The sequence below is a fragment of the Erpetoichthys calabaricus genome, chromosome 6, assembly GCF_900747795.2.
Source record: "Erpetoichthys calabaricus chromosome 6, fErpCal1.3, whole genome shotgun sequence".
Taxonomy (NCBI): Eukaryota; Metazoa; Chordata; class Cladistia; order Polypteriformes; family Polypteridae; genus Erpetoichthys; species Erpetoichthys calabaricus.
The window spans coordinates 85,338,154-85,460,049 of record NC_041399.2 but is presented as its reverse complement, the minus strand read 5'-3'; the positions used below and the strand labels follow the sequence as shown (position 1 = coordinate 85,460,049).

At 37.4% G+C, this 121,896-nt stretch overlaps 2 protein-coding genes across 4 annotated transcripts in view; both read left to right on the top strand.

Moving 5' to 3' along the window:
* The first annotated feature begins 1,778 nt into the window (after positions 1 to 1,778).
* Positions 1,779 to 86,166, top strand: LOC114653461 (inactive ubiquitin thioesterase OTULINL-like). The gene is made up of 8 exons (XM_028803801.2): positions 1,779 to 1,987; positions 47,157 to 47,313; positions 54,573 to 54,592; positions 54,684 to 54,775; positions 57,119 to 57,268; positions 67,777 to 67,905; positions 79,886 to 80,155; positions 82,278 to 86,166. The coding sequence occupies exons 1-8, from the start codon at positions 1,951 to 1,953 to the stop codon at positions 82,455 to 82,457; spliced, it is 1,035 nt and encodes a 344-aa protein (XP_028659634.1). The 5' UTR covers positions 1,779 to 1,950; the 3' UTR covers positions 82,458 to 86,166.
* A 17,138-nt stretch (positions 86,167 to 103,304) lies between these two features.
* LOC114653460 (ubiquitin thioesterase otulin-like) overlaps positions 103,305 to 121,896 on the top strand; it is an 82,891-nt gene continuing 64,299 nt past the window's right edge. For 2 of the 3 annotated variants that reach the window (XM_028803799.2, XM_028803797.2), the window contains exons 1-4: positions 103,305 to 103,487; positions 106,500 to 106,692; positions 108,771 to 109,073; positions 115,374 to 115,571. In XM_028803799.2, coding sequence (XP_028659632.2) covers positions 108,865 to 109,073; positions 115,374 to 115,571 — 407 coding nt within the window. In that variant the 5' untranslated portion in view covers positions 103,305 to 103,487; positions 106,500 to 106,692; positions 108,771 to 108,864. The remainder of the gene's footprint in view (positions 103,488 to 106,499; positions 106,693 to 108,770; positions 109,074 to 115,373; positions 115,572 to 121,896) is intronic. The other variant, XM_028803798.2, reaches the window with a different exon arrangement.

Sequence of the window (121,896 nt, the reverse complement as noted above, 5' to 3'; positions counted from 1 at the left end):
CATTTGGCTTGTCTGGGGAGGCAAAAAATATCCATCTATCCATCCATCCCCATTTTTGTAGGGGGGTCAAATAATAATAACAACATAGTTTTATATAACATATAAAAGCAAAAATTGTGGCATGAATCATAACCTATTGTTCAATAAAATTAACAGAGGCAATGGAACTTGTATTATTATTTTTTGTGAACAAATATAGAACTATTATTATTTTTTGTGAACAAATATAGAACTAACGTGGCTTATTGTAGTCATGGGAAGCTATAGGACATCAGTTTCCAGTGTTTAACCTGGATATTATCTACAGCACCAGTCTGCGGTTACTCTTGGCAAATTCTGAAATAAATTCATTCATGTCTAGATTTTCTGTGATGTTTTTCTCATGTGCCAGAAAGACTAAATTTCTCTTCCTTGAATGCAGCATTAATTGTTCGGCCGAGTGGAGTGTGAATGCGGTTCAAAGTAGAGAAAGAGCTTTCGCATGCAGCTGAAGACACACCAATGATGAGTGCTGTGATGCAGACATGGCTCTGAAGTGCGGGATACTAGACGCGTGTTTGTGGAAGCCGCCACCGTCTTTTTCTAGAGCTTTTTTCCAATTAGTATAGCCGTATTTGGTGAATATGTCCTCGTGGTCCGAATTGGAAACACTAAATATGTGGCAGGCAAAGCAAAAGCTGCCATCACGGACAACAGAATATTCAAACCATGCTCGAGACTGATACCAGCTTGCACTAAAACATCTGGGTGTCTTTCCGAATGCGCGCTTGGGATAATTAATTAAAATGGGCTGGGATGGGCTATCCATATTTAAGTCAGGCAGACCGGACTGTATATTTTGTTGAAGGCAGAGGTTTGGAGTACCCGACACGGGCGCAGAGCTGGAGGATTGTGTATGCTTATCTACATCTTTTGGAGTCAGTTCCCGACGTGGGTGCGCTGTGCTCCGTGTTGGTAGCAGCAGTGCTGGGCTCAACCATGGAGCCAGCAGCTTGCTGAGGGACAGAGGTTGAAGATGTCTGCTTTTTAATAAGCCACCTATGCATAGCCTTTGGTGTTACCAACCAGAAAATAAAAGAAGAATGGAACGTATACGCTGTTTTAATTAAAGAATGCGGTCAACAAGTTCAAAACGTGCTGCAAAATGTGCTGCGAAATTAACTGTGAGCAGCACGGTGCCTGTCTAGTGAAGGAGACAGTGACGGATACGCCCCACATTCAAACGGACCGATTGGAAAGCAACTCAGTTTTGAAAATCAAATGTTATTCTTCTCCAGGGTTTTCATTGAACAGACAGAGCATTTCGCAGGGGGGGGCACGGCTTGTCTCTGGGGAGGCAGTGCCCACCCCAGCCCCAAGGTCACGTCTCTGGTTCAAAGTTTTTTTTAAGGATCCCTCAAAATCGAGATTTTTAGGCTTTCACAGGATACACGAGTGTAATTAGGGGAAGTCACAAATTTTACCCCCCTCACCACCTTGCTAAGTATACAGCAGAAAACCCGTGCAAACATGGAGAAAATGTGAATGCACTCTGGAACTAAGTGAAACTGCCAAATGTAAAAATGAAGAAGCTTCTTTTGTAACAACAGCTGCAGAAGACTAAAGCCAACTGCTGTTGTGATGCACCCCGATGTTCATTAGTTATAATACAGTAATTTAGAAATCAAATCGCTTTAATGTCTACGAAGACTCATCCCCCAATACAGTTGCCATGAAAGTGCTCGCGAGCACGTACAGCACCTTAGAGCCCCAGCTCTCGTGCCAGTGGCTTCACCCACTTCCTCGTCTCTCCGCGACAAGCCCCGCCTGCCCGTCCCCATCCACCCACGCCGAATGATTTACGAGTCGTCTTGCACGATCAAATACAAGTCCGCTGGCAAAGTGAAAGTTAAAATGCAGCAGTAGAGTCATTTTCCTTATTACGCGTCTAAGAAAGCGCAGTTCAAGAAAATGGGCACCTCGACAGCCGTTACAAGCTCACACTCCGGTAAGTCCTGTTGCTTGACACTCAAGTCGAAACCTAGTTAGCCTTGAGACTGCTTACAAATGTAGGCTTACAAAGGGAGAGGCGGGGCGCTGGCCAAGTCAGCGTGTAGGTGCGCGCTTGCTAGTACGTCCGGCCGGCTCGGGCGGTAAGAGGAGGAGGATTGTGCTACGAATTTGCAAGAGGCACTGCCACCATAGGCAGTGGGCACTGCGCTTAACGCAAAACCAACTTGCTGTGTAAAAAGCTGAATGCATGTTAAGCAAAGCACAGCAGTTAGCTAACTGCATAGTATGAAAAAATATTCTCGTTCTGGCGGTGAAATCTAAATCGGTGGTTAAGGTTTCTCCCAACTGCTGCAGCTGCACATTCAGACTTACAACAGGAAACAAAAATGCAACCATCAAATCATTCGAACGTTTGGTATATATTTATTAAAATACTTAACATGATGACGACCATATTCGAAGGGTTGGTCAAAAAGAGAAACTGTCTTTTAAGTAAGAAGACGATAAGGGAGTACCGAGTCCGCATTCAGTGCAAAGCCGTGCGGAAACCAATGTGGATTTCGCACATTTGCGATGTTTGCATATACTTTTAAGGGCTCCGTGAAGGCTGGTTGTATATGCAAAATATTTGTGCCAAATGGTTTGCATAGCAGGGTGCAAGACCTCTCTAAACTGGTTTATGAAGGAGCCTCGGCGTTCACCTACACTGTTTATTCTACATTGTACGTGTGTGGGCCACCCATCCACCCGCACTGTAAATCAACTTTATCATCTAGTTGAATGAGCAGCTGCACATTCTGACCTACTTTGTACATAAACGTATATAACGCAACAAAAAGTACAAAGGTCAGCTCTCCAGAGCAGGAATGAGGCGTATCTCCCTTTATTTCCTTATTCACACAGAGTTTATTTATTCTTCCTCGTTTTCAGCTGAGTCGCCTATTAGAGAGATTATAATGGAATGAGACTCATTTGAGAAATAAAATCTACCATACTAAGAAGGAGCACAGTAAGTTGTCAGTAGAGGAATAGTGTTGTTAATGTACAATGGAACACTTGGGGTTGGTGTTAGTTGGGCATTTCATTGTGTGCCTGGAATGCCCAGATATTTCAGTTTTCAACACTGGTTCTGCAGGAGCCTGGTGGCTGCCATTTATAATGTGGGTTAATTTTGCAGTCACACAGAGACTCATCCTTTTAATTCAACTTGTTTAGTTACATATATTATTGTTTCTAGCGCTGCCACAATCAGAACTAGTGTTCTAAGTTTGAATCCTAGGTCTGGAACTTTTTTTTTTTGTTCTTTATTTTGCCTTATACAATTTCTTGTATTAGGAATTTGTTAGTTTTCGCATACCCCTTGGGGTCAGAGCGCAGGGTCAGCCATTGTACAGCGCCCCTGGAGCAATTTCAGGTTAAGGGTCTTGCTCAAGGGCCCAGCAGAGTAGGATCTCTTTTGGCAGTGACAGGGATTCGAACCGGCAACCTTAATACCAGGACAGATCCTTAGTCTCAGAGCCACCACTCCGAACTTATCCATCTATATGTTTTTGGGATCCATTTGAGTACTATGGTTTTCCACATACTTTACATCCCTAAAAACATTACGATTAGGTCACCTGGTGATTCAGACTGGCCCAAGTGTGGGTTTGTATGAGAGAACCCTATAAAGAACTGGCTTCCTCTTTCCTGCCTTGTGCTTAATGTTGTTTTATAGGTTCCAGCCCCACATTTATCAGTGGTGTTAAAGATTATCTACTAAGAGAGTCTGGCATTTCACTGCCAATATACTGCTGCCCATGTGGGGTACAATTGCCATTAATTGGTAGCCCGAGTGCTCCAAATGGACAATCTCCACATACAGTAAGCAACATTACGATTAAAGATAAACTACTCTGGTCTGCAAAAAAAAAAAATTCTTCTGTAAAAAATGTTTGGTGTTCTTTATATAGACTTGAGGGTGCTGAATCCAAATCTGGCAATAGAATTGTTCTGTCACATCCAGTTTTTGAGAGATGAAGGTTAAAAATGTAAAAAGCATTACTTTAGAGAAAAAAACATTTAATAAATTAATCATTTACCCTTGCAAAAAATACAAATTACATGTATAATTGTTTTCAATATAATTATTCCTTACAAATAGTAGTCTGATAATATTTCACAGTGGAATGGACAACAGAAGCATTATAACATAGACTCCCTCCACTTCCTATTATATTCTATATACCCCTCTCATAATTTGTAAAACCAGCAACTTTTGTTGTCTAAATAGATGAAGGGTGTCTGTTATTTTACCGTTTGCTTACCTGTTACCTGTTTAAGACACTGGGTAGATCATTGAAGAGTGCTATACAAAAATAAGTTGTATCATTCTGACTTTGCATATTTCTGTAAAAAAAATTTAAATAACAACTTTGTTTCTTCTTAATAAAAATGCACCTTTCTAGCCTTCTAGATATAAATTCCTGGCTATTTTAAAGGAATATGTTGAGAGAGAAGAAAATACTGATTGAGAGTAAAGAACGTGTAGCGAATACATGATTTTGGATTGTATCCACTTCAACTAACATTAAAAATGAGGAGAGCTGCCATTTTCCGCTCAAAATATACTTTAAATAATATTCTGAGCATGAAAAATAATTATTCCATAAAACAGTTTTTTTCAGAATGGCATTTTTCACTTAATGCAATATCACACAGAAATGTTTTTTTGATAGAGAAATTCCAGTTTCAGAAAGTGTGATTCAGCACCCCTAAACCTGTAAAGTACACTTATGTTTTTGTGCAGAAGGATTTTGGTGCAGACCACTGTTAGCATTTTAGGGTGACACAGCGGTGCAGTCATTTAACACTGCCGCCTCACATCCCCAGAGATGCAGTCTGGGCACTGCTTATGTGAAATATTCCATGTGTCTGTATGTGTCTCCATCTCAAAGACATGTATAGGAGGTTAGCATTATTGGCAACTCTAAATTGGTCCAGTGGGATTGAATGTGGGTGTGATTGTGTCCTATGATGACCTAACAAGGGTTGGATCTTACATTGTTTTCAGCGCTGAAGGAATAAATGACAACTCCCGGTGACCTTGAAATGGATAGTTTTTTGAAAATATGATGGAATTATTTATAGGTTGGCATGGCAGTGCAGTGGATAATTTTGTTGTGTCACAGCTCAGGGACCTAAAGATTGAATCTGAGTCCTGGTAACTGTTTGTGTGGAGTGTAAACATTTACCTATGACTGTGGATTTTTCTCTGGGTACAGTGCTTTTCCTGTAATGTCAAATAGTGTATGTACATCTATGGTTAATATTTCGTGTGTATATTGGTCCAGTGTTATTGACTGTGCCCTGCAGTAGACTGGCAAATTGTATCCTGGAATGCACAATTTCAAAATTGAGGCCCTTCCCCAGACATTATCATTAATTATGTGAAAAAGTAATATAGTGCCTACAAAATTACTGTTGGTGTTTTCTGACTTGTTTTTCAATAAGGAGTTAAGTTACTTGTACTTATTGTTGTGGAGAATGTCATAGAGCCTAGAATTAAAAATCAGATGAAGTTCTTAATTGAAAAAAAGTTAGTGAACTGAGGCAGAAGGATTCTTGACTTCTTTCTTGTTGCCATCTCTTTTTGGGAGTTGTTTCTTCAGATGGTGTACGCTTTAAAAAAGAGGTTTGTTTGAGAATTCATGAAGGATCGTCTTCATGCGTTTACTGTGTATTTCAAGCTCAAAGGATGCTGTGATGGATTTTTAGGAAATCATTTTGACATTACTTTGTATTAGAGGTACCTGTACTGAAAAAATAGATGATTAGAGAGATGGGTTTGGTAACTAATAGCAGTCAAAAGATGGAATGCTGACTTAATCAGAAAGGAAGGCAGACGGCTAAGAGAGATAGAGAAAGAGTGGGAGAAAATCATGAAAAAAGTCCTGATGGAAAAAGGCCATGCTGGGTCACAGCATGCTTTGTTCTGACAGAGTTTTGTGATTTTCAAGAACTGTTGTTTGTCTAGAATAAGGCTTTACCAAAAGCAAATTAAATTTTATTTTTGGCTCAGTAACTGTTCAATCAGAAGAACCATTCTGCATACAATAGTGATGTTTTCTAAGGCTAGATTTGTTATCATTGTTTTTCTTGGGGTTTTCTTTATAATAGCTCATTTTCTAATGCTGATACAGTATTAAATTTATTTGTTACTTTTGTGTAGCCAAGATGTTATCTTTACTTAATTCTACTCATTGATAGCAGGGGAAGATATAAATAGGGCAGGTTGAACTATCTAATAGTAAATAGAGACTGAAAATGACTGAAGGAAAAGTAGTAGGGTGTGTACCATGTTAGCCATTATGGATGCAATGAGAAGTCAAACAAAATGACACCTTCTATTGGCTAACTTAACAGATTACAATATGCAAGCTTTAGAGGCAGCTAAGGACAATTTCTTTAGGCAAGATGTAAGATGTAAGGCCTGAAGAAGGGGCCTTAGCTTCCTGGAAAGCTTGCATATTGTAATCTGTTCAGATAGTCAGTAAAAGGCATCATTCTGCTTGACTTCTCATTGAAGGAAAAGTAAAACAGTTTTCCTTATTATAATGCATTCTATTATAAGTACTAATAAAATTAAGATTATATGTAATGTATGCAGTATAATGATAAGAATAACACTGTGTAATATATTTTTGAATCTTTTGAAAGCTGAAACAAGATGTTACATTTAAACAGTGTCAAATTTAATGCAAGAATGTGGCACAGAACAGTGTAATTCATTATTGCTTGTGATAGTATTGTGAAAATGCAGGGTTTCTCAGTGCAGCGGGGTTGGATGTTCCTGGATTTATACAGTACCATGTAAATATATTTTCCATTCATGTGTTGTCTTTGCCACATACCTGCCACCTGTTTTTTATCACTCCATTGGCAAAGTGTTTTAAGAACATGAACTAGGTGTGCAAGCACTAGTACATTACGTCTTTTTGAATTTGAAAATAGCGGTAATGTTGGAGAACAACAAAACATTTTTAGATCATATCTGGAGCTTGCAAAGCCCATTGTCGGAACTGAACACAATGTAGGAGCCATCCCAAGTAATTGCATAAGTCCATCATATGGCCTAATCACATCCACACTCTCACACACAAAACCAGTTTTTAACAGTCAGTTAACCTAGCTCACATGTCTTGATAACAATTAAACAATGTGTAAATGGAAACTGTTGTAAGAAAATGTAAATATTATACAGAAATGCAATGTAACTTCATCAGTGTGTGTATGAGTGTGTGTGTGGTAGGGATAGTTCCAACTGAAAATTGAATTCCTGGTGTGATTGTCTTCAGTGGTGGCGCCCATCTATTGAACTTGAAAACTGAAAGCTTATGACTCATTCTTACTGATAATCCCATGTTAATTATTGTGGATCAACGACTGACCTATCTCTTTCAGAAAAAAGTAGATACTGTCGATGCGTTCAGATTCATCAAGTGTTGTAAACGTGTTATTAATATACGCTAGATGACAGAAGTGCTTTTCTACTAACACTACTAGAATCATATGCTATGAGAAACAGATTCCTTTTTCATTGTATCTTTTACAAGATTGCCTACACTCCAAAAAATGCACAACCAGCAGTACGTGTTTGATGTGTTTCACAAATAAACAATGTTATTTGAATGATGCCTTTATCCAAGGCAACTTATAACATTTGAGAAATACAATTAGTTACATTTTTTTTGTTCTTTCAATTTTTCCATCAGGTAAACACCAAAAATACATTGGACCAAATGTAAATGTTAAATATTCATTGTATGTAATTTTGTACACTATATACTTCACATTCAGCAATTATCTAAACTGTTGGTGTGGATAGGTTGACACTCACCTGGGTTATTACTCTACCAACTCAGATAGGCGCTTTCACACTATATGGATTTACAAAATGTGTTGAAGTGTCATTGATAAAGAAGTGTAAGGCAGTCGATTTGAGAATAAAAACTTTACAAACAAAAAGAGAACTTCAGGTATTTAATTAATCATGAGACAGGTTGCACCAGCACATATCTGCAAAAGAAGACCATAAAAGATATTTCCTCATTAAAAAAAATAAAAAGGTTAGCAACACACCAATCTAGCAATTGACTGTTAATAAAAATGTTTGGTTAGCTAATTGTCAGGTTCTTCTAATATACGTTTTTTTTTTTTTTGCTCTTAAAACATCAAAATCTCGTGATCAACTGTATGATTGTGGCATTTCTCTCACATTTCCACACCACTTCATGTGAAGAAATGTTTTATGGTTTCTGGTTTCTTTCTTGAATGGGCTTGCCCTTAGTTTTTAACATTGTTCTTCAGTACATGATTTGGTTTTTAGCTGAAAGAATTTTACTAGAGTAGCATTATCAATGCTTTTGAGCATTTTAAACACCTAAGATATGTTTTTCATAACTGTTTGTAAGGAGTTTGTGTGTTCTTCCTATGGCTGTGTGATCTATCGTTATGTCCTCCAATTTCCTGTCAAAGTCCATAGACTTACATGGGGAACAAAATAGGTCATTAAACGGATGGATGGGTTACATCCTCATGTACCCTGATATGCAGTATGTATGTCCTTTAGCGCAAGAATTTGTTTGGAGGTGCTTTCTAAATATCTCCTACTGCTGCTATGTCTTTTTGTATTATGGTGTCTATGATTTCACACACAACTCCAATGTTTTTAACAGTTTAAGCATATGGGCCTTCATCAAACAGCCAGACTATCAAAGTCCATAATTGAAACAATAGATGTTCACTTGCTTCTTTTTTAAGTATTACAAAGACATTCAGGAAAATTATTATAAAATATAATTTTTGCAAGAATAGTTGAAAATGTTATAATATTATTTTTGTTCATATCTTCTGCCCAAATAGGCCATATGATTAAAATGTTTTTAAGGAAACCTGTTACAAAGTGATCTCCCTGTTGCCTACTGCAACCTGTGATTAACAGCCAGTGACTACAGCATTTTATATGTTCCTGTATTTTATAAAGTAATATAAAAATTGACCTTCACTTGAGTTATGTGTGCTTAGAGGTAAAAGTAAAGAATTTTTCCTGTTTGAAAGTAGAATGATAGATGGTTTCACAGCTGTCCAAGCTACTATTTAACTTCTAGTCTGGAAATAAACATTTTCATTTTGCAGTTAATATAGTTCTACTGTCATTCATGAATACATTTCATTTCTAACACTAAACTTTAGGATTGTTTATAAATGTTCACTAAAAGTTTCATAAAATTAATTACAGTGCAGAAGTGTATGAAGAGTCCATTATTATCGCTAGCATAAAGAAAACTGCCAAATGTTATCTCGTCATGCATGCTTTTTAAATAGGATATTACATGTCATAGTTAGCTGAAGTTAATCCTGAATGTGAATTCCCATATAGTCTTTTGAAATTTAGCCTGGTTTCCATATACTTTTTTCTTATTTTGTAAACTGTATAAGATAACTGTGATATTGCTACCAGTACTTAGTAGAAGATGGATAAAATGTGTTTACTACTTAGCCTTTAGTCTGATTATAACTGAGGAATAATACAGGCAGATCAGTTAAAAGAGAACACCATTCAGTACATAGTTGGCCACTGAGGCAATTGGTGCTATAAATATCATACAGTATAACACTGTTAGAGTAGTGTTTCAAATGAGTGTAGGCTGAAATAAGTTTATCTTAGAAGGGAGATTCATCTTGCATTTTTGGAAAAAAATTCAATGTATGCATTTTCTATACCATTATTGAACATCAGTATATTTTAACAGTTGTGCATCACCTGTTTTATTTAATTGCTAAATGCAGCTAGCAAAAATGGCTAGTGATGCTGCAGTGTGCATTGAGCAGTCGTGCACCATCTGCTGTATTTTAATTGTTGACCTCAAGGCTAGCAGATGGGTGATGATAACCGATGATTACCAGAAAAACTACAGTATAAAGTTTGAGCTGTTTCATATACAGAAGTATGACATCTGATTTAAATAGTAACATATAAATAGGCAATTTGAGGTCTGTACTAAGGCGCTTGACCAAAACCACAAGGCCAATAGTTTAGTCCAATCCTCCAGCTTACAGTGTGTTCATGAGAAAGTCACCAAAGCTGTTGTTATTCTAATTTTAAACAATCATAATGTGCAGATACCGGGAGTAACATCTCCTTCAGTAACAACGACAAGGGGAGGATTCAAACCCATAATGCTGGATTTGTAAGGCAGCAGTTCTAATCTCTGACACTGTGTTGCCCACACTTATAATAACAATGACATGTTAATAAAATTGTGGTAAACAGAAGTATGTTTCAATAGGCAAATTTACAAATATTATAAATATTGCATTAGCACTGTACAGGGTGAAGTACCAATATAAACCTAGTAATGCAGTAAAGTTATATAACATTTCTATAACATTTTCACAGCATACAACATTTATATATGCATTTGGAGAGTTTAATCAACATATCTATAAGAAAATGTTTTGCTTGTTTGAATTAATGTGCTGAATATTTTGATATTTAAATTTTATGTCATCTTACAACTATTGAATTATTTCTGGCACATGTTTAGTTTATACATTTATCCCATATCTACATTAGCTTTCTCAAGGCCCTGCCTGTAGTTTATTTTGCAAACATATGCAGTTTAGGTTAATTGGATTAAATAATTTATTTCTCAATATTAGATTAATTAGGTCTCAACATCATTTTGAACAACTTTTATAGGTAGAGGTTGATGGGCTATGTTTGGGTGAATTGGATGTTTTTGCCAAAACGTTATGTTCTTTTTCATGATGTAAATTGCATACATTTCTTACTGTCTTCTAGTTGACAGCTGCTGAGAACAACTGTTAATCATTGGATATGTTTTTCTGCTAGAGTTTTGTGAGCTAAATTGGATGTGTTCTAAATTATTTATTCTCTTGCCATGACTGTGTCATGTGGGCAGAAAAAGGTAGATTTTGTTAACAATTGACAATGCAGTTGAATTACCCTCAGTGTTAGAGAATGAGTTTGAGTGTGTGAGAAGCAGCCCAGACACAGACAGACGGAAATCGTAAGTTCTCCCAACACATGTTTATTTACACTATTTACACGATTCACTTGTGTACAACCCAGTGCCTCTAGCACCAATCCCCCAAAGTCCAGACCTCTCCTTCCAGTGCCTGCTTCCTTCAGGCCGCCTCCACTCTTCTCCACCAAGACTTCGTCCACTCCTCGCCCGACTCCAGTCACTGTCTGAAGGGAGGCGGCCCCTTTTATGCACTCCTGGATGGGCTCCAGGTGCTCCCTGACACTCCTCCGCCGACACTCCCCTGTGTAGCGGAAGTGCCGGCTGCGCACCAGGAAGGACTCCGGGTGTCCCCTTTCTTCTTCCCCCCAGCACTTCCGGGTGTGGCGGAAGTTGTGAGGTCCAGGGCTCTCTAGGCACTGGGGTGCCCCCTGGCGGTGACCACGGGCCCCTACAGGGTTGGGCTTCCAAACCCTGCACCCGTGGCCCCCAACACAACCAGGGCAGTTGCCCCCTCGTGGTCTGGAGGAGGCGCAAGCCCTCCTCCGGTCCTCTTGGGCGTCCCAGCTGAGTACCACCCCCAGCGGTCTGCCACAAGTGCTATTTTCATTAGCAATTGTTGAGCGTCCTAGTTGCACTTTTTATTTACTTTACTAGTCATTTAGCCCATTACAATGACGGGCGCTAGAACAGTAGTGCATAAATATTAGTAGGAACAGTCTATATTAAATGGCAAGGGACTTTGACCTTATTCTTTTTGTTGGTCATATTTTTCTTTCTTTCAGCCTTTCTTTTGTGGATGTTTACTTGCTGAGCTGACCGTTCTTCGTGAGCTGCCGCCGTGTATTGTGTGTCTTTAATTTTCTGTGACAGTAATACTGTCTTGTACGTCCGCTGTCTTGTACGTCCGTAATATACCTTTAATTTTTTTCTGGCGGTAATACAGGTGTGCGCGTCGGTAATATGCCTTTAATCTCCTCTGACAGTATACTTGCTTGTATGTGGCTGTAATATGAGTCACAGTATTGTGTACCTTTAATTTCCTTTCGCAGTAATACCGGTTTGTATTTCCGTAAAACGCCTGTAACTTTCTCTGACAGTAATATTGCGCATTGCACCGTGCCCCGCGCATGCACACTTCACCAGAAGACACACACATGGACACCTGGACGCACACAGGGATTTTATTAAAGAGGATTCTTTTTGGAAAGGTTGAGGATCGTATTGTTATTAAAATGGTCATATCATTATGTTGTCTAGCTAACAACACAGTTTGTGATTCCATATTTTCTTATTTATCTACTGTAGATGTAGAATGTTTTTGCTCATAGCCCCTCTTTGCTAACACATACAGTTAGGTCCATAAATATTTGGACAGAGACAACTTTTTACTAATTTTTGTTCTGTATGTTACCACAATGAATTTTAAATGAAACAACTCAGATGCAGTTGAAGTGCAGACTTTCAGCTTTAATTCAGTGGGGTGAACAAAACGATTGCATAAAAATGTGAGGCAACTAAAGCATTTTATTAACACAATCCCTTCATTTCAGGGGCTCAAAAGTAATTGGACAATTGACTCAAAGGCTATTTCATGGGCAGGTGTGGGCAAGTCTGTCGTTATGTCATTATCAATTAAGCAGATGAAAGCCCTGGAATTGATTTGAGGAGTGGTGCTTGCATGTGGAAGATTTTGCACACAGAAGACTAACATACAGCACTGAATATACAGTTCTGTGCAATGGGAGATAAATAAAATAAAAACAAAACAATGAAACAAACAAATTAATTCATTGATTAACAAATATAAAGATTCAAGGAATACTTTATAACAATGATATTTTTTAAATACCATTTACCTCATGTAGTTTGTAGTGGTGGCTGAGAAAAAATCATAATTACATGTTTTCATAGAGTAGTTACTTATTGAATATTCAAACTCAGCAGGGCTCCGACCAATTAAGGACAATGCTATTAAAAATGCCCATGGAAAAAAGAAAAAAAATTCTCATGTAACTCAAATTGCAGACTCTTAACCAATAATCGGGGGAGAGGCAGATTTTCAAATGAAATACACAGCATTGTGGAAACAACATCTTTCTTGTTTACAGTCGTTGTGGCGCTTTCAGGAAGTAACTGTTAATAATATTTTAGCAAACAAATACACATGTTTTGCATGTTTTGATCATACAAATGGGTATCGGATATGTGGATAATGCAACATGAGTTACAAAAAAAAAACAAAAAAATTTTTTTTAGTTTTTTTCCATGGACTTTTTTTACATCATATGCTGTTGTTCAGAATTGATCTCTGCAGGATCCCATTAAATATTCAATATGTAGTTTCTCCATGAACACAACAGATTCAAATTTTTCTCGGCCACCACTAAAAACTACATAGGGTAAGTAACATTTTAAAAAATACCATTTTTGGGTGGGTTATTCCTTTAAAGAATATTTCCTGTGTAGCTGACTGCATGGTTATTGAAAGTTAAATATGAACAGCTGGAAATCTTGGCAAGCTTTCTAAAAACTAACCGGTGACACCATGTCAAGACTTATTAATCTGAAAGATTTAGAATTTAGTTTGTCTAAAGAAATTATTTTGGCATACCAAAGAAATAACAGATCTAAGCAAATGTTTCCAATAAGTTATACTAAAATTCTCATTAATGTGGTATCATAATGTATACGTCAAGTGTAAAATGTTGAGCGTATTGGTATTGGTCTTTCTCTGTTCATGATTCACATAGACCACCTTATGATTTCCCTATGAGGTTTTGTTCAATCAAAGACTTACTTATCCAAGGAAATAATTATCACAAAACTGAAAGAAAACACAGAAATGTATCTAATAAGATATTCTTTACTTATCATTTGCTTTTTCAACATTTGTTGTAAGTTAATTTTATTGAAGGAATTCCTAGCTGATACAATCAGTACCATTTTGTTTCTTGGGATGTGGACTTTATTTTTGTTGGGCAAAATTTGATCACAGATTTTCTGATACTGAACATATTGTTGCAGTGAGAAACTCTTCATGGCTTCACACTAGTGTTTATTTGAATTTATCTAGGTTAGTGAAGAATACATTTTGTTCTTTTCAAAATATAATGCATATTGGCATTCTTTGAGCAACACAGACTCAGATATAATCAAAACATTTCATTTAGTATATTTAGTTTAGATAATTTGAATTAAAAATCCTGTTTGTACTGTTGCACAGTACAAACACACACAATCCCATTAATAGTAGGCAGTTGGAATTGTGATTTAGTCATTCTTGTGTGTGACATAGGAGAAAACAATAGTGTCCAAAATGAGCCATTCAGACTTGTGTAGAATGTGCAGACTAAAGTCAGTAACTATCCTAGGAATGATAGCCATAACTTAGGAAGTTGTGAGGCAGTAGTGATGCTGTTCAATAGCATTTGATTGTTTTAACAAAATAAAATCAAGTTGAACCAAGGCACATGATTGATTTGCTAACTGAACTTACTTGACTGCCTACCTTCTGTTAAATTTGTTTGTCCAGTGCTCAGGACAATCTCCAGCTTCTTTTTAATTTAAAGCTTATTCTCTTACACAACAACAGGAGTGTGCTTGGTTTGTCGTTTGGAGCTTACTCACCAAATGTTTCTATCTGCATCATTTGTTGATGAACAGACTGTCGTATTGTTAAAGATATGTTGACTTTATTTTGATAAGATCAACAATGCTTCACATTCTAACAGCATACAATTATATAATGCTAGCTATGTAGAAACATCAGTTTTGTATACTAAAGAAAAAGTGGCACTGTCGATTAAATAACCAGTGAAGTTACTCACATCTAACATACTGAAGTATCTACTCCTATAAAGAATGCATTTGATTTTAAATATTAACTAGGGGGCTTCGCCCCCTGCTCGCTTCGCTCACCAACCCCTGTGTTTGGTTTTCCGGATATACACTTTTAAGATTTTTTTTTCTTTGAATTGTTGCTATTTCATTAGTTTCACTTTTATTTCAGAACTTCTGTAAAAACAATATTTGGAATCTTTGGAGTCCCAATATGCTGAATCTTTTAAATGAGGTCAGTGAGACATGTGTTTAATGACTTTGTACCATAATTCAGGATAGGTTTCTCTGTTTGGAATTTCAGCACAGACAAAACGATCTACATCATCAGCAGTTAATATTTTTTTTGTAAAGTAACCAATAAGTGCATGTGAGGTAAACCCTGTTTTTGAAATTCTCTTACTTAAACTTCAAAGTCTTACAATATTTACATACTTCTGACATATCACCTATGTCCATATATTCGATCTCTATTCGCCTTTTCGTTCTTTTTCCGAGTAATAATTTCTGTTTTTTTGTGCTAATGCGATGTTTACTGTCTTTGTTTTGACACAGCCGTTTTTTTCTGCTTTCATATTCTGTATCTTGCTTGGCATGTCTGTCGCGCTTATAAACGGTGCATACGCACAGAAATGTTGCGTAAGAACGTTTCCACGCTCAAATCACGATGTATAAAACCTAAGCTTGGCATAAAGCCACGCACATTTCCACGGTACCTCATACCCTGGCGTACGCAAGTTCTCCGCTCGGTTTTGCAGACTGGCGACACCCAGCGTCAAAGCAGTGCTACTGTTCCTGTGTGGTTACCCTTTCTTTTTCAGATCCACATCCCTGACGTGGCTTTATAAATACACTGAAATTAACCGCATATTGTTTATTAGTTTAATGCATCTGATTTAATTAACCTGCAACAATATAATAGTCCACGGAATGGCCAAACTATTCCAAATACCATAGCTGCTTTAGCGTTGTTACTCTCACTGCACCTTCTTCTTCTTCTTTCAGCTGGTCCCATTAGGGGTTGCCACAGCGGATCATCTTTTTCCATATTACTCTCACTGCACCACTCAGAGAAGCTGATCAGAAAGAGAATTATCAGTATGCAGCATCAAGCACACGCTGCCTTAGCCATGCCTCCTATTTGAACTGCTTCTCACGCGGCAAACGCTTCAAAACCTTTCCTGTACGGACTTCGCGATTCAGAAAGAGTTTCATCCCAAGAGCTCTAAACGCAATCAATCAGTACATCAAGTGGTCCTTGTAGAACTGTTTGTACTTATAAGTACAATCACCTCACTGTAAACTTGCACTACAGTTATAATATTGCACAACCTGAGCCACTTTATAAAGCGTGTATTTACATATGATGACGATATCATTTTAAAGATGAAATGCAGCAAAATATGTTTATTATATTATACAGATAAAACTTTAACTTCATTTAAATAATCTATATTGTTAATAACTAGCAAAATACCCGCGCTTTGCAGCGACGAAGTAGTCTTTAATACCAACATAGCTGAGGTTTTGAATATTTTTTGAAAGGCACTGTAAGCCACTTTGTATTTTTTAAATTTATTTAGGCTTGATTTATAGGTAATGTTTGTGCAAGATTTATGTATATTTTTCAACATGTATTTGTTGTGTTTATTTTTTAAGATACAGCAGCCACATCAATAATAACAATAATAATCATTCAGCTGGAGTAGCACAGTAGACACAAATGCAGACAAATAAAATTGAACAATCAACACAACAATATTATTGCAACTCCTTGACTGCATTGCTAAAAACAATTTAATTCAAAGTCCAAATATAAGTATTTTCGACATGTGTTTACATTAAAACTTACGTCTAAATTTAGTAAATATTATCTTTTCACTACCATTTATGAATTCATTGATGACAATCTTCATGCTTATCCTGGTTCACTAAAAAGTTCTTATTTGAAAAATTTTATGACTTTCTGTATTGAGTGAATGGTGATATTGTGATCTTAGTAAACAGACACAGTAAACAATCATGGATCAATGATTAAAGATTAAGATTATATTTTAATTGCTTCAAATTTTGTTAACATATTGGGCTAGTATGGTTATTTTCATGGATGGTTTATGTCACTGATTTGTTAAGATTCTGATTTTGCAGGCTACTTATTATGATGAGTGTTCAAGTACAGATCCTCTTTTAAGTAACCTGTATCAATGTGTGGTCTCAAGCACATACAGTATGGACTTCTTATTTCAGTTTTTACAATTACAATTTATCTCTAACATCATTCTAGGATTGGGGAGCAGTGCTCTTCCAACTTTAGGACTGGGGAGCAGTGCAGCCAACCCCCTCCCTTTAAAAAAGATGGTGCCTACAGTTATATATTTTTCAATCAAAAAGACCCTGGTCTGATTTGGCCTGTTCCCTGACTGTCCCTTTTCTTGCTAAATGTATAAAAAAATGATAATGCTTTTTTTTCTTTTTCTAATAATAATTAGTATAATTATCTCCTGTACTGTCATCAGTCCACACCTTGAACCTGTCCCAGTCATTCAATACATAAGACACAATCTTCCTCCGGATATCAAAAGTGAGCCTGATATGGCCATGCAATATGTAACACAGAGAATGGAAAAGGCAGGCGCCATCTTCGGGCATGGAAAACACTCGGTAAGTGACAGTTGTTTGATTGATGGTGATCACCTCGATAGACATGTTAATGGGGGTACGGTTGGAACGATAAAGGAAATGCGTACCTGAACAATGTAAACTAAGTCTAAAATACCTACACAATAACTATACTCATAATAAACAAACAATAAAACAGCGGAGAAGCCGTGGATTAAATAAAAAGGCTGCAGTTATCAGTAGGGAGACGTGAATACCATGGCGAAGCAAGGAAGGGAATGAAGAGACCAGAGCGATGGACGGCCTATTAGCGCACTGCATTTGTGCTTCCTTTTCATCGTCCCGGACGAAATAAAGTTGCAAAAACTTGTGTTCCTCAGTCGGCATAGGTAAAAGACTGCCAATCAAGTGATACACTTGTCCCTGGACTTTAAATAAAGGCATAAAATTTCCCTCAACGATTTGGTTAGCACCAAATGATGTCATTTGAAATGCGCTGTTGTACTTTCAACTGTTGTTCAAGAAATGCTCACTTTGAGGATGTTCGCCATTTAACAGGCCCTCAAGAAGGTCAGGAAGCTTATGTAAAGGAGTGAGAGAGACTTTACCACCATTACAGCACAAACCAGGAGACTCGCATTTCCACCTATGAGCTTGACAATACTCACAGTCAACATCCATGGATCCAATGTGTACTATTTTGTTGTTTTCGTATGAGCCGCTTTTCATTATTGGGATCGTACCTAGAAACAGAAGCTCTATTAACTTGTGGATTTGCCTGCGAGTATTTAGCCACAGCGTCTCCATGAACTTGTGGATTTGCCTGCGAGTATTTAGCGACAGCGTGTCTATGAACTTGTGGATTTTTCTGCGAGTATTTGGTGGCAGCATCACAAAGTTGTTTCCGTCTAGCTGCATCAGAAAATGTACAACAACATCTGACACGCCTCCTTTTTACTGTTTTCTCACAGCTTCCGAAATAAGTACGTACATCGGTTTCGGTTAGCGCAGGGAAGCCACCTGCCAAATTTCGTGAAGATGGGGCCATAAATACGAAAGTTTAACATGGCAGACTTTGTCGACTGTTATAACCGTTACGCGTAGAATTTCGAAATGAAACCTGCTTAACTTTTGTAAGTAAGCTGTAAGGAATGAGCCTGCCAAATTTCAGCCTTCTACCTACACGGGAAGTTGGAGAATTAGTGATGAGTAAGTCAGTGAGGGCTTTGCCTTTTATTAGTATAGATAGACTAGAAAAATACCCGCGCTTCGCAGCAGCGAAGTACTGCCTTAAAATTGTTATTAAGAAGAAAAGTAAACATTTTTAAACTGAGGGAAAATACACAAATAATCATTTGTTAAGGATCTCTTTGTATACCACGTTGTCAGTTCGGCCCTCCGGTTGTAACATGACCAAGCTGTGCGCTAAGCTTACTCTTGAGCATGCAACGTACAGTTGGCCATGTGAAAAGCAATCTTGCCTCAAATCAGTGCCATCCTTTTGTAGGGTTTGTCCCGGAGGCTTATTAATTGTTATTGCGAAGCAGAGCCTTAGTGGAAATTGGAGGCGTTTGAATTGAAATGGGAGATCAGAGGGTAAAACGGGGATGCAAGGAATAAAAACTCTCTCCCCTGAGCCACTGCCAGTAAAAATAGTTGCCTCAATTAGGTTCTTTTGCAGACACGTGACCTGAAGTCTCGTGCCATTACAAAGTTTCGGTGGTTGTGCGCAAATCCACAATCGTCTTTTTTGAGCCAAACCTGTTGTTTTCGTATGAGTCGCTTTTTATTATTGGGATCATACCTAGAAACAGAAGCTCTATTAACTTGTGGATTTGCATGCGAATATTTAGCGGCAGTGTCTCTATTAACTTGTGGATTTGCCTGCGAGTATTTAGCGACAGTGTCTCTATGAACTTGTAGAGATCACAATTAGGCCCTAAGGCCGGAGTTATACTTCACGCAACGTGATGCATGCTGCAGCGGACGCTCCTGCTACGCAAGCGTTGAAGTGTTTATACTTGCGCACGTACTTTACGTAAATCTGGAGGAATCCGCCAGGTGGCAGTGCGAGATATTATCACGGTGAGAACATGTTCGGCTTCTCTGTGTTGTGAATTGCCTAGAACACCCATTAAATTCCGATGACACCTTACCGCAATATCTCTGAAAAGGATGTTTATTGATTAAATCCAGGGATGTGTCCATTCCAGCAAGCTTTGAGCACGAGTGAGAAACAATCCCTGGACAATGCCTCGGCTCATCGCAAGGTGAATACAAGCACACACATACACTAGCGTTATTTTAGCGGCACCAAATCCCCAAATCTGCATATCTTTGGAAGGAAACTGGAGCACACTGAGGAAACCCAGCAGGAAAACGTGTAAACACCAGGCAGGAAATATCAGCGACGTGACTCCCTGCAAGACAGCAGCGCTAACGCTCCGCCACTGTGTCACCCCATGTGTGTAATTATTAACAGTATTCATTATTTAAACAAAATTACCAGTTTATTTGTAAAATGTAATATACAGTACATACTTTAATGCTTTTCATCATGAAAGTGATATCAAGTATAAATGTAAGGATTCTAAATGTGCAGAGAGTTAGAATATCATACATTTAATGTGCTCAGTGTGGCGATCTATTGCTGGCGATTCGCTGCTGTCAGTAAGAATTTTAAAACGTATTGTGTCATTACGATTGGGAATATGCGACGCTTGAATATAAAAGCACCATGAATATATCTATATGTCGGCATTTTGCTTCACCACATCGAACCATTTATCAAATATCGAAGCGCGCTCACCGATCTCGTAGGATCCGCAAAGTGGCTTTCTGTCACATGTAGATAGTAAACAGAGACCCTGACGTCACTTTCAAACTTTTAGCACACTGCACCCCCCGACTTTTTGCTGGTACTGCAACTCGCGCACGCGTCGCTTTAATTTCTGAGGACCTGCTCAGAGGACGCATCAAACGAACGCTCAGAATGTGTGGCGGCTATGATGCGGGCACGTACGCGTTCTGAGCGTGAAGTATAAATGAGCCCTAAGGTGCTTTGAAGGGCATAAAAAATTAGGAAATATGCACGTCATGTAACATTCAAGTGTGTTCAGGGACAGTTAATTATTTTATTAGTATATTAGAGGAGCACATATACATATGTTTTTGATAGCACTTTCCAGAATCTGTAGGTAAAAAACGATTCCCAAAGAGGCTCATGTTGGCTGAAATAGCTTTTATAGACACCAGATTCCAAATTAAGTGATGTAACACTGATTGATGTGCTACACTTAGTTGTTGGTCATGCAGAGTCTATGGCTAATTGTAGTTTATTTTCCTTCTTTACTAGGGGGCCCCCTGTTTGCTTCGCTCGCCCAACTGCCATCGCTACGCGCCGTTGTGAAAAGGGGGGCTTGAACGCACCCCAAGGTGACGTGGTCGCTCCTCCGAAACCCCTATTAAACGGTGATACAATGGGAAACAATTACTTTTTTTTTTACCTCCTCTTTGTTCGATCATCTTCTGGCTTGCTGCTGCTGCCATGCCGCATGATCTGCATCTCATGCAGTGCTTCAAACATTTACTAGCCTGTACAGCAGCTGTCCTTTTGTCTCACTGCCTTGTCTCTCTTCTCCCCCAGACATCCTCAAACACTATTCGATCTCTTTTCACTGTTCCGCTATTTCACCGAGTAATATTTTCCGTTTGTTTGCGCTAATGCGATCTTTACTATAATTTTTTTGAGACTTTGGAATTTTCCTACTTCCATTATCTCTAACCTGCTCTGCATGTGTATTGCGCCAACGTTTTTGAATTGTGTATGACGTTCTTCTTTGTCATCTACTCTTTGTCCTTTTCTGGCCCTGGGCGTGGTTAATCTCTTGACACAAAGTCTAGTCTCGCAGGACACGAAAGAATCTTTTGTCTTTCTGAGAAATTCACGTCTTGTCTCCCTGAACAGGTCTTGTCTCGTCCCAAGTTTTTTTTATATAATAGAGAGATATTGCGCAGAAGTAATCGATGGAGAGTTATAATCTCTGTTGAACTTTGTCCATGCACATTCAAGCAGCTAAGGTGATGGTGAATTCCCTGCAGTGTGTGTAGCTCTACTGGTTGTTGAAAAAAGTAGCAAAGAATGTTTATGTTTTAAGATAGACAATTTCAAGAATTCACCAATGCTTTTTAAAGGAAAATTTTTCAAATTTTCAAAATTTGTATAGTGACTCAACTAAGTATTTTTCAAAGCCTGCACAATGTGGTAAGAGTAGAAATTATTCACAACTGATGCATGTAATTTTTAATCATTTTATTGTATTGATAGAATTAATTTTACGCACATAAATCTTTTGGCTGCTGCTGACATATTAAGTACTTGCAGAACCTAGTCTTAATTATAATATTCGTTAATAATTCCTTAAATTTATAAGAATGGGTTAGCATTGGTTTATCCTTTCTTTCATACTTTGTGATTATGGCTTGAAAGATCTAGTATGTGAGCAATCCTACAGTAATAGTCCCTTGAGACAGGACTCAAAATTGGCAGTGAGACCTGTTTGTTTCAGGTGGAACAGGTGAACACCAGCAGTTTATAGATGAATTTTTCTTTCGGCAGAGCTTACAAACTTGCTGTAAGGTAAAATAAAAAACTACAGGCTAGACCTCCAGTTAGTTTGAAGTCAGGAGGTGTGTTATGCATGTGTGTTCACGTGTGTGTGTGTGTGTACATGAGTGCACAAAACATATATAAAACAAATAGAGTATTATTTAATGTTGTCCATCTAGGTGTCCTTCCTGGCTTGTGCTGAGATGCTGCAGAGATAGGCATTTGGCACACCATAACCCTAAGGTGGGTAAATGTTCTAGAAAATGAATGGCTGGTTTTTGAACTCATAATAACTATGGAATCGTTTGGGTCCCCAAGCTGAAAAGAGGGAAGAAAGTTTATCACTGTACTATATTTAATTAAGCACAGCAAATTCAAAAGTTTTCAAGTTCTTGTGTTGTCAAATTCAAAGGTCAAGTGTTAAATACTAGGTGTTGTTTCCAAAGTCATTATCACCCTCTAGTGTTAACTTAACAAAAATACACCTTTTAAATTGCAGTGTTGCATTTCACAAACACCAGTTAAGTGTGCTGGTAGCACAATGACAGGGTCATTGCTCTCGTATATCTTAAGAGTAGGAGTCTCAAACTCAAATTGACTTTGGGCCACTACTGGTATTATAATGTCATACAGGGGCCACATGAATGTTCAAGTACAACAAGAAATAATATTTTTTAAATCTATTTTTACTTCCAATACTAGCATATTTTTTTTGAAAAAGCAAGCTGTATTGTAAATACATTGTTAACTTAAATAAATTAACAAAACTTTGCATTAACCTAACACATGCAATACCTGAATACATTTGAACTTATATTCTATTTCTGTCCAGAAACCTGCCAGTGTTTCTGCTCACACAGCCTTGCCACATTTGCCCTAATGGAGTTTACAGTGGAAAAGTTTCTCACACAGATATGTGCTTCCAAAAAGGAACATTACCTGACTGAACACTTTGGACAGCTCTGGAAAGGATGGAGGTAATTCAGAAACTGTCCAGTCAAGTCTGCTTTTCCCTGTGCCTCTCTGAACTTAGACTTTACCTCACTATCACACTGCAAGTCGATAAGTTCCATTTGGAACAAACTTGGAACACTGTCCACATCAGCTGAAAAGGGGTCTGCAAACAGCCACAAGGTGTTGCGGTGTGACCTAAAGTCAGCAAAACGGTGATCAAATTCCTGCAGTAGTTTTTCAGTAGCAGATGTATATGTATCACTCCTGAATGCTGTGCCATTCTCCACAAGAGATCTACATGTTGTGAAATGAGTGAGATTGTTTGCAGAAAGCTGTGTTTTCTATCATTTCAATTTTGTGGTGAAGGCTTTCACACTTTCATAAGCTGCTGTGATGAGCTGATCAGGGCCCTGAAGCTTCAAGTTAAGTATGTTCAGCCTCTGTGTAATGCCCACTAAGACAGCAAGGTCCATGACCCATTGTGGATCTTCCAACTCAAGAACATCCATTCTGCCATCTGCCATGAAATTTTTCACCTTTGTTCTCAACACAAAAAATTTCTTTAGGATATCTTCTCTGCTGAGCCAGCGCACCTCAGTAAAGTACATCATCGTAAATTGACTCAATTTCTTCTAAAAATGCTCTGAATTGGTGATGCTGTAATCTCCTTGACCTGATGTAATTAATAAAATTTCAGAACAACAGACATGACATGTTCAAATTTTAAGCATTTTTTGCACAGTGCTTGTTGATGAATAATTCAGTGTAAAACTACTGTTGGATCAGCTTTTTCCTCTTCTATTTTTTTGTTTTAACCAACGCTATTTAACCAACGCTACCAATCCATTTTGTTTGCCTGTCATGGATGGGGCTCCATCTGTGCTGATGCCTACCAGTTTGTTCCATGGCAAACCAGCATGCTCAATCGCATCACACAGAAGCTGATATATATCATTGCTTGTGGTACGGCTGTGCATCAGCCATAAATTTAGCAATTCTTCAGTCACATCAAAGTGAGAATTAACACTCCTAATGAAAATCTCTAGTTGAGCAGTGTCGGTTTTGTTGGTGCTTTCGTCAAACGCCACAGAGTATGCAGTAAAAACTTTAGCTTTCTCGCATAACTGATCATTAATGTCATTTGATAACTTGCCTATTCGCTGTGCCACGGTGTTTGCTGATAAGGACATATTTTTGAACAAGCCCGTCTTTTCTGGACACAATATTTCAGCGACTTTTAACATACAGTCCTTAAGAAACTGCCCTTCTGTGAATGGCTTTCCTGCTGTAGCGATTAACTCACTTACTACATAACTTGCTTCCACCGCACCATCAGCATCCTTCTTTGCTTTGTGTAGCTGCGTAGCTAGTTTTCCCCTCCCTCTGTTCTCCCTGATACGTATCATACTGTTCTCTGTGTTTAGTCAAGTAATGACGTTTGAGATTATATTCCTTCAAAACAGTGACTTTTTCTTTGCATATAAGACAGGTGGCATTTCCACTGAATTCCACAAAAAATACTGTAATGTCCATCATTCTTGAAATTGTCTGTGTTCAGCATCCACCTTTCTTTTTGATTTGGAGATATCTTTTTTATTGACAACCAAAAACTGCACATTTGCACCAAATGACAGAACTAAAAGATTTACGTTAATTTGAAATAATTTTTTAATTTAAAATGATTATTTTTAAACTAGTTTGGACTTAAACGAGTAAACGAAGGAAGTAGGCGAAAATAGTTAAATAAATATACTGTTCGTGGCCGTGTACAGGCCGGTGGGAAGGGGACGGGGCCCGGAAATGACTCGCAGGCCAGGAGTTTGAGATCCCTGTCCTAGAGAATTGTTATTATTTTGACTGAAGAAGGGGCCTGAGTTGCCTCGAAAGCTTGCATATTGTAATCTTTTTAGTTAGCCAGCCAATAAAAGGTGTAATTTTATTTTATTGAATAAATTGTGATAATATTGAAATTACAAAGCAGTGGATAAATTCCAAAATAAAAATGACTAATGCTTGAGATGTCTCTCTATTATAAAAAAAAATCTTGGGAGGGAGACTAGGGAGACGAGACGTGATCTTCTCAGAAGACAATTTGATATCCCGCGAGAGATACTTTACCGTCACGTGAGACAATATTTAAAACAAGTTCACAGATATCTAACCTAGCAGCTGTTGGAATGCTTTTGGCAGACACACTTCATGTGCTCCCAACTCTTAAAATAATGACAAGCGACAAGCAGAACACAGAGCTCGCCAGCAGAAGCCAGCAGATGATCCGACCGCTTATCCTTAGTGTGCATTCATCCCCCCCCCTCCCCCCCCCCCAACGTGAGTGGCAGAGACACAAAGTGGCAAAAGGACAGCTGCTGTACAGGTTTTTAAATGATCGACACGCAAAGCAACAAACAGAACACGCAGCTCGCCAGCAGCAGCAGCAGAAAGACAGCAGCTGATCCAATGGCATCTCCTTAGCGTGCATTCAGCTGCCCCCCCTTCACAACGCGAGCAGCATTATACATCTTGCAAGAAAGATTTAACCACGCCCGGGGCCGGAAATACAGGACAAGTATTGTTTTTACAAAAGTTTTAAAGTAAAAGTGAAAAAAATGCATATGTAACAATTCCCATGAAAATAACAATCTCTTTAAATTGTATGTTCGGTAAAGCAATCCCAGGGGTGGGTGAGCGAAGCGAGCAGGGGTCAGAGCCCCCTAGTATTTATTTATAATTATCTATATATTGAAATGCTTATTAAAAATGATTTAGGAATCTGATGTGGTCATTAACTTAGCTGTTTTACCAGAAGGGCAGTTTTCTTGTCCATTACAGTTACACTGTTTTTAACTACTCTGCAGAGGAAATGTGGGTTAGAGAAAGTTGTGAATTATTTGTATTATTTTGAAAATGCTCCAGCAAGTTGGTATTTCTTTTAAGGGATTGCCAGCTACCATAAATTTAAACTGCCTGTGATATACTTTTGCTCATTTATGTAATGGAATGTCTCTTAACAGCAAAATTACAAGAGGGGATTCATCCCTTATGCACTGTTTATAAATAAGACATAAAGAAGCATGAATAGGCTGAAGAAAGCTACCAACACATTAGACAAAAAAGATATAAAGTAAAATTAAACCAACTAATTACCAAAATTTTGGATTTGTTTTTATGAGTTAAGTCATTTTTAGGTGCATTTACATAAAATCACCTATATCTGTGTCAGGCGCTTAAATGACAACTTAAATGAATTTGATCGTCTTTTTCATTAAAATCTTGAAAGAGATTTCGAGACTTAAGCAGGTTTAGAGTAGCAATGGCTGTTTTGTCAATTAAAGAAATGTATTGTAGAAATGCAGTCTATTTACTTATCTGAATTTTATTTGCTTTTTAGCAGCGACTGTGGTATAAGTAATGAAAGCTTCTGCTTTTAGGATCAGTGTCGTAAAATTGTGTATACCTGAATATTATATTTACCCATCATATCAGGGATATACTGTATGACTTTAACAGTAGAATTACCAAAGCCTACGAAAAAACTCAATCTTGCCCACTTTAAATCCCTTAGCACCTCTCCGTCAGTGTCTTTTGTCTTGTAAATGTGCCGATTAAGACAAGCAGCAAGCAGCCAACTATTCCATCCCCCCACTGCCGCAGAACGTGCACAAAGTTCTCCCAGTTCCAGCCGTCATTATCTGGGAGTGAAGTGCTGCAGTTTTAGAGTGGAAATGATAGATCGTTATTTGGAACACATGCATTTTATGTGTGTTCCATTTCTACAATAATCTGTGTAAACACATTGTTAAAACAGAAATGTTTTTCATATCTATACTAATAAAAGGCAAAGCCCTCACTGACTCACTCACTGACTGACTGACTGACTCACTCATCACTAATTGTCCAACTTCCCGTGTAGGTGGAAGGCTGAAATTTGGCAGGTTCATTCCTTACAGCTTACTTACAAAAGTTAGGCAGGTTTCATTTCGAAATTCTACGCGTAACGGTCATAACTGGAACCTACTTTCGTATACTGTATACGGCCATAGCGGGCAGCTCGGTCGCCGTGTGAGGCAGTTGCGTCTTGCATCAGGACTTCTCCCACGTAATTGACTGCCTGCCCATATAAGGCCGTTCTTCGCTGCGGTGTGTTGAATCCTTTCCTTGCTTCGCCAAGGAAGCAGCCTTTTCACACCTTAAACACTGTTTTATTAACGAACGACATATAAGGCCGTCCTTTTTCCTTGCTTCGTCAAGGAAGCAGACTTTTTATTTAATCCATGGGTTGTCCCCTGTTTTATTGTTCATTTATTACGATTGTTATAGTTATTGTGTAGGTTTTATTTAATCCACGGGTTCTCCGCTGTTTTATTGTTCATTTGTTAAGATTGTTATAGTTATTGTGTAGGTATTTTACACTTAGTTTACTGTTCAGGTAACCATTTCCTTTATTTAATCCGCGGCTTCTCTGCTGTTGTTTTAAGGAACTTCGTGCAGGTGCCGCCAAATACGCCATAGCTTAGCATATTCATAAGTGCGGCTGCTGCGAAAATCTGCACGCCTCCCACATAATTGACTAGCTTGCCCATATAAGGCTGTTCTTTGCTGCGGTGTGTTCAATCCTTTTCTTGCTTGCCAAGGAAGCAGCCTTTTCACACCTTAAACACTGTTTTATAAACAAACGACATATAAGGCCATCCTTTTTCCTTGCTTCGTCAAGGAAGCAGCCTTTTTATTTAATCCACGGGTTGTCCCCTGTTTTATTGTTCATCTATTACGATTGTTATAGTTATTGTGTAGGTTTTATTTAATCCACGGGTTCTCCGCTGTTTTATTGTTCATTTGTTAAGATTGTTATAGTTATTGTGTAGGTTTTATTTAATCCACGGGTTCTCCGCTGTTTTATTGTTCATTTGTTAAGATTGTTATAGTTATTGTGTAGGTTTTATTTAATCCACGGGTTCTCCACTGTTTTATTGTTCATTTGTTAAGATTGTTATAGTTATTGTGTAGGTATTTTACACTTAGTTTACTGTTCAGGTACCCATTCCGTTTATTCTTCCAACTGTACCCCTATTAACATGTCTATGGAGGTGATCACCATCAATCAATCAAAGAACTATCACTTACCGAGTGGTGTCCATGCCCGAGATGGCGCCTGCCTTTTCCATTCTCTGTGTTACATATTGCACGGACATATCAGGCTCACTTTTGATATCCGCAGGGACATTGTGTCTTATGTATTAAGTGACTGGGACAGGTTCAAAGTGTGGACTGATGAGGAGATAATTATAGTACACAGGAGCACTATAAGACTGAAATGCTTAAGCCCTTCACCTATGGTTCTGCATGTGAGTTGATGGCTGCCGCTGAATTGTTTGGTTGTCGCTTTCAAGTGTACTAAAAGGGCCAAATATTTTACACCTTTGGAGAACCGTCAATGTCTCTTAAACATCTTAGATTCACAGGTAACGATTTGAGTAGTGGACACTTTGATGTTTATGAATATTTCAACTCTCAAAAGATGCGAAGTTATTGATGAAGCCAGTTGTATGCTTATATCGATTGACACATACCGAATGTCAGTTCAACACAAATCCAGCTCGAGCCGATTATGACAGCAGCAATCCAAGCTGTGAGAACACAGTAAAAAGGAGGCGTATCAGACGTCGTGGTAGATTTTCTGATGCAGCTAAACGGAAGCAACTTTGTGCAACTGCCGCCAAATACTCGCACAAAAATCCACAAGTTAATAAACAGGCTGTGGCTAAATACTCAGAAGCAAATCCACAAGTTCATAGGGACGCTGTGGCTAAATACTCAGAAGCAAATCCACAAGTTCATAGGGACGCTGTGGCTAAATACTCGCAAGCAAATCCACAAGTTCATAGGGACGCTGTGGCTAAATACTCGCAAGCAAATCCACAAGTTCATAGGGACGCTATGGCTAAATACTCGCAAGCACATCCACAACTTCATAGGGACGCTGTCGCTAAATACTCGCAAGCACATCCACAAGTTAATAGGGACACTGTGGCTAAATACACGCAAGCACATCCACAACTTAATAGGGACGCTGTCGCTAAATACTCGCAAGCACATCCACAAGTTAATAGGGACGCTGTCGCTAAATACTTGCAAGCACATCCACAAGTTAATAGGGACGCTGTCGCTAAATACACGGAGGCAAATCCACAAGTTAATAGAGCTTCTGTTTCTAGATACGATCCCAATAATGAAAAGCGGCTCATACAAAAACAACAGGTTTGGATCAAAAAAGCCAATTGTGGATTTGCGTACGACCCAAACATACATTATGAGTCTGACAAAACAGTACACATTGGATCCATGGATGTTCACTGTGACTATTGTCAAGCTCAGAAGTGGAAATGCGAGTCTCCTGGTTTGTGCTGTAACGGTGGTAAAGTCTCTCTCACTCCTTTACGTAAGCTTCCTGACCTTCTTGAGGGCCTGTTAAATGGCGAACATCCTCAAAGTGAGCATTTCTTGAACAATATTCGAAAGTACAACAGCGCATTTCAGATGACGTCATTTGGTGCTAAACAAATCGTTGAGGGAAATTTTATGCCTTCATTTAAAGTGCAGGGACAAGTGTATCACTTGATTGGCAGTCTTTTACCTATGCCGAGTGAGGAACACAAATTTTTGCAAATTTATTTCGTCGGGGACGATGAAAAGGAAGCACAAATCCGCTGCGCTAATTTTTCTGGACTTAACATACCCCTGGTCAAGCAATTACAAAAAATGCTCCATGAGTGTAACACTTACATCCAGGACTTCCACTCCACAATGGACAGTATTTCAGATGATGACAAAGACTTCAAAGTTGTCATTCACGCAGACAAAAAACCATTACATGCACACAAAGGCAGATTTAATAAACCCACAGTGTTGTCATCGTTGGGCAAACGTTCAACAATAGAGATATTGTCTTGAAAACCAGAGACAATAAACTACAACGCATTAAGGAAACCCACAGATCCTATGATGCACTTCAATATCCTCTATTCTGTGTCTATACCTCAAGTTCATGCTACCAGTAAGTTACCTATGAACAAAACCGTCTCTGCAGCAAACTTCTATTCATACAGGCTTATGATCAGACAACATCATGATAATACTATCCTTTTCTTCCAAACTTTATTAAATCAGTTTTTAGTTGATATGTACGCAAAAATTGAATCCGAAAGACTAAATTATATCAGACTAAATCAGAAAAAACTACGAGCTGAAAATTATGTTCACTTAAAAGATGCTATTGACAAAAACGACATTGATTTAATAGAACTTGGTCAAGCTGTGATATTACCATCTTCCTTCACTGGAGGACCTTGCTATATGCACGAGCGTACACAAGACGCAATGACATACGTACGTCATTATGGCCGCCCTGACTTATTCATCACATTTACTTGCAATCTTCAATGGCCTGAAATCACTGAATTTTTCCTTCCACGTCAAAAACCTCACGATCGCCACAACCTTATCAGTCGTGTATTTCATCTCAAGATTTGCAAAATGATAGACTTGCTCACGAAGAGTAACATTTTCGGCTGTACAAATTGCTACATGTACACCATAGAGTGGCAAAAGCGAGGTATTCCCCATGCACACATTCTATTGTGGCTAAAAGATAGGATTAAACCAGCTCTCATCGATCAAGTCATCCGTGCGGAAATTCCTGATCCACAGACTGACCCTGCCCTACACAAAATAGTAAAATCCACCATGATTCACGGCCCATGTGGACCTCATAATATCAACTCACCCTGCATGATCAACATAATATGCTCTAAGAAGTACCCGCATCCGTTCATCTCAGAAACTCAGACTGGAGAGGATGGTTACCCTCAGTACCACCGGCGCGCACCTGCTGATGGAGGTCATACAATTAACATCAAAGGAGTAGATATCGACAACAGATGGGTGGTCCCTTATAGTCCTGTGCTGTCCCGCTTCTTCAATGCTCACATCAATGTATAATTTTGCACTTCAGTAAAATTAATCAAATACATCTGCAAGTATGTTAACAAGGGAAGTGACCAGGCAGTATTTACAATACAAAATTAAAATGACGAAGTATCTCGATACGAAGCTGGTCGTTACATTAGTAGCTCTGAAGCAGCCTGGTGCATTTTCTGTTTTCCCATTCATGAACGTTTCCCTCCGGTCGTTCATCTTGCTGTGCATCTTGAGAACGGACAAAGAATTTATTTCACAGAAGCCAACGTTGCCGATAGAGTACACAATCCACCACAAACCACCCTTTTAGCGTTCTTTGGCCTTTGTAAACACGATGATTTTGCAAAACAACTTCATTATAATGAAATTCCATCATATTATGTGTGGGCAAACAACATGTTTCGTTGAAGGAAACAGGGCAACCCTGTACCAGGACATTCGGGAGTGAAAAAGGATAATGTACTGGGACGGGTCTACACTGTACACCCGAATAACTCTGAATGCTACCATCTTTGACTGCTGCTCAACAAAATCACAGGTCCCACATCTTTCAAATCTCTCAGAACAGTTGATGGTGTCCTACATCTGACCTATAAGTCAGCCTGCAGGGCACTCGGTTTATTACATGACGATATCAACTGGGACGAGACTCTACAGGAAGCTGCTCTGTCTCGGTCACCTCAAAAGATCCGTGAACTGTTTGCTGTCATGTTGGTGTTCTGCCAAATGGAAAACCCTTTAAACCTATGGGAAAAACATAAAGACAGCATAGCAGAAGATATTAGGAGACAGACTGAAAAAGATCATATACGAACAGAAGTCCACCAGTGGTTAAATTTGATCTATAACAACTGTCTACAGTTGCTTGAAAACTACGTAATTGGTATTGGAGGTCAATCTCTTCATCATTACGGTTTGCCTTCACCTTTAACAGAACTGGCACAACTTACGTCAAATCCCGAGTACTTGAAAGAGACATCTTACAACACCTCGCAATTGGCCAATATAGTCACAAATAACGAGCGTTTGCTAAATAGTGACCAAAAGTCAGTTTATGACCAAATCATGAGCAGCGTTGCGTCAGCCACTGGCACGTTGTTTTTCCTTGATGCTCCAGGAGGAACTGGTAAGACATTCCTAATAAACCTTATCCTTGCAAAAATCCGAGCAAAACATAACATTGCCATAGCTGTGGCTTCTTCTGGCATTGCTGCAACTCTTCTAGAGGGTGGCAGAACTGCTCATTCAGCTTTCAAGCTGCCTCTGAACCTCAAGCATACTGAATCCCCCATGTGTAACATATCAAAGCAGAGCAACATGGCTGAAGTGCTGCGACATTGTCAGCTTATTGTCTGGGATGAATGCACTATGGCACACAGAGCAGGTATTGAGGCTTTAGACAGGACCCTCCAAGACATCTGAAACACCAACAAACTTATGGGAGGCTTGACAGTGTTACTGGCTGGAGACTTCCGCCAAACCCTACCAGTCGTGCCCAGAGGAACACGCGCTGATGAAGTTAAAGCATCTCTGAAATCTTCATACCTATGGCCACAAATCAATGTTGTTACTTTAAAAATAAACATGAGAGTTCATTTGAAAGGCGACAAAAAAGCCGAGGAGTTCTCTGCTCTTCTGATGAGTATAGGTGATGGCACCTTCATACAAGAAAATCGTAAAATAAATATTCCTACAAATCTCTGTCTCATCATGAATACCTTACAAAGCCTTCTTCAAAATGTTTACCCCGATCTACGAAATCTCCACCAAAATGACGTGTCATGGTTAAGAGAGAGAGCCATCCTGACACCAAAAAATGACATGACTACGACTATAAACTACATTTTACTTCAAGAACTACCTTCACAACCAAAAACATATCAATCTGTTGATTCAGTTGTAGAAGTAGAAGACGCGGTACATTATCCGATAGAGTTTCTCAACACTCTAAATCCTCCAGGCACTCCTGAGCATAATCTCATTTTGAAGGTTGGGGCACCAATAATGTTACTGAGAAACTTACAGCCACCAAAACTTTGTAACGGCATGAGACTTCAGGTCACATCTCTACAAAACAACCTGATTGAAGCAACTATTTTTACTGGCAGTGCCTCAGGTGACACAGTTTTTATTCCTCGCATCCCTGTTATACCATCTAATCTCCCATTTCAATTCAAACATGTTCAATTTCCAGTAAGACTCTGCTTTGCAATGACAATTATTAAGTCTCAAGGACAAACACTACAAAAGGTTGGCATTGATTTGAGGCAGGATTGCTTTTCACATGGCCAACTGTATGTTGCATGCTCAAGAGTAAGCTCAGCGCACAGCTTGGTCATATTACAACCGGAGGGACGAACTGACAACGTCGTATACAAAGAGATCCTTAACAAATAATTATTTGTATATTTTCCCTCAGTTTAAAAATGTTTACTTTTTTCTTAATTAAAATATTCAGCCAGTATTTCACCACTGCGAAGCGCGGGTATTTTGCTAGTTTTAGTAATAAATGACAAAATGTAGGCATAAACTATATAATGTGTGAAGCGTGAAGTCCAAAGATAAAATAAACACTTTCACAAAAGGTTCAAGGATGCTACAACAGTTTCCGTGGCGCAGCACTAAGAATTGCTGACTTGTAATCAACAGTCCCCCGGTTCGATCCTGACTGCCTCGTATATTTACCATTTTGAGCAGTGAGCTGCTCTTATTGTTAATATTATACAATAAACACATACATTTGGTTTGCGTCTGTAATAGCCGGTGTACATTTATAGTACTTGTAAAAGTTAGCGTTTTTTTTTTTTTAATTTTTATTCTCTCAGTCATGATCACAATACGTACGGATGGAGAGGTGCGAAGGGATTTAAGGTGGGCTGGATTTACGAGTTTTTTTGTAGGCTTTGGTAATTCTAGTGTTAATATGCTTGGTATGTTGGCATGAGTGCTTAATGATCCTCCAACCAGGCACTTTTGAGTTCCTTCTACAAATAAACAGATTTCAAATAACAGATTTTAGTCTGTTTATCTGGGACTTGAAAATGCAACTTTTTATGTTATTATGAATATTAAAACTAGACAGGAAATAACTAGTAATATACTGTGTCCTCATAATTTTTATTAAATGATGTTATATACAAACACAAGTGAAATAATCAGCCAATACAGAGCAAAGGTAAGAATTTCATAACATAGAAGGATTTTATAAATCTATAACTTCTTTTGAGTCTGACTAATTAACACCTGGAAAACAGTTTTTTACAGAATACCGATGAACACTTATATACCTAATCTAATACTAGTACAATATAACATTCATGAAGCTTCCCTATGCTGCCCAAATTAAGTGTTTTGTCTTGCTTGTGCAACCAGTCTTCATCAGTGTCATAGTACTTCTCTCAGAGATAACCTTTCTGATTGAAAGACAGGTGGTAGTCACACAGGGCCAATTCTAAAGAATATAGTGGGTGTGGCATCTTTTTGGATTCAGTTTTACACAGCAGGCTTTGCAACTCATGGAATGTGATCAGGGGCATTATTGTCAAGAATAACAGGCATAACTGACAGCTTTTCTTGTACTTTTTCCATGATTGACTGCCTCAAACTCTATAGCAAATCAGTACAATACTAACTAGGCCTTTTGAAGTATGCAATTAATGTGGTCTACACCAAATATTGCCTATGATCCTGACAGGACCTTGACCTTGCATGTTCTTTGGTGTTGAAGAATCACCATGTATGCATCATTTTGATTGGACGCTCAGTCATAGTGATATATCAAAGTTTTATTGGCAGTTTTGAAATGGCTTCTTAAATTTCTCTGAGTCTAAATTCATTAGATTGAAATTCATCTTGGAACAATGGATGTGATAATGTTTAATTTCAGGACTTAACATTCTAAGAACCTAACATCTTTAAACCTTGTTAATGTTTAATTGTTCATGAAGAATGAAATTCATCTCAGACACCATTGTTCTTCAGTTCTCCATTACAATTCAATCTATGGTGACAACATCTTATTCTGTTGATGATACTGAAGGCCAGACAGACCTTGGGTTATCTCCAGGAGATGTCCTGCCACAATGGAATTTTGCAGCCTGTTTCCTGACTGTCACATATAAAGAGGACTGGTCTAAGTTGTCTAGGCAAGAATGATTCTATGTAGACTTTTTCTCTAGCATTCAAAATTCAATGATAGCATGATACCTTTTTTTGTGTTTGTTGACATCAATGCTGACATAGTTCTGACACAAAAAACATAAACTATAAACCACAAACATAAAAGAATTTTAATTCCCATAGTTTAGTAAATGGTATAGTCTTTGTCAATATGGTGGAGGTTAGATGGAACATCTTTAGTTGCAGAGTCATTGAGAAATAAAAGAGCATCCTTTGTGTAAATATAGTAGATGTAAAAGACAAAATAAGGATCTCAAGGCAAATCTGGAGGTACTCCTTCGCCGGATGTGTTTGTCCATAACTCTACCTTTTTTTGGATGTTTAAAACACAATATTTTTAGCCCATCAAATCCACAAGCAGGAAGTCTGCAATACAATAACAGCAATTACCAACACAGGTGGAGATAAAATCACATAAAAATATAACCCACACACTGCAAGTCCTTATATTCTACTCAGTCTAAAGAAGATAAGACACAATCTAATGAGTTTCTTTGACTCATTACAGATACTACAGCTAGATATACTTATTGCTGTGGAACTAACTAGATAAACCTCTGACACTCTCAGAATTACTAGATGCTATAAACTCACTTCAAAGTAAGAAAGCAGCCGGCTCTGATAACTACCCATTGGAATTTTATAAAAAAATTCAAATAAGTTAGCTCCAGTAATATTAGCAATGTTTATTGAAGCTAAAGACAAAAAAATTCTACCTCAGACTTTTTGCCAAGCATTCATTTAATTCATTCTCACTCCTGAGTAATGATGTTAGGATACTCTCCAAAGTTCTTCTTAGAAGGACTGAGAAAGTGCTTCCTTCTATAATATCACAAGACCAAACCGGATTTATTTACCCATTAAATCTAATACCCCAGAGATCTTACTAATTAAATCTAACAACCCAGAGATTTTACTATCTTTTGATGCAAAATAAGCATTCGATATGGTTGAACAGGACTACCTGTTCACCACATTAAACAAATTTGCGTTTGGCCCAAACATATGTGCATGGGTCAAACTAGTCTGTACTAGTCCAGAAACCTCAGTTCGTATTAACAATATTATTTCAGACTACTTCAAACTAGAATGTGGTGCTTGACAAGGAGGCCCCCTATCACCATTGGTCTTTGCAATTGCCACTGAGGCCATTGGCTCTTTACTTTTGAAATTCAGCAGAGATAAAGGGGATTTTCAGAGAAGGGCTTGAACAGGAAATATCAATATATGCACATGATATGGTACTGTATATATCTGACCCACTAAATTCTGTGCCAGCAGTTCTAAAAGCACTAGCTGATCTGGACTCAAATTAATTTGAATAAAAGTTTACTTTTTCCAGTGAACTCACTAGCCCACAATATTAGACAGGACTCCTTCCCATTTATCTTCACAGATGAGTTTAAATATCTAGGGCTAAATATCACAAGTAAATATAAAGGTCTTTTTCAACAAAATTTTGCTGTCTGTTTGGAAAAAATTAAACAAGATGTGAATAGATGATCCACCCTCCGTGTCACATTAGCAGGGAGAATCAACACTGTTAAGATGAACATCCTTCCCAAGCTTCTTTTTCTCTTTTAAACAATCCCCATATGTATAAATTTTTTAAAGAAATTAGATTCAATCATAACCACATTTATTTGGAATTTGAAACATCCACTCATCCAAAGGGTGACCCTAAAGCAGAAGGGGGCATGGCCCTACCTAACTTTCAACTTTATTACTCGACTGCAGATATGAAGGCCATAAAGACCTGGGGCTTCATGTATAAACGTTGCATACGCACAAAAATGTTGCGTAAGCCCGTTTCCACGCTCAAATCGCGATGTATAAAAACTAAATTTGGCGTTAAACCACGCACATTTTCACAGTAGCTAAATGCTTGGCGTACGCAAGTTCTCTGCTTCGTTTTGCAAACTGGCGGCACCCAGCATCAAAGCAGTGCTACTGTTCCAGTGTGGTTTCCCTTTCTTTTTTAGATCCACATCCCTGACGCGGCTTTATAAATACACTGAAATTAACCGCATATTGTTTATTAATTTAATGCATCTGATTGTAATTAACCTGTAACAATATAATGGTCCAGAGAATGGTCAAACTATTCTAAATACCTTAGCTGCTTTAGCGTTGTTACTCTCACTGCACTTTCTTCTTCTTCTTTCAGCTGCTTCCATTAGGGTTTGCCACAGCAGATCATCTTTTTCCATATTACTCTCACTGCACTACATTGGCCCTAGTGTGTGCTTGGTGTGTGGGTGTGTTTGTGTGTGTCCTGCGGTGGGTTGGCACACTGCCCGGGATTGGTTCCTGCCTTGTGCCCTGTGTTGGCTGGGATTGGCTCCAGTAGATCCCCGTGACCCTGTGTTCGGATTCAGCGGGTTAGAAAATGGATGGATGGATGGATGCACCACTTGGAATATTTATATCACTGTTTCAGAGTGAGGAATCACAGTTCTACAGCAGCTGATTGGAAAGAGATTATAGGTATACAGCAGCAAGCACATGCTGCCTCAGCCAAGCTGTCTATTGAACTGCTCTCATACGGCAAACACTTCAGAGCCTTTCCTGTACTGAACTCGCAGTTCAGAAACAGTTTCATCCCAAGAACTATAAACGCACTCAATCAGTCCATCAAGTGCTCCTTGTAGAACGCTTTGTACTTATAAGTACAATTACCTCACTGTAAACTTGCTATACAGTTATAATATTGCACAACCTGAGCCACTTTATAAAGCGTGTATTTACATATGATGACAATATCATTTTTAAGATGAAATGCAGCAAAAAATGTTTATTATATTATACAGATAAAACTTTAACTTCATTTAAATAATCTATATTGTTAATAATTAAACATGTAAGGACACGGTGCTACAGTGCTAGCGAGGAGCTGGCGCTCTGTTCACGGATTGTTCCTGCCTCGCACTGTATTCTTGCTGGTGCTGGTGCGACACTGGAAGGATCGATGGATAAAATAATTAAACATGTACTACGAAGATATTTCAATGTTCCTTAAAAGTTTTGAAGAATTGGTGTTCTAAGCTTACAGATGGCTTAACGTCTATTACAGAGCTGATTGTGTGGCGATTGGGTATTTGGAGAAAGAAAAGGAAGGACAGGAATTATTTCATCGAAGGTCGCGCAGCAAGCATCTTGCATGAGGCAGTAACAATCACTGTGTTCCCATGTTTAATAACATGCTTTAACTCCTATCATCATGAAAATTATATCAGTATACATCTCAGAATTTTAATTATTCATAGAGCTGTAATATCACGAATGTAATGGATTCTGTGTCCTGTCGGAGGAAGAGAAAGCCCATTTAAGAAGCATGTAGTGATGAACACACATAGAGCACATAGAAGAACACATACAAAACAAAGCATTTAACGTGCTACTTTAGTTACGATGGGATTTGAGAAACTAGTAAATTAAACGATTTTAAGATGAAGTTTATGATGTTCTACTTTAATGACAAAATAAACTACGTGATTAAAGTGGAAATTTCGAGATTAAAGTTGACATTTTGTGCTTTTTTTCCCACTGTGTGCCTATTTTTTTTCTCTATATCTTAATAAGCTTTCATGTGACACTCAGATGGTGGGCTACGACTCTCCTTTTCACGGCGACTTTGATAACTGACAACTTCTTTTTTATTTCGGGCACTGTACGACTTTGTGAACTTGAGCTTTCGAGTTTCTCTGACACTTTATATCACTTGATCAACTTCCTTATGTTGTTTATACCACTGTTTAAACCAACAAATAGTATGTTTTTCCTTGCCTCCACTTGGTATTAGCTGAAATTCTTTTATTTCCCCCTGTGCTTTTGCCATTGCCTTTTCACAGAACACTGATCTTAAGGGCTATTTATATTGATTTGCATATTCAAAGAGGCGAAATTCCAGGAGGAGTTTGGGGAGTAGCAGCAGGCGCGTGCACATGCGTCACTTTTCACACTGACCCAGGATTTATGGAGCGGAAGAACGTGGAAGTTGGCGAATGCACAGATTTATGCATCTGGATTTTTTTGTGCATACACACATTTCCGCTTTTGTCCTTACGCCATGTTTTAGTGTGAATTCTACGCACGGCATTATGCATGAGGCCCCAAGACATTGACACAAATTGATGAACATACACAAGCCTGATCTACAGCAGAATTAAAGTCTTGTAGTATTTCTTTATATTCCCTACTGTGTGCTTAAGTAATTACAAACTATTGCCAACACAGTAATAATCCATTTGCCCTTCATTCACTCAGAATATGGAACCAATGCAGGAAGCACGTTAAGACAGAGAAGCTCTTATTTTTTGCACCTCAACATGACAACCACTTGTTTCCACTCTCTCAAACATACATAGTATTTAATGTTTGGAAAATGTCTGGGATTAAACCATGTACAGACTTGTACATATGTTTTTGCATCCATTTTTAAGTCAGTGGGTAGCTGATGTCCTATACTTTTTGAAATTGGAAAAAAACTAATTCTTACTCAGAGGATCTGTTCAAAACATTTTTAATATAACAATAACATTTTAGAATTAGCTTCTATATCGGGTAAAATTATACTCTTCCTCTCCTTGCTGCTTTTAAAAATTGGCTTTGTTGGCTGGCTCTCCTCTCTTTCTTTTGGTTAGGAGTTGAATTTTGGTTTTGTTAAGTTTGATTTGATTGTTTGGGTTATTATTTGCTTTTAATTAAAATAAATAAAAAAACACAATATTACAATAGTGATGAAGAACTTGGAAAGATCTTTAAACAATGCCATGCAGTCATGCCTTTGTTGCATCTCTGTTATGATAAATGACTTATGTTGTCTAGGGCAAAAATAGAATTGAGAGTTACAAACATAAAGTTCTATCAATCTTTAAATTTCACAGTGCAGAAATGAGAAATGTGAAATGTTTTGTTAAAATAGGTAAAATTAAAAGAGCCCTATGATTATTCATATTCATATCAGATGAATCATCTGCTTTTTTTAGGTAGAAGAAATTAGCCTGTTTTCAGACAGCTGAATTAGAATTTAAAACTGCAGATAAATAAGAGTATTATTTTATACATAGCCTTCTTTACAATATTTATGAAATATGGATCCTGGTCATTGTGTCCAGCAGACTCTTAGCCATTTGGTTTCACAGAACTTCATGTACATGAAAAGGGAAAACACTATGAGGGAAATAGCTATTTTAATTTATGAAATTTCACTCAGTTAAAATTGTAAACCCTACATTTTTATTTCATTAATAAGGATTTATATTTAATTTGTAGAGTTCGGAAAGGCCATTACTTCTTCTTCAGTTCAGCTACTTCTGTAGGTACAGTAAATACAGTATATTCATTTTTTAATCATTGTCTTTAGAAAGTGAATGTCTTGAGTTGAAAAAACTCAAAAGCATCATCAATATTTTAAGCCACATATCTTAACTTAGTTTGATCTTCTTCAAGCACTGCTACAACAGGGAAATATATGTTTATAGAAGCTTAAAGCAATGATATTATAATTACTTACATCCCTTGGGAATATGCTTAGAGTGAAATATTTATATATTCTTTTAGTATATGTAATAGCCAATGATGTTTGGCTGCCAAAATTTAAGTGCATGAACCGATTCACTATTGTTTGTTTATAAACCTCAGTTTTTTAGCAAATAAATTTGGTATAATCCAGCATGCTTTATTTTACATTTAAAAATGAACTTTTCTCTTGTTCTTAATAAAAAACGTTTTTTTTATTTTCTCTTATTTATGTACAATATTTTAGTTGATGTCTCATAATTAGGAAAAAAAAGTTTGTAATTGACTAACATTTTTTGTATGTTAGATTCAAAGCTTTTAATGTAAAGAAGGCAGACTTTCAAGAATAAAGTAGTTATATTAAGTAATAAGTGCTCCTGAGAGCTGTGACGTGTTAGAGGTCGATAAAGGGCATGCAAGTTAAAATTTTGCTGCACTCTGTACATGTGAACCTAATGACCATGCAGTATAAATCTTTAAATCACATAACTCTTTAAATAAATCGGACTTAGAAGTCAGTCAGTCATAGTTCTGATTGACAATTGGATTAATTTTTGAACTGCACAGTTAAGATTACAATTGTGTTAAAAATCTGCAGTTTAATTGGCCAGTGATGGAAGTTGACCCATGATTGTAAAGGGAACATCCAAAAACGCACTGTTAAATGACAACTAGAGATGTTAAAATCCCAAAAAAATTTGCCAACCATTTTTATAAAGATTCAGGAAAGTTAAGTGTTAGGTTTTGCAGTGTACTATCTCTAGCATAAGTGCTGTGAGTCGTTTCACATGCATTTTCTCCTCATGTTTTTCTCATGTGTTTATAGGTCTATAGGGTCATCATTGCTGTGGGTGTTCCCAAGTACTTCCTCTACTTGCAGTCAGGCATTGGTGCAGTATCAGTTTTTACTTGGTACTACCAATATGATAAAAACTAATACTGTAACATTTTTGTAATTTTGCTTTTGACTTTGGGACCAAACTATCATTTCTTGTGACATTCCTAGTTCCACGACAGTCATTCACTTTCTACCAATCAGGCTGACAGATGGCAGACTTTTTATGTTCAACCTTAAATATTTCGCATGTATTTTTTGTGAAAAGGGAAATATCTTCTTATTTTTTTCTAACAGAAGATTTTGTGTGCTTTTTTGTACACTTCCTGGCTTATGATATCAGAGCCTGAATTTAAATCTAAAAGATGAAAGGGAATGATTATCCTAGAACAACAATCTCTGCTTCCCCTGGAAGACATGTTCCTCAAATACTGTGTCTGGAAGGTCTGCTGCATGGTGCAAGACCCTTATCACCCATTTCATGAATTTGTCATTCATTTGCCATTGGGAAAAAGATACTACAGCATCAGAGCCTCTGTCATGTTTTGTCATAGCTTTGTTCTCCCAAGCTGTCAGACTCCATAACATAATGTGGCCCTCCTATGATTTTCCATCCAACCTTAACATCTTAGGTCACAATCTCTTACTCCAGTATTTGCACTTTATCTATCATGTCAAAAGATCAGTCACTGAACTGATCTGTGGAAATTTCATTTAAATGGGTTCTTTACTAAATGTTTAACTGTGGCAGTTAACTGGACTGGCATATTGCTTATTTACATAGTATGTTGCATAGTTTTGTCTGTTTCTGCATAGTGTCTTATCTTATTTGCACTATGTATGTACTCTGTGAGCCTTGAGATTTGTCATTTCCTGTCTCTTTATAGGTGTATATGGTTGGGATGACAATAAGGTTTACTTTGACTTTGGCTTTGAAAAGAAATAGCAAGCTGATAATATCAAATTACCCATATACTATACTGTGCAGTTTAAAAATGGCATGACCAGAAAAAATTAAATGACAAATTCTGAAATCTCTGAATGGGTAGTCGTCAAAAGCTAGAAAAATCAAACAAGTCAAAGTACCAAAGTCCAACATGTAAAACAAACCTCTCAGAAGTTCTGGCTAAAAATGTTGTAACCATACAGCCCTCTTTAACAATCAACCATTAACACAGTGAAAGTTTTGTTTACAATCCAAAATTATGGACAATGTGTAGAGCATGCGAACTAGTGATCTCAAAGGAGGCAGCTTTTTGTTATCAATGACCTCTTGCTAACAGTAATAAATGCACAAATTGGCAGTGCATTGTAGAGTTAAATTGTGGTGTTAGAAAATAAAAATAGTGCAAAAAATGTTGAAACCTCAACAATTGAAATTATCATAATATGTACAGTATAACTTTTTTACAGCCTATAGTCAGAGTGTCTTGATTGAAGCACTCTTCATCAGAATTAGAAAACTGTGTATAAAAGTATGAACACAGATATTATCAGACTATTAAGGATGGGTGCAGAATCAACAAATCAGTTTTCTAAGTGGTAAAAGATAATTAAAATTATATTTAAAAAAAAAAGTTTAAGCAGTCACAAAAATATAGCAGCATTACAAGGCACAGAATTAATTTATCCAGAAACTGTTTTCAGTTCAAAGCATTATTCCCTTTATTATACTTACATACTAAAACATCCAACGTTTGTATCACTATAATGAACTGGAGACATTCATTATTGTCTCTTTCTTTATTTCATCCAAGCAACAACGGTATTAAAAAAAATTTTTTTGATTTGCAGTTTTCATTTTAAAGGACAACCTAAATTGAGTAATCTCTCTGGTGCTGTTAATGTTGCACCAGCTAATGTCTCTAGCAGCCGATCAGCAGATTATTTTTTATGTTTAGTGTTTTAGCCTGCCTGGTAGAATATGTCTAACATGTAAAATGTTCATTGCTACTGTGACCCCATTGGGCACTTACTGTATATCAGTTTAGATCACCACCAACACTGGAGAAAGAATGGAAGGTGTGTAACTAATTGCTGTTCATTGATAATGAATGCAATGATATTTCTGCTCAATGCAAAGGGTGTGTATTTAACCGAGGACTAGATTAATGCACAGAAAATACTGTTAAAAACTCTATAAGGACCTTAACAGGATATTGCTGAAATCACAGAGATGATGTAAAAGGAGTTACCACTAACAAAGGGTCTTGACTCATTTAATTCAGGTAATGATGGTTTCTTTTGGATCTTTCCTACAGCTTCACATTTGACCTTATACAACTCACCTCAACATACCTTTCCTTCCAAATGGTCTGTAGTAAGCTCAAACAGAAATGCCAAATGCAGTTCACATTCTGAGTGTTTGACAGTAAGATAAACGACCATGTTATGACTGTTTCAAAGCAACTCACTGTCACTTAATGTTAACTTTTAGACTTTTTTTAGACTTTGCAAATCATTCAAGATCTTCTGTGAGGTGGTTTTCATATCAATAACAAGAAAGATGGGTGCTATTCAGCAGAATCAATACAAAGAAAAAAATATCTAATCGTCCAAATTAATTTGTGCTGGTAAAGAATATCATTATGCCATTCTGTATGCAATATGACAATTTTAGATTGCTCACTTATGCCATCTTCAGTGGAAGATATGCAGTTGCAGTGTGAGAACTGTTGTGTTCGTTTAGTTCTGCATGACACGGTTGTGTGTAAAGAAATATTTTTTCTTTCCAAAATACTTCCTGTTTTCAGAATAAACAGATCACAGTTTTTGTCCCATCATTTTTCTCTTTGTATTATATAGCAAATTTTCCTTCCATGAGTTTTTGTTAATCCTGTATTTGCAATTGTAATAATATTTCTAGCCTATATTTCTACTATTGCACACCTGAAAGACATAGATTAAAAAGTAAAATAAAAATCTGAAAACATTGTTTTTACTGCTAAACCAGTTTTTTTTTATTTAACAAAGTAACAAAAGAATCTCTATCCTCCTAACAAGGCCTCTTTTTAGAATGCAGCTTCTTCACCTTATCTGGTAAAAATGACCAGTCACAAGCCAAGTGACATCCACTCCTCGAAGTACCATCTAAATACCCCAACTTGAACAAAGAGCTATAGCTCAATGATTGGCAGCCTTGATGGACATAACTTTGCTCCAGTAATCAATCAAAAAGGATAGGCTTATGTGAACCCAAGAAACCAATGACAAGATGTCTATCCTTACTTTTAAAAATCCTTATAAACCCTAGATCATGGCTTCTACCATCAAGCCCATTGCTCAGCCATGTCCATAACTTCTGGTCTGTAGAGCAGAGACTCCATAGGCTAGGGTGTTGCTGTAACTAATTGTAGAGCAATCCCTTATACTCTAAAGGGTAACTGTTGCTGGACTGGAGAAATGGAAGACCATAAAAAGAGTTGGATGAGGGGTGCTGTTAGTTCAGACCTTGCTAAGATAGAAAGTAACCCCATAAAGGAAGACTGTACATAAAAGCTAAGTGTTAGCCTTGATAACAAAGGGAGCTGACTGACCACCAGCTGACCCAGCAGGTGTAACTTTGATAGCAACCAAGGACACTGTGTGTAAAAACCTCAAAGAGAAAAGTGCAATACCACTTACAACCAGAAGGTGCAACCAAGGTGGTGAAGGAGAAGAGCTCTAGAACAAACAAAGAAAAGCACACTGAAGATTCTTTCATGTCTCTGGGGAAAGCCAATCATGAAAGGAACAAAGCCTCACTTTAATCAAACCATATGTACACCTATTTTGTTTCTGAGAGGTAGTAATCGTAACTTAGTCATTAAGATAAAAAATGTATTATGGTATTGGTGTCACTGTAACTGAAAGGAAATAATAACTAGCTAAGCAATTTATCCATCTTTACCACAAGAACTGAAACATCAGAATTCATAAGTCATGTGTCTTTTTCTATAGGAGAGAATATCACATTACGCAACTTTTGTTGTGGGCTATGTTAGATTTGCCAACTGCAGTTGACGACCTTGTCACTGCACCATGTCAAATTACATGAATCACAGCTCATATCACATTTATCGACAGAGCACTGATCACATTTATCGGCCGAGCATGCTGCCTGATGAAGCCAGTACTTTACGAAGTGTTAACAGCTGCAGCTAGTTCAACAGCAATCTCTGCCCTTTACGACCAAAGAGAAAATCAAACATGTTTGATTTCATCCTAGCCAATCACAGACTAGTTGGTCTAAGTCATTAGTGTGTCACATTAGGCTTCACTGGAACGCACCACTGACTGCCTCCAACTAGCTAAGATTTCATAAATGAAGGATAAAACTGAAAATCTCAAGAAAAGTAATCTAATTTGGCATGAGCTTAAAAAAATGTGTAATTTCACATTGTTATCGACAATGAAGACCACAAAAAATCTTTATACTGTCATAATTTTATGTTTTATTTTGTTTATTATTGTCCTTTGTTTAATATATATATAGATATATATATATATATATATATATATATATATATATATATATATATACTAGTCATTTAGCCCGTTAAAATAACGGGCGCTAGAACAGTAGTACATAAATATTAGTAGGAACAGTCTATATTAAATGGCAAGGGACTTTGACCTCATTCTTTTTGTTGGTCGTATTTGTCTTTCTTTCAGCCTTTTTTTGTTGATGTTTACTTGCTGAGCTGACTGTTCTTCGTGGGCTGCCGCCGTGTATTGTGTGTCTTTAATTTTCTGTGACAGTAATACTGTCTTGTACGGCTCTATTCAATAAGGGCGCGTAGATAATTTAGTTCAAATGGCTCTGGAATATGTGAAGAGCAACAGGTGCAGATCTTTATTTACGCGCGCCTTTATTCGCTGCGCCCAATTGAGGTCGTCCTTTTGAGGCTCACCTTTTTGTGCGCGCCCTTATTGAAGGATGCCTGTGCGCGCCCTTATTGAAGGATACCGTCTTGTACGTCCACTGGCTTGTACGTCTGTAATATACGTCCGTACGTCTGTAATATACCTTTAATTTTCTCTGGCGGTAATACAGGCGTGCGCGTCGGTAATATGCCTTTAATCTCCTCTGACAGTAATACTGGCTTGTATGTGGCTGTAATATGCGTCACTGTATTGTGTACCTTTAATTTCCTCTCGCAGTAATACTGGTTTGTATTTCCGTAAAACGCCTCTAACTTTCTCTGACAGTAATATCGCGCATAGCACCGTGCCCCGCGCATGCGCACTTCACCAGAAGACACCCACACACGGACACCTGGACGCACATAGGGATTTTATATATATAGATATACTGTATATATTATGATAATTACGTGATCAGATTAATTCATTTCTAATGATAGATAGATAGATAGATAGATAGATAGATAGATAGATAGATAGATAGATAGATAGATAGATAGATAGATAGATAGATAGATAGATAGATAGAATACACTTTATTTGTTCCAAGGGGGATTACTTTTATATGTACTTTTCCTTTCTCCTAGTGACTTACAGTAACACTTTTCATGAATATTGCAGTAAACAAGATGGGCCTCGTTGGATATGTTTTTTTGTAAAGCTAACTCTTATTTTGTGCATTGTTCTGTTTCCTTTCCAGAAAGGCGTCCATTTCAGACCACTCTGCACTCCTTCTCTCAGAATACTGGCTTCATATGGAGAACACTGACAGAAAAGTTAAAATCTGCTTGTAGTTTCCTGCTTGGGTTATGGTTCATCAAGGGGCCATACATTTACATTGCCCGATTAATAAGAAAGTAAGTTAAGACTGTTATCAGGAATCTGAAGACAGAAGATTTGCAACAGTGTAATAGTGTTTTTAGCTTATAAATACATTATGTTGTATGTAAGGAAAAGAAAATTGTGTGAAGTGAGGCTGGCTGTTGTTGACTCACAATCACAATTCTCACTGCAGATAGTGCAATCAAATAACAAAAACACTAAAAAGCAACACGTAAACACCTTCATGGTCGTTCCAAGTATACCTTCTGGCATTCCACAGTTGTTGGGGATACATGTAATAATCATAGCTCAGTCATTCTCTAATTAGTTAGCACAATCAAATCACAACTACACTGAAATAGAAGCATGTAGACACAGCATAAAGTTGACTGAAACGCTATATTTGTTCTTAGAATAATTGAGACTGTGATTGTGAGTCACCAACATGTAGCTCTGCTCCAACCAGTGGATACCAGAAAGTATACTTAGAATGACTATGAGGACAATTGGGTGTTAGGGTTAGTTGCACAGTCACAGACATTCTCACATCGGATAGTGATAGTATATTCATGTGCCTTATTTCAGTCAGCTTGTCATTTGGCTTGCTCACATATCTTCTGGTAATATCTTTAAACTTCTTGCCTTGACACAAAACTGGAAGTACTTTTGCAAGAAAATGTAAAAGTATGTATTTTGAACTTTCCTCTCACCATTTTTTTCCTATTAAAAGAAATCTTCCATAAAAAATCCTTTTATCAAAAAAACAATTTTCACCATTTTTTCTTTTAATTTCCTTGGCATTAACCTGACTCAGGCTCAGAATTTCATGCAATTACAGTTAAGACCAACTCAGATTCAGAGTGATGTGTAATGATCCGCTTTATAGTGTTAAGCCCAAATTATGCTTGGGACAGAATTCTGCTGCTATCTAGTGGATAAATTAGCATCATGCTGCAAAAAAACACGACCATGGTATGGAAACCAAAAACTCAATGGCAAACTAAAAGACATTAAGCCAGTTTCAGAACTAACTGAAGCTGAACCATTGCTCAAATCAAACAATATCAACGACAGTGTGAACTAATCATCAGATATTGACCCAGACAGTGAAAATTACACCTATTCAGTAGATTCCAACCTGCCAAGTTTTGGTGATGTTCGTGTTTGTTGTCAGCTTCACTCTCCTGCTAACAATTCTTCACCTCTTTTTTGCTAATTTGTGGAAACCTTGATCTAAAGGTGTCTGTTCATCATGATTATCTGCACTATTTACAATTTTTTGAAGATAATCTGGTGGAGAAAATAGTTCTTGAAACAAACCTCTATACTGAGCAGTGTCAAAAATCCACAGAAAATCATTTACCTTTCACAGTCACTGCCAGACTGTTACTGCAGTTGACATTTGAGTTTTGCTCAGTTTCCTGAAAACCAGTCCAGAGATGGTACTTCCCCACAAACCAGACCCATTGTTGCAGACAACGTTATGAGTGTGTGTCATTTTTCACTCATTATGAAATACTTGCATTTCACTAATAACCTCGGTAAAGCCAATCACCTATCACTGAAACTGTAAAAGCTGTGGGATGTGTATCTAGCTATTATTGAAAATATGCAGCAGGTGTATATTCCTGATCATGACATAAGTATTGATTAAAGTCTCATGGGTTACAAGGGAAGGCTCTCATGGATAGTGTACAATGCAGCCAAATGGGCATGATTAGGTACCAACTTCAACATGCTGTGCGAAGCAAGCTCTAGATACATCTGGAATATTATAAAATAATCTCTCTACATCTGCTTGAACAGTGCCTATGTACATCGGTGACTGTTTCAACACATATCACACAAAGCACATACAGTATACTAAATCTGCATCAGTTCAGCAGTGGACACTAGTCATACCTTTCCTACTGTGATTATGCTGATGTTTTTATTTATGTTTGTTACACGGAGTAACATTTTTTGTTGTTGAAATAAATTCATCATTTTTGGCTTATTTTTCTGGGGGGCAAATATAACAATAAGGAAGTTAATTAGATGCTTGTTATAATATTCATATTTGGATGCAACTGCATTATCACTTTAATGACTAAAAATTTTGTTACTTAAAAGATTGCTCATTATTTACACTTAAGAGAGTTCAGAGATTTATACTGTACAAATACTGTATCATTAAAAGATAATTTGCATTACAGTTTTAGTTATTATTTTGGTGCATTGTTTACAAACGTAGCACACATGTCATGTAATCTTACATTATACAATTTACCCTTATATTGTCTTCTACACAACTGGTTGGCTCAGAGTGCTGACACAATTGTTAAATTCAAAGAAGGAATGACTCTTAATGACCAACTTCAATGTATTTAAATAGTGTCTCTTATTTTTACATCTGTTTCCTGGCCCTAGTCTTAATCTATTGTCTGTTTTAAAAACTTTCTTGGTCTTCTTGATTGACACTTTGATTGAAATTCAAATTATGGCACTGAGAACTTAAAAAATAAAGGCATTTTTCTTTATTCAAATGAACAATTAATATTACAGTATAAAGAGTCAGGGATTATTCTGCTTTTTGTGTGACCTTTCATAGTAATTGTATCAATTTGTGATTTAAAATAAATAAAGCAAACAGATCACAATTTAATTGAATTACATTTGAATTTTAGAACTGAATATAATATTTTGTTGATACATGTACATGTATATTATACAGTATAGACATACAAGTACTGTGCAGACATCTTAAGCATTTTACTTGCTTCTGACTCCGCAAGTTATTCCAGACTAGCTTGATGCTGTTGAAATCAGGGCTCATTTGGCTCCATACAATTTGTTGCATGCATTTCCTGTTTCTTTTTTTGGCCACAGGTAGTTTTTTATGATTATGGCTATGTTCTATTGGCTTTGTCATACTGCAAAATAAAACTGAGGCAGATCAGAAGCATCTCTGATGGTACTGCATGATCAATAACTCATCAGACCAGTGTACCTTTTGCCATGTTTCTCCATCTAAGTGTGATCAAAACTCTTTCATGAAGACAACTTCTGATAAGGCTACTCTAGACTGTAGATGGGTATACTAGGGTCCCATGATTTCTGCATGTTTTGAGCTGATAGTGGTACTAGACATCTTCCAATTTTAAAGGGAAGCAAGCCTGATAAGCTTGATGCTATATATGCCTACAAGTATCTTACTTTTTTAACTGGAAAGTGGTATTTTTTCTCTTGTTAGTTTTTTTTTCTTGAAGGACATTCAAATATCTTATTGTATTACTGATTTTTTGTATTGGGATTATTTGGCACCCTGCCCAGGATTGGTTCCTGCCTTGTGCCCTGTGTTGGCTGGGATTGGCTCCAGCAGACCCCCGTGACCCTGTGTTCGGATTCAGCGGGTTGGAAAATGGATGGATGGATGGAAACTCTTAGGTTTTTCCCTTTTCTTTTGTCAGACTAATCCAAAAGACATAAAATGATTAATCAAGTAATTGTGTGAGCTATCTAATGTGCCTAAGTCTTTTGCATGTGCTGAATATAGTGGCACAAAAACACCTCTTGATAAATTTTAGTACAATTAAGTTAAACTTCGCTCATTCATTCATTTTCGGACCATGTTTGTACTATATAGGGTTAGAGTAGGCCAAAATTCTTTCTTGATACAAAGAAGAAACCAAATCTGAAAGAGACTGCAAGCCTTTACAGCAGGCATGTCAAACTCACTACCACTGGTGGGCCGCTTCGACTGCCATACGTGCGTCAGCGGGCCGCACTGTAACAAATACTATTATACAAAGTTACTGTAGCTTTCTTTCCAATACTGAAAATAAGCCGATATGCAAAAAGCTCCCTGACCTACACTAATTTTACAAACTCAAAATCACAAAAATTTGTTAATAAACAACTCACCAACTTCTCGCGTCCACTTCAGATCTTCAGCTGTATTCTGCACTAACTGTTCGTTACAATGCTAGCACAAAATTACATAAAACTAGAGCAAAAAAAAACGTGAAAATATGCGAGCTATTACTACTCGTGATGGTCAGTTCTGCCCAGTGGCCAGTCTCAGCATCCCAGCCAGTAGTGTAGCCTGCCAGAAGGCGGCTCTAGGTTCGTGGCAGCCCTGGGCAGAGAAAGAATCAGTGGCCCCTTCGCCCGCCAATGTCAATATGGTATCTTATGCACGGTGGATGGCCACGTCTGTTGCGGACACTACATAGCCGCCTTGTGCTCATGACACAATTCTTTATGCACGTGTCTGTAACTTGAAAATCAAGTGGCGACCCATGATATTCTCATTACGACAGAACGTTATAATACTACATATAGCTTACTGCTCTGACTCGAGCGACATTAGTAAATACAGCGTACTAATTAACAAGAAACACAATGTTTTCCGGCCACATTGCTGTCAGCTGTGTCGTTATTTTCTCTTTCTGTTTTATATTCAATATATATTGGCGTGGCGGCCCTGTGCAGGTGCACAGTTTGCACATGCCTAAGGCCGCCCCTTGCGACGTCACGGCTCATTAACTTTGGACAAGGCTCGTGGCTATACTAGCAGATGATGTTTTCCGGTACCGTAATGCCATGGGAAAATGTGCTTTTTTTCAGAAGGGAGAAGTAAGAAAAGTCAATAAGTAACGCCGAAGATGCAGAATGATTCAATCACAAATGATAGTAATCATTTTGTACAAGTTTAGTGCTAATAGGATCTGTCATGAGGGCCGCACAGATTTCTGTTGCGGGCCACATGCGGCCCAGGGGCCGCGTGTTTGACATGCCTGCTTTACAGGGTAGCCATTCTCATACATATGGGTCCAATATAGAGCCAATGTTAGCAGTGGTGTTTTTTTTCCAGTTGCCCTTAGAATAACATATTCTCTGCATAGCCAATGTTAATGTGTCATTTAATTTAAATCAACTATAAAGCTATTTACTTTATTTAATCACTTACTGTTTAGGCTTGAGTGTGTTTAGTGTAGATGTTGTTGTGTATCTGACTATGTGGCACTGCAGTTTCTACTTGGGATGAACATTTTTGATTGTCCAATTTGGTGGCACCATATTCTTATGCAATACAGTTAGGTCCATAAATATTTGGACAGAGACAACTTTTTTCTAATTTTGGTTCTGTACATTACCATAATGAATTTTAAATGAAACAACTCAGATGCAGTTGAACTGCAGACTTTCAGCTTTAATTCAGTGGGGTGAACAAAACGATTGCATAAAAATGTGAGGCAACTAAAGCATTTTTTTTAACACAATCCCTTCATTTCAAGGGCTCAAAAGTAATTGGACAAATTAAATAACTGGAAATAAAATGTTCATTTCTAATACTTGGTTGAAAACCCTTTGCTGGCAATGACAGCCTGAAGTCTTGAACTCATGGACATCACCAGATGCTGAGTTTCCTTCTTTTTAATGCTCTGCCAGGCCTTTACTGCAGCGGCTTTCAGTTGCTGTTTGTTTGTGAGCCTTTCTGTCTGAAGTTTAGTCTTCAACAAGTGAAATGCATGCTCAGTTGGGTTAAGGTCAGGTGACTGACTTGGCCATTCAAGAATTTTCCACTGCTTTGCTTTAATAAACTCCTGGGTTGCTTTGGCTGTATGTTTTTTTTTTTTCTCCAGCCGTCTGGAGTTTTTTTGTTTTTTCTGTCCTCCCTGGCCATCAGACCTTACTCTTATTCTATGTTAATTAGTGCTGTCTTATTTTAATTCTTACTTTGTCTTTTTTTCTCTTTTCTTCAATCATGTAAAGCACTTTGAGCTACATTATTTGTATGAAAATGTGCTATATAAATAAATGTTGTTCTTGTTCTTGTTTTGGGTCATTGTCCATCTGTATCATGAAACGCCGCCCAATCAGTTTGACTGCATTTAGCTGGATTTGAGCAGACAGTATGTCTCCGAACACCTCAGAATTCATTCGGCTGCTTCTGTCCTGTGTCACATCATCAATAAACACTAGTGTCCCAGTGCCACTGGCAGCCATGCACACCCAAGCCATCACACTGCCTCCACCGTGTTTTACAGATGATGTGGTATGCTTTGGATAATGAGTTGTTCCACGCCTCCTCCATACATTTTTCTTGCCATCATTCTGGTAGAGGTTGATCTTGGTTTCATCTGTCCAAGGAATGTTTTTCCAGAACTGTGCTGGCTTTTTTAGATGTTCTTTAGCAAAGTCCAATCTAGCCTTTCTATTCTTGAGGCTTATGAGTGGCTTGCACCTTGCAGTGCACCCTCTGTATTTACTTTCATGCAGTTTTCTCTTTATTGTAGACTTGGATATCGATATACCTACCCCCTGGAGAGTGTTGTTCACTTGGTTGGCTGTTGTGAAGGGGTTTCTCTTCACCATGGAAATGATTCTGCGATCATCCACCACTGTTGTCTTGCATGGACGTCCAGGTCTTTTTGCGTTGCTGAGTTCACCAGTGCTTGTTTTCTTTCTCAGGATGTACCAAACTGTAGATTTTGCCACTCTTAATATTGTAGCAATTTCTCGGATGGGTTTTTTTCTGTTTTCGCAGCTTAAGGATGGCTTCTTTCACCTGCATAGAGAGCTCCTTTGACTGCATGTTGTCTGTTCACAGCAAAATCTTCCACATGCAAGCACCACACCTCAAATCAACTCCAGGCTTTTTATCTGCTTAATTGATAGTGACATAACGATGGACTTGCCCACATCTGCCCATGAAATAGCCTTTGAGTCAATTGTCCAATTACTTTTGAGCCCCCGAAATGAAGGGATTGTGTTAAAAAAATGCTTTAGTTGCCTCACATTTTTATGCAATCGTTTTGTTCACCCCACTGAATTAAAGCTGAAAGTCTGCACTTCAACTGCATCTAAGTTGTTTCATTTAAAATTCATTGTGGTGATGTACAGAACCAAAATTAGAAAAAAGTCTCTGTCCAAATATTTATGGACCTAATTGTACATTAATCAATGAATCATATATTTTAGACATCCATACAAATGCCCAAGTCTTCATGTGTCACCATTTGGCCTATGAATCAAATGTCCAGAACTCTGACATTTATTTAGTACTAGGTTAGTGTCCAGAGGAAGGCCTGTCTTGCCAAAAAACTATAAATGTTTTGCTGTAGAATCACAATTTCCACAGTAAGGTCAACATACTGCCATGGCACAGGGCTAGAATTATTGATGATAATTACATTACTGGATGTCTTTTTGTGATACTAATATATTACTACTGTAATAGTAATAATTAACTAACAGGAATTCATCAATTTTTCTTACTGATTCAGTTTTTTTTTCTGTTCACTTTTAGCTGCAGTGGAATAAGCAGAAGTAAGATCTTTTTATATTTTTCATTTTCTGTTTTATTTTTAAACATTAAGCCACATCTGATTGTTTTTGTGTTCTTTTTGTCTGAATACAGGATCACTTAGCGTATCCCCAAAAATGGATCTTATGACATATTGTGATTTTGAATGGAAAGGAGGTACACCCCACGCAGAGAAAATAAAGAAGGTAATATAAGTCATCAATCAGAATATCTGAACTATTTATTTTTCCTTGTTTCCATTAGCCTGTTTTCATAGAAAATGTAGTGCTACACCCAAGATAGCCTTGATCATCTTTGTATAGTCCACACAGAAGCATTTTAACCATTTTTATATATATGTTTTCCCTTTTTACAATTATATTAAAGGGTTTACAATGCATGATAAATACTGCAGAAAAAAAACTTTTATAAGGAATCTATAAACTAATAATGTTGACATTAGAATACAGTGATTTGACTAGCACTGCAGTCTTGCAAGGAAGGAATAATTCCAAATTGGGACATCAGTCAACAGTGTGGCACATTCTTGCTCATACCCACAACTCATATATACCGAAGCCCAATTCAGAGTTTAAATTAACCCAGTGTGGGTGGCACAGTAGTATAGGGGGTAGCATGACTGTCTTTCAACATTTTAATTGTGAGTTCAGATCCTGGTCTGCACTTGCTCCCCTTGTCAAAATGGTTTCATCTGTAGTTACTCTGGTTTTCCTCCCACATGCCAGAGATTTGTGTGTTAGGTTAATTGCCCTTACTGTATATAAGATAGCATATGTGTGTGTGTGTGTGTGTGTGTGCATTCATGTACATTTGTGATCATCAATGTCCCCCTCACACTCACACTTGTAGAAAGCTTGGAGAAACCCAAATTCCCTCATTAATTATGAAAAAGCTGGAATGAGGAATATTATATTATGTTAAAAAGTATATTGGTCTATGTGCTCCCTTTGAAAAATAGCAGATCCATTGATGTAAGTTGATCCTAGGGTTTCTTTTCCTAACTCTCTCTCTCTCTCTCTCTCTCCCTGTTTCCCCTGTAAGTCAAGGGGCTTGGCCATTATTCTGACTGCATTCCTTTAGAAAAGAGAGAACAAGCACAGCATTACAACTTCCAAGAGGCAAATGTCTCCCTATAACACAATGCTACAAAACACTCCCATGACTATATACTGTATACAGATAGGCAGATTAGATATAGATGTATACAGTGTTGTCTGTGTATATTGTGACACTAGGGGTCGCTGTTGCCCCGTAAAACCCACAGACAATACGTCCAAACACCAGGTAAAAGTCCCAGTAATATTTTTATTATTACAATAATGTGCACAAAGCACCTCCATCTCCACAATACTCAATAATAAATCAATAATCAATCCTCCACTCCACACAGCAGCTCTGTCACTCTTCCTCCCAACTCCGGCTCTGCTTGCTGGGTTTCCCACAGTCCTTTATATAGTCTGTGACCTGGAAGCGCTCCTGTCCTTCAGCCCACGTGATCCAATGGCACTTCCGGGTCAGAGGAAGATTTATTTTCTTTGAATCTGAAATGTTGCACTTACTTCTCTGTATAGATTATCTAAAAAGGTAAAGCTATCCTAATTAAAATCCTTTATGGTCAATTTTACTTTTTTTCTGAAGGCCACTACTTATAATATGGTTCAAAGTGCTATACACATACACAATTATCAATCCAATCATCCATTTTAAATCCATTTATCAGGGTCAAAGGAAGGTGGTGCCAATTTGGCATAAGAAGAAAACCAACCCTAGATGGGCATCAATCTATTGGAGTGTATATACACCCACACTAAGGGATCACTTAGAGAAGCTACCTAACATAAATGTCATCCTGATGTTGGAGGAAAACTACAGTATTTGGAGATAAATCCACACAGACATAGAGCCTATAGACTTTCACACAGGAAGTGCCCAGACTAGCATTCATACCCAGATTTTTGGATTTGTGGAGCAGCTGGTTAATATTAACACTGGCCTACAAATACAGTATGGCTAAATAAAACATGCAATAAAATTGTATAAAAAGACAAGAAGAGAAACACCTATTACAAAAATATTCAATGTGTATATTAATATATATATACTTAATGGAACATACTACACACACATAAATAAAGTTCTCAAAGCTCCTCATTGAAATAATTTGCTGTGAGTGACCAATACCATTGTTTTTAGAGCATCATTGGTAACAAATGTCTGACCACCTTGAGGCAAAAAGGAAAATATGATTACCACAAAATAGTTAGTAATAAATAACAATTTTGAAGACATAATATAAGAAACGTCTGCAGGAGTATTAATTTGATTTGAGAAAGTTAAAACATCTTTGCTAATTTGAACCTCTTAAAGTAAGAGATTAATAAATAACATTCCACAAGTTATAATTATGAGGCATTCATTAGGCAGATGAATTGGACTCAAGTCGGGTAGCATTTTCATTAGGTTTTTTTTATTAATGATTCAGTTCTTCTTAAAGTATCACTTTATCCAAGTGTCTTTTTTACACTTAGGCATATCAAGAAATCTATGATAAATACCACATAAAGTATGTTCACCAAATCCGAGGAGACAATTACTGTGCACTAAGGGCCACAATGTTTCAAGTGCTTTCTCGTGGCGTCCCATTTCCATTCTGGATGAGGGAACAAGATATCACAAAGGTATGTTCTTTGCATTATTATTTTGTTATTATTACTTTAATGTTTTAAACATGATCAATGAGACTTAGACTAATTTAATATTTTATATGATTATGTTCCTGTTTTCAAACTGAAACTTGGCTATACAGACTGAAGGAAAAGGAGTGGAAAAGGAGGGGAAAGGCTGAAAAAAACACCTAATTTGCAAAGTTAATTACGTTGTTATTACAATTAAAAAAACTAATCAAGGAACCAGATTCAAAATCAAAGACAAGACAAGAATGCAGTATCCCAGCAGTTAGACTTGGGTTGAAAGTTTCCTTAACTAGAATTTCAGGTGGCTGCTATAATTAGGTGAACCTGCTTTCCTAAGTTTAGCTTTTAAACTGCAACAGAGCATACACAAAATAAAATAGCAAATAAAAAGAAAACAACTAACAATAAAAAATAATAACAAATAACTGATTACCAAGTAATTAGGTAAAAAGAAATGTTTGAAGTTTACTGTAATTGCAAACATTAAACAAAACAAAATGGTCAAAGAAAGAAAAACAAAAAGCAGAACTAAAACCTTAAAAAAGTCCTGAAATAAATGTACATTTTTTTAACTTAAATACTGCTTGAATTTATCAATGGTAATTTTTTTCTGCAATTTGCCCACATTTTCTGAGTTTGCCCTACTCGCCTTCATCACAGTAGTCTTGTTGTAAACATTAGATAGCTTCCAAAATCTACATTCTCAGAATTTTCCATTACACAGTGATAATATTGTGCAAGAACCACAATAAGTGAAATTAATATAAAAAAAGCCATTAAATTGTGCAATTTAATACAAATAATATAATATGAAAATGAATTTGAGCAAAAGTGTGCCTTTTTCAGTGAATTCTCTAACAAACAGCATTAGATTGCACACTTTCCCTTTTACCATTGCAGACCAGTTTAAATACCTAGGGGTCAACATCACAAGTAAATAATGATATCTTTTTCAAAAAAAATTAGCTATCTGCTTGGAAAAACTTAAACAAGACGTGCATAAATGGTCTACTACTACTTGCTGTAACAGGGAGAATTGACACTATCAAGATGAATATCCTACCTAAGCTTCTGGTTCTATTTCAAAACATTCCCATATACAGTATATTAACAAATCAATTATTTAAGAAATTTAATTCAATCATAACTTCATTTATTTGGAATTCGAAATATCCACGCATCCAAAGGGCGACCCTACAATGACCTAAATCAGAAGGTAGCATGGCTCTACTTGGTTTTCAATTTTATTCCAAAAATACAAGCTCTAAAAACCTGGACTTTGACACAAATAGATGAACACACACTAGCTTGGTCCATAATAGAAATAAAATCCTGGAGTACTTCTTTATATTCCTTGCTTTGTACACCAGCAAATACAAGATATCATCAATATACTAACAACCCAATTGTCCTTTATTCACTCAGAATATGGAACCAATGTAGAAAGTACTTCAAGTTAGAGAATATTTTATCTGTGGCACCTCTACATGATAACCCCCTTTTTCCACCCTCTTAAACTTAAACAGTTTTCAATGTTTGGAAAACGTATGGGATTAAATCATTCAGAGATTTGTATATAAATAATGTCTTTGCATTCTACAAACAATTACACTCCAAATGTAGCTTCCCATCAACACAATTTTTCCACTATCTCCAAAATAGAAACTTTGCTAAACAAAATCTGCCCAATTTTCCTCACCTCCCACCTATTTCTATTCCAGAAGAAATATTGATTAGTCTTGAAGACTCAGACAGCATTTGTATAATATATAAAACCATTTTAAAGTCCCATCCTTTTAAAGACCCCAAAGTACTGTGGGAAAAGGATCCCTCACACAACATTTCAGAAAAGGAGTGGAAGGCAGCCATGCACAGAATTCACTGTAGCTCCATATGCGCAAAGCATTCAGTTATAAGTACAGTGGGAAAAGGATCTCTCACACAACATTTCAGAAAAGGAGTGGAAGGCAGCCATGCACAGAATTCACTGTAGCTCCATATGCGCAAAGCATTCAGTTATTCAACTTAAATCGAGCACATCTATTTTGTTTAAAATTATCCAAAATGTTTCCAGGGCAAGAGCCAACCTGTGAAAGTTGCAATCAAAGTTTTACTCTGGCTGTTGGCCTTCCTGTCTTTCTCATGGGTGAGGGTTGAATTGAATTTAGTTTTGTTAAGCTTGATTTGATTGTATAGAATGTTACATGCTTTTATTTATTTATTTTGATTTTATTAAAATCACAATCATTCCATACAAATAAATCAATTTTTACAAACATAAGATCGAAAACAAAGCAACCCCCCACCCCTGAGAAAGAGAGCTAAGCTAGCAGAGTAAAACTTAAAACTAGTCTTCTTCTTCTTTTGGCTGCACCAGTTAGGTGTTGCCACAGCAGATCATCTTCTTCCATATCTTTCTGTCCTCTGCATCTTGTTCTGTTACACCCATCACCTGCATGTCCTCTCTCACCACATCCATAAACCTTCTGTTAGGCCTTCTTCTTTTTCTCTTGCCTGGCAGCTCTATCCTTAGCATCTTTCTCCCAATATGCTCAGCATCTCTCCTCTTCACATGTCCAAACCAGCGCAGTCTCGCCTCTCTGACTTTGTCTCCCAACCGTCCAACCTGAGCTGACCCTCTAATGTACTCATTTCTAATCCTGGCCATCCTCATCACACCCAATGCAAATCTTAGCATCTTTAACTCTGCCACCTCCAGCTCTGTCTCCTGCTTTCTGGTCAGTGCCACCATCTCCAACCCATATATCATAGCTGGTCTCACTACTGTCCTGTAGACCTTCCCTTTCACTCTTGCTGGTACCCGTCTGTCACAAATCACTCCTGACATTCTTCTCCACCCATTCCACCCTGCTTGCACTCTCTTTTTCACCTCTCTTCCACAATCCCTATTACTCTGTACTGTTGATCCCAAGTATTTAAACTCATCCACTTTCGCCAACTCTACTCCTTGCATCCTCACCATTCCACTGACCTCCCTCTCATTTACACACACATGTATTCTGTCTTGTTCCTACTGACTCTTCATTCCTCTCCTCTCTAGAACATATCGCCTCCTCTCCAGGGTATCCTTAACCTGCTCCCTACTATCATTACAGATCACAATGTCATCAGCAAACATCATAGTCCGCAGAGACTCCTGTCTAATCTCATCTCGTCTGTCAACCTGTCCATAACCATTGCAAATAAGAAAGGGCTCAGAGCCGATCCCTGATGTAATCCCACCTCCACCTTGAATGCATCCGTCACTCCTACCGCAGACCTCACCACAGTCACACTTCCCTTGTACATACCCTGTACAACTCTTACATACCGCAGGGACTCCTGTCTAATCTCGTCTCTTCTGTCAACCTGTCCATAACCATTGCAAATAAGAAAGGGCTCAGAGCCGATCCCTGATGTAATACCACCTCCACCTTGAATGCATCCGTCACTCCTACCGCAGACCTCACCACAGTCACACTTCCCTTGTACATACCCTGTACAACTCTTACATACTTCTTTGCCACTCCCGACTTCCTCATACAATACCACAACTCCTCTCGAGGCACCCTGTCATATGTTTTCTCCAGGTCCACAAAGATGCAATGCAACTCCTTCTGGCCTCCTTCATACTTCTCCATCAACACCCTCAGAGCAAACATCGCATCTGTGGTGCTCTTTCTTGGCATGAAACCATACTGCTGCTCACTAATCATCACCTCACTTCTTAACCTAGCTTCCACTGCTATTTCCCATAACTGCATGCTGTGGCTCATCAATTTTATCCTCCTGTAGTTACTACAGTCCTGCACATCCCCCTTATTCTTAAATATTGGCATCAGTGCACTTCTCCACTCCTCAGGCATCCTCTCACTTTCCAAGATTCCATTAAACAATCTGGTTTAAAACTCCACTGCCATCTCTCCTAAACACCTCCATGCTTCCACAGGTATGTCATCTGGACCAATGGCTTTTCCATTCTTCATCCTCTTCATAGCTGACCTTACTTCCTCCTTGCTAATCCTTTGCACTTCCTGATTCACTATCTCCACATCATCCAACCTTTTCTCTCTCTCGTTCTCTTCATTCATAAGCCTCTCAAAGTACTCTTTCCATCTGCTCAACACACTCTCCTCCCTTGTGAGTATGTTTCCATCTTTATCCTTTATTACCCTGACCTTCTGCGCATCTTGCCCAGCTCGGTCCCTCTGTCTAGCCAATCGGTACAAGTCCTTTTATCCCTCCTTAGTGTCCAACCTCTCATACAATTCATCATACACTTTTTCTTTAGACTTCGCCACCTCTCTGTTCACCTTGTGCCTTATCTCCTTGTACTCTTGTCTACTTTCTGCATCTCTCTGACTATCCCACTTCTTCTTTGCCATTCTCTTCCTCTGTATACTCTCCTGTACTTCCCCATTCCACCACCAGGTTTCCTTTTCCTCCTTCCTCTGTCCAGATGTCACGCCAAGCACCCTTCTTGCTGTCACCCTTACTACATCTGCTGCAGTTGCCCAGCTGTCTGGTAACTCTTCACTACCGCCCAGTGCCTGTCTCACCTTCTCCCTAAACTCAACCTGGCAGTCTTCCTATTTCAACTTCCACCATTTGATCCTTGCCTCTGCCCTCACTCTCTTCTTCTTCTTAATCTTCAATGTCATCCTACAGACCACCATCCTATGCTGCTTAATTACACTTTCCCCTGCCACTACTTTGCAGTCTTCAATCTCCTTCAGATTGAGTCTCCTGCATAGGATGTAATCTACCAGTGTGCATCTTCTTCCACTCTTGTACATCACCCTATGTTCCTCCCTCTTCTTAAAATATGTATTCACCACAGCCATGTCCATCCTTTTGGCAGAATCCACTATCCTCTGACCTTCTTCATTCCTCTCCTTGACACCACACCTACCCATCACCTCCTCGTCTCCACTGTTCCCTTCACCAACATCCATCCATCCATCCATTTTCCAACCCGCTGAATCCGAACACAGGGTCACGGGGGTCTGCTGGAGCCAATCCCAGCCAACACAGGGCACAAGGCAGGAAACAATCCTGGGCAGGGTGCCAACCCACCGCAGGACACACACAAACACATCCACACACCAAGCACACACTAGGGCCAATTTAGAATCGCCAATCCACCTAACCTGCATGTCTTTGGAATGTGGGAGGAAACCGGAGCGCCCGGAGGAAACCCACGCAGACACGGGGAGAACATGCAAACTCCACGCAGGGAGGACCCGGGAATCGAACCCAGGTCCCCAGATCTCCCAACTGCGAGGCAGCAGCGCTACCCACTGAGCCACCGTGCCGCCCTTCACCAACATGTCCATTGAAATCCGCTCCAATCACCACTTTCTGTCCCTTGGGTACACTGTTCATCACTTCATCTAACTCACTCCAAAAATCTTCTTTCTCGTCCATTGCACACCCAACTTGCAGGGCATATGCACTAACAACATTCATCATCACACCTCCAATTTCCAGCTTCATAATCATTACTCTGTCTGACAGTTTGTTCACCTCCAGAACACTGTTGACATACTGTTCCTTCAGAATAACGCCTACTCCTTTTCTCCTCCTATCCACACCATGCTAGAACAATTTGAATCCACCTCTGATCCACCTGGCCTTACTCCCCTTCCATTTAGTTTCTTGCACACACAATATATCATCCTTCCTTCTCTCCATCTTATCAGGTAACTCTCTATCCCCTTACCAGTCGTACTGCCAACATTCAAAGTTCCTACCCTCAGTTCCAATCTCTTTACCTTCCTCCTCTCCTCCTGCCTCCGGATACGTCTCCCACCTTCTCCCCCCTCTTCTTCTCCTTCTTCTTCGGCCAACAGTGTCCCAATTTCCGCCAGCACCCTGTTGACTAACAGTATTGGTGGCGGTTGTTGTTAAGCCGGGGCTCGACCGATCTGGTATGGAAATTTGTATTGTTGTCCGCATATTGATTTGGCAAAATTTTACACTGGATGCCCTTCCTGACGTAACCCTCCCCATTTATCCGGGCTTGGGACCATCATGAAGAAACACACTGGTTTATTCATCCCCTGTGGCTGGGTTAAAACTTAAAGCTAATAAAAATAAGTAAATAGATGAATTAATAAGTGAATAATGATAAATGGAGAAATCCTCAGTGCTTTAAAAGCTTATTCTGAAATGTTATTGATCAGATCCTGCAAGGTTCTGAAAAAGTTCTGCACAGATCCTCTAAGTGAGAATTAGATTTTTTCCAGTTTCAAATAGTATATAACATCAGTTACCCACTGACTTAGAATAGGAGAGTTAGGATTCTTCCAGTCGAGCAAGATAAGTCTACGTGCCAATAGTGTAGTAAAGGCAATTACAGTTTGCTTGTCCTTCTCCACTTTAAGCCCATCTGGGAGTACACCAACACAGCTGTTAATGAGTTAGGAGGGAGTGAGACACCAAGGCTGTCTGATAGGCATTTAAAGATTTTGGTCCAGAATGATGTTAATTTGGTGCAGGTCCAGAACATGTGGCTCAGTGAGGCTGGAACTTGATTGCAACATTCGCAGGTTGGATCTTGCCTGGAAACATTTTGGACAATTTTAAGTGAGACAGATGTGCTCGATATATAATTTTGAGTTGAATAATTGTATGCTTTGCGCATATGGAGCTCGAGTGGATTCATTGCTACATTGCTACTTTCCACTCCTTTTCTGAAATATTGAGTGAGAGATCCTTTTCCCACTGTCCTCTTGGATCTTTGAAAGGGAGGGACTATAAAATGGTTTTATATATTACAGAAATCCTGTCTTAACAAAGCTTCTGATTTGAAGTTAGTGAAAGAAATGTGTTGCTGGGAAGTTAAATTTGGAATGTAATTGTTCATAGGATGCAAAGACGTTGTCCATGTACAGATCTCTAAGTGATTTCATCCCAAATGTTTTCCAGATATTAAAAACTGCATATGTTTGAGAGGGTGGAAAAAGTTGGTTGTCGTGCAGTGGTGCCACAGTTAAAAGCTTCTTTATTTTAAAATGCTTTCAACATTGGTTCCATATTCTGAGTGAGTGAAGCACAATTGCGTTGTTAGTATATTGGCGATAACTTGCATTTATTGGGGTACAAAGCAAAGAATATAAAGATGTACTGCAGGATTTTATTTCTATTGCCGACCAAGACTGTGTATGTTCATCTATTTGTGTCCATGTCCAGGTTTTTATAGCTTGTATATTTGCTGCCCAGTAATAAAATTGAAAGTTAGGTAGAGCCATGCCACCTTCTGCATTATGTCTTTGTAGGGTCACTCTTTGGATACGTGGATGTTTTGAATTCCAAATAAATGAGGTTATGGTTTTATCTAATTTCTTAAAAATGATTTATTGATGTATATTGGAAAGTTTTGAAATAAAAAGAGAAGCTTAGGAAGGATATTCATCTTAACAATGTTAATTCTTCCAGCTAAAGTGACATGGAGGGTTGGCTATCTATGCAAGTTTTGCTTACTTTTTTCCATATAGACAGCAAAATTTTGTTGATAGAGAGCTTTATGTCTACTTGTAATGTTTACTCCTAGGTATTTAAACTGATCTGCAATGATAAAAGGGAAGGTGTCTAATCTTACATTGTGTGCTTGAGAATTCACTGGAAAGAGCACACTTTTAGTTAAATTAATTCTGAGACCAGAAATCTTTTGAAATTCAGTAAGTGCTGTTAGGACTGCAGGCACAGTATTTTGTGGATCTGATATATACAGTACCATATTATCTGCGTATAGAGAAATTTTCTGTTCAAGTCCTTCTCTGATAATCCCCATTATCTCATAAGCATTTCTACAGTGAACTGCCAGTGGCTCTATAGCGATTGCAAAAAGCAGTGGTGACAAGGGGTATCCTTGTCTGGTACCACGTTCTAGTCTAAAGTAGTCTGAATTAATTTTGTTAATATAAACTGAAGCTTCTGGATTGGTATACAGTAGTTTGATCCATGCACAAATGTTTGGGCCAAACCCAAATTTCTCCAATGTAGTGAAAAGGTAGTTCCATTCAATCATATCAAATGCTTTTTCTGCATCCAATGATAATAATATCTGTGGGGTGTTTGACTTTGCGGGTGAATATATTATATTAAACAGGTGTTGAAGATTGGAAGCTAAGTGTCTTCCTTTAATAAATCCCGTTTGATCTTGTGATATTACCGAAGGCAGCACTTTCTCCATCCTTCTAGCTATTACTTTGGAGAGTATCGTAACATCATTATTCAGAAGTGAAATTGGTCTGTATGACGCACATTGTATTATGTCCTTATTTTGTTTAGGAAAAACGGTGATTAATGCTTGGCAAAAAGTTTGAGGTAAAATTTTATTGTCTCTAGCTTCTGTAAATGTTGCTAATAACGGGAGCTAGCTGAGTGGATAATTTCTTACACAATTCAGCAAGGTAGACATCGGGGCCTGCTGCTTTCCCACTCTGAAGTGACTTTATAGCATCTAGTAATTCTGATAGCACCAGAGGTTTATCCAATTCCTCTGCACTGAGAGTATCTGTTTGTAGTATTTGTATGCATCCAGAAATACATTAGATTGTGTCTTGTCTTCTTTAAACTCAGCAGAATATAAGGATTTATCTCTCTTGTCTCTAAATGTGTGCATTATATTTTTATGGTCAATGATTTTGTCTCTGTTTGTATTTGTGATTGCTGGAATTGCATTGCGAACTATTTGCATGTGGATTTGTTGAGCTAAGATCTTATTAGCTTCCTCTCCATGCTCATAATAATGATATCTTAATTTAGAAATGAGTTGTTCTGTTTCGTTGGTTGTCAAGAGGTTGAGTTCTGAATGCAGAGCCTGCCTTTTTCTATGAAGAGCCTCACTTGGACACCTGGCATTTTCTTGGTCTATTCTAGTAATTTCGTTGATTATCTCTGATACCTTCTTGGTTTCCAATTTATTTCTGTGGGAAAGATAGTAGAAACCATATGTTTATATGGTTATTTTTATATTGTAATGCTTGGGTCACAGATTTGCGCAGAAACACAGGTGGTTGTAGAGAGACAGGAACGTTATTCAAACACTGCAAACAAACATTTGTCTCTTTTTCAAAAGTTTAAACTGTGCTCCATGACAAGACAGAGATGACAGTTCTGTCACACAATTAAAAGAATGCAAACATATCTCTTCAAAGGAGTGCGCGTCAGGAGCACTGAATGTCAGAAAGTGAGAGAAAACCAAACAAATCAATAGGGCTGTTTGGCTTTTAAGTATGCGAAGCACGAAGCACCGCCGGTACAAAGCTGTTGAAGGCGGCAGCTCACACCCCCTCCATCAGGAGCAGGGAGAGAGAGAGAGAGAGAGAGAGAGACAGAGGAAAACAAACAGTGAAAAATCAATACGTGCCCTTTGAGCTTTTAAGTATGCGAAGCACCGTGCAGCATGTCGCTTCAGGAAGCAGCTGCACACAGAAGGTAGCAACGTGAAGATAATCTTTCAGCATTTTTAGACGAGCGTCCGTAGCGTCTAGGTGTGCGAACAGCCCCCCTGCTCACACCCCCTACGTCAGGATCAGAGAAAGTCAGCGCAAGAGAGAGAGAGAGAGAGAGAAACAAAAGTAAGTTGGGTAGCTTCTCAGCCATCTGCCAATAGCGTCCCTTGTATGAAATCAACTGGGCAAACCAACTGAGGAAGCATGTACCAGAAATTAAAAGACCCATTGTCCTCAGAAATCCGCGAACCAGCAAAAAATCTGCGATATATATTTAAATATGCTTACATATAAAATCCGCGATAGAGTGAAGCCGCGAAAGGCGAAGCGCGATATAGCGAGGGATCACTGTAATACATTAAAAAAAATACATATATTAAATGCCATAATATTTCATTATTCCCTTTTTTGTTGTAATGTTATACATCATTGAATTTTGCTTTTTTGACATTGATAAATAGAAAGACTCTAATGTCAAAGTGAAACCAGATCTCTGCGAAGTGGTCTAAATTAACTACAGATACAAATATCTGAAGTGTTCACCCTATTTAATATGATGCACCCAAACCATCACTGATATAGCCAATTGGCTTTAAAAGTGACCCGATCAGTTACGTAGAGATTATCTGTTTGTAGGCCAAAGGTTTCAGTTGAATGTAGTATAAATGTGATTTATCTCTCCTCTAACATTTCTGGTTTAGTTAAGCAATGTATATACTCTTTTTGCTATGCTTTGTATACTTTAGTGTCTCCAACCCTTGTGTATATATTAAATACTATGCATTAAAGTCATGTTCTGTATACCTGCTGTATGCATTTTTTGTTCTTTCCTTGAGGTGTGCCATGACTATTGGAGCTATAAAAAAACAAAAGGAGACAAAACATTCTGACAAACTAGTCTGTTATGAAATGTCATCCACATAGGGAAGTTTGCAATACTGTTTCAGAGACTGAGAAAGTTATCTTTTAAAGTGAAACTTCAATGTTTTGGAGAACTAAAACAATTTCTTTATTTTTCACCCCTCTTCAAAGGTCCCTGAGATGTTGTTCTACAAACAAGGTTGCAACTGGATTCAACAGTATAGTTTTGGACCAGAAAAATACGCTGGTCCAAAAGTTTTTTATAAATTGCGACAATGCATGGATATGCTAAAGATGCAGGTAAGGTCGATTTTTGTTCCTGTATTTAATTTGATGAATCAATTTTCTTGCTTTATGTCAAATATACAGAACATATTATTTTCAGAATTTCGAATGCAAAGGACTATATAGTGCAATAAAGATATACATATATACATGCTTTTTCTAACCCACCTATCTGTTTCAGGGCCACAGAGAGTACAACACCAATTGCAAAGGCAAAAAAACATATTGTGTTTATAGTAAGAGAAAATGAAAAGAAAAGAAAATCAATGAAAAACAGGAACGGCTGTCAAACTGAATAGATGTCCTCAGTGGAACCCTACTGTATATACTATTTTCCTGTATGTAATTTACAAGATATTGAAATGTGGAGGATGGTCTACTGCCTCTACATGAATAGGAAATGATTAAAATGTAAAGGTCAGATCATCTGGGTGCTGGCTGGAAATACTTATGACACCACAGTACAGAGAATAGTTCATTGAAAGTATCAGCAAGAACCAGCAGGTTAGTCAAATCAATCACAGCCAGATGTACAATGAGTAAAAGATGCATAAGCCTGATTGCATTCATCAGATACTTAGTGGGAAGTGTAACCTTTGGTAAACTTGTTTTGTACGGTATATCCAGTTAAACTATACAGTATACAAATATTAGAACTGTTACCTTAACCAACTATAAACCTTTGATTTATGTAAATCATTTATATACTGAACACCATCTATCTATCTATCTATCTATCTATCTATCTATCTATCTATCTATCTATCTATCTATCTATCTATCTATCTATCTATCTATCTATCTATCTATCTATCTATCTATCTATCTATCTATCAGTATCTGATACTACCTTAAACATCTCTCCATTACTGTATCTGTCGGTCTATCTAGTTAGCTAGCCAGTAATTCATGCATTTGCCCAAAGGTGCTTGACAAGTAAAGAGCTATAGTACATTTTTTTAGTATACAGGTTTGTAAAGTGAATTGTTTTTGTTCACTCAACAGTCCCATTTTTTATGAACATTTTTTGAATTAGCATTTAGTAGCATGCTACATTTTTTCATGATGCCTAGTGTCTTTCATTTCAAAGGCAATGAACATGTGATTAAGAGTTGGGGATGCTCTTATCTAAAATTGAATCCCTGTTACCATTCCACTATGGAATTAGTTGTCCAGCAGAACTGAATTAGTCATAATTTTTACCCTGGTCATTGGAGGAGAAAGTTATTTATTGTGACCTACAGGATATTTTCATTACTTTATTTCAGTTATTACAATTATATTGATTTTTTTTTATTATTTCCAGGCTGCAAAGTGGCATATTACTAGTATTTCTGGCTTGCAACATGGAGGCCAGGGTTCACATCCTTGCAGGGACTTTGCGTGTTCTCCCCGTGTCTGCATGACTTTTCTGTAGGTCTTCTAAGTTTCCTTCCACAGATCAAAGACATGCAGGTTAGGTGTATTAGTGTTGCTAAATTGACCCTACTTTGTGTGTCAGTGTGTCCACCCTGTAGTGATGATTTATAGGTGAGGCTCCAGTTGCTTTCTAACCTTGCTCAGGATAAGCTCATTTGAAAAAATGTACCATTATTTTCCTTGCCCATTTTGAATTGGCACACAATCTTCCATTTTGTGATGATTAATTATGAACGCCACCTTGTTGTTTACAGTTTAGTTAGTGCAGTTACTGGCTACTTGCTTTGCATAATATAACATATTTTTATTTTTTTGTGATCAATTTTATTTGAGAAATGTAAACTCATGAAGAAACAAAAGAATCCATAGTACATGGAGTTAGGACAGTTAAACACCCACCCCATGGTGCCCTACCTGAAATTTCCACATACTCCTAGCATTGTAAGAACATAGATATGCTGCATTTACATGGTGCTGAACAGACAAGAAATCTGAATTTCTTAGTCAGAAATGTCATGTGAACATAGTATGAAGTTGCAGCTCAGAGTTGATCAATTTTGGGAAAACAAAACTATCTGAATTCCTCAAATTGTCCTGACTTTTCACCTCAGCCAATTATATATAAAAAAGAAAGTGGTAAGCCAGGAATGTCATTCTTGTTGTGGAATTGTATTTGGAGTGACATGCTAGCCTTTAATAAGTTTTGTTTGCTCTTTATTTTTCTTTAATTGTTTTTTTTGCATACCAAGTAACTAATCTGCAACAACCACACATTTCTTGCGTGAATGCACTGAAGTTGAAAGGTGAAACATCGCAAGTGGGTGCTCTGAAAACTACAACAGCATATGAATGCAACAATAGCCCTAAGCAGGAAGGTGCAACAATATCAAAGCAAAGACAGGGAAGGAGAGAGAGAGAGAGAGAGAGAGAGAAACAAAAATGCTATATGGATACTCGCAGGTCCTCTCTAAACTACAGACAAGACTTGTAAAGGGTTGCCAATTTTAAATAAATAAAATAAACCAGACTGTGAGTTCCATGGAGGACACATAGGCATCCTGGCTGGATGATGGCATGACTTTGGGATAAAATGGAAGGTGCCAGGGGATGGACAATTAGAAGCTGGGGCCAGGGGCACTTCAATTCCCCATATGTTAGGTGGCAGTGGTCTGCTGGAGGTGTCATAGCTTGCACACCCGTAGGGGTTCATGGGAGCTAGAGCCCAAAATGTGTAATCAGATGTCATGGCGTTGCTTGCATACAGTATATGACAGCAGAATGTAAACATCAACATCCAAGTTTCTGGATTAATTTAAAAAACAACAGTGAACTTTCAAGCAATTTTTATTTATTTAGTGAAAAAATATTTACTAACATTAAGATCTCTTCTTTTTTTACCTTGATTTTTGACTCTTCTTGGTGTTCATTTGACACATATTGTTTTGTCTTTCTGCTTATGACCCTTTGGCTCCGTTAGTGACTTATGTTGGTTTCCCCTGAAGGCTCTTTTTGCCTCTCAGTCCTTGTCATTTAAAAGTCTTCTGACTTGTCAGTTTCATCCTTGGCCATAACACATCATTGCTGCTGGCATATGTTTTTTGACTAAAGTTAAATAGTTAGGCTTAAGCTTATTGTCAGTACTGTTTTTATGAGGTGCACAGAGACCACTCACTTGCAGCACTTAAACCTCTCACTTGTAGCAGATTTTTCTGCACCCAGCCCTTTCATTAGATCACATTATCATTCAAAGCACCCTCAACATCGCCACAGCTAGACTGTAGGGGCCACCTATTGTAAACAATAGAAAAAGGTCTAACTAACCTGTTTCCCAACCATTTATGGCTTACTTTCTGAGAAATAGCCCTTCAAATGTCCCATACTTAGCATACTTAGTTCCCATCACCACACTGCCTACTTGACTCATCTGGCCTTTGACTTATGTAGGTTCTTTAATCATAGCCATCACTGAGTTGATAAGATGATTTGTGTTATTTTTACTTACTTTTGATTTTGGCCTCTTAGCTTTGATTTTGGTGCACCTTTCCCATCTAGATCAATTGTTGGCAAACATCGATCTGGAGTGTTTTAATATTTGCAGATTTTTTTAAATACTGGATTCTTCACTGGCAGTCACTGGCAGTCAAACCTTGCTGCTTATTGAACTGTTTGCTTAATTGCCTCATATTTGCAGTGTCAGAGGTGACCAGTGCTATGGGTTTATTTCTTTATGAATATAAGAATGGTGCTTATTTTCTTCACCTTAATTCACTCCCTTGTGGCAGTCAAAATTCCTCTTATCATTAAGCAAGCAACAATGGGTGCAAAAATAAGGTGCAAATAAAGATGTGTTTTTCATGAGAAAACTGCTGTAATAAAGTATAAGTGTAATAATTTTTTTTTTCTGCACCAAATTCTGCACCATGTTGTTATCTTTTGGTATCTGCACAATTTCCCCATGTCTGTGTGGGTTTCCACCTGGGTGCTTTGATTTTCCCCCTACATTCCCAAAGATGTGGAGATTAGGTGAATTGGTGATTCCAATTTGGCCCTGTGATTGACCAGTGCCATGTCCAGGACAGTTCCCTGAATTGCACCCAGTGCAGCCAGGATAGACTTTGGCTCCACACAAACATGAATTGGACTAAATGGGTCGGAGAATGTAACTTGATTGATTTTCTCTGGGAAATGAAATACCCACTGATATGAACATAACAGAACAAAAGCAGGACCTAATCAAAGTATTTGCTTCCATAAAAGAAAGAGCTGTTTTTTTAATCAATAAACTAATTTGAACAAAATCACATTGTGCCACTCCAGGGCTAGGCTTGCTGATCCCTGACCATTCATTGTTATGACTTTTGTGTGCATTTAGTTAGTTGTGTGTTCTTGCACACCTGCTCCTTGATTCCCATTTTGATACTGGTTGGCAGACTAATCCTTTTTTCCATCTATATTTTCTTTTAATTTTGACATACAACAAGAATATTGACTGTAATCTATCTACACTGGCATTAGCAATTTATGCCTACTAATTTCAAATATGCCAAGGAAGTGTACAGTAATGAGTACACAGAAATGTCGATCCAATAAAGAACAATGATGTCAATTCATAGTAACGTGACCCAAAATAGAATCTTTTTACTTTTCAGGCAGAAAGCAAAGGCTTGTAACATTTGTGATTAAATTTTAGTGTAGGAGTAGAATTTTGTTACTAAACTTGTATTTGTTTATGACTAGTCTAATGGCATTTGTCAATTGGCACATTATGTTATGTTGTAAGAATTGTGTGTTCCAGAGAAAGAGAACGCACTCTGTTAGTAGCTGGAGGCATAGACTGCCTTAGAAATAAAGTTTAGAAATAAAAATACTATGATGGTGGTAAAAATTTAAAGGACGTGTATGTATCTAACCTCTAATTTCAACCATAAATAGCAAAGGATTATTTTCATTTTTATTCAGAATATTTCCATATTGATATATTGATCATGCTAACAGTAGTCCTTAGAATATGGGATATTTTTAAATTTAATTTGTGTAGCCCAAATGATCACATGGGTCCTAAAATTTCATAAAACCTATGCTTTAGTCAATAATTTGTGAAACAGAATAGACAAAACCTGGTATTGCTTACTATACTTTTCTTTAAGAAAACAATTAATAGACATTAGTGGAATGTAAAGACTTTTATTAGGCTATGCTAGACTAAAGCTGTCAGATTGGATTTAAATGCATATGTATTCCTTACATTAGCAGGTACATCAGTCCAAACATTCAGAGTCCAAACATTCAGAGTCCAGTAGCCTAGCTTGCAACCTCCTACGGTAGTTTTATTTATGCTTGGAGTTTGCTGACTGCTGCCACAATTGTAGTGTGAGCTCTTAAATGTATGCATTAAGTTCTGTTAAGTAAAGACAGCCAAAGCCATTTATAATGTTAAACATTAAAAACAAAATTTAAGAAATTACCTTGAAGTTAAGTGGAGCCCAAAATAAAGTCAAAACAAGAAGAGTTATATGTTGTGTCAGGATCAATCACTGTGACCACATTGGGAATTAATTGCATTGGAAATTAGATTAGATTAGATAAACAGGAGAAACATAAAAAACAAGGATATGGACTCATAGGACAAATAATACAGTCAATCAACAAACAAACACAAACTAAATAAATATACAGTGATCCCTCGCTATATCGCGCTTCGCCTTTCGCGGCTTCACTCTATCGCGGATTTTATATGTAAGCATATTTAAATATATATCACAGATTTTTTGCTGGTTCGCGGATTTCTGAAGACAATGGGTCTTTTAATTTCTGGTACATGCTTTCTCAGTTGGTTTGCCCAGTTGATTTCATACAAGGGACGCTATTGGCAGATGGCTGAGAAGCTACCCAACTTACTTTTGTTTCTCTCTCTCTCTCTCTCTCTCTCTCTCTCTCTCTCTCTCTCTTGCGCTGACTTTCTCTGATCCTGACGTAGGGGGTGTGAGTAGGGGGGCTGTTCGTACACCTAGACGCTACGGACGCTCGTCTAAAAATGCTGAAAGATTATCTTCACGTTGCTACCTTCTGTGTGCAGCTGCTTCCTGAAGCGACATGCTGCACGGTGCTTCGCATACTTAAAAGCTCAAAGGGCACGTATTGATTTTTCACTGTTTGTTTTCCTCTGTCTCTCTCTCTCTCTCTCTCTCTCTCCCTGCTCCTGACGGAGGGGGTGTGAGCTGCCGCCTTCAACAGCTTTGTACCGGCGGTGCTTCGTGCTTCACATACTTAAAAGCCAAACAGCCCTATTGATTTGTTTGGTTTTCTCTCACTTTCTGACATTCAGTGCTCCTGACGTGCACTCCTTTGAAGAGATATGTTTGCATTCTTTTAATTGTGAGACAGAACTGTCATCTCTGTCTTGTCATGGAGCACAGTTTAAACTTTTGAAAAAGAGACAAATGTTTGTTTGCAGTGTTTGAATAACGGTCCTGTCTCTCTACAACCACCTATGTTTCTGCGCAAATCTGTGACCCAAGCATGACAATATAAAAATAACCATATAAACATATGGTTTCTACTTCGCAGATTTTCTTATTTCGCGGGTGGCTCTGGAATGCAACCCCCGCGATGGAGGAGGGATTACTGTATAAGCAAATAGTGTATCTTGTGCAGAAATTACAAAATGATCTTAAAATTGCAAATTGAACTTAAAAGAGTATCGTATCAGCATTTAGTTTGGGGCAACATGAGGAAGCACTGAATTGCTTGATAGCAGTAAGCAGAAAAGATCCTCAGAAGAGCTTCTTAGCACACTATGGTGGAATGAGTCTGTGGCTGAAAGTGTTCCAAGACGGTGCCATTTGCAGGGAATGGAGGGGATTTTCATGATGGCAACCAGTTTTGCCACCATCCTCTTTTCCACAACATCTTATAGTGTGTCCAGGCTTAGCTCTGTGATGGAAACAGCTTTCTTGATAATTTTGTTTGGGTATTGTGTATCTGTTGAGCTCAAGTTGCTTCCCCAGGAGACTGCAGCACAGAACAATACACTGGCTTTTACTGACTGATAGGATATTTCCAGCAACTCGCTACATACCTAACATCAAAATATCTGAGTCTCCTTAATAACACATCCTAAACAGAATGATTGGAAACAACTGATAGTAAAACAGTTTAGTAACCAGTTCCCCTTGCAGTAATTGCAGGTGTCAAGTTTACTGAACACTACACGGTAAGAAAATGTCCACATGTCCCTCTATTCCCTGGGTGGAAAAATAATGTTTTATTATGCAGTAATTTAAGTACTAAATGATAAATTAAAGTAAAAGACATTTCTTTTTTTTTTTATTCAAATTTTACAGAACTAAGTTCAAGTCAAATCAACCTCCACCAATAAAGTCAAAGACATTTCAACAAAATGTATATAAAGATAACAGTATAGTGTTATTGTCAGCAGCATTTCTACCCACTAATAACATTTCTGTATTGTTGTGTTATTGTTCATCTAGTGCTTTAACTCACTGAAGCAGTTCATTATGAGCATATAATTATGCTAGACTGATAAGTACAGCTGAGTGTCATTCACATATAAGTGATAGTGCATATTATATTTTCAAACTGTATCTCTTAAGGGCAGCATATTGAAAGAAAATAATAATGTTAGTACAGAGCAATGAAGGATACCATTTCAGTCTGTACACAACAATGTTGGAGTACTGTCATCACATTTCTGTAAATAATGAAAACAATTAGAGAAGTAGGAAATGAACCCTGTAAGTGTATGTGACAGCCATATATAATTCTCACCCCTAGGTAATAGAACAGCGTGGCTAAATCTAAGAGCGCAATAATAATAGTATTGTCTCAGAGTATATTAGAATGTATTTAACAGCATGAGCTAAGGCTGAGTCTGTTTTCTGATGATTAGGAAAGAAAAACTGTACAGTCAGATTGTAATGTTTAAATTAAAAGTAAAGTAGTGAAGGTACAGTTTTTCATCAAGATTATTAAGAGGAAGCTCTGCAGTGTACTTGTGACATTACGCTGTAGGAAAATAAATAAATAAATAAATAAATAAATAAATAAATAAATATAGGTAAATAAAATTTGATCTGGCTTTTATATGCAAAGTACAGTGATGGCAAAGTGCGACATGCATTCTTTCTCTGATGTAGAACCCTCATCATCATCTGAGTTCACCTCTGTTATAGCACATCTTTATGTGAAAACAGTAGTGTCAGATCGGGGGGAGCGTGAACATGACTGGGAGAATAAAACTGAATTAAAAAAAAAACACTAACCTTTACAAGTACCATAAATTTACACCTGATGTTACAGACTCAAACCAAATGTATGTTTTTATTCTATAATAGTAAGAATAACAGCAGCTCACTGCTTAAAACAAAGGGGTCTGGGGTCGAACCGAAGACCTTTTGATTTCCAGTCAGCAGTTCTTACCGCTGCACCACCAAAGCGGTCGTATTAAGGGTGTGTCAATGTTGCACCCTAACGAGGGTTCTTTTTATTCAGTTATATTCTTGAATAAAACCACACTTGTTTTGTTATACATGTACCTTTTGTGAAAGTGTCTATTTGATATTTGGACTTCAGGCTTCACACGTTATACACTTCATGTCTACATTTTGTCAATTATTACTCAAACATGAAAAACTTTTCTGTTTTAACATATGTGTTTACATAGATTGTTGTAGACATGGAACAAACATGAAATGCATGTATTCCAAATAATGATATATTATTCAGCCCATACAACTCTAAGAAACTCACACGTAGATAAACAGACTTGAGCTGAGAGAACTTTCTGCCCTTTCTGTGTTGGTGGGGGGATGGGAAAGCAGGCTGCTTGTGGTTATCGACACATTTACAACACAAAAGATGCTGACGGAGAGGTGCGAAAGGATTTAAAGTGGGCCAGGATTACAAGTTTTTTTGTAGGCTTTGGTAATTCTAGTGTTAAGGAGATGCACACAAGAAATAATACAGTGTAACGCTACAATAGTAAATTCTGGACTGGGTTTTTGTACCCTTGTGCTGTCTAGTTTATCATTTCTTCAGCCATCATCAGCCGGTTTAACACCTATTTTCCATGTTTGCTCAGGTTGGCACATCTTATCTTTTTCAGTCTATAGTCTTGGGCATCTTTTGGGATGAGGCCCATTCTTTTCATCTCGTCTGCCACCACCAGCTGTAGCCATGCCTTTTTTTGGCCTTTCTCTGCGTCATCCTCTGTACCTCAATCATAATGAAGTTCTTCACCCAGTCACCCCCTTTTATTTGCTCCACATGCCTGAACCACATCTATATCTTTTACTTCCCCTCAAATGTTGTATTTTTAAAATTTAAATCAGAACAACTAATGTAAAAATTAAATTTACATGGCAGATTTGTTATTTGCTAAATCAAACATTATTCAATATAATGTGCAGAATGTTTTCTCTGTTCATCTTTAATATAGAATAATATTAAGAACAAGTCATAGAGAGGGATTTAATTAACATTTTAATGGTGAAAGTCTGTGATATTTCATAAGCCTGCATTCATCTACACTCTAGTTTTCAGAATTCTAGTTTAGGTTCATGTGTGCTTTTTGAAATGGTGGGGGGCTTCTTTTTGCTTTAAGTACTTTTGTTTATTTGAGTAGTTATGTCAGCTGATCTTTATTTATTTTTGAAAGTATGTTTGAATTTCCACAGAATATCAATGAATTTTGATTTAATGGTGTAATCGAAATGTATACTTTTCTGGTTTCGGTCTATAGATTTATTGGCAGGGGCAGGAGAAGGAGCATATTAAATATAAATAAGACATTATCTAGAATTGTTTAGGAGTGAGATTATTATAGTTTGAAAAACAAAACCACATGTAATAATCAGAGTTAACATATAATTGGGAAAGACATTGTGTCTAGTGCTGTTGTCTCACAACTCCAGGAGACTGTCTATCTGAATCTGAATTGCTACACAGTTGCCATTTGTTCTCAATTTGCATTGTCTTCTTATCTGTGTTTTTTTCACGTACTTTGCTTTTCCCGCAAATCCTAAAGACATTTTTAAGCTCATCGTTGATTATACATTGACCCAGAATCAGTAAGTGTGCCTGCAATTGACTGCCCCCCAGTCTAGAGCTGATTCCTTACTTCTGGTTCTCTGCTACAATTAATTGATTTAGTGAGTTTTAAAAGAGAAAGATGGAAGGTTTTAATTGTGTGAAAGTGTATAGGAATAATTTGGCAAAATCCTTTGAAATTCAGTAGGTATATTAAATGGCTTGGTAATTTTGAGTTTACAGAACTATGGGAATATTAAAATAATCAAGCAAGATTAATTTATGATTTAGTAATATGATTAATTTCATTTTGCATTCATTATTGATCAGTAACATAAATAATACAGGTTGAGTATCCCAAATCAAAATTCCAAAAAACAAAATGTTCCAAAATCCCAAACTTTCTAAACACTGATATGACATTTTAAAATTTTACTTGGATTTGTGTGAGAAAATTATGTTTATGCCAAAATGTGGACATGAATAAAAATTGATTTATTTATTCAGTCCTGGATGGGGATGGAGGGAGTCCCCTATGAAGCTTAGAGCGCCACAAAGCAACTAACCACGCACAACTGATAATTTGGGAGTGGGGAGTTAGTGGTACCCTGTAAAGCACTGAATTCCGCTAAGCAATGAAACACAGTCGACGAGCTTTGTCCCCAGTGATCTAACATGAAAACACACCTATGTTGAAAAGTGCTGCACAGCACTGTTAAAATTACAGATGACTTGTGTGTTAATTGAATATCAGTGCTTACAGTTAACAAAAGTGGCTTCAATCTTGCTTGGTGCCCTTATTGCAACATGAGTACAGTAAATTGCTCCGATTACATTAGGAAAACTGGACACTGCTGTAAATTGCCTTTTTATGTTGGCAAAAATATGTTATGTGTTATGTATGCCCACTCACACCATATGAAAACTGAGTGATGTGACTTGTCAGCCAGTTAATGGCTTTCAGCACAGATTGCATGATGGTAATGAAGTCAGATATTCCTGACCTGTCAGGCAGTTCCTTGAGAAGTGAAAACAGGCAGCTGATATAAACTGATGAAAAACAAAAAAAGTTCTTCAATGTAAATAAGCAAAATTGACCCTTTTAAAATTGAACTAAAAGATAGATAGATAGATAGATAGATAGATAGATAGATAGATAGATAGATAGATAGATACTTTATTAATCCCAAGGGGAAATTCACATACTGTACAAAATACAGTATATACATCATATTCATCACCTTTGAGGTTTAATATGTTTGTCTTGTCAACATGCATTGTAATGACTGCTCAGTTATATGAATTATTATACATGTAAGTCGTCATTTAGCTGGTTTGGCTGCATTTTCCTACTTGATTAAGGGTGTCCTCGAGGTATGATTATGTATATGCAAATATTCCAAAAAACGAAAATATCCAAGATACTTCTGGTTCCAGGTATTATGTATTAGGGATACTACTATTAGGGATACCTATACTACCACTTACTCAGATTAGATATTGCTTCTTGTAAGCATTTATCTATCTGAGATAAAAATCTAACTCTGAAGTACTTCTAAAAGTGGTACTTAAATACCCAAAACATTAGCTATGGTTTAATGTGTTCAGTTAACAGAAGACATTTGATCGATACCTGGCAGATTCTAAAACACTTTAGAACTGTTTCTCATAAATTAAATTATCAAGATAAGGTGGCATAGTAGTAGTGTAGTATACGTCACAACAAATTGCTTACTACACAACAGTGATTACTATACCATAGTTATATAAAGGATGTGCTCCTGTCTAGCCAGAATAAAAGAGTTAGTCAGTTAGGTATGTTACCAAAGGCAAACACCATGAAATGCAGTTATGACCAGTCATGTAGAACTGCAAAGGGGTAAGCAACAGTATAGCTGGTTTAGTGGCCAAAGTGGCACTTTGCCATTTTTTTAATAGTGAACTGAAAGAAATACTGGAACAACTTAAATGTTTGTCAACCAAACAATTTATAATTTGCACCATTTCTTTTATATTTGTGTTTTCACAGTGGGGTGAAATGTATAGACTTAAAGAAAAGAAGGACAGGGAAAAGGCATGCAAGATGCTATTTTCAGATGAAAGTATGGAGTATAAGATTTATGAAGCAGTGAAGTTCCTCATGCTGTACCTTGCAATTGAGATGTTTGAAGGAATAAACCAAGGCCAAGATGTCCCCAACTTTTGTAGGATGCTGTTTGCGCGTGACACTTCTTTAGATCCTGTCAGCTTCATGCTCAATCATCTGAATTGCATTGGAGACACAGGCGGACTGGAGCAGGTAAGCACTGATCATTTACATCAAGACAAACTGAGTTGTGAACAGTTGTTTTATTTTTACCCTGCTACCGTAATTACGTAATACCGCAAGAACAGCATTTGATTTTTTTTCACAGTAAAATCAGCTTACATTTTTTGTCTGTGGAATACAAAAACTTTTTATAAGGACTTATATTGGATATACTTGTTTCATACAGTAAGTGAACTACATCCTTCACATATTGTGAAACAAAATTTAAACAATAGTACAAGTAGAAACCTTATAACAAGCTACTGGTACTAAGTTATCCTAACATTTATTTGATTTATCCAATTCAATTGCAACAGCAATCATTATGAAGGAAAACAAATACTTCCATTTTGAAAATATTTTTTTACTTTCATTTTACATTATGGTAGCATGATATCCCAACTGTACATACTCTGTCTTTTGGAGACATTAGGTTGCTAACAGAATAGGTGGGAAAATTCATAGGAACTATGAGATTGCAGCATTTACCTGTGCCATTTGTTTTATCATGAAATGACCAAGGGTGACTCATTTTGAGACTTTTTATTACATAGATCTGAACAGAGTGTCCCAAATCTCTACGATAGCCCTCGTATGTTTAAATTAACTACCCTGTCACCAAGATGCAGCTGCAATCTGTAGCTCCACTTATGGTCACCATCAGGGCTGATTGTTTCTACAGCTAAATACCTTCCCTTTCCTCCTATATTTATAACCCCATGTGACAAGATAGAATACCAAAACGAGCAGGAGTAAAAGTTTACACTTTTTATTTGTGCATTAAACATTCTCTAATGTAACATTTTTGATGTGCCTAAAACAAAAGCAAACTTAAACGAGTGTGACAGATTATACCAAGTACAACTAGGATGGACATTAGCTCTTCTTGCTGGGACTCTTTTCACCCAAAATACCTAGATGAGTAGGTGGCTGTTCAACTTAGTGAACTGATTGGTCTCTAATACAACATGGACAATAGATGGATTGAATGACAAAGACTCCTGGACTTCTCTATTAGCCTGAATTTATGACAGTCTTTTGCTTCCGTGATGTACCACTATAGTGTTAAGGCCTCATGCCCTTTGACCAGTCCTGTTTAGGCAAAACTTATTTCCTTGAAACTTCTACCAACTCATCTTTTCACTGTAGCCCTTGACCTAAGTGAAATTTGTTTTTTGTCCTTGCATGTTTACAGCTTGCATATAGAGGTCTCTAGTTCTTAGTTTACGCTGGTTCTTATCTGGTATTCTCTGCATAGAACACACACATAACAAGGGTGTAAGCACTCAGTTCCAGGAAGGGGATAAGCTATGTTGGGTTGCTGAGATCAAACCTAAGGTCAGTTTTTCAGTTCATCCAGTGATTTAATTTTCAGTGATGCGCTGTCTGGTATTTCTGGTATTTCTAATCTGATATTTGCATGTTTTAATAGGTTTTAATATGTGGACATGCACAACCGCAGGATTTTTATCTACTATAGTAATTTCCATTTCATTATTCCTTAAATCCACTGAGAACAGACTTTGGGTACAGGCTATCACTGATGCTGTTATGTTTGCCTTTGGCATTTACCTCCTTCACAATAATACTCTAGAGCAGAAGCCACAGATAAGCTGGAGGGAGGGTTGAGAAGTAGATTTTCTTTATCTTATTTTGTTTGGCTGGGAGTTGTGATCGCTTTACCATTAAAGCTTGTTTATTCTGTTTATTAGCCTAAGTGTTGTTAGCTGGAAGATGTTTTTCTTTATTAATCTAACTTGTTATCAGTTTATCCTTTTGTGCTGTAAATCTGATAAAGGAGACAGTGGAATGTGTGATGTTTTTGTGAACTTTAATACAAATGGGTCTGTGTGAAACAGTTTATATAACAGAAGAAAAACATAATCTGCTTGATGTAGTATGAGAAATGTATTAAGTAAAAAATATCAATAGCTGCTACTAGGCACATAGATGTTTGTTTCTGTGCTGTGTGCTTTTGCTGTTATTTAATACATAATTAAGTGAAAGCAGAATCAGGTATTTATTTGGTAATTATTGCAAAGGATTGTTTTGAATTATAATTATTTTCACTGTTATTTAGGTTTCAGTAACCAGCATTATATTTATCTTGCAGATTGAGATGTTTCTTCTTGGATACACACTAAAACTGAAAATAAGAGCACTGAGACTGTCCAAGTATGGTACAGAAGAATTTGAAAGTAGCTTTGTAGATGTTGACCAAAGAGACTGGCATTCAATCACTTTGTTGACGGAAGACGACAGACATTATAACATTCCTATTATGGATAAATAGACTAAAGACATGTTTCCCCAAACTTTGTCTACATTTTGCCATACTAATTAATCAGTTTTCTGGTCAATTAGCCCAATATTTGTTCTCCAAAGAGATCTTAGTGCATTTTACTGCTTTAATCTGCTCATTTCGTCATTGGTCTTGAGAAAAAATCTATATATATAATTCACTAAGTAACCACCCATGGAAAGCATGCCGAAAGGGGCGTGGATTCACTAAACCGCCGACAAGTAAGACGCCAATGGCGCACGCAGGAAGGAGCCACGCTCACCAACTCTTAGACCATTGGATACAATGAAAACTCGAAGAGCCACGCCCACCAACTCGGACGCGACGCCTCGGAAAACATGCCGTCATTTCTGTTTGTCTGTGCCACAGTCCACTTGCAGCTCTGAGCCACATTGACTTTTCATTAGTCAACCTCAGTGGAACCTTGGTTCACACAGAGGCAGCGCCAGAGAGAGACAGAGGCATACACACAGGCAGCCCGAGAGAGAGAGCCGTGCACACACACAGGCAGCGCCACAGAGAGACAGAGGCACACACACAGGCAGCGCGAGAGAGAGCCGCGCAATCCTTTAAAACTGAGGTTAAAACACAATGAAGGAAGCAGTCTTTAAAAACCAATAAGCCCTGTGCCTCTTTTTCATTAGCGTCTCACCTGCTTCACCGATGCAGGCCCTGCAAGAGTCGAGACACTCTCTCACCAGCTGATCTTCTCTGTGCCTGACTCCACTACTGTCAGTCGCCTGATTAAAAATGGCCTTTTGAAGGGGAGCTATGGACCCGCTATACCACAGGATCACCTGTGACATTGCCTTCACATTGTTTTCCTTTTATTTATGATCCCGTCGAGCAGATCAGACACCCAGGCAAACAACACTGAATAATCAATAGCTGCAACCACTTTGCCCGCCCCAACTCCTCACCTGAGTCGATTTCGTCTGTGTTCAGCAGTGTTTCCCAAACTCAGTCCTGGTGAACCCCTGTGGATGCAGGGTTTTGTTCCAACCAGATTCCTAATCATTAATGCCGGTGAAACTCATCCGGGATAAGTCGGTTTTTCAAACACAGCCGTGTAGCAGATTAGTCTAGCAGAAATGAATGCGCGCCCTCGCGCTGAGTAAAAAGCCAATGTATATTGAGTCTAAAAAACATGATCAGCAAGTCTTTGATAGGCTGCAACAAAATGATGAAAGAACGGGCGCATTTTTTTCACACAAGCTGGGTGGGTGGGTGTTAGTTAGTTAATTAGTTACTCGAAGGATTTCAAGATTTAATATGCACAAGTGGTAACACTGTAAAAGTAGCCCAAACCAGAAAAGACGGCTGTCAAAAAGTGGCCGACAAATTAAACGCGTGTGTATTGTACTTACTGAAAGCAGCGTTACGGATTTTGCAAATGTTCATTTTTTCCCCTCTGCTTAAAAAACATTTAAAAAGCGGCATACACTACGCCGCGGGTTGGTATGCAGCGTGTAAAACAGTTTGTTTGTCGCGGATAATTTGCCTTTTACTTTAACATGAAGACAATTTCCTGTTAGATTTGCCTTTGCGATGACAATTAATAAGGCACAGGGCCAGACTTTCAAAAACATGGCTAGAGGGTCATACGCTCGCACTGATTACGTCCCTGCCCTTTGTACACCCCCAATTCCTCGGTACTACCATGGTCGGGTGACTTGGTGGATTATATATAGAAAAGCAGCCAAAACCACAAACAACAATGAAAAGTCTACGTGACTCACACGTGCAAGTGGACTGTGCAAAGAGGAAAACGACTCAGGTGACGAGTTGGGGGTGGGCACATGAAATGTTACTTTTCTTGGTGATTTATTACATTACCGATTTTTCAAATGTTAATTTTCTCTCTGTGCTTAAAAATCATTAAAAAAGCGGCCTGATTATGCGGCGTATGGTACGCCGCGGGTTGGCTAGTATTACAATAAATAAATGCTATCTGTATGGAGTTTGCATGTGTGCCTTATATTGGCAGGGGTTTTCCTGTGGGTAAACCATTTTTTTATCTAAAAACCAAAGACATGCATTTTAAATCGATTTGCGATTGATGTGGTGTGAGGGTGAGTGGCAATGTGTTTGTGTGAGCCCTTTGATGGATTGCCTTCATCCAGGCTTAGTTCCTGTCTTGCACCCAAAGCTGTCTGGACAGGATGCCCAAATTGGATTGAGTGGGTTTGATAATGATGTCATGTTAAATTGGAATACACAGAAAATGAATGCTAAATATTTGCTTAAAATATGTGACACTCCTTATTCGATTCTTTGTTCAGGGTTTGTGTACATTTTATACAGTAAATTGTATTTCACCAGAAATAAATTATCAGCATTTATAATCCAATAATCAGATTTTTAATTCTCTAATTGATTTATGTCTTCTACTTTTGACAAGTGTCACATTAATCATATTAATTTCATGTGTTGTAATTACTAATCACAGCAATATAAAACTGTCTAAAGGAAACTTCTCTTCCTACACTGTGTGTATGTCATGTGAAACAACTCAATCTTTAATTTGAGATCGAGGAAATTAATTGCTGGCTTTATACATCTAATTTTTCACAAGTTTGCATACTTCTGAGAGAAACTGATTTCTAAAGCAACACATGGTTAACATGTCCAGATATTAATAGGTCAGGAGGATATTGATTTCCTAGTTTGCCAAATGCCTCATCTATGACTACGCAATGATAAATTCAAGTATATTTCTTTTATTTTTTTTGCAATTATGAAATCCTGAACTTCAACTCAAGCTGTTACTATCCTTTAACAATTCCGTAAAGAAGTAATCCAGTTTTTTCAAAAGCCTGCAGTGGTGTAATATACAGCATAAAACCAAATTAATGAATGGAATGATTCTCAGGGAGGTTTATTCTACACTTTCAGTTTAGCAACCACAGATGTGCATGCCACATGCTGCCTTTTGTGCCTCACTTAGATGTGTTATAAATGTCTTGGTCAAACAGTATCAGTAGGTTTTTCTTCTGTTGTTTCCATCCACATTGTGACATATCAGTGTTTGACATTTACATTTATTATTCTGTTTTCTGAAAGAAAGTGTCTGTATAGGAAATGCAGGTACATATAATATGTGTATATAAGAAATGTACATTTGTATACACTGTGAATTGTAGAAGGTTGGAACATTTCCTGGCTGAAAGGGGGTAGTACATCCTATAACAAGATAGGTAACCAGGTAATCCTTTTGCCATTATAAAAGTAAGACAAGTAAGGAACCTGCAGCCAATTAGTTGTCAACACACCACCCAGGAATTACAGAAATTGGGACCAATTTGCTTCTTTAAATCAGGGAGCATAGAGGCTGCCAGAAGAACTTCCAGTGTGAAAACTGATAAGAAGTCAGCACAGGAGAGGTCAAAAGGTCATGTTAAGGCAGTGCACTGCCTTTGTCTAACATTTTGAGGAAGGTTGGGGTAGTCACTCACTGGTGGGCGAAGAGACTAGGGTTAAAAAAGAGAGAAAAAGAAGATGAATCTTGGGAGTGCTTGATGGTATTTTGAGGTGGGCAAGCTGGTGAGGCAGGCCACAAGGTAGCAAAGGGATTTGCATCCCTTTTAATATGTTCAGAAAGGTGGCATGGTTTTGTTTTGATATCTTCCTATGCATACTTGTTCTCCATTGTTTATCATTCCTGTGTGTTTGCATTTCAATAAAGGCACTTTTTTTTATACTTCTGGTCTTGTATTATTCTGTATTCAGAGGTTTGCTAACAGGCTTCTTTGTTCTGTTATATATATTAATATCTCAATAAAATTATTTTTTCCCAGTCTTCAAAATCTTACTTTTAATATTTTTCTTTCTTTGTAAAGGTGAAAAATGTACCCAAAAACAGAATACCTCTTACTCTTACAATGCCATAGTGAAAGTTAACATTCAAAAAGAAATAAAACATTTGGTGTTTGTTGTGATGTGAGATTTTACATATAACTTGATAAATATTTTGTATGTCTGTATTTGTAATTTAGGCAAAGCAATGTAATTTAGTGTCTCCCCCACCCCCCACCCTTTACAACTGAGTCTCTTTGAATTTTACGACAGAGTTGGGAGAAGATGTGCCTTAAACCAGTTTGGCGAGTGTTTCTATGGTTTGGGAGCAGGTGTTAAGATGTTCTATTTCCCCCATTGGTCTTAAGTATGGCTGTTTGTAATTGGCTTGGATCAGAAGCTTTTAAGTACCATGATGTCCTATTGGCTCTAGGGGTTGGACAGAACATTTATAAATGTACGTGCTTAACCTCATAATCTCTCTCTTGCTAACCTGTGATGATGAGGACAACACAATGAAGAGCACAGCTCAGCAGCCATATTGACCAGGCTTAAGGCCTGTTCTGAAGAAAGCTGAGCACCAATGATGCCTTAACTAGAGACATTTAAGTAACTACAAGTCTGTGTGCCGCCTGAACTACATATCACCATTTAATCAGGTTGTATGGTTGCCAATATTCAAATGTACTTTGCATTTTGTTATTATTTCTGAATATTATCAATAATACATTATCTTATGTGTATCTTAACTTCTGCTTATCTTTTTACTACATCTAATTGCCTGAGGTTATAGATATAGAAGGGAAGGTAGGGATAAGTTATATACAATAATACCTTATAAACAGTGGTAAGTCTGTGAGATTAGGCATGCTGACAAAGGCTACTTATTAATAATACAATAGGGGAAAGTAGAGCAATATATTACTGTACCAAGAAAAAACAGTGTACATATTTTCAAAATTTTAATAAAAAATGCAAAGTTACAGGCATGTGTTTTTCCTTCTGTTATTATAAATATCTATTACTCCATTATATAGATTTAGGAGTGGTAAATCCATTTCTGAAATTGTCATTTCTCTACCATAAACCATTTCTGTGTGATATAAGATTCAATGAAAAATGCCATTTTGAAAATGTGTTGATTTTTTAAAATAAATGTTTTATGACATTACTATTTTTTCAGGCTCAGAATATTACAGTTTTTTTCTATTGTGCAATACTGAAATCACTTTCTCAAAACTCTACACACAGTTGCCATAACATTTGTGTATATAGACTAAACTAAATTGTTTCATATTGCTTTTATGCAAAATGATTCAATGACTAAGTGCCTCAAAATTCATTGAAATCCTGGAAATCCAGGACAGTGTTATGGCAGACAGTACAGCATTTGACAATGTGGCAATTGTTAGCATGACAACAATTGTCAGAATCCATAAAGTAAGCATGAAGCGCTCATACACTGTCCCATTTGAGAGGAACAGTGTATACATAAAAGAACTCCGAAACCAATATGTTCAGGTAAGAGGTCTATTCAATATAACGTAACACTACTTGTTCTTTAGTGGTTGAGGCTTTTAAGATAAAATGTATACAGTATGGTACTGTAATGTAATGTAATCTTTACAATATGGTGCCTTGTGTTTTTCTTGTTAGAGAGTCATGGAGTTGGAGGTTATGTAAATAGCCCATGTGTTCATCTTTGTGGATGAAGCTGTGTTTAATCTGGAAAAACAACAGCAACATGGACAGAATATTGTAGGGCAAAGAGCGATGGTGCAAGTTCCAGGACAGACAGTGCCCAACATCGCAATGTGTGTGGCAATAGGCAATGATGGTGTGTGATCACACAAACTAGTCATTAGTATATACAACACAGAGCGCCTCACCTTGTTCCTTGATGAACTCTACATGATACTGGTTCCAGAGGATGAGAGAGAGAGAGAGTGAGTGAGCATAAATGCATTCTGTAATTGTTGTAGTTTGGGGTAATGTGGCATTCTACCATACCACTGCAGTCACAGAGTGGTTTGCAGCACATCCAAGGATGTCCTCATTGTTTATACCACCATACTCACCATACCCTTCCTAAACCCCACTGAGGAGTTCTTTTCTGTAGGTTTATGACCACTATGCTATGAATGCTGGATGCCAAGATATGTCGGGGGTGGATCAGGCATGCCAAGAGATACTGCCCACGATGTATTGCTAGAGAGGACATAAACGGTCAAATCCAGAAGATTAGAAAAATACCACTATAGTATTGTTACAGTTGTGGACCAACTGCAAGTGTGTATATTTTGTTTCTGTCTGTAGCATTGACAATAAGTACTATTTTTTTTAAATGAATACAGTGATCCCTCGCTATATCGCGCTTCGCCTTTCGCGGCTTCACTCCATCGCGGATTTTATATGTAAGCATATTTAAATATATATCGCGGATTTTTTGCTGGTTCGCGGATTTCTGCGGACAATGGGTCTTTTAATTTCTGGTACATGCTTCCTCAGTTGTTTGCCCAGTTGATTTCATACAAGGGACGCTATTGGCAGATGGCTGAGAAGCTAGATTGCTTACTTTTCTCTTTCTCTTGCGCTGACTTTCTCTGATCCTGACGTATGGGGATTGAGCAGGGGGGCTGTTCGCACACCTAGACGATACGGACGCTCGTCTAAAAATGCTGAAAGATTATCTTCACGTTGCTATCTTTTGTGCAGCTGCTTCCTGAAACGACATGCTGCACAAAAGCTCGAAGTGCACGTATTGATTTTTGACTGAAAAACAAACTCTGTCTCTCTCTATCTCTCTCTCTCTCTCTCTCTCCCCCTGCTTCTGACAGAGGGGGTGTGAGCTGCCGCCTTCAACAGCTTTGTGCCGCGGTGCTTCGCATACTTAAGCCAAACAGCCCTATTGATTTGTTTGCTAGAGATTGTTTTCTCTATCTATGTGACATTCTGTGCTCCTGACACACACTCCTTTGAAGAGGAAGATATGTTTGCATTCTTTTAATTGTGAGACAGAACTGTCATCTCTGTCTTGTCATGGAGCACAGTTTAAACTTTTGAAAAAGAGACAAATGTTTGTTTGCAGTGTTTGAATAACGTTCCTGTCTCTCTCCAACCTCCTGTGTTTCTGCGCAAATCTGTGACCCAAGCATGACAATATAAAAATAACCATATAAACATATGGTTTCTACTTCGCGGATTTTCTTATTTCGCGGGTGGCTCTGGAACGCAACCCCCGCGATGGAGGAGGGATTACTGTACTCTGTATTTACCCTACAGTATGAAAAATAAAATCCGGATTTACTCTAAAGTTTCCTTTAATGGTGAACGATTTTATATTTTATGTAACGCCGTCTCTTGTTAGTGTTTTGTGAGCCTTTCTTTTGTGTTTGATCTAGTGGTCTTCCATAAAGACCACAGTTTGGTAGTATGTGTCTTTTTTGAGACATGGATTAACTGTTTTGGTGGCTGTAGTGCATTTTGGACGGGAGATTAACTGTTTGGCCAAGCCGTGTATTGGTGTTGTAGACTGTGTACAGAGTTTTGAGAAAGTGACTTAATTATTGCAGAACGCGCCTTAAAAACTATATATTTTGAGCATAAAAATGACAAGTTCCTTGTTCTTAATGTTAGTTGAGATGGAGATATCCCAAAACCAAGCACAGTAATCCCTCGCTATATCGCGCTTTGACTTTCGCGGCTTCACTCTATCGCGGATTTTTTATGTAAGCATATGTAAATATATATCGCGGATTTTTTGCTGGTTTGCAGATTTTTGCGGACAATGGGTCTTTTAATTTCTGGTACATGCTTCCTCAGTTGGTTTGCCCAGTTGATTTCATACAAGGGATGCTAGTGGCAGATGGCTGAGAAGCTACCCAACCAGAGCACGTATTACGTATTAAATAAAACTCCTCAGATATATTGTGAGCACGGGGGCTGTTCGCACCCCTAGAGGAAACGGCCACTCCTCAAAAAACGCTGAAAGATTACCTTCACATTGCTCTTTTGCTTGCTGGGCTTACATATGGCTGCTTTGTAAAGCGATATGCTTCCCGCACTGTGCTTCACATACTTAAAAGATCAAACAGCACGTATTGATTTTTGATTGTTTACTTTTCTCTCTCTCTTGCTCTGACATTCTCTGCTCCTGACGGAGGGGGTGTGAGCAGGGGGGCTGTTCGCACCCCTAGACGATACAGACGCTCATCTAAAAATGCTGAAAGATTACCTTCACGTTGTTCCCTTCTGTGCAGCTGCTTTGTCAAGCGACATGCTTCCCGCATGGTGCTTTGCATACTTAAAAGCTCGAAGGGCACGTATTGATTTTTGATTGTTTGTTTTTCTCTGTCTCTCTCTCTTTCTCTCTCTCTGACATTCTCTGCTCCTGACGGAGGGGGTGTGAGCAGACAGGCTGTTCGCACACTGGCCTAGAGGATACGGACGCTCCTCTAAAAAATGCTGAAAGATTACCTTTACATTGTACATCCTTGCAGCTGCTTTGTCCGGCGGTGCTTCGCATACTTAAAAGCCAAACAGCCCTATTGATTTGTTTGCTTTTCTCTCTCTTTCTGACATTCTCTGATCCTGATGCGCACTCCTTTGAAGAGGAAGATATGTTTGCATTCTTTTCATTGTGAGACGGAACTGTCATCTCTGTCTTGTCATGGAGCACAGTTTAAACTTTTGAAAAAGAGACAAATGTTTGTTTGCAGTGTTTGAATAAAGTTCCTGTCTCTCTACAACCTCCTGTGTTTCTGTGCAAATCTGTGACCCAAGCATGGCAATATAAAAATAACGATATAAACATATGGTTTCTACTTCGCGGATTTTCACCTTTCACGGGGGGGTCTGGAACGCAACCCCCGCAATAGAGGAGGGATTACTGCATTTGCTACTTTTTATTGTCAACCAGCATTTATTTTTCTCTCTTCTTATTCCTTCAAAATAGATAGATAGATAGATAGATAGATAGATAGATAGATAGATAGATAGATAGATAGATAGATAGATAGATAGATAGATAGATAGATAGATAGATAGATAGATAGATAGATAGATAGATAGCCTGGAATTTATAACTTGAAGGTTACAAAGATGCATTTTAATTGTACAGAAAAGGGAAAATTGTTGTTTAAATGTTTTTACGGAAATATGCAATGTTGGGGTGATCAACTGGAATGGCCACTGATGTGTCCACCACTGACCACCAGCATGGGCTGTCTATAACTGAAGACCAAGTGAGGAGACAACTGAGGAAGCTACAAACATGAAAAGCTGCAGGACCAGATGGAGTTGGTCCTTGTGTTTTTAAGGCTTGTGCTGACCAACTTTGTGGTATCCTCTGTCACATATCAGTCTGTCTGTAAGGCTTCAGAAAGTGATGCTGCTGTGGAAAACATTTTGCCTTGTTCCCGTTCCAAAGAAGGTAGGTGCTTCTTCACCTAATGACTACAGACCAGTGGCACTTGCGTCAAACATCATGAAGACCTTTGAGAGGCTGGTCCTGGACTATATAAGTCCTCTTGTCATAGACCACATGGACCCATTGCAGTTTGCCCATTGGACAAATTTCTGCATGGAAGATGCAATTATATATCTGCTACATCTGCTCCACAAGCCTAATTCCCATCTGGACAAAGCTGGCAGCACTCTGAGGATTATGTTTTGTGATTTCTCTGGTGCCTTCAATACCATCCAACCCCTTGTGTGAAGGGGTAAGTTCCAGTGGTGGCTGGTGAAAAAAAATTGGTTGGGGGCACAGTTTTGGGGGGACAGACTGAAGCAGCACTTCATAGCTCAGGAGAAAAGAAAAGAAAAAATTACACAAACTATACAGAACACTTTGAGTAGTGAGAAAAGCACTATATAAATGTAAAGAATTATTATTATTATTAGTAGTAGTAGCACAGCAAGAAATTTGTTCGTGGGTTTGGATATATGAAACTATGTGGGTAAATAAAATTTTATGCACATAACATGGTTGATGAACTTGACCATAAGTAGCCAAACGAGGGGGATCCTCTAATAAAACCCTGCTCAGTAATGCACACAACACTGGAAGATGCATGCATACAAATTCAAAGACCCAGCCGTTAAAAATAATAATCTATTCTTCATGGCTATTACAAAAAGAAAACTAAAAGTATAGCCTTACCATGATACAAAAACAAAGCAAACAAACAAAAACATTTAACTGGCATGATAGCACTCAAACTATAGATACCAATGATAACCTATGGTGAACAATACTGTCAAGTGAATGTTTTTCTCTCTCTTGAGTTCTCACTCAGTTCAGTCTTATTAACCTTATTTCGATCTATTATCATTTAAATTAGCATAAAATGACGGAAATAAATTCATTTGGGAATTTAAGGATTAAGGACTAATATCTAAGGTGGGAATAGTACTTTCATTTAGGCATTCTTTCACTTTTCATAGGTGTGGTTTAAAAATAATAATCCTGTGTGCAATTCATTATAATTAACAAAAGCAAACTTCACTTGTTATTGCACATATCATCATATGCTAAATCTCCCCGTGTCTGCGTGGGTTTCCTCCGGGTGCTCCGGTTTCCTCCCACAGTCCTAAGACATGCAGGTTAGGTGGATTGGCAATTCTAAATTGGCCCTAGTGTATGCTTGGTGTGTGGGTGTGTTTGTGTGTGTCCTACGGTGGGTTGGCACCCTGCCTGGGATTGGTTCCTGCCTTGTGCCCTGTGTTGGCTGGGATTGGCTCCAGCAGACCCCCGTGACCCTGTGTTCGGATTCAGCGGGTTGGAAAATGGATGGATGGATGGATCATATGCTAAACGGCAGTGAGAACCACACATCTCCTGATTTTTACATAATTAATATTAAAGTTCATTTTATTTATCCCATGAAAATTATCTCATAGTATCTAGTATCTTTATATGCAATCATTTCACAATTATGTGCAATAAAATCAGATCTACTTTATAAAAAGCAGCTCGGTACGTTTTAAATAATCAATCATTTTGTGAAAGATCTAGGTGAATGTATCATACTACCCACTACATTTTTAAGAAAGATTAAACAGTAACAGAGTACTTTTCTATTCTAACAAGCTAGACATGAACTACTATGTGTTACATGGTTTACATTTGATCACAAAACATTCTTTGTTATTTATTAGTTCATGTGCTTTTGGATAAATAACATTAGAAAGCTAAAGATCTTAGCATGACTTGCTTTTACTGGTCAGATTTTGATTAAAAAAATAACTACCGGTAATCTTATTTAGTGTATGGACCAAAAAGTGCTAATAACTTTCAAAAAGTGATGAATGAACAGATTGATCATGATGAGATCTAAATTAAGAGCATCTAAACAATGCTGACATGGGGAGAAATCCAAATAAAAACTTTAGGATGGGTTCCATTAAGAAAGAGGTATACAAACACTGATGGAATTTTAATTCCATTGGGGTCTCAGTGGAGAAGACTAGTACTGACCAGTAACTCTAGTTACATTTACTACAAATATTTTGTTGTTCTGTATCTCTAGATGCATGAACAAGTGTATGCTATACAGAACTAGTAATTACAAATTCATGTTTGCACTGATGTAATTATGCCATGTTGTGAACTAGAAGTTGTTTATTTTATGTATCATTAAAATTTTGCCAACAGAGGAGCCACAAATTACCAGAATTAATTGTAGATGACAGTTTGGTATATGTTGTTTTTTTTTCCAAAAGAATTTTTACTTAGGAATCTCTCCATTTTTATATTCTATCTGCAGGCTCAAAAACTTCATTTGCATTCTGTTTGAAGGTGTCATTATTACCTAAAATGATCTAACAGCCTGTTTGTTATGTTTAAATGGTACATGATTTGTAATATACAGTGTATGATTTAGGTTTTTAATTGGTGACGCTAATGCAAATGTAATGGCAACAGAACACTTGACAATGGAATTTTAGAGAAATGCATGTATTCCAAAACTATTTTAAACACTGATACAGCACAAAGACAGATACAACTTATCCCTTACAGCATCTATTTCTAAATTAACTAACTAAAGGATTATGAATAGCCAGAGCTTGTTTTGGGAGGTTCAGGCACAAGGTATGAAAGAGCTAAATAGCATACCAGTCCATGGCAGGGCACATTTTTATGTGATTTAATTTATTTAAAAAAATTACAAAAGAATCTTCCCCAGGATAAACTTTCTCTATACTGTGATTACTCTTGTTGGTACTATGCTTCATTCTTAAATTTATTTTAAAAAATGAATAAATTTCTATTGGCTCCAGCAGACCCCCGTGACCCTGTGTTCGGATTCAGCGGGTTGGAAAATGGATGGATGGATAAATCTCTGTTTATTACATGAGACTGTTGCTAAGTGGCTGTTTCAAGTCTTCTTGACAATACCTTGATGATTTCTTTCTCTGCTTCAAGTACATTCTATAGATATTTTTTATTCTCAATCAGTTTAATCTGAAATACTACTTGCCATATCAAATATAAGAAAACACTTCTGTACAGTAAAATGAATACAGACTGGAAACAACAAAAATACCTGAAGCACAATTTACAGACCTATATTTTACACGTTTTATTTGAAACATTATTTCAGGAACAGAATTTTAAGTGTCTTTAAAAGAAATGTTATTGAGTAAAACCAAAGTCCCCACATACTCGTTTTGTTCAGAATCAATGGGGTTTTAGTATTTTGAATACAGATATGCGTGTGGCTACCACATCTAAAAATCTAATCATTAATACAAAGACACACAAATACATGTAGTCCTTGCACCAGAAATGGTCAACTAGAGATGCGTGGAAAGGACAAATTTGATCAAAGCTCACAGTTTACATTTTGACTCTATTATATTATTTTCTTTTATACTGTGTATGGTGAAAGGAAAAAAATGTTACACTGTATCATGAATCCTGTAGTTGGAAGGGTGTACAAATAATAACAGATCTTCTAAAGTCTTCTCACTTATGTCCTGGCCTGACTAGTGGTACCCAGACCTTGTCTCATAACCCTAACTAGTCTCTATATATTTTGCAACAACCACCTTATCTTGCTTAGATTTTTCAGCCTTCCCACCAAATTGTTGCTACCCTCCCTACATTGTCAGCTCATTCTTTCAAAAATAATACTATTTAGCAGCATGCTTTTATCCAAGGTGACTTAAAATGGAAGTTATAATACAATCAACAATGAAGGTACAAGAATCAAAAGCAACAGAGAACAAGATAAAAAACAAGCACAAGGTAGTAGAACTACTACATAATTATATCTGCAACTAGACTAAGACAAAAACTCTTTGTCAGTGCAACAGCAGTTATCCTATACCAGGGGTAGGCAATGTCGGTCCTGGTGAGCTGCAGTGGCTACAGGTTTTCATTCCAACCCAATTGCTTAATTAGAAACCAATCATTGCCAGTCTCAGACCTTATTTAATTTTATGGCTTGTTAGTCTGTGCAATGTAAGGCTCTTATATTGTAGATTTTTTTCCTTTCCAAGGATATCATCCAAATGATTTGAAGCCTAAAACAGATCATTTTCAGTCTGTCACATTTTTCTATTAAGTGTTTTATTAAATCAAACCGTGCATGATGAACACACACAGATGTAATTGGAAAAAAGCTAGCTGGAGAACTGCTGGCTGCTTTGTCTTTTACATCTTATTGCTAATAAGGAGCAATTAAAACACTGAATGCAGCAGTTTAAGATTGAAATAAGCAATTAAGGTTGGAGAACCTTAACAAACGAGACCACTAAAATGAAGCATCAAAATGTCACTTAAGCAATATGTGCTTCATCAGCAATAATTGAGTTCTCATTAAGGAACTGGGTTGGAACAAAAACCTGCACATACTGCGGCTCTCCAGGACTGACATTGCCCACCCCTCTCCTATACTATAGGACAGAAACTAAGCAGTTCCAAAATATTTAATGAAAATGTGCATTTTCAAAAGATGCATTAAAAACAAGTAAATTGGGTGCAGTTCAAATTGATAAAGGGAGCTCATTCCACAGCTTTGTAGCAAGATCTGGACAGACAGAGGCAGAATAAAGACTTCTTAAAGGAACATAAGGAGAGACCAAGGATTGGAGATATTGAGGAGTAGAACTGTTCAGAGAATTGCAGAGTAAGACAATACTTTTGAATTGGATCCTTGCAGCAACAGGAAGCCAGCTGAGAGACCGGAGCAGAGTAGTAGAAGCGAAACAAGGAACAGAGAATGCAGTCAAATAGCTTCATTCTTGAGAAACTGGAGAAGTCTGATAGCAGCTGAAAGATGTCCCGTGAGGAGAGAGTTGCATTAGACCAATAGTTGTAATGAAAACTGTCCTCTCATTCTCACTCTTTACTCAAATTGTATGCATATATATATATATATATATATATATACTTGGAGTAACAATGGACTTGTATATTTCTGAAACATCTCATACCGTCATTTACCAAAGATATAAGATTCAAAATATACCAAACCGTGACTGAGCATACATCTCATACTGCATTTGTAGTTTTCATCTTGGTGTCACGAAATGGATGCTGTCATATTAGCAAAAATGTTTTAAAAAATGACAAGATTTGTGACTTGTCGATGAATGTGAAAATGCTATTTTTTTTCCTATAAAAAAGTCTAACAGCAGGTCTGACATCTGTTATCTTATAATGGGAAAGGAGAATTTTATGTGATCTGCTTCTTTTAGATAAAATATAAACTAGGAAACTTGGAAACTTTCAGAAAACTTTAAATGGTAAATATGCAGCTAAATTTATAACAATTAATATACACCTCAAAAATATTAAAATGCAGAACACTTCAAAGGTAATAAAATACAGAATAAAAAGGAATTAAAAATCAATATTATTTATTTCTCCCATACAAGTACAAGCACATATTTTATTAAAGATACTTGCACTATATCCATAGTCCAATCATTCCATGAACACTCTGTACTAAAACTTATGTAACTGTAAGCTTTTAAAAACTATGCTAAAACTTTAGTGTAAAAATTTTTCAACATGTAGTATAGCATGAGAAAAAGTATATACTGAAACCTTGCATAAAGATGCTGTAGGTTAATTTCCTAGCAATGTAGGAACATTAGTCATACAAACAAGTAAGGATCACATTTGAACCTGACCCATTTCTGTAATACCTGTGTAGAAAAGGTAAAACATAAAGAAAGAAAAAAAGTGGTTTAAAGTCATTGTAAAGTCCATGATTCTTCTTAACATACAGGGCATCACAGTGTAAATCAGATACAATCCTGGCATTTTCAGGACATACAGTTTAAAAATATAGTGTAATGCTTCAGTCAAACAGGAAGTAAATGAATAAAGCCATACTATTATTGAATACTTTGTATTTTTTTTTTTACGAATGCAGGTAAATATATATAACAAGCAAAAACCATAAAACATTACAGAAGATTAAAGCTTAAAGCAAGTTAGTCACAATCATTTGTGTGAAAAAAAAGATTGGGGGTTGAATACTTTTTAAGGCACGTTTAGTTCAGCTCAGCATCTTAAGTCACCTTCTGAAATGCAGAAAGGGTCTGATGGCTTTCTTCTACAACAATGTACCTACATCTTTGTTAAGTATTCTTTTACCAAAGAAGACTTTGATGAAAGCCAAGCAATACGGTGATGTCCGCTTGTTCTACAGGAGTACCTTTAACATTCTTATAAACTTAACTGTTTTGAGAATGCTGAATATTTGGAAATTACTTCTAATTTCAAAATGCAAAATAGCAGACTATGATACTGTAAACTCTATGGGCTAACCCAAACCTAATTCTAACCACTATGGTGATCAAACAATCACCTACAGGATCACATGTACAAATGTAGCTAGTAACCATCAGAATCGATTTGTTGCAGCTAAGTGTGAATTTTAGATTTGTGGACCTTCTTAAAGAGTGAAAAGGCCATGGTGATATCCAAGGCTTAAGACTGCCTTTCTGCAGTTATCCCTCTTGTAATGTTTTTCTTAGTACTACATGGTGAGAAGGAAGAGGGCCTTTGCAATAAACTGTGTGTTCCCTATACAAATTATGTATAACTTTATCCTAATTACCAATTTTTCACCAGAAAAACAGTTGAAAAACAAATGAAACAAAGAAAATACATACTACAGGTAACAAGCAACTAAACTTCCAGTGTGAAAGGCTTTGTTACTGTGTAATAAAACACACTGTGAAAGCCAGTAATCCAAGTTATAATAAGCCAGTAAGCTTAACATGCACCATGGATAAACAATAGAAACAATTGGAGATAATACAGAGCAACACATGTCAAATGCAGGTGTATAGAAATGTTCTCAGATATTTTTGAGTAAGGAAAACAAAAGTATTGAGGCAAGGTGCGATAGTTATACTCACTAATGCTGATTAATAATTTCACTGTATAGTCTGTATTCTGTTGACATCATCAACAATGTTTAATTCTTTTAGCATGTTTTCATACAAGATATGTGGCTCAAACTACTTTACAATAAATTTGGAAGTAAATGACAAAGGGTAAATAACAATGGGTAACAAAATTTAACTTATTTTTGAATCAATGTAGGTGAATCTTACAGTATGTTTCATGCTGAATTCAAATATTTAATCAGACTTTCTCTATCATGCAAGGGTTTTAAGTGACACATGATTATAATAAATCCTGTTAGAGGAGAACAGGAGTCCTGGCCGGGAAGGAGGACAGTTTCTTACCTGGACAGTAGGCCAGAACAGAAGGACAGACATGTTGGCCAGCTGGACTAATGTATTGTTTGGACCAGCATAAGCTTAGTTAATTGGGAGCAGTTCCATCCCCCATGCAGCAGTGGTCCTCATGTGGCAACCCATTCGGGACACCTGTAGGGGTGCTTGGGAGTAGGAGTCCGGAAGTGCAACCTTGTTGGGATCCCTGGGTGTCAATAGAGGGTGTTGTCAGGGAAGGACCTCCCTACTTTCTATATGTCCCGAAAGTGCTTCCTGGAAAACATGGCATGGCGCCAGAATCATTCCCACGTCAGGTTTGAAAAGAAACCCACTGTTCCACATTGGGTGAATCAGAGTCAACAGACGGTGGGCAACACTCAGCGGGAGGATGGAAGGAAGATGAATTTATATATTTCGTGTTTATTGCAACTGGTCTTTGGAAGGGTGATTTTGAAAAAGTGCTGAGGTTTAATAAATATCTTTTATTTAAACCTATATGTGTGTTGGACTTTACCTTGTTTGAGGTTTAGGGCTCAGGGATAACCTCTGGTAGTTACAACCGTTAACCCACAACCCTCCTGTCACGGTGCTTGAAACTCCACAGGGGACCCATTCGCTCTTTAATCATATTACTTTGTCATAATGCTCAAAAGTCCAAAGGGACCCCCACTCCCTTCAACAGAATTTCATGGTATTGCTCTGTACTCTACTAAGTTAATACATAAGTTTTTAAACATAGGGTACCTGCACTAATGTACATACACTTAAGATACTGAATATAATAGCAGGACATGTCACTTGCAGAAGTTCTCAGATGATTCTGCACTTATGAGGTGAATTAATAAGGGGGATGAAACAGAATATATAGTAGGTGTCAGGTGAAAAACTTTGTTTTTTGGTAAATAAAGAATTGTCTGCAACTTAATAATAACATAACCAAGCAACTGGTTATTGACTTTTACCGCACAAAAAGCCTCCATGGCCAGTTACTCTCATAACTTTGAGGAACTGTATAGGGATGGGCTGAGCAGACTTTATTTTCTTGAGATTGCATTTCTGCTGCATGTAGGTAAAGATATGCGTTTCAAATTCTACAACTCTGTAATGACCAGTATGATTTCCAATACTGTAGTATGTTGGTCTGGCAACATCATTTCAAGAGAGACCCACGGAATCAACAAGCTAATTAAAAAGGCAGACTTGGATATAAGATCCACTCTTGACCCAATGGATGCAATAGCAAAGGAAAGATTTAAAATAAAATGAGTGCCATTATGAACAATGCTGCACCTCCTCTCTCTTACACACTAGCACTGAGTACTTTCAGCCAATGGATTATTCAAAAGTGTGTCAAGAAACGCTACAGGAGGTTTCTTCATACCAATGACAATCAGTGTTGCCACATGTGCAGGTTTTCTGCCAAATTGGGCTAGATGGTAAACAGATCTGCGGGTAAAAATATTGATTAGGTGTGATGTGGTTTTTTTGGGCTTCTCATAAAATATATCAAAGCCAGAAAAAAAAACAAAAAACAAAACAGAAACTTAAAAAATATATTGTCAAAAAAATGTTTATGTCAAAGTCAACTGCTTAACAATTGATGGGCAAGACGTTTTTGCAAGAAAACAACATGCTGCCACAAGTTCAAGTTAACTCAAAGGTCACCTTCATCGCTCATAGCTGTCATCTACTCAGTCCTGCTGTGGTAGATGAGGAAGACAGCAACATTGTATGAAAGAAAGAAACACACAGTTTGGTTGTGTTATTTATAAATATGAGAGCTGACCAAAACAGAAAGAAGCAATAAAAGAACCAAAGAAAAAGGCTGACTGAAAAATAAGACTTGCCAGCAGAGTAGATAGCACATCCTTTACACAATGATTTGCGTTGAGATTAATGTGCTTTTCATGAAGCACTGGCAATAGACAGCAGCCTATACAAGCTTTGTTTTCAATAATAAAACACAAACACTGTAAAAACTACAGATCAGTTTGAATAATTTCTGCACCTAAAATCTAGAATACTTTACCTATGGAATTTCACCAGACTGATACTGTGGAGCATTTTGAAAAACTGCTAAAAACCCATTATTTTAATAAGGCTTTTTGTAGCTGCATTTCAGTTGTATTTTTAATAGACTGTATGGTTATAGAATTATCACATTCTTCAGGGATCCGCAGTCTCTCCCCACTATTCTCTGCTGTCTTTTCTGTTTTATCTGTGGTGATGACCTGTTCCACCACCACCTGATCAAGATACCATGCAGCCCCCTGAGATGATGGAATGAAGGTGGGGGTCTCATCTGTCCACAAGACCTACTTTATCAGAATCTTATCATGTGAAGCACGAAAACAAAGAGGACTGATTTAGGAACGTGTATGTTTGGCAGAATGCCCGGTGGAGGCTGGGCATTCTTTTGGCCTTTGAACCCCTGCAGATTTTGTTTTTTTCTAGAGCTTAATTGGAGTTTTTTTTGTGCTCCTCACCATTTCACCATGCCTTGTTTTGTTGTTACTTATTCTTCAATATTATTGCCTTAACTTAATTGTTTTTCTTTTTTTGTAACTATTTCTTTGTCATCTTGTAAAGCACTTTGAGCAACACTGTTGCATGAAAATGTACTATATACAGTTAATAAATGTTGTTGTTGATAGGTATTTTATTACAAATACAGTTAAACAGATGTCATGTTCATAGGTTTTTACCCAGTTCAAATAGTATTTTCTAACTTTAAACATCAGTCTTAATGATTTGTGTTTGTAAACTGCTGAAGGAGAGAGTCTGTAGTTTATCTTTTTGTTAGCTGTGCAGAAACAAGACAGAGTGGACACACACACACACCGAACATGCACACTAGGGCCAATTTAGCATTGCCAATTCACCAAACCTGCATGTCATTGGACAGTGGGAGGTAACTGGAGTACCCGATCAGATACTGGGAGAACATACAGACTACATGCTGGGAGGACCAAGGACGCAAACCCTGGTCTGCTTACTTTCTCTTACGGCAAGGCAGCAACACTACCATTGCCCCACTGTTTAGTTTTGAAGGAGTTAAAGGTGTATTTGAAGTTTAAGAATATGACTTACTGTTGTACCGTAAAAAAGAGAAAACATAGAAGAATATTTATTATACATTTATGAATTATTTTGAGTAAAGTTAATAATAATAAATCAAAATGATTCAAGAATATGTCATCTTACAAGATTTTTATGGTGGATTAGTATTTAAACTCTAGAAAACTTTTGAAAAATGCAAATTAAATTATGTAAAAATTATAATTTGGTTATATCAATTTTTATTCGTCACATCTGGATGAAATTAACATAGGTTCTTGGTTTTTGTAAAATTTTATATTAGTTTCTGTTTGTAAGTTTATGTAAAGCTTTGTGAAACCCCTTATAACTAACAAAGATAATAATAAAAAATACAAATATGTTATAGCCATCAATATTATCGAATTTTAATATCCAACTCTACCAATTAATATTGGCCATCACCAATAACCAGGTTTAAATACAGTAGGGAAAAAACGACAGATGAAATTACCTTACTGAAAAACTGACACTTTAGATGGGGGCATGGGGCTCAAAATCCTTACCAGTTCACCTTCAGCTTCCAAAAACTGAGCTGGTTTAATTTCCATGCGCGCCTTCCTCTCACCTTTGGGCCCCTGGCCAATTCTGCAATCCACTTCTAGGCCTGTCTACCATGCAATTTGTGAACCACACAGTGATGTGTTAAATGAACTTTTAAGTGTGCTAAAATTGATGGGAGTGGTTTGTTCATTATATGTTGGATTTTCTATGTACATCTTCATGTTCTTCTTTTCTGGTCAAGAGTGCTCATTAGGCTGGTTTCAGTGTTATCTGGCGGGTTTTTGAAAGCTGTCAAACTCGATGTCAATACGCCTTTATATACCTCACCGTGACAGTAACTGCCAAGTCATAAGTTTTTTTTTTAGTTTGTCTTTCTTTTACATCATTCTGGAGTTTACTTAAGAGATATTTGTCGTTTGTCAAAATACATTATTATTGATTCGTTTATTTATTCACTGAGCTTCTGTAAAAAGCTAAATTATGTGGCAACTAAATTTCAATCTCTTGAACAAGCTTGAACCCGCATGGCGCTGAAAGTTGAATCCGTCAGTCTTGTTGAATGCTCTCGTTTGAGGCATCTGATTGCCCATACACTTATTTTTTTCTCTTGTGCGACAACTTCATATTCAAAGTATAGTGTGCGGATGGAAGAAATGTTCAAGGACAGTCTCATGTGGCAGGCCAATGTTAAAACGGCTTGCCATAGTCTCACACTAGTCACGTGTGCTGTCCGCGCCACCCTGCTTTATCTCTGCGCTCACCCCACGGTGTCGCCTGTATTTTCTTCCGCGAGTGAAAGCGAAAGTAAAAGGCGGTGCCCGTTCGCGCTTCCTGTGAGCACGGTAACTGATCAGCTTACTGCAGTTAGCCGACGGAGACGCGAACCATTTGACGTTGGAAAACAAGCCATTATGGGCCAAGGTAACGGGCGTCCCGACGTGTTTCTGATGAAGCAGGGGAGTGAGGCGAGTTGGAATAAATAGTGGACAGACGCTACGACTGTTTGCCCGGCTTACTTACTTGCGCCCAGTCATGATTTACGATTCGGGGGTTTTTTGCTCATACGAACATCAAAACAGTTATTGCATGTAAAAGGAGAAACGTTTCGTTTCCATATTTAGTGGTAAGCTTAAAAAGAGGGTTTAACTGCGGTGATTCCACAGCTGTGAACGTCGGCACGGTGCAGCTCCTGCTGTCTTTTTAACCCAGTGCTGCGCAGTGAGGTACAGAGGCTGGGTGTCAGTGTTGGTAATCGCGTGGTTAACACTACACATAGCATGGTAATGTGATACTTTTTATTTTGCTTTAAAGCAAAACGTTTTCTTAGTAGCAATGAAACATTTTAGCGAGGCATGTGGATTTTAACTACAACAGATATAACGTCGCTGTGTATGCAGTTTTTTTATTCAGATAGAATGTACAGAATGTGTATTGTATGATAATCATTAATGATTTGGAAGATACATTGTGGCATGCATACTATCATGGGGAATTTACGCTATGGAGACTGATCGGTTTATTTGTAGAGTTTTGAATGTCAAACTTAACTGTAGGCATATGGATTTTTACTACAACAACTATAACGCTGCTGTGTATGCATTTTTTTAAATCGAGTGTACGGAATGTATATTGTATAATAATCATAACTGATTTGGAAGATACATTGTGGTATGCATGCTATCAAGGGAAATTTACGCTCTGGAGACTGATCGGTTTATTTGTAGAGTTCTGAATGTCAAACTTAACAGCTTTTTTTTTCATGAATCCCTGTTATGCTCAGTGTAAAACGAAGTGATCCGTTTTAGCATACTCATGCTTGGTGTCTAGCTGTGCACTAGATTCACCCTGCGTCGGCTCTCACGTTCAAAAGCACTTTAGATTTGAATTGAGACTTATTTCATTACCGTGCTTCTGCAGGTTTTTTTATTTTTTACAAAAGGCAATTTTCTTCTGCAAGAGTCTGTTTGTATCGATTTTCAGATTAAGAAACCGCAATATATGACATGTACAGAGTACGGTGGAATTCTTACTTGCTTATCTATCCAAAATTCAAAATATTACCACTCTCTGAAGTCATTATAAGCTAGTATGTACTGTATTTATTTACTTGTATACATGCAAGAAAGAATGCCATCTAAAACTATGAACGAGGGTGAACAGCGTTGGTGGTAGACAGTAACACCTAGACATTTTTGAATCTCCATAATGTGCCGTGTGTAAAATAATCACTCGCTTATCACAAGATGAGCTCTGACACTTGATTTGGAGAAATCAAGTTATAGGCAATCCTCTAGAAATGTGTAATCCTCTGCATGTCACTGATGCACCAATTAGGGACAGAAAAGATACGGTGTGTTATTGAAGAACACCACATATAACAGTACATTTTTAACTTCATGCTTTGCGATGAGCAGATGCTGCATGTTGTGTCTATTAATTGCGCAGTAGAATACTACAGACTGCATGGTAAAGTGGAATATGAGTTTTCTGCTTTGTATTTTGCTTTTATGCAATACATTTCTTTAGTAGCATTTAAACTTTTTAGGGAGTCATGTGGAATGATATTACTGTACATCAGTTTTAATGTAGCTGTATGTACAATTTTGTATTCAAATGGAGTGTATTTATTATCTATGGTTATAATTGATTTGGAAGGTACATTGTGGAATGCATGCTGTGAAAGGAGTCTTAAACACTAGAGACTAATTAGTCTATTTGAAGAGTTCTGAATGTCCACCTTTGACAGTTTTTTTTTTTAAATAAATCCCCATTATGCTCAGTGTAAAAATTAAGTGCTCAGTTTTAGCATATTCCCACCTCGTGTCTATCCGTGTACTAGATGCTGCCTGGGTAAGCTATGCCAATCAAAAAAACTCTTTAGATTTGGATGAAGAATTTTTTCATTATTTCATTCTGCAGATTTTTTTTAATGCAAAAGGAAAGTTTTTCTGCAAGAACATATTTGTTCCGAGTCAGATGGGACCTCTCCCAGAAAGGAAAGCCTGCCTCCAGTACCTCCCTCTAGTGTCACCCACAGACACCAACAGGGCTTCCCACCTCAACTGTAACTTCCATGCAACCCTGCAGGTGTCCAAACTGGAATCATACCAGAGGAATGCTACCACTCATCATATTGCAGAAATACTTGACTTTGTGAGGCAGTCTCCCCTTATCCTTCCATTCAAACAGCCTCTTATCTAGGAAAGATACTTTTAACCAACCTGGGTGGATGCCAGTCAGTCTATACCTTCCTTTAAAATACACATAAATGCAAAACATTTAATATGTAAAATTAAGGTTAACTAAAATTTTGTGCAATTTGGTACTGTTAGCATATTAAAATGATCCTTAGTTACTAAGTAATAACTTTATTGAAAGTATTCAGCTCTTTTTGCACCGTTCAATATTATATAGATCACACAATAGGAATTTGAAAAGGAAAAAAAATCATTTTGCATGCTGTATTTGGGTGAAAAGGTTGAGTGCAAAGTAAAAACAGTTGTGACAACACTGAGCAAGTCTGCTGAGGCCAAATAGCCTACACTTGATAATGTAATTAAAAACTCAAGCTCAAGGCAAAGCCACCCATGAGCCTGTTATAGGTTGTTACCTTGACCACGAGCTCTTTCGGTAGCTTCTGAGGTCCCAGAAACACAATGTAAAACTTCAGTTTATTTGAAGGATTACATTTAAAGTAATAACAGATATTGTTATTTAGTACAACATTGTTTATTTGCAAGTTTGACAAAATGGCTTCTGTAGATTACTGAAATGTACTCATTACAGTTGACCATTGACTAAGTTTAAATTTAAAAAAAAAAAAAAAATGAAAGCAACCGTTACTCCTTGTTTGTTGGAGTAGTGTTATGTGTTCAGAGATACATATTACTTAATTAATAGATGCATTTCATGTTTTCCATGTATCTATTTCAGATTTCCTGGGACATATTTTTTGAAACACCTCTTATGAAAGTTTTTCGTTGAAGCTGACACGACCTATGCAGAACACCAGGAAGGCTTTCAATGTCAGATACCTGCTGAGAATAATATTCCTTCCTGAAGACTTGGCTAAGCTTCAGTTCTGTTTACTTCTGAATGACCGATGAGAAAGAGAAGCACCCACATTGTAATTGTTTTTGTACTGGAAATTGTTGTAGCTAGCTTCTTTCTAAATACACTAAATACAGTGCATCTGGAAAGTATTCACAGCGCATCACTTTTTCCACATTTTGTTATGTTACAGCCTTATTCCAAAATGGATTACATTCATTTTTTTCCTCAGAATTCTACACACAACACCCCATAATGACAACGTGAAAAATGTTTACTTGAGATTTTTGCAAATTTATTAAAAATAAAAAAATTGAGAAATCACATGTACATAAGTATTCACAGCCTTTGCCATGAAGCTCAAAATTGAGCTCAGGTGTATCCTGTTTCCCCTGATCATCCTTGACATGTTTCTGCAGCTTAATTGGAGTCCACCTGTGGTAAATTCAGTTGATTGGATATGATTTGGAAAGGCACACACCTGTCTATATAAGGTCCCACAGTTGACAGTTCATGTCAGAGCACAAACCAAGCATGAAGTCAAAGGAATTGTCTGTAGACCTCACGAGACAGGATTGTCTCAAGGCACAAATCTGGGGAAGGATACAGAAAAATTTCTGCTGCTTTGAAGGTCCCAATGAGCACAGTGGCCTCCATCATCCGTAAGTGGAAGAAGTTCGAAACCACCAGGACTCTTCCTAGAGCTGGTCGGCCATCTAAACTGAGCGATCAGGGGAGAAGGGCCTTAGTCAGGGAGGTGATCAAGAACCCGATAGTCACTCTGTCAGAGTTCCAGAGGTCCTCTGTGGAGAGAGGAGAACCTTTCAGAAGGACAACCATCTCTGCAGCAATCCACCAATCAGGCCTGTATGGTAGAGTGGCCAGACGGAAGCCACTCCTTAGTAAAAGGCACATGGCAGCCCGCCTGGAGTTTGCCAAAAGGCACCTGAAGGACTCTCAGACCATGAGAAAGAAAATTCTCTGGTCTGATGAGGCAAAGATTGAACTCTTTGGTGTGAATGCCAGGCATCACATTTGGAGGAAACCTGGCACCATCCCTACAGTGAAGCATGGTGGTGGCTGCATCATGCTGTGGGGATGTTTTTCAGCGGCAGGAACTGGGAGACTAGTCAGGATAAAGGGAAAGATTACTGCAGCAATGTACAGAGACATCCTGGATGAAAACCTGCTCCAGAGCACTCTTGACCTCAGACTGGGGCGACGGTTCATCTTTCAGCAGGACAACGACCCTAAGCACACAGCCAAGATATCAAAGGAGTGGCTTCAGGACAACTCTGTGAATGTTTTTGAGTGGCCCAGCCAGAGCCCAGACTTGAATCCGATTGAACATCTCTGGAGAGATCTTAAAATGGCTATGCACCGACGCTTCCCATCCAACCTGATGGAGCTTGAGAGGTGCTGCAAAGAGGAATGGGCGAAACTGGCCAAGGATAGGTGTGCCAAGCTTGTGGCATCATATTCAAAAAGACTTGATGCTGTAATTGCTGCCAAAGGTGCATTGACAAAGTATTGAGCAAAGGCTGTGAATACTTATGTACATGTGATTTCTCAGTTTTTTTATTTTTAATAAATTTGCAAAAACCTCAAGTAAACTTTTTTCACGTTGTCATTATGGGGTGTTGTGTGCAGAATTCTGGGGAAAAAAAATTTGAATTTAATCCATTTTGGAATAAGGCTGTAACATAACAAAATGTGGAAAAAGTGGTGCGCTGTGAATACTTTCCGGATGCACTGTACCTTGGCAAAAAGTAGAAAGGCAAATTTCAAAATATTCTAACCAGCTGGTAGTAAGCAAAAGGGCAATTATTTACTGTGATACAAGATGATGGCATGGTCCCCCCAGTTTTCAGATTTACTAGCTATCTGGTAGTGTTTTTAAAATGGTAGCATGAAACTGGGTGCATAAACACCATTATTAAATAATGTTGTTTCCACTGTGCCATTAATTTTCAAAAGTGTGCAGAAAAAAGGGAATTGAACGTTTTACTTCATTATAGTGCCCTTGATACTTTAGCAATGCTGTTTTTTCATTATGTGTTTACCTTCCTTAGTGTGTTTTACGGTTAGAGAAGCATTATTTAACCAACAGTTCCTGACTGTGTATCTAATACAGTTTTTATTTACAATCCATAGGTATACTAAATACTGCCAGTGAACCAAATTCTGAAAAGTGTGATTGACTTTGGCATTATTATTCTGGATGCCTTAAAACAAAGACTTTTGCTTAATGAAGAGAACTCATGAAGGAAGCATAAAAGAACAACATAAAATGGGGATATGTTGTACAAAACCCTCTGCATCTTCTGACGAAATTAAGGTCTTGTTGCAAAAAAATGAGGAACATCAACAGAAAAATAATACAGGTGCATATACTCACCAGACGTTGAAAACAAACACAGATACACCTGACAGGGAAGAAGATCAAATACTAGAGAGGTGAGTTGTTTTTTTGTGTTTTTACTTAGATATGATTTAATGCATAAATTAATTATACATCACACATTGCTGAAATATTTTGTATAGTTCTGTTTTATTAAATATAGGACTGGTACATTTCTAAAATAAAATTTCTTCTAACTGGTGAAGTACTACTAATAGTAAAGACAAAAACAGCATTATTACGATTAAAGTCGGGCACAGGAGAATTTAATGTGAGAGAAGTGTCCTTCTGTAGTCTCCATCTGCCTTCGGTAAAAAGTAAATACATATGTTAGTCAAGAATATTTCATAAACAATCTAAACTTAATATTATAACTTTTTGATTAATATTGGGTACTGGGGCCAAATGGCATGTAATAAGAGGCAATAGAGTTCTACATTTTGAAAGTTTATTAATGGATGAGCAAAAATAAATCTTAAGCCAAGTGATATTTAAGTGAAACTTTGGAGAAGTTAACAAACCATATACAATTCAAAGCACACTACTTCACGCATGAGATATGGTGGAAGCAGTATAATGGATTGAGCATACATGGCCGCAGATAGCATAGACTCACTCAACTTTTAACTTTACAGAAATATTTTCTTTGTGTGTATGCTAGGAAATGTCTCCAGATTCATTAGCTAGAGCCTCAACATACAACAAGACTGATTGCAAACACACTGTCCACAAGCTTAGGAGGAAAAGTGGAGGGTCTTGGACCAAGTCAGTACTCTGATTTAAAATCCAATGACAATTTTCTCACCTATTCAGAGGGGTAGTGTGATAAAAAGCCCTCAAACATTGACTGAAAATGGCTGCAGCAGACCTTTTGTAAAGCACCTCAAAAGAACAAACCAAGAGCCTAGTTATGGCTTTCACTTAAAAGTTTCATAAATATTGTGTGCAAAGGAAAGGAGGTGGTAGCAAAAGCTAATTTTTGCACTGCCATAGATGATTATAAATTATTTCTTTCTCAATACTTTCCTCAAATGGGGTGCATAACACATAATGTGGAAATTTTCGAAACCATTAAAGAATGAGCATATTCAAATACCCAAGATATAAGGTGGCAATCTTTATTTTGACCTTGGGCACATACTTTCATTTAACACTAATATTGCATGAGTATACATTTTGTATGCTGTGCACTATAAATTAAATGAACAAAATCAAAATATACTGTATAAATCATTTATGTGTTGATATATATATATATATATAACACACACACACACACACACTATATAATATATATAGTGCAGGTTTGTGATACGGTTTGCATATTAGTAGCTAGGGAGAAAATGAGTCCTGTATCTTAAAACAGTTTTTTATTCCTAAACTTTCGATAATCTACCAGGTGTCATCATTAGAGGAAAATAAGACAGACAGAAATCAAAGGTAATCTATGACAAATAATTGTGGATAAAAAATGTAAAGACCAACACCCTCTGAACCCCACCTTATTAATCATCCCCCCTTACAACCTCCATCTAATTACTAATATATATATATATATTAGTAGTATTTTAACTTTAGTAATATTCATTTAAAATTATTTGTTTTTCAGTTGTTTAACAGAAAAATTCAATGAATAAATTTAGTATATGAGCATATTAAGATGAATCAGGTAATCCATGATGATTCTCTATTAAATCCCCTAAAACAAAAAAACAACAAAATTCTGTGTGTGCGTGTGTGTGTGTGCGTGTGTGTATGTGTGTGTGTATATATATATATATATAATAGTATAAAAGACAAATAATAAGGCAAAAATCAACCCTGAATACAAATGATGAGCAACAGAGAGGGAAACGGAACATCTGAACCTCAGTAACACTGATCAAAAATATTTGCTGGAGTGCAGAATGCCATTACTCAATTTTATTTTTGTCCAAACCACTTATTGTGGTAGCTATTATCTACCATAGTAACATAGGACATAAGCTTGGGACAAACGGTGTACAAGGTGCTGTGCATAATTTTTTATAATAACAATGAGCTGTGCATAATTTTTCATAATAACAATGATAGAGCCTGTATAGTTCTTTTCTGCATCTAATGCATGAAAATTTGTCTCTTACTTTTAGTTGTTATAAACAGTATACAGTATTTCCATAAAACATGTATTCTACCTTTATTTTGGTGGATTGATACTTTAGTATGAGTAGTCTCTCCCAGGAAGTTAAATCTGTGTCTTATGGCAAATTAATAGAAAAATAACAACAAAAAATGTATTCTTTAAAAATTGTGTTTTTGTTTACTGGAGTTGCTGCTTTTATTGATTTATGCAAAGTAAAACCGTAAATTGGTATCATGTTTCCATTTTATGCACATGATTGATATGTGCGAAGTGTTCTACATACTGTAATTAATATAGATTATACATAAGTATGTTTCTTCCAAACAACTTGGTTTTTAATTAAAACAAGCAAAGTTATCATGAATTGATATTTTTGTTGACAGCATTTCAGTGTAAAACATTTTCCACACCTGTATATGTGTTCATAATTCAATACTCTTTTGAAACAAATAAATATTTGAGAGGTCTAGTCTTTTTTCCAATCTCATGAATCATATACATCAGCAAACAAGATGAGTGAAAAATGTGCACGTGTGGAGTTGTGGACAAGCTGATTGCTGGATGAGTGACACTGCAGAGGACAAAACAGATTCAGAATGGATGTGTGAAAGTAACTATATGACAAACAAGGTTTGTGGAAAATGGTAAATGAATAATAAGTAAACTTTTTTGTAAATCATGTGTGCCCCCTCCAAAAGTTTCTTTCTAGTCCATCTGTCTTTTTTTCTGAAACTGCTTTGCTCAATTCAGGGAAAGGGACAGCTAGCCAGACCCTGTCCTAGCAACATCTGGCACAAGGAGCTAGCTGGGAAGCCACACGAGTTCATTACAGGGCTTAACTCCCCAAATACCAGTGTCACTTACATTAAGCCAGTTTATCAGGTTAATCTGCAAGTGTTTAGGATGTGGGAGAAAAACTGGAGTACCAGAAGAATCCCTACGTAAATAAATGGACCAAGAAAACTCTACACTGACAGTGACTGGGACCATAATTTGGATACAGTATTCTAAAACTGCAAGGTAGACACACTAACTGTTGGTTTGCCCAGTTGTTTTACAATTAAATGATATTTAGGTGTCATTACAACATGTATAGGAGTTCACAAGTAGGAGTAATACAACCAAAGGACTGAAAAACATTGCTCTGCACCTTTCACCTTAGTAGTTATGTAAAGAGAAGTTCAGATTTGTCAGATGCGCCTTAACGACATATATGAATTCATTAACAGCATTAAACTCTTTAGAAGAGTTTCAGCTTAATAATCACAGATGCAGACCCAGATAATTTATTTACCATATTTGCAAAGGTTTTGGAACATTGAAAAATGTGTTGCCAAAAAGACTGTTACAAGAAAAATTACTAAGAAAAAATAATGATATTAGGGCCGGTTTTATTTTCACAACTTTGGGTAAACAAGCTGATGTTAAGAACAGTAGCGATTACCTGTACTATACAATAACAAAAAACAAGATTCATTGTTAAAAAACTCTGTAAGCTTTAGAAAAATGTAAAACGAGTCTGATATTTCTGTAGGCTTATCAGGAATACATTTTTTGTTGCGACTGATCTACACATTTTTGTGAGGAACTGAACCTTGTAGCATCGTTCTTACCTGAACACTGAAAGTTGCTGTAGTATGAAGCGCTGGTTTATAGAAGTTGAATTGCCCAAGAGGCGGGGCTGAAAAAAATTAGACTACAACACCCACAATGCATTGCACACTCTGTGCTGTAATATTGGTTTCCGTCCTAACGACTCCAATCAGCAACCTGTGGCGATTAGCGAGTTGAACGTGGAATAATGTTACTTCCAGAAAGAGGTCTTTTGACTTAATTGTAAGCTTCTGTTGTCCTGTGTACTGTGAGTGAAAAATTAGAATTCATTATATTTTTCGTTTAATTATTTAAAACTGGACGTTTGTTTTTTTATGTGTATCGATTAATAAGTACTACTTAATGAAGGAAAGACCGTCAATGTAATTATTGATTTACATAACTGCAATTAAAGCTAGATAACGCACTGTTCTGATATATGTGCAATAAATACTGTTTTAAAGTAGAACGGTAAATGAAAGACGGTTTTGTAACATCAAGGGTAAACACCCAAAACATTACCTGATGAAAGCTAAACTACAGTGAACAGCATGTCTCTTTTTAATTTTTCAGCATGGAAATAACCTTTACTTAATCTGTAAATCTGCACATATTTTTACACATAGTCTGAAGTAAACTGTCAGAACATAAGTTTTGTATGCATTTATTAATTGTGGGGGTACGAGAGTGCGGTAGAGGTTTGGTTTAAGTAGAGTTCATCATTTCATGTTTATCAGAAAAGGAGTGTGTCATTGCTGAGGGATGCACACATAGAGAGAGAGAGAGTGTGTGTGTGTGTGTGTGTGTGTGTGTATATATATATATATATGTATATGTATATGTATATGTATGTATATATATATATATATATATATATATATATATATATATATATATATATATATATATATATACACACACACACACACATATATCTAAGGGCAGGACGGTGGCGCAGTGGTAGCGCTACTGCCTCGCAGTAAGGAGACAGGGTTCGCTTCCCGGGTCCTCCCTGCATGGAGTTTGCATGTCTTCCCCGTGTCTGCGTGGTTTTTCTCCGGGTGCTTTGGTTTCCTCCCACAGTCCAAAGACATGCAGGTTAGGTGCATTAGCGATCCTAAATTGTCCCTAGGGTGTGCTTGGTGTGTGGGTGTGTGTGCCCTGCGGTGGGCTGGCGCCCTGTCCGGGGATTTGTTCCTGCCTTGCACCCTGTGCTGGCTGGGATTGGCTCCAGCAGACCCCAGTGACCCTGTTTTAGGATATAGCAGGTTGGAGAATGACTATACACACTCTCTCTCTCTGTTAATATTATATATAAAACATTTGATATAATATTTTAATCAAGCAGTGGGACTATCTAGAATAAACACTGTTATTTACTTGGTTTCGGGCTAAGAATTAATCTCATTTTACTACCAATCAGCATGCATAGCCTATTTGATTTTTGTATTTTTTAAATGCTGTAGAATTTCAAAAATTTCTTTATTTCTTCAGTTTATACACTTAAGACTCGCATGTAAATTAAGAAAATGTGCATTTAATACTAACACCAGAAAACACTTCAGCACACAAAGAGGCATAGGGCATAGGCATAGAGGAATCTACAAAAAAACTACCATATTATGAAGTGGAAGCAGAAACGTTGACAAATTTTAAAAATTTACCTGGTTTGCAGGTGTCCTAATACCTACTTATTATAAAGGATGGAAGCAGTTTGCATCATCCAGTCTTAGGTTTTAAATGATTTTGGAAGTTTGTTTCTACCATCTTTCTAATTTTATAACCGAAGAGCTGCATTTAACTGCATACATACTCATCCAGGATGTGCTTCCATCTCTTTGGTAGCATGTAATCTGCAGTATTTAGTGGAGAATGCGGTGTTTGCTGTCTCCATTTGTACTAACTGTATTTCAATGGCTCACAATACACAATATCTTTCAAATACTACTTTTATCTTAAGAATTTAGAAATGTCAACATTAGAAATGTTTTCAAATTTGTTGGGTTATAAATTGATCTGTTTGTATGGAATGATTACAATGAAAATTAATAAAATAAAAATATTAAAAAAAAAAAAAAGAAATGTCAACACACAGTCTACCTGTCATCACTACTTACCCACATCAGCCTACTCCACCCCAAACTGGTCTTTTCTTTATTCTTCATTATTAATCTGTCATAGAATGCATTTTTAGCTTGTGGTGCCTGCGTTCAGTTATTCCTGTGTCTGAAAACAGGTAATTTCTTTCTTGCATTTTGGTTGTCAGTGCCAGGTGTATTTCAGTTTCTGACTAATGATTGTGCAACTGCAGAATTATATCTGCTGTGCCTTTTTTCAGTCTTTTTTTTTCTACAGTATATGCTCTCGGTTCATTTTTACTTTTGTAGGTCCTGCTTTGTTTGCAAGGCTCTGTGTCTTATTTTGTATTTTAAATCATCTTGTTTTGACCTTTGTTAGCTTGTTGCTTTATTTGTTTTTTGTGTGCTTTGTGAACCATCTTCTGTGAACAGGGAAAGGTGCCTTCTGTGATTTTATTTTGTAAACCTATTTGGATTTTCTGCATATTCCATAAAATATCTGTTTTAAAACTTGTTGGGTGTTATTCTATTGTTTAATAGTTATTTAAACATTTCCTTTTTAGCGATACAAAAAATGATTTTAAGTTTTTGGAGAGTACTCATGAGAAGCAGCAGGAGTCTGAACCAGTCGTAGCTTTGAATCCAGTTTTATCTGTCACTTCGCATCAGAATGAACGAAAAGATCCTGATAAAGATTGTCATACTGTCATTATTAAAGGGGAGAAAGAAAGTGAAGCACAGCTTAATAATGACCCTAAAAAGTAAGTTGTTTTTTTTTCACATGCTGTTACTTATTCTACAATCCTTTATGTAAAAAGACCCTGTATTGTTATATTGTCATATTTATTTCCTAAATATTGTATTGTGATCCTGGGAAATATAATTTTGTACCTCTGTATAATGTCGCAAGGTATAGGTATAGATTGTATGACAATCAAAATCACTTGATTTAAATAAACCACTAAAAGACTCTTCTTAACCTTTGATATTCTTTCCACTTCTACTGTATTTTTAATTTACTGTTGAAAAATTTTTTAAATTATAATGTGATTTTTTTATACATTGCAAACAGAAATTTTAAAAATAACAAAAACACTTTTAATTATGCACAAGCATTTTTAAATTGATTGTGTTAATCCTATTACAGCTAAGTGTCAAACCAACAATTTCCATGATGTATTTGTTAAGCTTTGCTAGTAAAATACATTCACCATGACAATTTTAAAGTCCTTTGGACTTTATCAACAGGGAGATCTCAGGATATACAGTGCATCCAGAAAGTTTTCACAGCGCATCACTTTTTCCACATTTTGTTATGTTACAGCCTTATTCCAAAATGGATTAAATTCATTTTTTCCTCAGAATTCTACACACAACACCCCATAATGACAACGTGAAAAACGTTTACTTGAGATTTTTGCAAATTTATTAAAATTAAATCACATGTACATAAGTGTTTACAGCCTTTGCTCAATACTTTGTCGATGCACCTTGTGTAAACATGACTAAATAAAGAAACCTAAACCTAACCTAAATTACAGCCTCATGTCCTATCCTTGGCCAGTTTCGCCCATTCACACCTGAGCTCAATTTTGAGCTTCATGGCAAAGGCTGTGAATACTTATGTACATGTGCTTTCTCAATTTTTTTATTTTTAATAAATTTGCAAAAATCTCAAGTAAACTTTTTTCACGTTGTCATTATGGGGTGTTGTGTGTAGAATTCTGAGGAAAAAATGAATTTAATCCATTTTGGAATAAGACTGTAACATAACAATGTGGAAAAAGTGATGCGCTGTGAAAACTTTCCAGATGCACTGTACAGGTCTCACCCTGAATATGTTTATTAAAAACTAACCTAAATTAATAGAGTGCTTTCAAAATAATGAAATAGTTATGTAGCACTATCTGAGTTATCAACACAGACAAATAAGAAGCCTATATATCAGTTGGGCTGCCTAGTAAAAACCTTTGATACTGGATATTGATAGCGCCCAGAAGAGTGTGTAAATACTGTATGCTAGCAGTGGTGATGCAACTTGATGTGGTAATTTGGAAACAAGGACTGTGCCAGAGAGAGAGACATGCTCTGTGCATGTTCTAGATGCTGTGGAAGGGCAATAGGTAGGAGCACTGGAGAAAAGAAGAGAAAGGCAGTGGCCCAGGAAATGAGACGTGAAAGGTTAGGAGACCCAGCATGGGGGGTTGGGGGAGTTGTTTGGGGGGGGGGGGGGGGGGGGTTGAGTTGGCTTGGTATGGGGTCAGTACACCACCTGGCCAATGCTAGCACTTGAGAAGTGAGACATGGTTATCACTTTAAAAATAAGGGCTGGAAGTACTAGCCTTTTGCTTGATTTATATTCCAGGCATGATTCTAGAGATATCTAGATGTGACAAGTGGTTGTGGAGTGAAAATCCTCCTCAAACCATGAGCTATTTGTTGGCGCAGTCATGAGGTAAGTTTATGCCAGAATTCACTGGTTGGAGGAACAGAGGCCAGAATTATGTATGTGTGTAGGTGTCAATGAGAGAGAGAGCAATAAAGGAGTGTTTTAGCTGTACTCTGGGGTTTGCAGGTTAATAATAATAATTCTTTGCATTTATATAGGTTAAGGGCCTTGCTCAAGGGCCCAACAGAGCAGAGTCCCTATTGGCATTTACGGGATTCGAACCGGCAACCTTCCAATTGCCAGTGCAGATCCCAGGTTGGCATTTCACCCTGCCAGCTAGACAAAAGCTCAGTACTCATTTACTTATACACTGAGAGGCAGCATGGTCTTGTTTATCTTTTGTTTATTTCATATTACTTGTGGCAACCCAGTGCATTTTATTGGTAATAATGTGAGAGGAAAACATGCACAGTCAAGGAGTATATTCACACATATTTATTGAGTAGCCCAATTTAGAGTTGCCATTCAGTCATAATATTTTTGCCTCTGTGAAAGAAACCCAAGACTCTAGAGATATAAGCAAGCAGCTCTTCAGATGTCACCTGTTATTTCCTGAGTTTTATAGCATTTCAAATGAGAATTATATTATTACAGTGTCTGTGTTCAGTAATGCATCTGACAAGTGAGGATTCAAGGGGGTCCTCATTTATTGCATTACAGAACAGAACAACCCACTTAGCTAACAGACATTCATATAATACAGCAGCCAGATAATACTTACATAATAACTCACACACAGAATATTTCAGAATAAATGCTATATCATACGATGAGTTGTCTTAACATCTGGATAGGTGGTCTATTACAATTTTTGAATAACATATTTAAATTGAAACCCCTGAAGAAAGTATGCAGAAAACTTTATTTCTGAGACAAAACCTTCAAGTTTGCCAGGTTAAATTTATAAATGAGGAAAAATTGGGTTCTTAATGTCTGACAAGTGAGCCCAATGGGGTACATCTAATATCAAATAGTGCTTGTACAGTAACTGACTGTTTTAAGTAACAAATAAGAAAGTTGTTCATGTTATAAAATTGTCTGGATAAACTGCAATAATGGAATCAAGTGATTATTTTTGTTTAATATTAACCTCTGCTATGTGAGTGGTGTGACAGAAGTCTACAAACTCAAGGCTACATTAGAAACAAGCCAAATATGTTTAATGGCTGACTGAAAAGGAAGTGTTATTTAATTATTGTGCTTTAGTGCACTTTATTGGACTGTAGCCTTGTCCACATACTCATATACTGTATATAAGAAACCGCATGGAACTATGAGTACGAGTTACCATTGAATTACTTACTTACGTTCATTTTAGTGTGTTCTGGTCCAGACCCTGTGAATAAATATTTTTCCAATAAGGTACTTGATTGACAGTGTGCAGCCTATTGCTTAGAAAATAATACTTTTGCAGAAAGAGAAGGAAACTTAAGCAGTTCAACAATCCAAATAAAAAGGAGGTAGACACCAGTAATAAATATATTTTCAAGAAATGCAGTGTTGTACTGTAATGGTTATCACATACTACTTCAGTACAGCTGTGATAATGAGCAACAACACATTGTGCAGTCATTATTTACTGATGGCTTATTTGACTGGTTCAATGCAAATATTTTATTAACTGCCAGAGCAGGCAGGACACTTGGATGGGAAAGTTTACCCCTTAGTAGTTCATTAAACTGAGGAAGGATGGTCACAGTGGCATGAGAGACACATAAAACATGTCTTTTTGTAAAAGGTGCAAAGTTTATTGTGCAAACTGAAAAAGGAATTAATTAAATGGGTCCATAAATATTTAAAATGTTCAGATCAGTTCATTGAATAAAATGGGTAAAATCCAGGAAAGCAGTAAATAAACTGATCATTAAAAGAGGCTTCTTTAAAATGAGTCTTTTTAACATATTAAACAAACCACCACCATACTCTGGCTAAGCTGACACCAGAAGAGGTATCCCATAATGCTCATCTTCTGGACCCAGCCCATCTGGCATTATCAAAGGTGAGCTCTGTTGACTGCACTAGTGGGGTCTGTATCACCAAGAGGTATTCCCAGCCGCCAAATAACAGTGATTACTGGCCAGTCCCGCCTCAAGTCCTACCCTTTCATATTCCCAGTGGGACTTTACAGATTCCAACTTATAACCACCTAGACATATTCTCATCAGGTTCATGCTGCCTCACCACCACTCTCATCTCTCATCAATTTACAGTTACTCCCTTGTTTCTCCATTATTCTACCAAAAACTGTGATTTTTTTTTTATGATCTGATTCAACACAACTTGCCTTCCTGCCACTGCACTTACAATCATGTACACCCTCATCACCTCTACCGGTCCTACCTGCAGGCTTTTAATCATTGATCACCCACTCCCATCTCATGGTGATTAATCAATTAAAACGTTAAAAGTTAAAAAACGTTGCTGATTCTGTAGTGTGCTTTGCCACAATTTAATCTCTCTTTTTTCTATTTGCTATTGAACCTATAAAGTTTTGTTTAACACACGCTTACATGTCAGCGTTTTCTTATTTTTTTTTACTTCTTCACCTGTACAGTCAAATGATTTTTTCTAGGAAGTGCGAACAGATATAAGGTGGGCCTGGATTACAAGTTTTTTCATAGGCTTTGGTAATTCTAATGTTAAAACTAAAATAGGCAATAAAAGGTTCTGAATTGTAACAAACAAAAAGTAAGCCCAAAGAAAAAAGTTTTGCTTTAGTAGTAAATAAATGTTTCTAATTAAAAAATGGATAAGGCTAAACCTCCAAGACCTGAGTTGAGTACCCAGGTGTAGATTTTGCTTATTTTATAACTTTTCAAACAAAGAACAGCAGGGTATATGTCAGGAAAATTTAGGTCCTGGAACTCTGCTTTTTTATTTAGTGTACAAGCACTCCTAATCCACCATACAAATTTGGGAATCTATATTTGACATTTAATGTATGGAAAGTACCCATTCCTGTCTCTTTCTTTTCAAAACTGAAAGTATTGCATTTATCTTCATTGTTTCTAGTAAGGTGAGCATTTCTCTTTTTGTGATTCAGAGAAGCTGATAACATTTTTGTGAAGTTTATCTTGTGACAAAACTGGATGTGATATTTTCAATACTTCTGCATTATTAAATGCAGTTGTTTAACTTACAAACTTTCATGCAGTTACCCTGATTAAATATGAATTGGCGGAGCATCTGTCATTGATATATTTCAGTTATCTTAATAATTGGCAGTTGCAAGCCAGCATTTTTCTTCTAGGTGAAATAGTGCTGGGCGGTATACCGGTTCATACCGAAAACCGTTTTTTATTTTTTTTATGATATGGATTTTTCTTATACCGCAACACCGGTTTAAATTGCCTAAACGACGTTCGGAACGTGGCGCAGTGGGAAACTGTTCAAGTGGGGACCTTTTTCACTGCTACACCACCAAATAGTGGGCGGTAGCATAGGTATGCCGTGCGGTGAAAATGGACAGAGCCGAAAAAAACCAGTCACGTCTGTCGCCTGGAGATGCTTTAGTTTTAAAAGGTCAGATGTGTAAATACTGTTTCTATACTACTGGATAATGCTGCAAGCCAAGTTGTACTTGTTTTATTTGTTTTCAATACAGTGTAATGTACCTGGGTACTGTGTAATAGTGTGACAACATTTGACTTTATTCTCGACATTTCCACTTTAATCTTGATGCTTATGACGAGAATATATTCTTTTGACTTTATTCTCATAATTTGTCATTAAAGTAGAACATCGTAAACTAAACCATCATAAAATGAATATTTAATTTACTAGATTTTCTCAAACCCCGTCATAAGTTATATAGCACATTAAATGCTTTGTGTTAAGTGATTCGTTCAGAGATGGGCGCAACTCTGAATGGATGGCATAATTAAACATGTATAACGAAGATATTTTTAAAGTTCTGAACACTCCGTGGGCTAAATTTATAACTAGTTTTAATTTCACAAAGACGTTTATCGTGTGGTGATTGGTTATGTGGCTATGTGGTGAAAGAAAAAGGAAGGATAGGAACTGGGGTTTTGGTAGCCTACGTCAGATAGAGACAGCATGCATGCAATAAAGATAGCCCGCTCTGAAGAACATGCATTGAATTCTGTGTTTGTGTCTCTGACCAGCAGATCACAGACCCAACATTTACACAATATTTAAGTTAAACCTGTGCGATAGCTATTCATACATCCAGTTTTTTGGAGCCTCGTCACACCTGCCATAAAGTTCTCTACACTGAACATACACCTGGGGACCCCTTACTGCGAGGGAGCAGCACTACCGCCTCACTACCGTGCATGTGTAATACCTGCTTTACTTGATATCATTTTCATGATGAAATACATTATTTATCTTAGCATTCTAAATTTTCAGAAAGCAGGAATATCATGAAGTGAATGGATTCTGTATGGTGATCGCTGTCTTCTGTTAGTGCGGAGGAAGTCAGTTTAAGAAGCGTAGTGATTAACCACTGGGTCGGGGAACGTAACACAAATCATTTAATGTGCTGCATTAATTTATGACGGGGTAAATTAAGTAATTGATTAAACATTGATTTTAGGAAGAAATTTAGTTTACGACATTCTACTTTTAATTATGAAGTAAACTATGAGAATAAAGTGGAAATGTCGACTTTA

Excerpts from the sequence above, each read along its gene's own strand:
- LOC114653461 (XM_028803801.2), top strand. The coding sequence starts at position 1,951 with ATGGGCACCTCGACAGCCGTTACAAGCTCACACTCCG. Across the intron at positions 54,593-54,683 it reads CTGCAGTGGAATAAGCAGAA|GATCACTTAGCGTATCCCCA; the intron begins GTAAGATCTTTT and ends GTCTGAATACAG. Across the intron at positions 80,156-82,277 it reads ACACAGGCGGACTGGAGCAG|ATTGAGATGTTTCTTCTTGG; the intron begins GTAAGCACTGAT and ends TTTATCTTGCAG.